The sequence below is a fragment of the Glandiceps talaboti genome, chromosome 8, assembly GCF_964340395.1.
Source record: "Glandiceps talaboti chromosome 8, keGlaTala1.1, whole genome shotgun sequence".
NCBI lineage: Eukaryota > Metazoa > Hemichordata > Enteropneusta > Spengelidae > Glandiceps > Glandiceps talaboti.
Window position 1 is genome coordinate 14,032,591 of NC_135556.1, and position 140,353 is coordinate 14,172,943.

Below are 140,353 nucleotides of genomic sequence, written 5' to 3' on the forward strand. Positions count from 1 at the left end.
AAAACAATGAGTGAGCATATTTCGGAGCAGGTAGTCATTCTGGTGTTTGGTGTCAGTGCATCTTGACCCTCTATCGAGTCACAGTATACATACACAGTGCACATAAGGTGAACAGCTGATTCGACTATGACCAACGCTAATAAATTACCCTATACTATGTGTACATGTCCCGTCAGCACGGTATGCGATGTCACTTTATGGGCCAGTCGAGGAATGCCAAGACCGACACGATGATTTGTCAACCAAAGCAGAGAAAGACCGCCAAATTAGCTAGGAACGTCAATGTTGATAGCCGCTTGAAAATTCACATGCACTTCGAAGTTGATTTTTTTAAAGAATTCTCAAAACCTAGATGACATAGGGTAGCAAATTTGAAAAAAATAAGGAAAAATTAAAAAAAAATCATCTTCATTGAAAATAATTTGTATCTGTATATCTAAATTATTTTCTAAAGTCAAAAGCTCTCAATTTACATGATGTGGATAACTTGGATTGTTTATTCTTTCATTAATTTTTATAAATTGCTCATATTTTCTCTTTCGTAAATTACAAATAAATTTGCATATCTTGTGCAAAGCGCAGTTAAATTCTAACTCATTTTTAGGGAGAGTATTTTGCGATAGATGAATATGGTTGCAAGATATCTCGGTCAGTGTCGGAGACTATCTTTCATTTGTCACGGTAAACATGCTTGCTTCACCGACAGCAGTTTGTGTTTATCTAATTTAAATATGATAATTATGATATGCGAACGCTAGTGTAGTTGGCCTATCACAGACGTCGACACATATTTGTTGGTGTCACTCAAAACATTTGTATTTGATCGCAAGACTTTACAATACGCGGGAATTTAGTGTAGTTGACCTATCACAGACGTCGACACATTTGTTCGCTTCACTCAAAACAATTTTATTTGATCGCTAGACTTACAAAAATAATACCTGGAAAAAAATTTTGCATATAATTTTACAAACTTGAAGAGTGCCATTTCTAATTTCTTACATTTTTTGTCATTTATTTATTAACCTGATTATGGCACAAGTGTCTAACACTATAGGTGCATGTGCACGTCACTTAATTTTGCGACCTTGACCTCTATGACAAATGCCAGCCATACTGGTCCTAAAATGTGCATTTTGTCTCTTATCTCCAAATGTTTGATGAGTTCATATGGGGTCAGTATTCAATTGTCTATACCAGTATTATCAGTAGGAGTCTTACCGAGATAGCCCATGACCTTAACCTTCATACTCAAGGTCAACTAGCAATTTACTCCATTCATTTGAAGTTTTCCACATATAAAATTCAAGTACATGTAAATCTCTATGCTATATCTCTGTGCTATCAGAGAACAATTGTCTAGTCAGACTGACCTTCTCTCATGCTAGGTTCACATCAACATCTTAAACAGAGTATAGTTTACTCTTCTGCTGTTAGTGTTTTGGGGGTCACGTGCCTAGACACTGCAATATGTTATGTCGTGAACTAGGTGGCGATAGGTGAATAGTAGGCCCATATCTTAGACACCAAGTTAACAGCGTGTGTTGGGCCTTTGTCTTCAAATATGTAAGACTTGTTTACATGTAACGTTTGATATGTATATCTATTTCATCCTTTTGTAATTGTGTATATCCTTCCAAAATACCAACAGGTAAGATCTAAGTTTATTTCTGAATTTTAGTTCTCACTTGCATGTGATTGGACATTTTGTTTATGCAGTCAACAAACAACATCACTGTTGAAAACATTAATTGCCAAGAAGTATGTAAACAACTTTCGGAAGAAACCCGCTCTACATATGATGATTTATTTATTTATTTTGCGTTATGAGTACTACCTTTTGTGACTGCGAACCATTATTCTTTATTCAAATATCATGAATATGCACATTTAAGGCCCATGGCCTATAGTATCGAAAAACAACATTGTAAAGGTAGTACGTAAAAGGTAGATGAATGTATGTATGTATGTATGTATATACGTATGTAAACGTATGTATGTATGTATGCATGTATGTATGTATGTATGTATGTATGTAAACGTATGTATGTAAACGTATGTACGTATGTATGTGTGTATGTATGTATGTATGTATGTATGTATGTATGTATGTATGTATGTATGTACGTATGTAAACGTATGTACGTATGTATGTGTGTATGTATGTATGTATGTATGTATGTATGTATGTATGTATGTATATGTATGTATGTATGTATGTATGTATATGTATGTATGTATGTATGTATGTAGTGAAAGTAAAGAATCGCTCGTTTACAGACTTGATAAAATGCCATCTTAAATTACACAATCTTTTGTTTAGAAAGTTTAGAAACGATCGACATGGCAATATTTACAATGTCAAGGATTCCTTTCTGGGTATGTATATTCTTTATTTTTGTTACAACGTAGTTTGGAAGGAATCTAATGTTACATACCAGATAACGGAATTAGCCTTTCTATATGGATATTGGACAATTTGTCATGTGATTTGGGGATACGTGAATTATTTAGAAACAGGTTCTGGAAAGGATTGATGTCCATACAACCAAGTACTATAAGGACAGCTACTCGTACTTTATTGACATCTAACAAAACTCCTATAGAACACACACAATAAAGGTTTATATAGGGTCTCCTGCATTCCATACATAATATTGGCGGGAATTTGGTATTGACCTTCATTTGGTTGGTCAATTTGGTTAGGAAAGATTGTTTGAACTTGAGGTTAGCTAATTTGACATACATGTAACTTGATTGGTTATGTAGACTGCAGTCAGGATCCTCACTTTGACTCAAGCATAGTGTATTTCATTCCCGATGTGATTTACGTTAAACATTTCTATTGCGATGACGTCATTGTGGATTCACATTTTCAACAGACAGGGGAATAGTTATCAATGCCCGGATTTTCTTAGCTTCATCCGTAATACAATATTAAGGAAATTAAACAAGGAAGCCTTGAGAATTAGCCAGTAAAAATGTTTGGAAAATATTATCAGTTATTGAGATCAAGGGCACATCGGCGGAAATGGATACATGTATTAGAAATTTAGAACATTGATATCTCCAAGTGGTCGGAAACAGGCGGTGTGTAAATCGTACGTCTTTGCTATCACTATATCCTTGGCGTTAAATGACACACATAAAAGACCTCTTTAAAGCTGGTCTCTACATAAATGTCCCTATGAATAAAATCAAAGCCGTAAAGCTCTCAGTTGGATATCTTTCGACCAAACTGTGTAATATAACAACGGTAAATGATAGATCGTTTATGTAATGTGGTAAGGGGTGGTATTGTTATCACCCCCCAGCAAACAGAGAGAGAGAGAGAGAGAGAGAGAGAGAGAGAGAGAGAGAGAGAGAGAGAGAGACACACACACAGACAGACAGACAGACAGACAGACAGACAGACAGACAGACAGACAGACAGACAGATAGACAGACAGACAGCAGACAGACAGACAGACAGACAGACAGAGGCATTGAGAGAGAGAGAGAAAGACACATATACACACACTCACACACACACATACACACACATACATACACACACACAAACAAACAAACAAACAAACAAACAAACAAACAAACACAATTGCAACTTAAGAGTCATACTTGAGAGTTGTCCGATTATTTCGCTTCTAACTATTCCACAATAAATTTTGTACTGATTAGATAAATTACTTGTATTTTACTTCCTGTACTTAACTGATGATCACTGTGCATTCGAACATCTACACTGCGGTTCTCATTGATGCCACCCATAAGAACAGCCATAGGGGGAATGACTTGTTTATAGCATTTCAGTATGTGCATGGTTTTGATATTTTGATTAATTAATTCACTGAAAACTTTAAAAAATAATATTCTGTGTATGAAACTTTCATAGATTTCAGTCGGCGAAAACAATGGTTTGTAGTGCAGTTTGGAACTGAAAATGTTGCTGTTGACTGTTCTGTTTCTAATACTTCAGCATATAATACTACCCATTTCCTTTACAATCAATGAAAAAATACAATTTTAAGACCACGTGTTTGATTTTTCAAAACAATTCGATTCGTTTCAACAAGACGCGAAATCGAAATGTAACACATTTCTAAATTTAGATATGGCTTTCAAATATTTATTCATAAGCTTATTAGTGAGACATCACAAAATCAGTTTCAATCTGAAATCTTCACACACTTTCGAATTGAAGTCTGTTTTCAAAATACATTTTACCCCAGGGGTACTGTAAGCCAAGATTTGACACTTTAAACATTACGCTTTCTACGGTTTCAAAGTACTGCATTGTCAGTCCGACCAAACTCTATACGTCAAACATAAATCAACAGGCCTCAATAGAGTATGTACGTGCACGCGTTCCGTACTGTGTGTTTAGATATCGTGTCTGGTGAATAACTACCGACTGAGGGCGTCGTGTGGTAGGTGACTCTGTAAAGTCAGTGACTTCGTTGTTGTTGTTTTTTTGGCCTGGTGATCGTTAACAAAAAACATAACACGAAAGGGTGAAAAGAAGATTGTAGCTGATGATTATAGAGTTCTCTCCTAAGATAATTCGCAGTGTATTGTTAAAGTACACGGGCAAAGCTAGAAGATCAAAGAATAGGCACCGACAATATTTGTCTTTCGTCATACCAGTGATGGGCTACAGTAGTAGAGTGATGTCACCACAGCAGCGAATGCGTCTAGAACTTGAGTGTGTATTGCTTCGGGGGGTTCCGTGACGGGTACATAGTTTGAATTGTTGACGTAAGCATAATTGACATGTTGAGGTTGATTTAAAGTGTAAAAACGAAAGTCACACTTATAAACTGAACAGAGAGAGAGAGAGAGAGAGAGAGAGAGAGAGAGAGAGAGAGAGAGAGAGAGAGAGAGAGAGAGAGAGAGAGAGAGAGAGAGAGAGAGAGAGAGAGAGAGAGAGAGAGAGAGAGAGAGAGATGGAGATGGGGGGGGCACACCGAATCCGTCCGATGTAACCTTCACAAATACATCATCAAAAAACTTCTTGGTCCAAGCTAATGTATATTATAGGACGTACGTTCATTTTGTTTACTTATTTCGATCTCGAGAAAGTTTTGATGTCAGCAATAGATCGAGCTGGAATGACTCTTATTACCTTACCTTATTAGACTTTAGGGGATGTGCCCCAGGGTATGTATGCGTTGCAACATGAGCGAATTGATGAAAAGATGTTATTTCCTGGATTTTGTTTACACAGACCAGAAGTCCCTACTGAATTAACCGTCGTTCACTGACGTACTCCGGAAAAACATTTTTCACTTAGTAGCAAATTCTGTTTTGAAATGGAGTAATTGTTTTACAATTTTATCTAGTTGTGAGATCTATAACAGTTTTTGTGGTTGTAAATTTTATAGACGAAACGAACTGGGTTCAAATAGAAGTTACTCTGGAAAACGAGAAGTCCTGTGCAAAGCATCCTGTATACAGTACATCTCGTATTTAGTGAAATAGTGTTTATATGTTTATAAGTGGAAGTCTCACTGATAATGTGACGTTTCGTTGACATCCACCTGAAGGTGAAAACTCTATATTTGTAGTACCTGGGTTAGTTTTTAGCCGGACCCAATAAGATATCCCATGGAAACAGACAATTACATCCGACGAATCATCTCTAAAATCAGTATGACATGTGTATATATATATACTACGAGACAAAATCTAATAAACTATATAACGCTAATTAATCAAGTTGTTGATACCAAGTATCGTGGTCAGAGTCGTGCGTGTATAGACCCTGGAGCAAATTCCAGAGTCCAATTGAATTAAAAGTAATTAACCTCAAAACCCCGAAACAAACAGGGTGTAATTCTGACGTCAAACTAACGGACAACAAAAAAATGTGCTGGGTAATTCACGAATGTTAGCCAATTAACTTTGATAACCAAACAGTATCTGTGCTTTTGGAGCATCCCCAACCCCCATTTCCTTAGGCTGGTGATGAAGATTGGTGAACACATTTTCGACTTGGGCCCCATCTCACATGTCTCAGGTCTACTCCAATGCTGGTATCAGACCACATTTACGTATTACAGGTACTACGTAGCCAGTGCACATAGATTAGATTTGATTAGATATAACTTTATTACAACCGTATAGAAAATTGACAACTCTATTTGGGTACATAAATGTAATAAAGATGGAAATAGGCTAATGAATATGCCAAGCGCATGTTGTTGTCAACATCTGCCGGACACATGTGGTTTTCTAAGTATACCGCCCTCTTCGGTCAAATTTTAAAATATCAGAACAAACCATTACATCTAGGGGAGTGCCAACATGTACACGTTACCCATAATCGTTACATCTGAAATAGCAGCAATCGTAAAAAGTACACGGATTTGTATCAATTTTATTTGATAAAGGAATAACAGTAATATTTAAAATTGCCTTTAGAGTCATGCACTGCAGTCATCATGTATTTCAACTTAGTCGAAAGTAACTAATAACACTAAATGTCCATAATCCCTCCAGTCTCCGTGTTCCCATCCCTTCCATGCAATAACGTGGTTTGATCCTAGGGATGGACCTCAAACTTTCGACTGGCAGCAGATTCGCTTGTCAGCGATTTGAATGCACAAGTCTGTGTGAGACTATGCTCCATTCATAGGAACGAGACTCGATTATTGTATACGTTATACCGCTATCGACTATTTAATTGACTGTTTTAGTGGTGAAAGACTGGCGAAATACATCAACAAACGCAATCGCAGAAGTTAAACACTGAGCGCCTATCATAGCATTAGCACTCGACTACCACACAACTGCCACATGTAAATTTTCGTGAAGTTCTTATATTTGAGCTTGATCATCAACGCGCAGTGCCGTGAGTTGGACCCACACAGGAATATATAGGACTTTGAACAACTATGGCATTTTGAAAGATTTTGGAGTTCGTCAGGTTTGATGCATTTGCCGTTTGTCTTTTTATCAATACACTGTATGAACTTTAATATAACAGCAAATCTCGATTTTAGATTTTTTTATAAAAAATCACAAGCTGTGTGAAATAACCAAAAATTATGTGTCACTGATGATACCGCCGCGATGTGTCAAAAACATTTTCTTTGAACTTCTTTTCAGCGTGTGCTTTATATATACTGTTGCTTAGTCGTGTCAGGACTTACTTAACTTGAAATATATCTGCAGATCTGAAAGAAATCGCCAACGCCGAAGGTCGAAGGCACAGGTACTGGAGGTCAGGACATCGGGGAATGATAATGGACGTACGTGACATAAACAAATATTGCCACACTTAAAATCAAGACCATTTTCTGCACATGCATGTGAACCGCGAGTAATCGAAAGATACACATAACGACTTGACTTGCAGTGTCTTGACGTTAGCAATTTTTCTCCCAAAATGACATCTATAGATGCATTAGACATGATGGACAACTCTTTCCCTGGACCAGGCTCCCCGGAACCACAGATTTCTCCGGCGCGGGTTACCAGCCTGTGTAACAATAACAATCATTCGAGGCATTCCTCGACGACGTCAGACGATTTTTCCGAATCGCCTTCTCCAGGTACGCCAAAGAAGACTTTAGCAAATCGGGAGCACGTAAAACTGCGATTGACGAGAAGTTACGACCCAAACCTCACTCGCCACAGACTTACCGCTCCGGAACCTGGTATTACTGCCAATGAGAAACATCAAAACCACACACACGCAAGTGATCTTTTGAAAGAACGCGAAGCAGCACACGCCAAACTTCGAACGGTCAAGTCATTTGAGGATTCACACGGAGTTTTAGCACACCACGGACCAGATTCCCCAAATGTATCGTCACCGCGTCTCAGGAAAAAACAAACTTATTTTAAGAAAATGGCAATATTTTTCCACCATGGGCCAAGATCACCATCGGCTACATCAAGCCCATTGCATAGCGAAGACGAAAGCCACAGCGATACTGAATTTGGTTTTGATGTTTCCCCTCTTGCCTCTCCCACAGTTATGCACAAGGGTAAATCGCCGTTATCCCCAAGCAGTCGTCTTATTCCCAAGAAATGGAGACTGAAATCCTCGAGTCCGAAACTTGGCACAAGTACCCTGTGGAGTCACGAGGTAAGTTCATTTTTTATTTATTTATTTATCTGTTTATGTATATGTATATGTATGTATGTATGTATGTATGTATGTATGTATGTATGTATGTATGTATGTATGTATGTATGTATGTATGTATGTATGTATGTATGTATGTATGTATGTGTGTATGTATGTGTGTATGTATGTGTGTGTATGTTTATTTTATTTATTTATTCATTCATTCATTCATTCATTCATTCATTTATTTAATTGTTTGTTTGGTTTATTTATTTATTTTGAAGTGTTCAGTAACTTTACTGAATGAAACCAACACATTTGATCTCATTCACACAATATGATATCCAAGCTTTCATTGAATTCTCCTTTCGTAAGTCTCCTAAACACACAGACTAGCTTTTGATGTGTTCACAGACACCACCAGGTCAAGAACTGTTAAAGAAATACATACTGTAATACTATAATACTATAAGCGACTTTGATACTATAATCACCCAGATATGCAATTTATCATACTCACATCATATTTCATACTGCTGAAAGAATGCATAATAACAAATAAACAGATGAAAATTATTCAATAAATGAACAATTTATTGTATAATTATTTCCAGCGATTACAGCTCACCTAGAGATATATTTTCCAAATTTGTAATAGACACTTGTAAACAATCGAGAACTGACTCAACCCGTTGCGAGACAAATATTTTCCCCCTTTTCCCATCTTTTGTTACATAATTTAGGGGCCAGGTGGAAATCAGCTTTTGTTGTTTCCTGGCTACACCAGGAGGTGTTCGTAAATAAATTTTACTCCTACTAGACCACAGCGGTATTATTTTTTTTAAATTTGTTATTGTATGTTTATTCTGGGAAATAGAACATTATTATAAGTATTATTATTATTATTATTATTATTATTATTATTATATTTAAGAGGTCTGATAGATTCAGAGGAAAGGCTAGGAAGGTATTTTAAATTAGAATGTATTAAAAAGATAACTTTGTATATTATTTAACAGATTAATACTAAGTGATAGTCAATATATTAAAATCAGCCAGGAACAATGGGAATAATTAAAACTGTAATTACCTTTAAATTTGGATATGATTAATTATACCTTGCATAAGCCAAAAATGTGGATTATATACTTAGGTCATTCTATGTCCATTCTCGCATACTAGAGCTATTATTTCTTTCGCTACACTTCGAAATACAGTAGGGACGAGCTTGTTACGAACGGTACCGTAAAACGGTCGTGGTTTGCGACGATGTCTTTGTCGCTAGAACGTGCATCTCTGTCACGACAACGCATGTCTATGTCACTAGTTTTACTATGCTAAAAATATGAATATGTCTTACGAGTTGAAACTTTCAAAATTGCCATTATTTTCCATAATTTTTCTTTGATATTACTGGCACTGGTATAATTATGGTAATATCCAATATTTTTATTCATTCAACCGGAAAATACTCGTGACCTAAGGATTGTCACTATGACGAGTCACTATAGATGAGTAGTGACAAAGGCTTTTTAACGTCACTCGTATTTTCCTCGGAATGAAGAAAAATATTGGGAAATAATATCTAATTATTACTAAGGTACAGTGAGACCTGGCAGTCAAGATCTCATGATGTTCTCCTGAATTTATTTAAGTAAAAAGTTAAGATAAATGTGTCAGGTAACAGATATGCAAAGAATGTAAATACTAGTAAATGTAAGACTGATACAGAATATAAGTTATGGCATAACTGAAAATAAAATTGTAAATAATTTTTCTCTTTTGCGTGGATAGTTGCAATTATATTATCATAATATTTATCTAAGACTTATTTTGGTATACGTTTATATTCATATTAATACCAGACATACCACGACATTCAAAATCATATCTTTTAGACCCTCCCATTTTTTGATGAAATATTTTATGTGGATTTTTAAAGTAAACATTCCTATATAGTTTATTTGATTAAATCATCTTAAAATTCCTTAGGTTAAGAGTTTAAGAGGTGACCTTTCTGTGACCTGTGTACTGTCCAAGACCTTTTCAAGCCTACAATGAATTAGTTGTGTATTAAATTTTCCTTTTGTTTCTCCAACAGCCTAATTTATTTAGTCTACCAAAACTAATTATTTTATTTGTGATTTTGTTTCCTTCAATCATGCAATTAATTAGACAATTCTTTTTTTCTATCTTAATGAATAATTAACCAATGATTTTTGACAATGTAACATGTAAATCCCAATGTGTGTTGTTGGTAACCACGGCAACATGTATGGGTTGATAACTACACCTACTTAGCTGCAGTAATGATAAAAGATGTGTTTGTGTGTGTGTGTCTGTGTTTTTTTTTGTGTTTTTTTGTTGTTGTTGTTGTTTGTTTTTTTTTTGGGGGGGGGGGGGATAAAGTGGCATCATTACAGTAACATTTCGTAAAACTAGCCTACCTCTTTGTGTATGTTTGTTAGGTCATTGAAATTGGTTAAGGGAATGAAGTGCAGTCAATTTTGTAACACCCAAACTATTTTGACACGTGACTAGACACACTGTGATCCCAACTTGATACATCAATAGATAGTGAGGGTGAAAATAACGTTAACATGTTTTCCTCTCCAAGAACATACAAATATTGAAATAGAATAGATGGAAATTCCACACTGTTCAAAATTCAATGAATTATGCTTTTAGCAGGTCAAGGAATGTAAGGGTTCAGTTTACTTAGAAGTATATTTATCACTTCTCATTATTCCCTACATTTAACATTCAAGGAAATAAGGAAATGACTTGATTGATTCACACATTGTGGAATTCCAACTAATGGAGAATTGTAATTACCAAGGTACAATTAGCTAATCACATGTATGCTGCTAGAAATTCTGGTCGTGTAATAGCAGTCTACATAGAATTTGTACATTTGTATATATTAGTACATGTATATAAATAGCTCTAAATAAAATCTATATTCTCTCCATGTGTGTTAACTTTCCCGGTGTTTTTTTATAAAAGTTTTCTGTCTCTTTTAGCTTAACAGTATTAGAATGCTTCATATGATTTGGTATTTAGTGATATACACCATTCTCATTTACCAGTTTACGCCCACATAAAATCACCCTTCCCAAAAACACACACATGCCACTCAAGCTTTCAAACTGTAACTGGCCTTGATTAGAATGATATGAAACTATATTTTGTAGTAATGGCTGGTGTGGGTGCCAGGCTAACACCCCTTCTTCCTCCTCCCTAAAAATGCTAATAATGAAAACAATTTTGGTAAACTTGTAGATTTTGGAATTTAGCATTTGAAAAATCCACATAGATTTACATATACCAGTATACATGTAATTGTAAAGTAGGCATGTACAGGTACTTGAGTATAGGTTTATTTTATGGCTATTAAACACAGCAATAGATGAAGGTGTTACAATGTACATAGGTCCTTGATAGCATGGTTTTTGTAGCCTCTTACCTGGTCCTTAGAAACATGTACCCAGTTTTATTTATATTTTGTATTCTTTTCTTTTTTAAGAGATGACAATTAGTCAGCAACACCCACACTGTAGAAGGAAACTTATGACACTATTAAAAATTGGAAATTTCATGAATTCATGAATTTGTTACTCCCTAGAATACTAGACAAATAGAAGATAAATCAAACACATATGTGCATGCAAACAGTTATTATATTATCTCATCAAAACACATCTCATTATATACCAGACAGACTTGACCTGGAAGTTGGAGCCGACTCAATTGAAGTTAATGGTTAGATAAGTTCCCTTGAGGCTTTTTTTTAAAGTTTTGTTTTGAGGGCGTACACGAATATTAACTTTGACCTGATCGGGTATTAACTAGCAGGTTGAAACTTGCTCAATGTATATAATGCTTAGACAAGGTCCACTGCAGTTTGTAGTTGCATTGGAATATTTAGGGTACGAATTAAACTTTTACCTGCAGACAGACCTGACTATTCTGGTTGAAATGCAGTTGTTTTGTAATTATACTGAAAAGTTCCTTGATTCATAGTTTTATATTCATAACATACAAAAATCAGTTATTCCACAGACCATTTCTGATTGAAACTGTTGAAATTCATTGAACTATATGGTTTTCCCTTATCAACACTGCCATTATTGTTATGTTATGTATTAAGGTAGCCTCAATCTTGGTATGTGTGTACGTTGGACAAGTAGAGCACACATCTGTATCTTAATGTCCTCACTTTGCATCCTCCTTGTAGAAAACAAGAGTTGTTTATAGGATATTGTTTAAACTGAATGATATACTTGTAGGTATATTTGGTCAAGTATTTGTAGTGGTTGTCTATTAAAAGGAGCTCTAGATACAAGTTATAGGGCAGCGTTTACTGTAAGGGGGCACCCATTCCAAAAATAAGAACAAATACCAGAGCAACAGTTACCACCATGTACATAGCAACTGTCACTGAGGCAAGAAGAAATGTGAAATGTTACTTTAGCCTGAAATCCATACGGATGCGGGTTTTGAATTTGTTATTTCCCCAGCTTCAAAATCCCCAATCACCTGGATTCTAGCTTAGAGTTACTGCAAGGGGGAACCCATACCAATATAAGAACACATACCAGAGCAACTACCACCATGCACATAGCAACTGTCACTGAGGCAAGGAGAAATGTGAACATGGGTTGACTTGAAATTGATCAGCATTGCTCAAGAGTGTGATAAACATTAAGTCAGAGAGATTTTTTTTTCTTTTGTGGATGTATGATTTTGTAGTAAATATTTCATGTTTTCATTACAAGCCAGTGAAAAGTGTCTGCATGACTTTTTTTATCCGGTATACAATGTTAATTCTCTACTGTTGTTGAAAATACTGCATACCTCAGGAGATAAAACAAAACAAAACAAAAATCTCACAAACAGTTGTACCATGATACAACACATGTTACCACACTTTATCAGTCACCAAACCTTGGGCTTTATAGTATGTACAAATAGAGACCCCAGACTGCAAACACCATTATTATGATAGCAGCTATTTAACACCAAAATACACTACATGCATACAAGTCATTTATTTATTTATTTCTTCAGAGCTTATCTCACCTTGTCACTACAACCTATTGCAGCTAGTATAATGACATCATGGCCTTGCAAACAGTGGATATATTGTATGAATGTGAAGTCAACAATTGTGTGAGGATTTGGAACAACAATGAATGACAAGAGTTTAGTGTAGATGGTATTGTTTATAGATCCATTGAGATGGGGACAGTATAGAGCCCGAGAGATACTTGTACCTTTGAAAGTACGCTTCCCATTTGTTTGACTGCGTGTGTAGTTTTTTTTGGTTTCTTTGTACTTTGCGACTGGTTGTGTAGTAAATGACTGGTTGTGTAGTAAATAGAGAAATACTTTATAGTACCATGCATACCCAGTCTTTGTACGCAAGAACCAATTGAACTATGTATGTTTATTAGAAGATTGACATGAATGCCTGCAAGGTGGACCAGGATTTATGCAATATTTACAACAGCTGAAAATGTCCTTGAACTTTAAAAGGGTGAAGGTCTTAATTCCTACAAATGTGTGCATTAAACCATATTTATCGATTCACAGGTGAAGCATTTAATTCAGATGATTTGTATCAACAACAACTATTTACCAATATTCTACACTTGCTTAGTATTTTAATCATTGCTGTCTCAGGGAGTTTTCCATCAATGTGATATCAGAAAGCTAAAAGCATGATCAATGTTGCTATCAACTCCTTTCTGTTATGCCAAAAGCGCATATGTATATTATAGCATGTGTGTGTTTGTGAGTGTGATCCTTATCTTGAAATTACATACCTTACAGGCACGGAGTGAATTCGTACCTAAAAATAACTCCATGTTTGACACACCACAGATTATATAATCTCTTAAAGTGGGAACAGAAAAGATTAGATATCAGAAAAACAAAGTGTTGTGAAATTTTATATGTGATTGACTCTAGAACATTGCTAGGGAGTACGTCAGCCAAATGTTGCAGATAAAAACTACTTTAATAATATTGTCTGAATTTGCACACAATCAGTCAACAAATATAGTGCATTTCAGGCACCACTGGTATGGCAGTCCTTGATAAATTAAAACTATTCCACCAGGAATGGAGATAGTTATGTCACCCGGTCAAGGAAATCTAGTCAGACATAATTTCGCCTACAGTCAGAGATTTTTAGATGTTATTCCTGATATTTTTCTGTATTCAGCCAAGGAAAATATGAGTGACCTGAGGGGTCTTAAGTCGATAGGCAGACGAGTAGTGACAAATGAGTAGTGACAAACCCATAGGTCAGGAGTATTTTCCGGCTGAATGAAGAAAAATATTGGAGAATAACATAATTATATCAGCGCCAGTAATAATACTAATATCAAAGGAAAATCGGGGAAAGTAATGGCAATTTTGAAAGTTTTGACTCAAATTTCGAACACAGAACCAATGACGTAGAGACACTTTGTCGTGACACAGACATGCGTTGTCATGATGTAGAACAACCCGAGTATATATTCCATATTTTTTGTCCTAAATGGCTTGTGCATAGTATAATGACTATCATCTGACAGGAGACTACACCGATCTTCTACCAACTGTATCTCTCAGCCTGTCTCAAGCTATGCTAAAACTACAACAATCTTCTACCAACTGTATCTCTTAGCCTGTCTCAAGCTGTGTTAAAACTACCTACTTGCAGCAAGATTCTCTATTGACCACAGTGTAATCTTTCACTCCCTGATGTAAAATTAGTGTACATTTCACCAGCAGAGTTTACAGTAGAGTCTTCAGGATATCAACACTGTGGGATATCTAATCTGGTATAATAAACAAAGTTGCAATGTTGTATTGTGTTCTAGTTGCTAATTTAACATCAAATACTGGAGTTGTTTGTTTCCCATATGAGTGAGTGTATGTGTGTCATATTATCTGTGGAGTGACTAGCCAGCCTTAGTCTTAGCAACCATTTGTTTACGGATCAGGGAGTGAAAGGTTACGCTGTGATCAATAGAGAAATTTGCTAAAATTAGTTAGTTTTAGCACAGCTTGAAGCAGGCTAAGGGATACAGTTGGTAGAAGATCATTGTAGTCAAAATCCCCTCATGACTTGACTCTAGGCCAGACCATAGGTGGAGAGTCTATGGCTAGAGTACATTGACACAACTTAATTTCAATAGAAATGCAAAGAATCCTAGAGGCCCAAACTCTCCATTAATTATGCTGAATAAATGCTGTGTACTTGTACTACATTAAAACTAAAATTTTCAATATGCTATAAATTTATGTAAATATATTGTACATGTAGGAAAAATTGCGTTTATTGATGTCATCATGTTGCAGAAACAGATAATTCATACATAAATATTTGAAAAATTGTTGGGAAGAGCAAGTTCAACTTATAATGATATTTTTAAAACTCATTCATCTGTATTTTAGCCTTCTAGCTACCCTTGTACTATTCATCTTTTTATGTGACGTCAACAAAGAAAAGGTCAATTGATTCCAAATCAGAACCAATGTTATTAGACATTTATTGCCATTGCTATTATGTCTCAATGACTTTTTAAAGTGGTTATATGGATGAGGACTGGATATTTATTTTAGATTTTTAATTTATAAAACAATTTTATCATGGCGTCTACTTGAAAAATCAATGTGAAACAACATATGCTAAGTCTGTGTTTGTAACTCAATAAATTGTAAAAGGTTAATAAAAAAAAAATAAGTATGTCGACTGTTTAGTATTGTATTACAGTAACAAACTTTTTACACATTTTTAAAAACTTTTTTTTGCAATATATTGAGTTACAAACACAGACTTAGCATATGTTGTTTCACATTGATTTTTTAAGTAGGACGCCATGATAACATTGTTTTATAAATTAAAAATCTAAAATAAATATCCAGTCCTCATCCATACGACCACTTTAACTGGCAATAAAATATCATTTTCAATGTTTAGAAAATTTGAACAGTTCCAGAAATACTGATCCTTACTTCACAGTTAAAAATAACCAAATAGTATCTGTTAGTGTTACAGTTTGTTGTTATTGTTTTGTTTTAGTGTTAATTACAGTCTTTGAAAAACTTTTGATTTTAAATAAAAGCAAAGATATTCTTCAACAAGAAAGAGCCAAAAAAAAAACACAATTGTGTGAATCCACTTTGTTACACCATAGACCGACAGACTGCACAGTATCTATGGTTACACTGATTTGTTTGTTTAATGGCAGATAATCTTTACATTGACACCTCTACCTTTACTTTGTTTTGAACTTTGACCTGAATCTCCATAAACTTTGACCCAGTAGTAATCAGGTGTCTTTGGCAGCTAGCAGTATTAATCCAATTATCCTGAAGTTTTCAAGATCAATTTACTGATGAATATAGAATAATAAAATTTATTTATACTGGATAGTTCTTTAAGTATAACAAATACTGTTAATTACTTAAATACATATCTCTTGCTCAAAGACTTATTTATTGTTTGAAAAGAAGGCAAATAATCTAAATTTCTCCCCATAAATTTGCACTTCAAAATATTGTATTTTGATGTTCATTCAGTGGTATTATTTTCAAGAAATCTTAGTTTGGAACCCATTACAGGGGATTTCACCTTGGTTTGCAAAATATTATTAAACAGTATATTAGGAACAGTAGGACTGATTTGAAGGTTTCGCATTGAGATAGACACAATACAGATAAAGACACTGATATCCGTCACACAATGTCTGCTGTCTATTTTGTGCAGGACAACAATCACAAATATAAATATAAATGTAACGAAATACAGAGCAAACACTGTAAGGGATGTTTGTGTGTTGTCTTTATTGTGTCTATCTCAACCTAAATCCAGGTTATCAGTCTCACTGATGATCTTGATACATCTTTGCTGTAATAGCATTTGCTAGCTATTAAAGTGGAAATCTCCTGTACTGTATTGAGACCGGTGAAATCAAAAGGTGGAACCAGCATAGATCCTTTGTGTTGGCAGTTTTCAACTAATACCAGTAAGAATTTGTACCCATATTGTCTGATCAGTGCTTCATTAATGTAAAATATTTGAAATCACAAGGCTAAGTATTTGTGGAGGAATGTTAGTTGAAGTCCACCAGGGTGAAGGAACTAGGCTCCCGGGGAGGGGAGGGGGTTACCACTGGCTAGGTCTGGTAGGGGTCACGTGTGCGGCCAATACTGCCCACACCAGACACCATTTTCTACCCATTTTGACCAAAAACCAATACCCCATTTAATAGACCATTCAAGTTTTTAGAAGACCCCATTTTAGACCAAAATACATAATAAAAAAAAAACCACCCCAAAGGGTGACACATATATGTATACCCAATAGGCGGGAGTTCCATCCCCCTCCCCCCTCCTGGGACTAGGCTAGTAGGGTGACATATTAATAATAAGCATTGGGAAAAACTTGCTGGAAATGACAGTTGTCGTCTTTCCATTGCAATAATGATAATGTTAATGTATAGCTTGAATCCAGGCAATGAGGTTTTTGAATTTTGTTTTCCTCTCTCAAAGTCCCCATTGCGTGTATTCTGTAGGCTAGTTACTGTATGGTATTATCAAACTGCCAGAGTCTGGGTATTTGTTAAGCACGTGTTTTGTGTTGTTGACACCATCCATTGAACCTTAACACCAACTCCTTTAGGGCATGACCCTTGAAGTTTCAGATACTTCGTCTTTCTGGTTCTGTAATCGAATCAAATAGCTGGTTCACTTACCATCAAAGTCAAGGTAACATAATTGAAACTTGCGTGACACATCAAAAATGAACGCGTGTGCATTCAGGTACTAAACTTCCATCCAGTCAGTGTGCCCTCTGTAAAGCCAATTTGACACATGTCACTGACACACAGCAACTTCATGCAATCCACCAAAATTTAGGGTGTCTATCCTTTATTTTGGGGTGACTCACAAGAAAACAGAATTTCTATAATTTTGACTCAAAACAAAAAGTAGTATCAGTCATCCAGTACAGTAGTCTGGATGCTGAAATGGTCTCTAGCAAAAGGAAGTCGTAATGATACTACTGTACAGGAACTACACCAGTACAGTTATACACAGCCAGTTCAAGCAATAATACAAAAGTGTGTCTCTGTAATTTAAACTAGGCTATTATAGGAAATAGCCTCTACTTGTGAAGTATATGCACAATGGATTGTCATGGGAGAAAGAGATGGACATACTTTAGTTGTAAGAGAGGGTGTAGTGTAGAAGTTTTGCCTTGACCCAAGTCTAGTGCTGTTCAGTTCAGGGAGATATTGGTGTCTATTGTAATTGTTACTGAAGGGTTTTGTATGGTAGAGTTGTATCAGGTGTTCCGTAATGTGCTGTGTATTGTGCTAAGTAGGGTGGGTACACAGAAAAAAGTGACTTGCACTTTCAAGCCGTGATTATTGGTTTACGTTTTCTTTTGAGATGTGCTGGGATATGTATATCTCATCCCATTATTTCAGGTACGGGTACAAAGTCTAATGTGGCCATACATGTAGTATTGGGGTATTTATTTTGGATGTCTAATTTTATAAAACAATTTTATCATGGCTTCCTACTTGAAAAATCAATGTGAAACACATGTACCAAGTCCTTGTTTGTAACTCAAGAAATGACAAAAGATTAATAAAATGTGTGAAATGTTTGTTATTGTACATACAAATTACATTAACAACTTTTTAAAAAAAAAAATGTATTTGAGTTTTTTGCAATGTATTAAGTTACAAACACAGATTGGGTCAATGTTTGTTCTCATTATTTTTTTAAGTAGGTAGTAGCCATGATACAATTATTTTATAAAATAAAAAATCTAAAATAAATACCCAACCCTCACTAATATAATCTAGTTCCTAGTATACAGTATTGTTACGATTTATACCTTCACTCAGACCACAGTTGGCATCCAGACTATTATTAATATGGCCACTTTAACAACACAAACATGTATACATTGTATTGTATGCAAAGCACACGACTGCAGTACACAGGGAAGACTCTCTGTGCTATGCTTCAATATAGTTGGGTAGTTGGAGAGGGGGTGGGGGGGGGGGGGTGGATAAATGTACCTGGTATTGACTTGAATGCCATAGACATTTTACCAAGGCTGTCCACTAATTTAATGCTGAAATATACCATAAAACAATATCATACCTTTCAAAAGAAAATTGTAGTTAACAAGAAAGTGGTATTATAACTTTCAATGTATTTAAGGATCGTCCATTGTGAAAATATAACAAAGATAGTGTTTTGATACATGTGAAAGTTTTGCTAGCATAGAATTTCAGTTCTCTGTTTATTCACATAATAATGAAGCTAAAATGGATTTAGGATTTTTTTATAATTTTAGTACATGTATTTTACTGTTGAATATAGTGTTCATAAGACATATAGTACTACAGAAAATTGTCTACCTGGTTCGGACTGAATTCTGAATTTCTCAACCGCATAATGTCAAGCTATATGATGTAGTCTGGATGCCAGCATGGTCTCTAACTAAACCACTGTGAATGGAGGTGTAAATCATGACGATACTGTGTAGGAACTAGACTACATATAGATAGCCAAGTTTCTGGGCTAAAGACTTTTAGTAGTACATTGCACTTGGACAAAAGAAAAAGCACTGTTTGTACGTAATAGTTCTGATTGTACATTATATGTATTCATATGGCTAGCATACAAATGTTGCATGCGTTCATGTACAGTTATATTATACAATTCTTTCAGAAAGCTATACACGCTTTACAGCACCGAGACATTCAGAAGTACAGGTACACATCCTATAAAAAATCTCACAAGTGTTGTTTTGATTTTTAACTACCCACAACTTTATTCTCGTGGGAGCTTTGTGTCGTGACTTGGAATACATGAAGTTGTAAACATTGGTAGAGTTTTTGTCTGAGAGGTGAATGGAAATGTTTCTTTTTACATATGTATTTGCAAAGAAAAGGCTATACGGATAGGTAATAGTGTGTTTAGTAGAACCTGTGTGAATGGGTATCACGAGTGCAATGTACTCTCTGTGTTGACAATTTGTTACTGTAATAAACAGAACTGTAGGACATGTAGCTTTGTTGAAAACATGGATAGTTTGTGAACTCCAGGCTGTACACCAATAAGTTTTGTTGTCTGGCTTGTCTGGTATTAAAAGCCAATGGATATTGTAAACAACAAAATATCTTTCATTACAATCTTAAATGTGTATTGAACATGCAAGTTCAGATTTTATGTCCCGGGTTATTACATCATGGTTGTCATGGTAACAATGGTTGACATGGTAATAATTGTCTGTTTGAAGCGGAATCTATACTGAGATAGTGTAGATTGTTTTTATGTCCAAATGTCTTGTTGAGCCAAGAGGCCCAAGACATTCTGTGATGTGGCTATTACAAAAATGTAGGTGGCGTTGAAAGTCACTTTAGCCAAATACAAGATGGCACACTCTATATCAACAATCTACTCACTTTGTCCCTTTTCAAAATTGGCATGATAAGGCAAGGCATTGTTTCAATTTACATGCTGATCCAGGGACTAGGGGTAGAAATTTGAAGATAGTATTAAATAGTCCCTAAATATTTATGAGATCATCGAAGTTTTGAATAAAATTTCTTCAAAAAAGTTAAGCCTAAGCACATGACTTGACAGTTACTTATGAAAAGAATAATACACAGTTACTACTTTTGATTTAATATGTCATCACATAATTCATGAGATGCAAAGAAGGCAAAAAAAAATTAAAAATATTGATTCTGGTTAGAGCATGCATCACTTAAATACCTTTGCGGCGGTCTTTTTTTTTTTGTGTGTTTGTCCAGTCCATGCAGTCTGCAGATCTGGGGGAAACACAAAAATAACCCTCCCTACTTCAGTGAAGACAACTGCAGAGCCAATCATGAATAATAAGCAAATCACATCTGCCCCACATACACACTTGCTCTAATGTACTATTAAAAAAGAAGAGTAACTGCCATAAATACTAGACTGAGTGACAGGTTTGTTGAGAATAAAAAATAAAATCACATTGTCACACCATTTTAGACAAACTGTCCTCACCAGCAACTATTCTTTTCTTTTTTATGGCCTCACATCATGTGGCTAAAACTGACTATCTATGCCAACTATACTTTCGTAGGAACAGTTATTGATGTTAGCAGTGGATGGTTCGATATTGTGCAATAGCAGAGTAAAGGTATACATGTACATGTACAGACTTCAATCAAATTCAGGATGTCGCAAGTTTTTTTGTTCTTGTTCAATGAGTTGTGGCATGGAACTCGTGCGTAACTACAGGGCATTTCAGAATTTGAGAGCATGCATTGCACAGGTAGGATTGTAAGGTTCATTTGTGGATGAAATGATGCTTATAGAACGTGATAGTGGGAAAAACAACAACAACGAGATTCATAATTCTTAAGTTTGAATATGAAAGTCACTGTTCAGTGGTGCAGAAATCCTGTTACGGGAAAAAAAAACATAATTTGTAGAAAAACTGTTGGTGTTTATTACAACATGTCCTTGAAAACAACAACTATCGTACTTCACACTAAATAAAAAAGAGAGAGACAAAATGAATAAATAAATAAATAATCCTAGACAGACCAAAAAAAATGACAGTAGACCGAGACAGGCAAACAGTATGGACAATCACATGAAAATTACATAGCAAAATCTCCTGTTGTTAAGGGTATAGGCATGTCAAAAGATATCCATGATTTCAGAAAAAAATACACAGTGGAAAAGTTGCAGAGATTATGACAGTTCAAATACTGGTCACAGTGTATCAGTTTAATTTTTCCTGAAAAAAGCTTGCGTCAGTATGCAATATATATAGTCAGAAATACCATCTTTTTTTGTACCGAACTAAGATAGAGATTTATTACATAATTATGTACCAGTGATTACTTGCACTGGTGCATGAACATACAAGTGGTATTTGTACTGCAGTGCAGTGCTGGAAAATGTATTGCATACCTGTATGCAAATGAGTATGCAGTAATTCCTTGAGAAATGTATTGCATACCTGTATGCAAATAAATATGCAGTAATTCCTTGAGAAATGTATTGCATACCTGTATGCAAATGGGTATGCAGTAATTCCTTGAGAAATGTATTGCATACCTGTATGCAAATGAGTATGTAGTAATTCCTTGAGAAATGTATTGCATACCTGTATGCAAATGAGTATGCAGTAATTCCTTGAAAAATGTATTGCATACCTGTATGCAAATGAGTATGCAGTTATTCCATGTACACAAAATCATGTAATCGCACAATTTGATATTTAGAGGAATTTACTGTTTCACTCTAAACATTATGTATGTAATAATAATAACAGAACCCCCATGACACTTGAGTGAGAGACTGGGTACTCAAGGGTGACTGCGGTATTTTATGCTGTACTTTCACTCACTACTAAACTCATGAAAGTACGACTGCACTGATAACTCCTCAAGCACTCATGCAAGTACCGTAATTACTCCACACTTGCCCTCACATATGTCATGAGGTTCTGTCGTATTATTATTAACATGCATGTCAGAAAATTGATATACATGTTTTAGTCAGTCTGGATAATCCTGCATACTTAAATGATTTAGAAGTGTGCTAATCCCCCCCACACCTTGACTTCTGCATTCACAGCAGTTAGCCTGAGTTGGATTACCAATGTAATGTAACATCAAACAATCAAACTGCCAGTAGTAAGACACCCTGTGTGATTTCAGGTGAAAAGGTGCCAATTAATCAGCTATAATCTGTGTGTGACCTTTATTCCTGGTGTGTCACATTTAATCTGTATATACCCTGAGTGATTTCAAGATGAGAGTTTGCGTCTGTTCATGTATCAAGATTAATTTTTTTTTTTTTTTTTTTTTTTTTTTTTTGCATTTCGTCTCAACTTGCAGTGTTTTTGATACCTTGCAGAGACAGGGAAATTCTGTAATGTGCGCTCAGTTTTCTTTAAATTCACAAATTTATAGAAACAAAGTGGTGAAAATTATACAAAACAGATATATCGTTTATTAATTTTGCATTTCATCTCTACGCAGTGTTTATGATATTGTAGATCAGTAAATTAAAAGAGAAATTAGATAAAGTTCAGACACTTTTCAGTAAATTCAAACAAATTTGTCAAAACGAAGTGGTGAAAATTATTCTAATGTATATAATTTATCATTTTTGCATTTCATCTCAATTAATAGCATTATTGATATTCTAACTGAGAGGGAAATTCAGTAAAGTTCACACACATTTCAAGCAGATTTGTTGAAACAAAGTGGCGAAAATTATTAAACTAATATCGTTTCTTATTTTCTGTGTTGGAACTCAACAATCAGAATTAAAGTTTTCCAAAGTTGTAGAATATCTGTGGGTAATAAAATTTGAACGAACGGCCAAAAAAAAGAAGAATTATGTCTTTAAGTGATGCACGTGCTGACCAGAACAATTCTTTTTTTTCACTCTTTTTTTTGGCAAAACAGCAGCTATATCATTTCAGATAAGAGGGAAATTCACCAGAGTTTACACAATTTCTTCATCTGGAGGCTATTCCCATTGGTTTTTTGAATCGGAAGATCCTAGAGTGATATCCCAAAGTGATCCCTCAAGGGATCTTCAGATTCAAAAACCAATGGATACTAAGCCTCTAGACTTTTACTGTTGCTATATATACATAATTAATTACATGCAAGTATATTTGTTGAATTTAGAAAACGAACTTAATAATGATAATTTAATTACCATATGTACTAAACATTGAACCTAATACTATTCTCAATGTCAGTAAATATTTGTTCCATGCTTTCAAATTACAAAACGAGAGAGACTCCTACCCATTTTATTATAATTTTTCATTCTCCTTCGACTTTATTAAATGTACATTTTGTTGTTTTGAAATAGCACATAGGGGCGGTGGCCTAAAGTGTGCATATGAATAAATTATCATATTTGTTGAATGGAAACACCTTGAATTTTGTGCTGATAACACAGACGGACTTTAGTCTCTGAAAACACAGACTCATTATACATCTTCTAAGTTTTATTCAGCAAACTTTCTTGAGGAAATCTCGACAAATATCACTCATGCATTATGTGCATATGAGATATGTATTTAAAAAATTCATAATTTCATATTGAACACTCTAGTTTGGAAAAGAAGGAGTTGCTTAATATTTTTTCCTTAGGGGAAATTCGTATCGATTTCTTTTAAAATAGAAAATAAATGATTTGGTGAGAATGGATTTTTAAAAGGAAAGAAAATAAAGTATGTCAAATTATGCAAATTTAATGCATACAGGTAACAAAATTGTGAAGAGTGTTGTGATTTGATTAAAGAATGGAATAAATTTCCATATGTGAAAAATGAAAAAGTAAAAATTATGGTTTCCTACATAGAACTTAGAGTGGGCTTCAAGTTGCAAAATTTGTTCAAAATATTTTTAATTCCATTGATGTTCATGTAGAAACAATATCATTACACTCCCTAGTGTATGTTAAGTCTTTGTAAACCTTTGACATGCAGTGTTCATGCATAAATACTGATATGAATTATTGTGATAGTAATAGTAATGGGAATATTCCATTCTACTTCTCTTACATGGTTTGTGTATGCCAGGCACACTGCTTAGCTGCACAGTGACGCTCGCCACAGATACAGATGTAAAAAATTTGACAATAAAAATCTTGGTAGAAATTTAGTTCTCCTATTTTGCAATGAATGGCGACCATTTTTATACTGGAAAGCTCTATATATGTGTAAATGTATCAAATAGATGGAGAAGAATGGTATGAAAAGTATGGACCCAGCATGGGTAAGTGAATAGATAGAATTATGGCTCTGACATCATATATCAGCATGCATAAGAGAACCTCATGCTGAGGTGTCAGCGGGATATGAATGTGGTTAGCACGGCCACGAGAATTGTTACAAGCGGGGATGCAAGTGCTGTTAGTGGGAAGTGCGAGTGCTATCAGCAAGATAGCATTCACATTCTGTATAAGAAAAATAGGTGTTCCATGGATTGAAAATGTACCATATCATTGAATTCAGTTATAATATGGCAAGAGATTTGACTCGTATCATTCATAGATATTAAATCATGTATTGATATGAAAATTGAAATGTTTTTATCATCACAACACATAATACAGGATCAACTTTTGTCAAAATGCTGCTACAACTATATTTGTTGTTTTGAAAAAGAAACCAAACATGAAAATAAATGTCTTGTTGGGTAAATCTGTTGAAAGAATTGCAGTGTGTGTATAGTAGAAATTTGCATGTGTGTACAAATTATTAAAAAGTAGCCTATAAAAAGCAACAAGGTAGCAGAGGAAAATATAGGTGTTGCTTCCTATAGTATAAACACTCCTGGTGTTAACATTGCTGCCAGCTGTCCTGGTATCAACATTGCTGCCAGCTGTCGTCATGTTATGCTTGGTTGCCATTTGTGATGTTTCCATCAATTTCACTGTAAAGCCAGGTTCCAAAATTTATAGCTAAAGGTATTTCCACATTCATTAGATTTTTTTCCTGAGGATTTTCTGTAGTACGTGAACTGAGAAGTCATGGAAGGGTGGAAAATAATTACAATTGCAGTATGCTGGCAGGTAAAGGTTATAAAAGGTGATTTTCCCTGCAGTAAATCTTATATCTAGATTTGTCGTGTAATCGGAAAATGTAAAGTTTTCCCCTGATGCTGACAAATTAGAGGAAGGTTCATGATGAGTGAGGAAAAACCTTCCGATAATATCTGCTAAGGCACTAAAAATAAATCAAATTTATATGTATATACAACCTTTGTCACTGAACTGTCATGATGTCCTTATGATATCTGGATGAGACTTTATTGCTAAGAACAGTACTGCCTGTAGGATATACATGAAAGTATTTAGTCTGCAATACAGACATCCGTGCCACACTATACGTGTACATGGTTTAAGAAGCCTGATAGGGCTGAACAACAAAGTGTAACGTACAGTCTAGAACATGTTCAGGTGACTGATTTTGGATATATTAAAATAAGTTCAGAGTGTGGATGTTTTACAAGTGTTCAGTTGACTTGACAATTTGGGCTATATTTATTAAAATAAGTTCAAAGTGTGGATGTTTTTTTTAAGTGTTCAGTTGACTGACAATTTGAGCTATCCAAAAGTTAGTTCGAAGTGTTGATGTCTCATATTCTATATTCTATATTTGTGTAGGTCTTCAGAATCCATTTTCCAGGAAAAGTTCTATTTGTTTATGGGTCTGTACAATTCACTTTCCAGGATATGTTTTATCTGTGTAAGGGTTTGTAGATTTTGTTTACCAGGGTTTCCAGAATTGATAATCTTACATGCAATTCTAAACTTGCATCTTAAGGGATATACAATGTATCTGTTTTTAAAATATTATACTTAGTATCTATTTTTCCAGGGATGTGGGAGAGTCGAAGTAAAGAATTGTCACAGTCTGGATCAATGATTTATAGGTAACATCTGATCAGGGCATTGCCTGGAATCAAATCGTATAATCTACACCAAATACACACCAGCTCATTCCCATCTGATGTTCGAGATTGTTTTTTTGTCTCAAGGCATAATGTAACATTACACACAGATGGTCTTTACAGTATTAATTTGGAACATGATTTTGTCAACCTAACCATACCTCAAAATCAGATTTGTATGGAAATCTCGGTATCAAATTTCCTGAGCCCCTGGATTATGCCAGAATTATTCCTCTGCAACATGCATTATGGATATTGCCAGAAAACATCTCAGCAGTGTATTAACTTCATTTGGGGGATTCATGGCAGATTATAGGCTTGTAAAAGTTACTTACACTAGTTAGAAAAACAAAAAGTATTATGCAACTTTTTAAAGTTTTCTCAGTTCTGCAGTACAGAAACATTGGAACATCACTTCACCTGCAAAAACTACATGCACATAATCAAAGTATTTGTTCAAGATGATATAGAAGCTAAAGTAGGCTTGAAGAGTAATGCTGCTACACCATCCTAACTGCCATTTAAACTTTTGAATTTTTTGATCGTCCAACAAGTCTACAAGTACTCTAGATATATCCACTATCCTAGAATATGTGGTGGGGCATATGGCTTCTGGACTATAGGGGATATACAGAGTCTTTGCAAACTTGGAAGATGAGCACAAATTCAAAATATCTCCTAAAATGGCAGTGAGGATAGCTAAAATAGTTTAGGAGCTAACATTAGTTCTTCAAGACTTACGTATATAAAAACAGGTAGGCTTATCCTAGAGCAGCATTTTTTGAATCAATAGTACTTTTCCAATGTAAATTAAGCCTCAAATTTATCTCTTCATCAGAACCCAAATACATGAAATTCTCATGAATGCATGTAAATTTGTTGAGGAATATATTCAAAACTCAACCCAATAGTGCCACCTTACAACTTTATCTGTTAGAGCTCAATACATGTACATGTATGTAGCATATAACAGGTGTTGATGTGCATGATAAGGTTATCTCTCACTGTATAATGGACTTGCAAAGCTTTTGTAACTATAGTGGTATGCTTTTGTAGAAACGGTGTGAATTTTACACCATGTGTGTTAAGTCCTGCTTGCAGACGGAATAATTCGGGACTCGATTCTGACAAAATTCCTAGTTTTGATGGCCGAAAATCTTGAAATCACAAGTTCAACCATAATTCCAGTGCTTCCTCCTTATGTATGAAGCCATATTGGATGTCGGGATCAAATATGGCGGCATTTGTGTGGTGGGATGTTTGAAATTACACTTCGAACTGGAAAAGTTCCGAATTTGACACTTTTTGTGATCTGAAAAGGGACTGCTATCACCAAAGGAAGGAAAAATGAGTAGATATTCGATCGATCTCTAACATTTGATCGTTGGGTATGTAATTCTTTCGTAATTGGTGTGCAAGAATTTTGCTTGCGCAGTCAAAATACGCTGATAACATTTGATTTCACAGGATGATGTTGAGGGTCATGTCAGTGATCTAGTCCTGTACACCGTCTGCAAGCAGGACTATATGTATATATGTATACCAACTTATTTGTTGCATAGGCTGACGCCAAAACAATAGTTTATCAAAAACTTCCAGACATGTTTTTCATATTAAGTAATTATAATTGAATGATCCTTTGGCGAATTTGTCTTGTTACGGCACTGACATTTTAGAGAATTGAAATTCAATAATTGCAAATTGCAAAACAAGTTGCATATAAATACACAGACAAAATATTCATAAACATGCAGACTTCAGACGCAGCAGTCTCTGATAAAGTAATTGAAAAAAAGAATGGTAACTGAGTCAGTCGAGCACGACACAACTCACTAAGGTTTCAAGGCAAATTTGATATCCTCGTGGTTGAAGATATTTGAATGCATAGATTTTACACATTCTGATAATTACATAGTGGAGAAAAGTGGGATATGATGTGTGAAGAACATGGAGACCTCAGGTTTATGAACACTTTCAGTAAAAAAAAATACATCCTTTTTGATGTCAGTCATTTATAAGGGTATCTAATAATACCATCTGAAATAAAAGTTGAAGCGTTCAGTTACCAAACTTTTACAGAACAGCAAGGCTGAATATTTGTGTTTTAAATGATGAGATTGGACCTGATATTGTTTTAAAGAGAAATTTGTAACAATGTAATCATCACAGCTTTCTGGTTTTGCATTATTTTGTTTTATTTATTCATATATTTTATTTCATCCCAGAAGAAAATATAATTGCATCCTTTCCAGGAGTACTCCAGTGAAATATCCTACTAGTTAAACGTTTTTTTTTTAACTACCTTTAATTTAAAAAAAAAAAACCCATTATGTTATTAAAGTTGAATTTGAGAGTTTGCAAGCATATTAAGTGAAAATACTTAAGCAATTTTGTGTACTTACCGGTAATTGTTTGTTGTAACCCACAGGGCTGGATTTGGCTCTTTCTTTGTCTACTGTACTAAGCACTGTATTATTTGATGAGTCCACATATGGCACTTTAATAAACAAAACAATAACAATAATAGTCACAAGATCATCACAATCAGATAGTGATTTCACTATCAACAGCACAAGAAATCCAAGATTAAAAAGGGTAAAGAAACAGATTTTAATAGCATACATAGAAACAATCATATTTAGTTTGCTGAATAAACAAAGACCTACATGTACAGAGAATGTATACACACAGCAAATTTTACAACATTGTTCAGATTTCTGTTTCATACAACCACGCAGAAAACAACATGCTACACTTTTTAAGATAGCAAGATTGAATGAGTACAGTTTCTTGCTACATTTTGTCTTAGTGAAATGAACTACACATGCCACCATGCAGACATCCGATGAACACTGCAAAGGACATTTTACGCGCTCATCATCGAGTGTTTGATACTAAGAAAAACATTGGCACCTGAATGTCTGCATGGAGTTGCGTAGTTGTGTCAAACAGAAAAGCTGAATGGTATTATGAAATTCACTGTACATGTAATAAGGAGGCCAAAACCTGCAGACATTGCAAGCATATTACCCAAGTATTTGTATTGTATTGCACACAAGCTTGAAGCCTGTTGTGTTACATCTGTAGCTGTCATTGTGCCTCCTAGTCGGAGTCCTAGCCGTCGAAACCAACTAGTTTCGAAGGCTTTGATGATATACGATTACAGCTACTGATGTAACGAAACAGCACAGTATTAAAACGGGCTAATGAGATTGATATAAGAATAAGATCTTGTTCCCTATGTGATTGAATTGAATTTTTTTTAATTTAACGTTTCGGACCTGCAAGGAGTATCATTGTGAGGAGTCTACAAAAAAAAAACAACATAAAATGACATGTGTGATTAAACTTGTTACAACAATGGCAGTAATCAAATGAAGGAAGAAGATGCTAACCAGACAGACAGTTAAGGTTGTTGTATAGGCTATTTTTCATCCAATTCTTTATTGTAGAAATATTGTTGTAACTTTGTTAAAAATAAAGATATTGACACCAAATTTTCTGAGTTTGTCCCTTTAATATTCATCATAACATTAAAAACATTAAAGTAGAGTTTGTTTAAATTATGATGAAATTTGACACCTGTGTATATTATTATATCATATTTTTCATATTTTCCACTCTGTAATAGGCAATTTTGATTTTTTTTTTAAAAATTTTTTACAGTTGTGATCATAAATATACATGTCAAAATCTGTCTAGACAAAATTTTGAAATTTTGATCCAAAATGCTTCAAATTAATTGTCAAAAAGGCAAATTTTGTTGTATGCGTACCCCATTTTCAACAAAGTATTGCCGAGTGCCTGTTTCACTAACAAAAAATCCCTCTAACCAGTTTCTCGTCCTTCATCTCAATTATCAAATAAAACAAACCCGAATTCCCTAGCATGTATAATAAGCTAGAACGAGTAAAATGAAGAAACGTTCTAAATGGTCAAAAAGGCAAAAAAATCCCATTTTTTGACAACTTCGCGACCATTTCGCGGTACTTGTAAAAACAATACTTGCGAACGCGTAAAGTGATTCTGTCTCTTTGAACCCTCTAGAATGAATAAAAATCGTAATATGGCTTGAAAACAGGTTAACACTCTGATATATGGCCGCTTACAGAGCTAATATGTAGCGTTACGGTAATGCGATCAACTGTGTCAAGGCTAGGGGGACATCAACAAACTCATGCATATTGCGCATGCGTATCTTTGATTTCAATACGGAGCATACGGTCGCTCAGGACTTTCTACAGCGTGTTATGAAAACTTTTAGCTGCCGCTGGACAACCCTTGAAGACTCACTACCATATTTGGCATACACTACCACGATGCCGAAAACGAAAATAGGTAAAAGACGTTCCAAACTTCGTTACGAGGCCTTGGCTGAGAATGGAGGGACAGTGTTTCCGTGTGATCATATCTTCTAGTCATGCTTGTACGTGCGGGGCCGCGGGGTGCACCGGTGACGGTAGATTATGAATATGACCTTGGAGGACAATTGTCAGACTAGAGTTTCGAATTACTCCCTCTGAAACTACGCACCGAACTACAGCAAATCTTATGTATTTTACGCATTTTCAATAAAAATTACATAGAAAAAATTGTGTCTGCAGACAACCATAAATTTGTGTCTGCAGGCAACCATACGCATTCCATTAGCCCAAGAAGACAGAGCTAGAGCGAGTTTGCCTACAGTGTGAGCTCACACGTGTGAACGGCGCGGTACAAGCAAACATGAGGTCTATGAGTATGATGCAAATCGTCGTTCCTGAAATTGCCTGTTCGATAGTCCATGACGACTCAAATGTACAATGTGAGCAAAATTGAAATGTTTCAATGTTTCAGTTAGGTCCTCAGTGTAATATTGACGTGTGTTACGTATCATTCCCTGGGAAAATCATGATTTCCATCCGCAGATTGCTATAAATAAACACAGTTGCTTTGGATTTGTTTGTTGTTGTGTCTTTGATTACTTGATGTGTCGCCCATGTCGGCATGCAATCTGAAAATGGTTGTTTTATTCAGGAAAGCGACTCTTAAAATGTATCTAAGCCGTTCATAAAATGTTCAATATTTGTTGGCACTATCAGCTAGTCATGACATCGACTAACATCGTAGAGACATACTGGGATTATATTTACCGCTACGGAGACCAAACTTGGCTCGATCAGTATTCACCGTACCGCATGCATTTGTTTTGAAATACATCGCTTGTGGTTGTATCGATGTGAACTCGTACTCGCACATGTGACGGTGATGTTATATTTGCCTTTTAGTCTAGAAACGAATACGACGTGAATAGTAATACATGTAGTTTAGTTAAGATTGACTGCCCCGGCTTTCAGAGATGACACCGTGGCTTTTGGAAATAGAACAAGTTTAATCAATCATAAAACAGCCTTCACCGAATTTTGAAAAACAAAACGTGGAAGGAAAATCATTTGACTTGAGATCGTGTACGTGTGTACATAATACATCGACGCCGTACTTCTGAACTTACGCTAAACTCGGAGTGTGGGCGATACTTCTGCGGGCACCTGATTCTGTCAGAAGCACATGCTCACGATGACAAAAAAATTGTCATCCATCAAACTTTTTTTTTTTCGTCTTTAAATTTATAACAATTGACAAAAATGCCGACACTCAACGTTTTACAGTCAGGCATTTAAAATACTAAAACATCTTTACGGCAGACTCTCACACTCCCCGTGTGTGTGTTACTCAGGAATTTGTCGTAGAGGGCGCATCAGACTCCCCAGCAAAATGTCAATTACTCTTAATCAGTCAAAGTTTGTGGCTGTGTTACTGCTTATTGACGGTATGCCCTTTGCTAGTTCCGACTCCAATGCGTCTAAATAAATATGTATGAGTGGATTTACATAGTTTTATTGATAAATTCACCTGACGTCCTAGCCCACACAGATACCTTAATGAAAAGAACAAATAGTTAATAGATATGTATAAAGTAAGGAATTAATTAATTGGTTAATGGTATCATCATTCAGATCAGGACTTGAGCCAGAAAAGTATCTGTCTTGCATTTCAGTTTTTGCATTTAAACATGCTTTGGCGCAATTTCATTGCTCTAGCCACAAACTTAGAATTGAAACAGGAAGACACGAAAACGTGTTTCTAGACAATCATAACTGACTCCTTTCTGTACTCTTCATCACATTTCTATTGTAGAACATGAGTACCACTTTCTTTTGATATGTCCATTATATTATACGCTGTTGACAGAGTTTGATATATTCCAGCACAATTTCAGATTTTTCCAACCAAAGAAAAGTTGACTTCCCTTCTCTCTCTACCACAAACCCTCACCGTATACAGCATCTAGCAATTTTCATATTCATGTCTTTTAAGACAAGAGAGAATTTTGTCCAGTTATGAATGAACCTGACACCTGTAAATGTTTTCATTCCTTATAGCTTCATTTATTTATTTATTGTACATATTTCTTTTTTAGGTTTTTTCCCAATCCTGTCCTATCATGTAAAATACCACATTCTTTATACGATGGGCTGTGGCCTAATACTGAAATAAATAACTACTACTTATGGTATCATCAGCTGACTGTGAACTTTGCACTTGAACTGAGATGAACAGATATTGAAAACTTTAATCGTGCAGATATGTCTTATCAACTTGATTGCCTTAATGGTCCCCTCCCCCAAAGAAGGTGGGATAGAGCATGGGTGATTTCCATATGTCAATGCAAACGCATCATGATTATTTTCTATTAGCATTGACTGATGACTCCTATGTATGTGTATAACATTTAGGACTAAGGAGCTGTATACATAAAATGGCATTTAGTGCCACAGACAAAATTAGGTTATTTCCTGGTAGAAACATCAACGATTCAATCAGTCTGTTGGATCTTCTTCTATGTATGTGTATAACATTTAGGATTAAGGAGCTGTATATAACATACATAAAATGGCATTTAGTGCCTAAGGCAAAATTAGGTTATTTCCCGGTAGAAAACATCAACAATTCAATCAGTCTGTTGGATCTTTCATCGATGTAACAGTACTTGCTTTGTCATAAATAATAAAAATAACTTTATTGGCATATATGTATTTGTACAAAGAAATTTGGTTCTGCAAAAAAAAACCTCAAGTTCAAAATAATATTTCAAACAATAATTACAGATTACTAAAACAAAGAACACATTCAGTAAAAAACAGGATACTACAACAACATTATGACTGATATAAAATACGAACAGCAGTTAGATAAAAACTGTTTTTGAAATGATTAGTTTTGGTTTTAAAAGATCTATAACGTGTATCGGACAGTAACATATCAAACAAACCTATATACCTGTTTAGTTTTTTTGCCTACTGAAAATTCACCATGTGTATGTATCTTTTGACACTCTCAAGAGAGCTCATAAGGAACTGCAACGTCTGTAGGCGAAGATACATCATGAAAATTAAACAAGAAAGCTATTATTGTGTGATCGATCAATCACATGATCACTTCACCTTATTCTATGATATACCCACAGGTGATACATATATTTATTCATATAAAACTGTATGATTATTATTACCGGAGGCTTTTAATATATGCTGTATTGATAACAACAAATTACTAATCATGAATGTACAAGGTGTGCATGATGACCATGTATCATGTCAGATATCATTGCCTGATTTGAATTTCAGGTTTTCTCAATGAATGCTACATAGCTGTATGTAATCTGAGTCTGCTATTAATAAATTGGTGACTAGGGGGTTTACAGGCACTGCAGGAATTTCCTGGACGGCAACTTACTGATGTTAGGTATCAGCTAATTAGTTTTAAATTAATATTGAGAGTTCAATTGACAATTACTGAGACACGTGTCTGTTTTGTAACTGATGTCGCCGCTGAACCATACTTATGCCTTTCTTGTTTATTAGAACAGTGGTGTAGCTCCACAGGTGAAATCATAAAACTATGTAAGTGTCCGGAAGAAACCATTCCATGTACAGGTTATACTAGTATTATAGTTGGAGTACATGTATTTGTATTTATATACACAACTTTTCTATCACACGTTGGTAAGCTTGCTAATGTTTCTCTTTATTCAGCACCATTAAAAGAAAAACATCGAAGTCGGCAACGAATTGTAAATATTGTTATAATGAGTGGTGCAGCAACACTGGAAAGGCCCCCACCCCCTTCAATGAATCAGCCTTCCATGTAACATTTACGTGGTTCACACTCGGACGATGCAGGTCTTAATCTTATATGTAGCTGCAATAATTGTAGTGTTTGTTTTGAATTTGAGGGTTTTTTCTTGTGTTTTTGTTCTTTTTTCATTTTGATGTTTAAATGAAAGCAAACTCTACGAGTCCTGTAATATTAATGCAAATAGACGAGATCACGCTGAAAACGTGAGCGAGATGTCAGCGTACTACCCGTTTCAAAATGCTGCTGCGTTGCTACTTTTGCTGATTTTGATGACATTGGGGTACCTCTGAACATTACTTGGGTCTTGAAGGCTCCATAATTAATGTTGGAGTTTTTTTCAGGTAACCATAATGTAATAATAACAGAACCCCATGCCGCATGAGTGCCAGTGTGGGTAGTCGGGGTTATTTGCACTCATGCTTGCAGTGTTTTCTGCTGTACTTACTACGCTCTTGAAAGAAGTGTCGCAGAGAACACAGGAAGCACTCGTTCAAATACCTTGAGTACACTATACTTGCAATCGTGCGTCCTGCAGTTCTGTCATATTATATGTTCATCAACAATAAATTCAGGAGGACAAGGGAAATGCATCTTGAAAATCCTTTCCATGTTACATGCAGCAATGCGTGCGAAGTTATAGAGAAATGAGTAATAGAGAAATTGTGCCATTTTTTGATTGGAGTACTTGATGTGTTGTTCTAACCCTACAATATATCATTATATGATTATACTTATGTGAACCATAGTACATGTGTATGTGAAGGAGTAGTTGGCGATAAGAGAGTTTCATGTTTGCATTATGTAAATATGTTGTGAAATCATCGTAACCTTTCTGTGTATTGTCTAATTTATATTATCATTACGATGTCTCGGATATTAGAATCGTAGATGGCGTCATGTCAAGAAAGTCCAGGATCTCCCCAATGCAGACTGCCTTGGTGACTTAAAACTATATAAAGTCATGTAGACAGGATTGCTAAAATAACATGTTATTGTTTGTGATATAGAAATGGTGGTTTTGATGTTACCATGGAAATTTAATATTAGCCTTGCCATGCGAAATGTCCTTCCCTTGGCGATGCCTGCTAATGAATTGATTTACCTTGAAGCCATATTAGTAACATGTTACAGGAAGATTACAAATTGGTAGCATAAACTGTTTGTACGTGACAAAGAAAATTTGATCACATTTTCATGAAATTAAGGTTTAAAAATAGATATGTTTTGTAACTTGCATTAAAGGGGCACAAGCTGAGTTTATACATATTTTGCGTAGTTTTTACTGCATATTAGTAAGGTACCCACAGTATTGTATGCGCTTAAGCAAACTGTAACCATCACTCACAATTAACTAATTAAGTAATTTGTCATATGTATCCAAAAATGTTCATGAAATCCGTACTATGCAATCAAAAAAAAAAAAAAAAAAAAAAAAACTGTTCTAACCATGCCAGAAGTTAATCATAATGTCATAGAAGACAGCTATCAATATTAACAATATACTGGAGTGTGTTTTTTGTTTAATATGTATTTTCACTTGAGTAATATGATAACAAATTCAGCTCATGCCACTTTAAAATGATTATACAAAATTATGAAAGTTTGCATGACTATGATAAACCACCAACTATATACATTTACATAGTGGGTAGACAAATTAAAGAACACCGTTGTTTTGCTCACTTATTAAATTAGTACAAACTTTAATACAAATATCTAATCAGTGCAATTTGAATTTCAACCCAACGTTAATGAAAAATACCTACTACATCAGAAATTAAGGTTTCAGTTTGCTAAGATAGACACAGACTAAAACTTTTGTTGTTCAATATATGGTAGGTTTTACACAAGTGGGTGTGATACTGATAGCAACTCTTCCAGGTTATCATCCTGTAATCGGAATAGTGTAAACTCGGGAGACATTCCCAAAATTTACAGGCAGCAAGGGAATGGAAGTCCTCAGAAATGATACCCTACTGTGCACATAATTAACCCAACATCCATTTGATGGCTTAGGACATCTACTAATATTTAAGGTAAACAATAGTTTTAGTATGTGTCTAGCTTAGTAAACCGAAACTTTGATTGCCACTGTTGTATATATGATTGAAAGTGTTGAGTAATACCTGGTCTGAGTCATCTTTTTTGGTGAACTTTTAAAGTCTTGCAGCCACTAAATGAACACTGTTGACGTTTGTCTTGTGTACAACAACTATTTAAAATGCCTTATAACGTTTCATTGTATCCAGGGATTGGTATGTAAATTAACAATTCATTTGGGCATAATTAACATAAATTACCATAATCATAACAATGTACACCTGTCAATCTAAACATGTGGCAGCTGTATGAAGACAGGCTCTGTTAATGACTGTGGGTGTCTTTTAGTCATTACAAGGTTGCCTTTGATTGGAAAGCATACAGAATTATAATCATAATGTACACTTTATTTTTCCACTCTTTTGAAACCACAGTAAAATTCACCAAGACTTTGAATTTCCAGTGACCTAATCTCATCACAATCCATCTCCACCTAAGTATAGCTACAATTTATTACATGACCATTACATTAATTATTAAAAACATTCAAATTTGTCATATTATCATATAGTATTGGTACAAAGTTATCAATCAACTGTGTCTGTTATAGTCAAAGCTGTGTCATAAATTGTATGAATTCTGCGGTAATCTTACAAAATGTTGTACAATTTGTAACAAAGTTTGCTTTTGACGTAATGTTATGTGTTCCAATGTAGAGTGTAAGTCAGTTTGAGGCTGTATAATGTAATGTCATCGTCAAAATTAAAAGCAATCATAGTAAAGTAACAAGTAAATGAATCTGTAAGGCGAGTGCTTTTTTTAGGCTTCACTTTGACGTCATGTAGTACGGAAATCAAAGTGGAACATTTAATGAAGGTTCATCGATGAATGGCATGGCAGGAGGCTTTAGTGTGATGCAGTGTTATTGTCACAAAGGGTGGTAAGCGGGTAAAATCTGCCAGGGTTACTCAGTCATTTTATCGATGTTACCAAACATAATTACATGTATGGTATTGGTAGAGTGTGTGAGAGACTGCAATTTTTACCCCATTCCTTTTTTCTGTTACCGGGGTTCCCCAACCTTACATGTAGCAAAAACACTCTGATGTGATGGGTAGCTGGTGTCATTTCAACGGTAGTGTAAATACTCTGAGTACGCCACACTTGTACTCATGTGTCATGGGATTCTGGTGTTTTTAATACATGTATTAAAACCTTGTCAACAAAGTGTAACCATCATAATCATTTTGATGTGATCTATTTTACCCAGTCAGAAATGGTTACTTTTGGAGAGTGATCCCAGTTTTGTATATATTATCACATCAATAACTCATTACAGAAATTTTCATGTAAGTTTCATGATTTGTGGTCCTGCTGTAACAGCAATAAATTTTCAATTTCTATGTCTTCCCTTATGAATTCAAAAATAATCTATATATGTGTGTTTTGCTACTAACAGCTTCGCCAGCAGTTTGTCGGATTTCTTCATGGAAATATCTGTTTGCCATTAAAATGTTGTTAGTATTGATTTTACATGTACATGTATCTTTCTTCCAGGTAATCGGCATTTTTCTTAGACTTGGTATCTTTTCTGATGCCTCATAGAAAAATATCTTTGTTGCATAGACAGGTGTGGGTACTTCAATCACTGTAATTACAGTGCTGATAAACAATAGTCTGTGTGATTATATGCCTTCCACAAAGATAGGGACCAGATGAAATATAACCTCAAATAACAAGATTCACATCATTCAATTCAATTTATTTCAAGTTGTTAGTTTTAACTCAGATGCCATGCAATCCTATAGATCCAACTATTGATATATATATATATATATATATATATATATATATATATATATATATATATATATATATATATATATATATATATATATATATATATATTATAAATGAGTGTTGGTATGTAGATGTTATTCAACAATATTTTTCTTCGTTCATCTAAGGAAAATATGAGTGACCTGTTAAAGGAGACTTGTCACTGTGTCGTTAGAAACATGTAGTGACTACCCTTAGGTCACGAGTATTTTCCGGCTGAAAAATAACATAATTATATCAGCACCAGTAATATCAAAGAAAAATCAGGGAAGGTAATGGCAATTTTGAATGTTTTGACTCATTATTTCAAACACTACAGAACCAGTAGACTGTCGACAGTCTTTCGTGCCTTTTTTGCTACGTTTCATCTAAAACAAAGTCGTCGCCTCGCTCCGTAGCACTGAATACTAATGCGTACTGATAGGAACTGCTCGTGCCTCCAGCACTCGCTGTTCAATCAGTACACGGTTATAGTATTGCTCCGGATTTGAGCAAGGCGATGCCTTTATTTTTAGGTAAAACGTAGCGAAAAAGGCACGAACGACTGTCGACAGTCTACAGAACCAGTGATGCAGACACATGTTGATGGGACATAGACATGTGTCGTTGTGATGTAGAATGACCAGAATACATTCCATATTTTTTGTTCAACTTGGCACGTGCATGGTATGATGTTCATTTGTACCAACGTAAACTCTTTATACTGAATTGGAAAATATCCCAATGTTAACTGATTTCCTCTCTCTTTATACCATTGTTAGCAAATACACTGATACTGTAGATTTTTAGCCCTTTCCACTTTGACTAGCTTGTTTACCGCACTTATTCCATATTCTGTTCAAGCTCTCTGGTAGAGAGACTGAAGGTGGGGAATGTATTGTAAACAGGCTAACTTTCACAGGCTGGTGTTATATTTGGACTAAGTTTCAAACATTTAACAGCCAAAGCTCTAGGCTAGCAGATTTGAAGCTTAACGGCAAAAATACTTTTCTAAGGAACTAGTTCATTATCATTCTTTCAAAAGAAAATGTTTTCAAAGAGAAAAAAGACAAGTTGCTCTGTCATCAAAAGAATAAAGGTTCATTTGCAGATTTATAAGATTACAGAAAAAAATTGACCACAAAATAAACTCAGATTGAATTGTATGTCATTAGCTTAATCTCATAGTTGTATCTTGAGAGTATAAGGAGGAATTGTACGTTTCTTTGACAAGGGCATTCATGCTTTTAAAATGTGGCATTTTGTCGTGAAGTTAGGCTTAAAGCCGTTAGACACGCATAAAGCAATATACATGGGTGCATATACACAATAACGGTTAAAGAGCTAAGCTGAAAGTGAAAGCCTGTATACACGATTGCGGTGTACATAAACATCTTACATTTGTGTTCATGGGAATTACATTTATAAACACTTTTATGACCAAATATGTCAGGTCAATAAATCTAAAGACAGGCGAATTCTTGATTTTTCAGTAGCTTGGTTTATAGGTTTTGAATTCTGATATTAATCGGTTTTGATAAATTTGATGAAAAAAATGCTAGTTGAGCTGTGTATGAAATCAATTTAAAGTTTTGTATAGAGGATTCATGGACAGTGCAGTAAAATTTTCCGTAATTGGTGGTTGAAGATCAGGAAGTGAGAATCTTGGGATTGGTGGTTGTTTTTGCATTAAAAATTTATTAAAAATATAATGGGTTTGGAGTGTCAAGTTGAGCTTTGAATTAACAGAGAGCTCAGTACCCCTGTTACTTTGTTCAGATGGGAATATAGCCTAGAGACCTGTTGTGGGGGAGGGAGAGTGGGGGGGGGGGGAATACCACAGTGCGGCCACTGCTGCCAACACCAGACTCCATTTTCACATGATTTTAGACCCATTTTTACATGTAACAAAAATCAATACCCCATTTTAGACCATTCAAATTTTTAGAAGATCCCATTTTAGACCAAAGCACATAATCACCGATAGGAAAATTTCAACCAGTGAAATAGCTAGGGAAATTCTGAGAAAAATTCATTCCTGGAAATACTAAACTAGTCAAGAATTTACTCTGTAGTTCCTTCCAGGTCCAAAATCCCAAATTGTGTACAGTGGACCCCATTTTAGACTCTTTAGCGCTAGAATTTAAAACAGTAGTACTCATTTTAGACCAAAGGGTGAAAAGAAATTAATCCCACCCCAAAGGGCGACACATATACATATACCCGATAGACGGGAATAAACATTTGTTCTTGCTGCAAAACAAAACAGGGACCCTGGTAGTTATATAATGTATTTTGGTCTGCAAACCTGAGGGTATTTGTAATTTTCAGTTATTCATACATTGTTGTCTATGGGGTTATGTTGGCAAGCTGATCTGAAGAGGACTGTAACTTGATACGAACAGTATCTAATTGATCTGGTTTGTTTAGTTACATGAAAAATGAGCAAAATCATTTCCATGTAAGCAAATGTTTCAAAGAACCCCAGGTTTTGATTACAGGAATAGATTCAATGGATATAGAATTACTAATGTACATGTATGCAACCCACAATCCAGGTAAATCGTGTAACTTGACTCTTTGTTTTAATCACAAAATGGGTTCCAATAGGAAGTCTTAGAAGAATCCCCAGGTTTTGATTCCTCAGGAGTCTTCTCTAGATAGTAAAATTTATTAACCTTCCAATTCTGACATCAATGAGACCCGATTTGACTAAAAAGGAGACCTGTTTTACTTTAACATCTTTGAAAACTTAGATTCTCGAAAACACAGTCTTTGGTAATCAAAATCCCACGGGAAGAAGTGATCAATAAGTGTATTATTAGAAACAGGTATTGAATTCCAGGTTTATAAGGCTTTAAGGCCTGCTATGTAGCTTTGGCTGGAAAACACTTCTGCAACCATAGTATACTACGTTCACATGATGGCGACCAGAGTCAACTCTTCTCCAATATAAGTCTTAAAAATATCGGTAATATGCTTGTTTTTGGCAGCATTCAGATTCAGATTGAATTTGTCAAATGTGACTCTTCTTAGACCTGATTTTAAAACAGAAAAAAAGGTAGTTTTTCATACAAGGAAGTTTGTCATACATTTTGTACTTGATTATATTTTTCTATAATTTTTAGCTTTGAGCATTTCATCGTAATTAGCTCTTAAATTGCACAAATGATTAGTTTTCCTTGTTCCATTAAAAACAAAAATGCACTGACCTGGAAGAAAAGAAGATTTAAATGCAGTTTTAAGTAAACTATGTTATATATAGATGAATTTTTCATGAATTAGACTGATATACTAGTCTATATGCCTTCTGGGAACTCATTACGTAAAAATTTCATGCAGGAATTATTTACAAGAATGTACCATTAAGTGAACGGAAAGAAGCCCCAGGTTTTCATTCTCCTATCTTGTATATCAGAATTTCTCTTTTGTTTTTGTCGACAATGAATCCATCACAAACCTTAGAAAAGAAGCTGATACATGTAAATGCATGGCTTTGTGTCTGTGAAGTTTAGAGTGCTTTTGAAATGTAATGAACAGACAACAGTGTATGTGACTTTTTACATTTCATTGCATTTAAACTTTGTTGAATTTGAGGTGAAGATGATCCCAAATATTATCTATTTTGTAACTGGTACTAATTTTATAAGCTGGTAATAATATCACATGCATTTTATGATAGAATGTCCCCCTCTCCCCACCTCCACCCCACCCCCACCCCCCTTACATCCACAGAGAATTTCACATCAGATTTCCCCGTTCGGTATTAACTGTAGCTGACATGACATGTCAAAATCACTGAATCTAGATTGCTTTTTTTACTTATCAACACAATTTTTTAATACTCATATGTTATTCTGTCTTAAGGCATGTTTTCACAGCATGTCACATACATCTTCTAATTTGTCCAGGGGTAGACTGTTTGATGAATAAACAGTTATTCTACCGCCAATAGAATTGGGAGGTCACTTTATGGCAGTACGCCTGCAGTGTTAAAAAGAAAAATGTTAGGGGTTTTACCGCATCATCTTGATGAAATTCATGTAACATTTATCTAACTACATGTTTGATATATTTGTCAATGAAAAGATAAAACCAAGAATTCTCGTTCACCACACACAGTTTTTATTCTTTGTTAAACATCGTTTTTCACATACTAAGTACATGTGGTCTCAAAGGCATAAATAAGGTTTGTACAGAAATTTATATATATATATATATATATATATATATATATATATATATATATATATATATATATATATATATATATATATATATATATATATATATATATATATATATATATATATATATATATATATATATATATAATGACAAGATTTTGTGCTCAAAAATTCATTTTAACGACTATATATCCATTGCTGGGCAGATTTGTAGGTTTCACTTGTCAGTATGACTGCCTACTTTTTCAAGTTTACCTGCTACTTAAAAAAATTATGTACATCCCTGTGTATACATACATGTATGTAAATACACTGACAACGTTTCGTTATTTTCGTATAGTATGTCAAAATGCGGTACTAAATCCTATGAAATTGAAAGTCATGCATTGATGTATGTACAGTATTTGCTTCTCCAGGACATTTCTATTTAAATTGCTTGTTTATTCTATTGAGTATTAAGTCATCAGTAGTCACCCTGTGCTAATGTTACTGTTGACATTGTTCACCAAAAAAGGAACTTTTTATTTCTTCTCCAAACAGTGAGATGCAAGTCACTGTTTGCTGACTGTATGTTGTATTTGGTCTAGTGGTACTTAAGCACAAAGCTGGATTTCTAAATCAATATCAACATGGAAACTGGTGAAACAAACTTACATTGTAAATTTCTATCATGTTATCCATTACCTGTACATTTGTACATACAAGTACTTGAGGATGTAAGTTAATGTCTGTACCCATCGTATCCCATTACTGCTGTTTGAAAAAAAAAATCAGCGCAAGGAACAACTTTGCTTTCACAATACACACCCACATACACACACACACACACACACACACACACACACACACACACACACACATGCACATACATGTACAGTACAGACAGACAGACAGACAGACATGCATGCATGCTTACACACAACTATGTGCGCACACAAAAATCTACTACGATATTTTAGAACTTTGCAAATGCACTCTTGAGATATTAAAATTCTTTCAAAATTGAAAATGTGAATATCGTACGTCATCTCATTTATAATAACATTGGTATTGAGTCGTCCATATTACATCAAGTTGCAGGTACCATGTAGTGAATATGACCATGTTAAAAAAATACAAAATTCTAAGATTTATCAACGCTGCAGTTACAACTGAAACTTAGAACCTTTAAAGGGGCACAAGCTGAGTTTACACATGTTTGGACGTAGTTTTTACTGCATATTTAAACCATACTAGCAGTATTGTGCTTTAATAGTAAAGCATATTTTAACCACCACTTGCAATTAATTGAACTCAAATCTGGTATTAAGATATAACCCATGAATGGTCCAATGACGTAATTTATGATACGTATAAAAAAATATTCAGGAATTTCTTACTATGCAGTTGACTGTTCTAACATTGCCAGAAGACAATTGTAATGTTACAGAAGACATAGCTCGACATTAATGTTATACTGGAATGTGGTATTTTCACTTGAGTAAAAAGCTTATAAACTCAGCTTGTGCCACTGTTAACACCAATGATCATGTTGTGCTCTGTAAGAACATATAGCTTGGCTAAACTGTAGTGTAGACACAGACACAAAATTAATGTAATTGCATTTTGCTGTTGAGTTGATACAGCTACATGTAGATTATTGATTTGAAAATTGCCAACGCTCTTCTCAATAAACTGATTCTGTCTGGCATTGGGGTGATGATCAAGACATGTGTGGTGCATGCACTATTCCATGATGAGGTCACAGGGTTATCAATAATCTATAAATCACCATAACCTGTCTATGCATGTATGATCTTATCACCTAATGTCAGGTGTCTTCACATTGATTGCCCCTCAATCTGCCTATTTTCATTGCTACATATACCTTTGATAGTTGTTGAAAGCAATATTGATTTCTGCCTTAGTGCAAGAATATTAAAGACTTACATTTAATTCCCCAATGTTTAGATTTTCAGTAACAACACTATAATAGTACTAGTAGAGATGTCATATACATTAATTGCTTTGCCTTTGAAATTTGATAATATTTTTCTTTCTTCAACTGAGGAAAAAACGAGTGACCTAAGGGGGCCTTGACAGTACGAGTCACTAGGTGAGTAGTGACAAACATGGATGAAGAAAAATATTAGGAATAATTTTTTTTTTTTTTTTTTTTTTTGATAAAAAAAATGCTAAAGTGAAGAATAGCTCATAAGAAATGATGCACAGATATAGGCAGCAAAGCACTATATAATTATACTTCTTCAAGCATAATGTATGAAAAATCGGAAAAATAATGGTGATTTTGAATGTTTTGACTCTCAAGCACCACGAAACCAGTGATGTAGACATTGATTGTCGTGACAGAACCAGTGTATAAAATCCAGATTTCCAGTTCAAAGACAATAACTTGGCTTAGGTGTGGTTGAATCAGAGATGTTATTCCCCAATATTTTCTCTTCGTTCAGCCAAAGAAAATACGAGTGACCTAAGGGGCCTTTGTCACTTCTCACTTTTTTGTGGAACCTGACTCGTGCATGTTATAATATGCCATATCTAATAATACAGGTCACATCTTTACTCTTGGTATCAGAAACTATTATACAAATATTATTTTCCTTTCTGAATTATCTAACAGCTACAAATGCCACCTGACAAGTATGATTACACCTAACTGCCTCGTAGTAGTACAACTAATTGTCGGAATGTTTCAGGAAATATCGGTACTGAAAAGTTCATTTCCTACCAAGTCATGAAACGCCATAAAAAGATGATACTGGTCATTACTTTCCTTTGATGTCTCCAGTCAAGGTTTCAGGAAATATTGATAATAAAGATTTAATTTCCTTCAAATGAAAAGCAAACGATTAAAATCCCTATAAAAAAACATCAAATGTCTTTTTCTCATCCATTACATGTACTTAAAAGTATTCAAGGAAGATTTCTGAAACCATTCAGAGTTTGATTTCCTAAATCAGATTTGAACCCCTATAAGAATGAGATCGTATTTTACTGATAGTTGTGTTTATGTATTATAATTGCTCACTTCTATCTGTAGTCTTGTCCCCACCTGAATTGCTTCAAAACCAACTCAAAATGAATAGATGCATTTATTTGGTTCAAACCTGGTTTATGTCCCCACAAGAAAACCGACCATACATTGGATTTTTTAATTCATTTCCTTTTGCATGTGCATCGGTTTTGAACCGATTTACGGTGAAATGACCTGCCGAAGGTGGTTTCGATTAAAATCATTTTTAGTGCATGTGGGGATAGGAAAACCAACTTCAATTCGATTTCAAACTGATTCAACATGGGCACATGCAGGGCTGTTATTTCCTGCAACAAATTGATGCCTATAAAAATGAGATGATGACACACACTGATAGTGTACTATGTCTAGTATTAATTGTTATCTATCTTTAATAGATCATTAATCTAATCTGTTAATGCCAAAATAAGAGATGAAAAATGTTTGACTAGACTGATCAGTAGGTGTTCACCGCTGTGCAGGCTAGCAGATTAAAATACTGAATTAGAAGAGTGAGTTGATGAATGCTGGAATGGTGGGATGTCAAAATTTACTTTGAGACAGTGCATGTATAGAAGAAGTCATCCCCTGGCATTAACAGTGATTGTATGACTTTGCCATAATCCCCAAAATAGTGATAGATGTATGTATACACAGTTCTTTGGGGTGATAATCTAGAAATCTGTACAGGTTTTGATTAAAAAGGCAAGTATAGTCCCAAAATGGTAGTAACTCACATTATTGTCTATGATCTGTACAGTACGTGATACTACATGGTGCAATTTCAGAATTGGAATGTCAGAAATAGGCAGTAAATATGTCTGACAGATATGCATGTAACTGATGACGCTGTACAGGTGGAAATAGCAACCAGAATTTGAATGGCAGTTATCTAACAAAATATTTTCTAAAAATATCTTCAGTTGCAGGTACATGTAGTTTAGCTTTAAGCTAATTCAGACAGAGGTTACAGTATGCTGTTATAATACACATGTACTTGTTACAAACAATGTACAAACACATATGAAAATAATTTGACAGAAAGTGGTGTTAATCCTGAACAGGGTTAGAGATTGATTCAGACAAGGATTTATATAATCACAGATAGAATTTTAAGAAACACAGTTGAATGTTAAGGGAGCACTTAAATCTCAGCCAATCCTGTCCTCAGGTTTGCTCAAGACCAGATTTGTGTAATTAAATCAGTGAAAACGTTCATGTATACCCTCAACTACGCTTTAAACGGTTGGAAGTAAAAACTCAAGTATGCTTTAAACGGTTGGAATTTGACTGAATTGATCCACTATGTACTATCAGAGGATGCATCACATTAGAAACTTGCTTGCTGTCCAAAAATTTTGGTTTGCCATCAAAAAACATGTCAGCAGTTTTAGCAGCCCAGACAGTAACTTTTATCCCAGGCTACCAGAATGGTTGGTTGGTTTATATAAAGCCAGGACAAAACTTTGGCCAGTCAGTGTAACTAATATAAGTAGTGTTGTATGTTTTATGTAGTCCAACTTTGATTCAGCAATGTTGACTTTAATATGCAACGCTATTTAGATGTTATTCCCCAATATTTTTCTTCATTCAGCCAAGGAAAATACTAGTAACCTAAGGGGCCTTGTCACTACGAGTCATTAAGCGAGTACACCCCTTAGGTCACAAGTATTTTCTTGCTGAAGGAACAAAAATATTAGAGGATAGTATAATAATACCACCACCAGTAATATCAAAGAAAAATCTGGGAAAGTAGTGGCAATTTTGAACATTTTGACTCATCGAACACAGCGGAATCAGTGATGTAGGCACTCGTTGTTGTGACATAGAATGACCAGGGTGTAAATTCCATATTTTTGGCTTATGCATGGTATATATAATACAACTTCTACTAGTCTAGAGGCTATCCAGGGCTTCTCAATCTCATGATCTCTCTTAAGTTGAGATGAGATCCAAAGCCATGGTTATAGCCTTTATATAATAGTACTACAATTTATTGTGATCAAGGCAGCAAGAGAGGCAGACAGAAAAATTTGGGCTACTAGCATACAAATTGTAAGGCCTATCATAAATACTACATGCACCCACTGGTAGATGCAGTGTTCGTTGGTAGCACTTAGCTTCTGGGCTGACTGAGTGTGACCCTAACGTAGTGTCAAGTCACCTTGATGTAGTTTAATGGTTTGGGGCTCCACCCTCCATTTATAGCTATAGAAATAGAACTACGTCACTCAATGTTCACAATTTATATCGAAATTTTATTCTCACAGACACTTTGTATAGTATCATAGACACTTTCTATATGTAGGGTGTTTTATTAAAGTTTAAAAACCCTAGAATGGGTTCCCTTAACAGTTACACAGCTTGCTGCATATAAAATAAGGATTTTTTTGTGGGGAATGCCAGTTTAACAGCCCAGTTTAGATGAGGATAAATATTCAGGTGTAAAAAGCACTATGTCTTGTTTGGCAAATTTATAGAAAAGTGAGTCCACAACAAAAATGATGCTATGTAATGTGTGGTAACATATTATACACTGAATCCCAGAACTTAGGATTGAAGCTCTGGCCTTTAACTTTAAGTGTGATAAGAGTGAAGGTAGATTTTCTAAAATACATATATAACAAAAGTCAATGTGATTAAACTGACTTAGTTTCTAATACCGTAATTCTGGTGGGGAACCCAGTGAAATGCCATAGGAACTCTGAGGGTAGATCTTACCTGCTTGTAACTACCCATGACAAAAACACAATGACTGTATTACATAAAGTGCACTAATCAGCCGCTCTTTGCTTATAGATAGAAAATATGAAAAATGCATAATCCATATGGTTTCAGATTCTATACCTCCAGGTATATAAGTGCTTGGCTGTTTTTCCCTCAAAAGTGTTCTAAATCAGTAATCTGACAACTTTATGCAATCAAATTTCATACGGTATGCCTAACCATTTATCACTTATCTTCATGTATATTTCATATTTTGATATTACAATCTGTCTTGGTGGTTTATATAACTATAGCTGCTAGCACATATACCTTAATACTTTCGATCAAAACTTTAAATATTAATACTTCATATCGTTTGTTAGCATTATCCTAGATCTGTGGTATACACCTACAGTGAGTACTTGTGATTGTTGTGAGAGATCAACTCTGTCTCCCTGGGGCTGTACCAGTGGCCAGCTCTGGTAGGGGTGTGTGGCCAGTGCTGGAAACCCCAGGCGCAATTTTAGACCCCTTTCGACCAAAAATCAAGACCCCGTTTTAGACCATTACGGGTTTATAAAAGATGAAAGTTTAGACCTAAATACATTTTCCTTACGAGGCAACAGTTTGGGGCAATTAATGACAAAATTGAAAATAATACAAAGTGGACCTCATTTCAGACTCTTCAGCTTGAAAAAAACAGACCCAATTTTAACCCAAAGGGCTAGAAAACTCACCTCAAAGGGCAGTACATATACATTATACTCAAATAAGAGGAGTAAATATCCAATCCCTATCCATATGACCACTTTGATAATATAATATATAAAACTTAAATTCATTGTGCACTATTTTTTGTGTTAAATTTCTTGTGTTATTATCACATGTTTACAATGAACATAACTTTCATTTAATTCAAACAAATGGAGTTGGAAGAGATAGTTGTGATGTTGCCTATAGGGCAGTTCAGAAAAAAGTCTGGAGATTGTAGAAATGAAAACCCTATAGGGCAGCTCAGATATAGTCTGCGATAAGATACATGTATGAGTTGTACAAAATTCAAACTGTGCGATTAGCTATTAATATGTTCTACCAATTGTATACTCTTCATACAAGCCTATCATTACAATTTACAATGTTCCTGCTTGATGAATTTATGACATGGTCTCATCTATATGATAAGACAGACTCATGCTAGTCAAAACCATCAAACACTAATGATGATAAGTGATCGTATCCCATATGTAGTCTGGAGAATGAAAGAGAAATTATGAAACAGGATTAGAAAAAATTGTCATCGGTTGATAATTCACAATTAGTAATGTCAAAGGTCAGGTCTAATGTCAAAGGTCAGGTCTAACGTCAAACTCTAGAGTATGACTATGAGAAATCAACTTTGATTTTTCAGTTGGTATGGATACAGGTCATACACTCCTTGTTCTAAGAATTAAAGAGGTAAAAACAGGCACAATGTGTACATGAATTGAATTTTGTAGTATTTAGAAAGGTTTCAAAGTGCAAGGGAAAAAAAGAAAGCAGTAAACATTTTAATAGCTGTGAAAATAAAAATTTGAATGGATTGCTCTAAATACGTTCTTATCAGTCATGCAGAAAAAGAGATAAGCAGAAAGTATATATGGCTTTCCTTTGCGATTGTATACCAGTATTCAATAGTCTGATAAAAGAATACCGCAGGGAGAGAACTTAAAGTTAGTTTGTTGTATCTCTCAGAAGCCCACCCATCTCTTTGTTGCTGCAGACAGACACTGAGTTCTCCCTATCGCCAGACTATTACAATGGGTAACACTGAAGTAAAGCACTTTCTCTATGGGCCACACTTGTTTATAGCATTCATATCAAGTGTAAAGTATACTGTTTCAATTAGCAAATGAAACAGTGTACTTTTACACTTGATGTGGGTGTTATAAACGATTGTGGTAAATACAGACGCTTTAGGTGTTATGGTAATACATGCTGACAGTAAAGGTTTCTACCTGTAGACACACAGTCAGTATATTCAGTATACATCTAAATGATTAACTCTTTGAAGTTTTTTAGTGGTAATTCATGGACGAGGTTCACAATGGCACACATGTATTATGATGACTCAACTACTTCAGTCTGCTTAGTAGATGCTGTCTCTTTTTTTGGAAACAGTTGTATTGTGAAAATCAATTTCTAGCTGTCATACAAAATATGAAAGTCTCCTTTTAAAATTGACGTCTGTTGTACAACTGAACTATAGTCATAATTAAAGTGTTTTGGGAAGGATTCTGAACATCAGTATAAAGAGTAATAGTGATATTAAATGTATATATATATATATACTAAATATAGCTTTTTGGAAAATTTCTCAGTAGTTGTGTAATACTTTCAAAAGCAACATGTTTCAGGGTAAAGGGTCAATGTTAGTGTGTGTTAATAGCTTTTTTAAAAAAATAAAAACATTCAAACTCTATCAAGAGTTTCATGTTTGGATACATTTATAGATTACAATTATTGTAAATGTAAAGAGATACAGGAAAGCTATTTCCATGCAAAGCTTTTACGATATTCATCTCATTCTCAGTAATGTAAAGAGGACATATTCTAGCACCGACCTTGACCTAAGGCCTGCAAGGTCAATTGTCAAAACCAATTTCTGCCTATCATAGACACATTGTAGTGTTTGAGGGGGATGTGTCTGCTATGAAGACAGGTTTATATTTAGATTAATTATTTGGCAATAACTTTAAAAGTACTGATGGGGATAACACAATAAAGCAGTTACAACTGATGAAAAACTGTGTACAGTGGCATGCAAAGTAGTCATCTACACATGCACAGAACAGAAAATTTATAGTCAAGAAAATTCAAGTTTGTGTAAGAATTGATTTGTCGAATGAGAATCCCTGGGTATTGATCAGATAGATACTAGCTATCTCTGTAGTAAATCAGACAGTTGTCGATTTGGACCTAAGTTCCTTACAAATCAATATAGAGCAAAGTATAGACATACATTGTGACGTTCATTACAGCTACTTGTGATCAGAAATTTGTCGAGAGTATGTGATTTTGTAATCATGTTTTTTGTTAACTGCAGTCATGAACTAATGTCTGTGTGTTGCATAATGAATTTCTTGACTTTAAACGTTATACTACAGAAATTATTTCTTTGAGCTCACTGATGGTACCAAGAGATGGGATGAGGGTACACACACTGTCACACTACACCATGCATGCTCATACCACATATGAATGCACACAAATATGACACATAACACACAGTCTGCAGTCACACATACATACATGTATATACTTATGTGATATACACATACTGGTGCACATACACATACACAATCCATACATACATGTACATGTACATGTACATGTACACACAAAAAAGTGTGGTCGAGTGACTAGACACACTCCTTCAACATTTAAATTTCATACAAATTTATACACACCATCCAAATTATCTAACTCAGTCATGTTGTGTTGTATGATTCATCTTTAGGGGAATTGTAAATGGACAAGTATGAGTGGACGTAGTGTTCAGCTGACTAAGACTTTACTGGTTTATTTATCTGAAATGGAGAGGACAATGTTACAGAAAGTAGCCATGCAGTGTCTACAGGAATATGAATTAGGATCCATTACTGTACCCAAAGGTAAGTTGTCATTCTCCTACTTCACAATGGCAAACTGAGTCATGCAATTTGAAATACACATTCAAATACATACTTTAATACAAACAGACAGACAGACAGACAGACAGACAGACAGACAGACATACATACATACATACATACATACATACATACATACATACATACATACATACATACATACATACATACATACATGCATACATACATGTACATACATACATACATACATACATACATACATACATACATACATACATATTACAGACAGACAGACAATGTACACACAGATAGACAGACAGACATTAGTTGGTAAATACATGTATAGTTGAGCAGTACATAAATCTTGTTATTCACCTTTTGCCAAAATAGTTTAATATTAAGTCATATTTCTCATCTCAGTGAAAAATTGAAATATTACACCTATCAGTAAAACTCTAATTTCAACCGTATGGATTTTGAATTTGTCAATCTAATGAGATATGTTGGACACAATAGGAGACATGAAGAAAGAAATATTTGAATGTAGTTCGGTATTGTTAGAAGTGAAATCCTTCGAGAGTTGTCATTGACTTGGAGATAGAATGAAGTCTTGTGTAATGTTTGACAGACATTTCAAACCTACATGACAAGGTTACGACGTGCCACAAGAAAGGCTGCAAGATCCTTTAACAAGGATGTCTTTTTTTCAATCAGTTCTAAATACGCTCAATTGATCTCACTGCCCGGAGGCAATTGAGTTTTCAAAACGAGAGAAAATCAGAACTGCCGTTGGTGCTATTTAACTTCATATTCTGAAGTGGATGCAATAAGTAGTTCTGTCGGAACAAAATGGGTTGATTGTAGAGAGAAGGTGTTTAGAAAGATGAGATCCTGTCATTACTGATAATGAGGGGGAATTCACTTCCAAGGTATTGTATCGAACAATGACTGTCACAAATATCAAAAAAGTCTGAGCGTGTTCAAATATAGAAAACATTCCTATAAGTAGCAGTCTGTTGAGGATTCTGTAAGTGTTACATGATCATAAATGGTAAAAGAAATAGAATTGTAAGTCTTGAGGTATGGATATATGCATGCCTAACATCATTCACCACATTCCCTGTGAAAATGTGAACTTGGACAAGACATGCAATCATGATGTCTGGGTTTTTTTTATGCAGTCCAAAGCTTTCTGTATATACCTATATAATTGGTTGCTGACAAATTAACATCATTGTTTATTATAGATTGTAAAATATATAGCATGTTTTATGCAATCATCAGCTACCTGTATAATGTACTAGCACCTCACAGTATAGACCTGTTGCTTAGTTCCAAGATGCCATTGCATGTCTGTCCATAGAATGTTAATATGTATTGTGTACCCGCTGAGGGGTTTGCACGCGCTGCTCAGGGGGATGGTTGTCACCTGACTATACCCTGGATTCACCCGTAATATTTGTTCTATAAAATCACTTGTAATCAAAGAGGTCATAAGGTCTTTCCATCATTTCCCGATGAAAATGTACGTCGTTATTTCAGATGTAATAAAGACAACACAAGACTAAATGTAACATTTTTAGCAATGTCCTTTCACGCAATGCATCTTGGAACCAGAAAATCAACTATTCATCATTGATTGTTTAGAAGATAAAGGCTTTAATCTATGTCATACAACATGACTGTATCATGATCATTATATGTCTATACTGTATTTGTCTTCTCAATGGTATGAAATTAATGCATACATTACTTGAAGCACTGATGTTTAGACCATAAGCATAAACCTATTTCTCCACTACTAAGGAAGCCATACTCTTTATAACTATTCACAGACATTTGCCAGGTGTATGCCAAACATGGTAAATCACATAGGAATAGTCGACAAGCTATGAATATCAATGAAAGTACTCACACCGCTGCATGATTATTTAATCATAATGTTGTCACCTAGTTACCTATAGCTTAAATGTAACAACACCTCATGTTTGAAGAGTTCATTTCAGAAAAATCCCCCCAGGATCTTCCTATCACACATATCACCTACAAATGTTAAATGGGTCTCATATTACAAATCATCAATTTTGTACTTTTCAATTTTAAGTACTTCTGTCTAACTGAAACTCAATTGTACGTTCAGTGAAATTGATCAGGTGTGGCATTAGTTTTCCAATGATCATGAATAAATTAGGACAATGACAGAGAGTCGCCAGGTGCACCATTAAGCCAACTCATTTGCCAGTTTTCAAATTCATAGAACAATTTATGGAAAGTTAAGTCGTGCCAATTCATGGAGCCCTGATTGGATCGCTGTTGTGTCACATGTAGGTCACAGTGATTATATAGTGAAAGTATTTCATCTCAACTCGGTGAGGGAACTCTGAATTCAGAAAACTCTGCCGAATGTAGTCTTTGTGAAGGAGAATTTTACGAAAGAATTCCATTCTAATTAAAAAACTCTGGGTGAAGCCATTGTATCGAAAGTATTTCATCATAATTCATGGAACTCTTGGGTGAAGCCAATTTGTGATATCGCGGAGATCACGATACTATCGACCGACGTTCATTTTCTAGATCTCGACTGACAGCAGTTTCAATTATTAGATGTGAGTGCTACAAAATGTATCTGCTAGCTGTTTCATGTATCTAGCCTTTGTGAAACATTTGCTTCGATCTATCTGTACTCCAGTTGTCACTTTTAACAAGAAAAGTATGCACAGTATTACCAAACTGATGGATGGATGGACGTACTTACAGACAGACAGACAGGCAGACAGACAGACAAATATACAGGCAGATAGATAGATAGATAGATAGATAGATAGATAGACAGACAGACAGACAGACAGACAGACAGACAGACAGACAGACAGACAGACAGACAGACAGACAGACAGACAGACAGATAGATAGATAGATAGAGACACAGGTATAGATATCTGTAGAGTAACTTTTCCCTTACTCTTTTTCACAGCCTGAGTGTAGACTAGTATAGCTAAACGAGACTGTATATCTAAATGCTTTCTGAGTCCTTGTTGAAGAATCATTAAAGGTAGAAAGCTGATGGAAACTGGTCATGAGAGTTTGATAGGTTATTGACTCTGTAGTTAATGTGAGCTCTTAGATAGAGTATGATGAATTGTAGAGGCATCCATTAGTCAGGAATCGGTACATAACACTCACTGAGAAGTACATTACTCAATTATTCAATCATATCTCAGACTTCCTGTGATATATAACTGAAGTGTACAGTATACAAGTTGAGATTTTTACAGCTGTCAGTGTATAAAGTATGGGATGCGCTATAGACGCGATTCAACAGATTGCAGACAGGTTTGAAGGAGTGAATAGCTTTGCCACAATATCTATAGAGTTAACGCCATGCCGAATGTGTGTGTGTGTGGTGGGGGGGGGGGGGGTATTTGAATTTTGGGATGGCGTAAATTATCTTATGGGAGAGAGCAAGTTTGCCATGAATGTATAATGGTCACTCAGGGATGTGTGTTTTATGTATGGGAAGAAGGATTTTTTTTTCCAATTTCTGTTTGTACTGAGATTTTACCTTGTAATGATCTAATATCACAAACAAATAATACAGTCTCACTTTTACACATGTACAATTGCTATAACGTAACTGTATGAAGCTTTCTTGAATATAGTTTCATGCATATAAGTGTTATTATCCCATATCATAGATATTTAACTTGGTGATAACAACTGATTTGGGTTGTGTAACTTGTGACTATTTGGCTTATTTTTAGCTTGAGGGTAATACTGTCAAGTCATGCTCTCTTAATTCTCCCTGGGGTATCTATTCTCGCACCCCCCATCCCCCTCCCCCCCCCCCCCCCAAAAAAAAAAGAGCAGAAGAAATTACTCGGCCCTATAGGAATGCGTATTACAGTTACATGTATATTGTTGAATAAATTAGGCACGCATATACTATAATAGCAATCTGAAGTAGAGGAAGAACTGCTGAGTGAGTCATTTGTGTCGAACCCTTGTGAATTGACCTCAAAGCCTATTGTTACTGACAATAGCTAAAGAATGCTTTTTAAAAAGTCATTAATTAGCCAATTTACCAGCTTCCTAATTTGGGGTATTGTGTGTGGGTAAAGGTTTATCAATGAAGTCATTACACTTTGAGTGGGACTGACATGTTAAGGTGTATTCCCACTTCTTTAGTTACTATACCCAGTGCATAAAAAAGAATTTGTCAACAACACTTGTAGATTGTTGTTAGTGCTTAGGTTTTGCTTTCATGGCTCACAGTGGGAGGCATAGGTCACCGTAGCCTTTGTGTAATGCGAGTAATTTAAACAGCTAGTTCTCCAGTGCGGCTGTCTTTCAGCCCATGGATGTATTAGTGAGATGTTCGGCCTAAGGCAGCGTGATCCTGACAAATGTGGATAGAAAAGAAGTCAACTATGCCATCTCCAATTAAAAGGGAATAACAATGGCAGATTAAGAACAGAAACCCTCATTTCAAGGCAATATTCAAGGAAAGCTCATTAGTTCAGAATGGATGGTTGGAAAAATATTTGGATATTTCATCAAATGCAGACGGGAAGGGTTCTTTGTTGGTTCATACATGAAGGTTGAGGTGTACTTAAGTGAATGTAATGTAACACTGTGTACAAGGTTGTCAACTTGCCCCGTAGATTCATACCAAGACATGTCACCAAAGTGTAGTATGTCTTGTATCAGTTAAAGCACATGAATACACTTGAAGACTGCCTGGAGTCACATTATGCTGTGTTCAGTGTAGATCCTGATGACAAATTGAAAACAGAACTGTAAAGTTTTAGAAACTTTACATTCTGTGTTTGATGGCATTCCGCCCCAAGAAAGGAATGTACATTGAAGTGTCTACATGTCTCACAAAAAGATCATTGTATAAAATACTCATTGCATTTTATCTTCCTTGTTATTCCAAAATTTTGAGTTAAAAAGTCAGCTGAAGTTGACAGCCATTTCTATAAATAGGAGTCAAAGATGACTCTTGCTGATATGTTGGTTGGCAAAATGAACAACTGAAAAAACTTAACGTTTTTACTACACTGGTGGAAAAAAAGAAAAATTGAATAATAAGGTTTTATAACTGTACAGTTTTGTCTCGTAAAAGTCTGAAGGAGACGACTCATTCAGAAGACAACATTGTGTTTTGCGTATGTATCACCATAGCGATGGGTAAATATAAACACATACAAAACTTATAGTAGTCTGCCATTCACAATTAATGCTTCATGTATTGTACATGTAATGACATCCTAAAATGCTCATATATTGAGATGGTATTGAAAGTGTACAAAACACATACCACTTTTTAAAAAATAACCACAGTAAAATTGAATTCCATTCATTTTTGCACAAAGACAGGAATGAAAATTGATTTCCTTTTAAATATACATGTAGTTCAAAACACAAGCAAAAAAATGGATAGGTGTATACCTTACGGAGGTGTTAAAGAAATCTGCTGAAGCCATTGATAACTGATGTTTAGATGGGAATAAAATCTAGTAGAGTTGTGCATTTTATTTGATATTAATACTTGATATCGATATGTAAGTATTAGACTGATTTCAAAGAGACAATTATAGTAAGTGAAAAGTTTCATTCCAAAAGTTGTGCATTTTTTGTTTAATATTAATAAATTATATTCATTCTTGAAGATATTGCATTTCGATTTGATATTAATATTTAACGCTTAATTTAAATATATTGATTTATTGAGGGTAGAGACGAAGGAGGTCATATCTAAGTAATTATGTGTACTATTACTATCTGGCTGTGTATCAGCTCAGAACGGGATGGAGTTATAATTCTATGCTTTATCACAATGAAATGTGAAAACTGACAGTTGACAATGCCAAGACTTATGATCTGATTAAAATCTAATATAGCAATACAGCTTTATGTACCTCCATTTCCTTTGAATATTGATGTTTGTTTTTGATTCGGTTGTTCCTGGAATGATCACCTCCTATTCCTGGAACAACAAATCAAAAACAAACAACAACATTCAAAGGAAATAAAAGTAAAGCAATTGAGATGACATTGCTATATTAGATTTTAATCAGAGATGTAATTCTTGGTACTGTCACAACTGTCATTTTTTCAGATATTTCATTGTGATAAAAACAAAAGCATCTCTAGAATTTGTAACTCCATCCCGTTCTGAGCTGATATATACTGAGTTATCAAGCTATATTCCTACATCAGGTTATAAGCATAGTGCAAGACTTAAATGTTCCTAGTTTTTCTATCTCCAAAATTTCTTGAGATTTTTAACGACAGTGATTTTGGAAAGCCAGTCTCAGAGTGTGATGGATGAATAGCATATCGTGTTCATAAAGTATAGAAAACGTAGTGCAAGAAAATAGCTGAAGTTGTTAGGTTTCATTGATATGACCCATTCTAAAACATCAATTTCACCATATTAAGACCTACGTCTTTCTAAGGTCTCATTGCCAGTTTTCAAGTTGTTTAAAGAAATTATTGAAAAAAATGAAAGCTGGCATGTTTATTTACCATCTTAACTAGCATGGTTGTGTTTATTGATATTTTTGCACACTGTGAATGTCAGTAATGTACATTGGAGTGTTGTTTGTTTGTTTTGTCAGTGTTGAGTAAGCTTCAATAATTTTGTGAGCAAGGATCAGTTTCCAGTGCACCATAAATGATTGCCATTCCCCAGGGATATCACTGACCAGTTCTCCCAGTGGGGGCCTGTTGACTTTATGTACATTACTGGAATATGTAATAGGAGTTTCCCCCTAACAAGTAGATCCCTATCACAGTTTGTAGTAAGTCCTATGTTGTTTGTGCTTGGTACATTAGTGGTTTCCTGTATACAGAAAGTCTTGTCAACACAGTCAAGTGCTGATTTCTGTCCAGGCTTTAGAAAAGGTTCAATGACACCACTTCACAAATGCTGTGAGATATGGCATAATCACTTCAACAGTTTAGCCCTGGAGCTCCTATTGAAATTATACGTTAGCTGACACCTTGAAATGTATGTAAAAACCCTATATTGTCACTTAAGGTGCGATATCTAGGGCATTGACATTTAGTTAGTGTTAGTAACACGTTTCAGGTATATAATCCATTACACCGATGGTTGTTATGGAAAGCCTTGTAGAGATATAAATGTCAGGAGACACCTCTAGGTGCACTTCTAAAAATAAGATTAAAATTAAAAGTGTTATGTGAAGGTCTTTGAACTTGATCAAATACTCACCTTCACAAGACCATATGCTGAGAAACAAATTCAACAAGGCTGCAAAGTATTAAATGCAGGAGTAAGGTTCAATTTATCCAACTAATCCAAAAGAAAACTAAACAGTGTTATTTTTTAAATGATTTATATCATTTAGCAATAGCCTCTCAAAAGACCTACATTGTATGGATACTTTGCCAGGCATTCAGCAGACGACAGATAATTTTGTAAGATGTTTTGTAAGTCTTTCACGTGTAATTTATTAGATTTAAATTATTCTGTTCTTAAATTCTATACTATAGACAACATAAAAAGGGGAGGGAATTGATCAAGTGTAGGTGTCCCGTTATAAATTCATGGAGGTTAATATAAAAAACATGAAAAATTATGTTTTGCATTTGTGCAATGTGTCTTTTCTAAGAGAGAGAGAGAGAGAGAGAGAGAGAGAGAGAGAGAGAGAGAGAGAGAGAGAGAGAGAGAGAGAGAGAGAGAGAGAGAGAGAGAGAGAGAGAGAGAGAGAGAGAGAGAGAGAGAGAGAGAGAGAGAGAGAGAGAGAGAAAGAAGAAGGGGCAGGGGGTGGGGGAGAGGTGGGAGGGGGAAGGCAAGAGAGAGAGAGAGAGAGAGAGAGAGAGAGAGTGTGTGTGTGTGTGTGTGTGTGTGTGTCTTTCTTGGCCCTCGATTTACATGTCTACATTTCTTTTGAAGTTTTGGTATAGTTCTTATACAGTATCATTACCATTTACACCTCCAACCAGAGACTGGCATCCAAACTACATTTCTTTGTACCCTCTTCTGTTTTTAACTTAATTAGCATATCATTTGCATATAACATGGTGATTTGCTACAAACAAATACAAGTTAATTATTAAAGCTCCAACAAGCATATAAGCAAGAAACAAAAGGAACTAACAGAAATGCAAATGAAGCACCAACTCAGAACTTGAGCTCCACTGAACGCTGTCTGCCAAAAACACCAAATTCTCTTCATATAACAAAAGTCCAGAGCAAAAATCCGAAACAGCACTCAAAATGTTCCCAGATATCAATACATCCATTATATCATTTATTGCAGTTCCAACTTTATTTTATTGTCTAATGAATACATGATACTTATCCTTACATAGGCACCATTCACAAGCAAGAATTTGAAGTATCACCACTAAAAATTTGTTTTGTGTTTGTGTTTGTTTTTCAGCATGCATAACTAGTAACTGAATCTAAAGGAATTAGGTGCTCCAAAAAAATAAAAGAATTGTGAATATTATGTGTACTGTATCCTGAACACAACCACTGACTGTTATCTGAAAAGGTTTTTTCTTTGTGTGTGCAAACGTAATTCCTTTTATAGCATCTCTCTCTACCATGTTAATCCTTAGTCGTTAAGTAGACTATCTAGCTAGCTGTATATTACTTAAAAATAGACTCGGCACCCTTTATGTCGATAACACATTTTATTCATCCAATCTTGGGATTTATAATGTAATGTATTTGAAATCCTCTAGATAGCAACTACTGTTACTTGAGGTCCTCCATTACTCTTCTTTAAATTCTCAAACACGACTTGAGGCATGCGGTCACCGTTGATACATAAAATTGTAGTCTTTCTGACCATGTGTATGTGGTATCTAACATATTATTTATAATGTTCCAAACATGACTCACAGTAGGCATTTGTTACCTGCTAATAAAACTATCCAGCATTTTAACTACTGATCTAATTCAAAACTTTTCTTGTAGAGAAATTCATGAAATTAATTGTCAAACGGTTGTAAACATTTCTGAGTCTCATTTTCTAAGTTTGTCAATAGATTACAGTAGGGTATGTGCATGGCAAATCATATTACAAAAGAATGATCCTGTGTAATTGTATGCTCCCAGATAAGATTTCACTAATGTGAGAAATCTGGAATTGAATCCCTCACCTTTAATTTTAAGTTAAAGTACAGTAAAGACAGGTACATTTATTGCCATGCTATATATTTGGGCCAAGTGCTTTCAGCCTTTCCCTGTGTATTATTCGAATGACGAGTAGTTCAGGTGATCTTTATTCATCATTGTCTAACCAGTGTTAACCTATCAATAGGCATCAAATTGTACTAAAGGTATACTGTAAACCTGCATATTTTCACGACTAGAAAATGTTGCGATTTTATAGTCTTCATGTAGTTCACAAAGATTAATTTTCACTAATAACCATACTGGTACATTGCATTATGCAGAAATATATATTTTCGCTACTAATTATTTTCGCGTTTTTGTTTTGTAGCGAAATTAGCGAAAATAAATCTTATGCGAACATTTCCAGGTTTACAGTATATGTGCTGTCTTTTTTGCATACATCATTAACTGTTTAATGCGGCATATATTTTACAATGCTGGATAAACCATCTCATTAATATACTATTAGACTAATGCTCTTTTTATGAGGTACACAGTCATCATCTCTCAGAGAATTGGAAAAACAATTTCACTGTTCGGAAATTGTGCGGGGAAGTAGAAGAAGACTGACATTAGGGGTAGCGATGTTAGAGAATGCAGGATCAAAATGTTGAGGCATTAGCCTATATGAAATTGTTATGACATTGAGGGTCCAGTGTCCTTCAGGTAATGTTGTATGATACATTCCAATCACTGTGACTCTTCCGATGGGTTCACACTGGCCAACCAATCACTGTGACCTTTCCAATGGGTTCACACTGGCCAACCAATCACTGTGACCTTTCTGATGGGTTCACACTGGCCAACCAATCACTGTGACCTTTCCAATGGGTTCACACTGGCCAACCAATCACTGTGACCCTTCCGATGGGTTCACACTGGCCTACCAATCACTGTGACCCTTCCGATGGCTTCTTACACTGGCCTACCAATCACTGTGACCCTTCCGATGGGTTCACACTGGCCTACCAATCACTGACTCTTCCCGTGGGTTCATACACTGGCCTACAAATCACTTTGACCCTTCAAATGGGTTCACGCTGGCCTACCAATCACTGTGACCCTTCCGATGGGTTCACACTGGCCTACCAATCACTGACTCTTCCCGTGGGTTCATACACTGGCCTACAAATCACTTTGACCCTTCCAATGACTTCACACTGGCCAACCAATCACTGTGACCCTTCCGATGGGTTCACGCTGGCCTACCAATCATTGTGACCCTCCAAAGGATTCACACGGTGTAATAGTACCAAACAGTGGGGGTCCTTCCAAGGGGTTCACACTGGCCTACCAGTCAGGGGTACGTCCTTCCAAGGGCTTCACTTTAGCCTAACAATCAGTAGGTCTTTCAAGTGCTTCACATTGGGTGTTCATAGTACCAGTCAGTTGGGTCATGCCACGTCCAAACTTCACACTGGGCTACCAATCAGTGGGGTCCTCTCAAGGGCTTTACTTTAGTCTTCAAATTGGTTTGATTTTTCCTAGGGCTTCACACTGGCTTACTAACACCAATCAGTGGAGTCCTTCCATGGGCTTCACTTTAGCCTTCCAATCAGTTGGACCCTTCCAAGGGCTTCACTTTAGCCTTCCAATCAGTTGGACCCTTCCAAGGGCTTCACTTTAGCCTTCCAATCGGTTGGACCCTTCCAAGGGCTTCACTTTAGCCTTCCAATCAGTTGAACCCTTCCAAAGGCTTCACTTCAGCCTTCCAATCAGTTGAACCCTTCCAAAGGCTTCACTTCAGCCTCCCAATCAGTTGGACCCTTCCAAGGGCTTCACTTTAGCCTTCCAATCAGTTGAACCCTTCCAAAGGCTTCACTTCAGCCTCCCAATCAGTTGGACCCTTCCAAGGGCTTCACTTCAGCCTCCCAATCAGTTGGACCCTTCCAAGGGCTTCACTTTAGTTTTCCAATCTGTGTGGACCCTTCCAATGGCTTCACATCTGCCCAAATCTTCACTACTGTAGTTGACCAACTGTACCACATGATTACATGGTTGTACCACTAGAGGATGCTCATATGAAAAGGTCTAGCCATAGAATTTGATCGGGGTAGAGCCCTAACAAAAAGTAGTTATTGAGGTATCTGATGGAAGAAGAAAGCCCAAAGTGTGTACGCAAATCCAATTTTGTAATGTGATAGCAACTATACTTTAAAACCTGGAGAGAAGTCATCACCTGTACATGAAACGGAAGTGATATGTTGAGACAACACGGAAACGGATTCTGTATCCATCTACCTTGTAATGTTCCCCTGTGGTTACAGATACTCAAAACATACTAATTGACAATGTCTATACAAATGTTTTAACTTTCATCATCATTGTAATAGTCAATTCCATACATAAAAACAGTTTGTAGAATTTTCTATCAACTAGTGTCCTTGCCATTAGATACATCATCATTACCTCTGTTTATGGTGTGCATCTATTCCCACTGTTTTGCCGGGAGGTAATTTGTACTTAGGCTTGTCAAGCAGACACTGTGTTTCCTGTTTCCCTGTGGGCTTGCCAATTTGTTGGTGGATTTCTAGACATCCCTATTTCAGAGTTACTATATATAAGGAGCCAACATATTAGACATTTTGTACTAATTGTTAGATTAGAAATTTTATCATCAGCTTTGATTCCCCCCCCCCCCCATACATCCATGTCTATAGGTATTGCTCTGTTGTTTTTTTATTTGCTATAATAATTGTTAGCTATCAATATAGGTGTAATTGCATACATCATGCATGTATAAAACCATATACTTCAGTCATTCATACACACACACATACATGTATAATTGTGTATACATTATACATATACGTACGTATGTACGTACGTACGTACGTACGTACGTACGTACATACATACATACATACATACATACATACATACATACATACATACATACATACATACATACATGTACATACATGCTTACATGCATACATAGTTAGTTAGTTATTTTATTCACTGTACTTTTTAGTAGATACACAGAACCCAAGGCTATGGTACCGCTAACATAAGTTTAACACACTAAAATAAAAGTTGATAAGTACAGAGGGTCAACCAAAGGCAGATGGCACATAATTATATTACATGTAACAGTTCAGACCTGGAGTCGAAAACACTGAAAATTTAAACACTTCGGATTTACGACAGTGTATATGGACATTTTCATATATGGATGGGGACAAGCTATAAAAAGTAGTTAGAGATTAGATACATACATACATACATACTATGTTTTACATACATACATACATACATACATACATACATACATACATACATAGGAATGCAGTGTCAGTGTACAAACACATGAACAAGTGCGCATGCGCACGTGCACACACACACACACACACACACACACACACACACACACACACACACACACACACACACAGAGGCAGTTGTTATTATGAACATACCAAGCCATAGAACTCATTCTATTACCATAAAGGAAATGAAAGTCTTTTGAGAAGCTTTGGTATTCTCTCTTGTGGCGGTGAGACACTGTCTTTGGATGAAATATTTATGACTCACGAAAGCTCTTAACGAAAATTCATCAAAAGTTTGAAGAGGACTTTCAATCAATGAATATTATGAGAAACAGCAATTATTATAATGTCATAATTACAAGTAGTTTTATGAGTTAAACAGAATAGTGAAAAGATGTATGATTGATTACAGCTGTTGGTGGATTGTAATTTCCAAGAAACAGGTCACCACATTTTTTTAATCAAATTTTTATTACATGGCCATAATTTAGGAAAGTGCAATGATTTCTGGATTACTCGGTATTGAACTAGATTGGACATTCTTTTTATGAGTGTCATCACTATGGGTTTATGATACATGTATATTAACAGGTTCAATGAAATCATTTCTGTAAAAGAAGCAAAGTTGTGTTGATACATAGAGATAACATAGACATACATGTAGGAATATGCATGATTACATGTGTACCAGCGATTACTTGCACTGGTGTGCGTGCATACTAGTGGTATTTTCACCGCAGTGCAGTACTGAAAACGTTATTGCATACGTGCATGCAAATGATATGCAAATGAGGACATGATCATTCGCTGCACACAAAATCATGTGATCACGCTGTTTGATTATTATGGGAGTTATCTGCACTCATGCTTGCAGTGTTTTCTGCTGCTATGCTCATGAAAATACGGGCTCAGTGAACATTGCAAGCACTCGTGCAAATACCCCTAGTACGCGTTCACGTGGCATGGGGTTCTGTCATATGACCATATGCAAATGACTATAGGCAAATATATAGATGTAGCAAATGAATGTGAAATTACTTTTGCGTAAGTTCATATCGATGCTAACCTCATACTGTGATACTCATTTACTAAACATTTAAGTGAACATGGTCAATTCACAAGGTATCTGTTCCCTTCCAATAACAGTTTTGTACCCTGAAGAAAATGAGATAGATTTTGATGATGCCCATCAACCTCTCTATCATTGGTTGCTACTATGGCAACAATTTGCAGGACAATAGATATGGAAATGAGTGTCAAAGGTCAAATTTGTTGATGAGAGGTTCCTAAGTATTAAATCATAAAAGCCAAAAATTGATTGAAAGGTAAATTTGATAAAATCAATATTTCTTCTTCTAATTTAAACAGAAAAAAAAAGTCCTTCATTCCATCTCTCGGTAATTGAATTACACTATAATTATTCAGGAAGCAAAACATTACTTTCGTACAAAATGCATAGGATGATGAAGTTAAGGATGGTCAAGGCATTCAAACTGTGTATGTTTTAAGTAAGGGTACAATCAGTATTTTTTGGTTAGTGAAAAGTAAACAAAATCTACCTGAGTTCCTCCAGTATTGTACCACTTAATTAAGAGTGTCGTTGTTTACTGGTAAGCCTTAGGGTGGGATTCTACCTGAGTTGAATTCCCGAAGTATATTTTAGTGATGCTCCTGTCAGCTGTTTTTTGTACACACTAAGCAAGGAAGCAGTGTCTTGGGTTGTATTTTGTTATATTTTTATAAGTGACTTGTAGTGATAAGTTTATAAGTGAATTGCACGTGATTTAGTTTTGTTTATTAGGCAAATTAAAACTAAAGACTTTTTTTTTAATTACTTTACTATATTTCAGGAAAGACATTAAGACTCATTTCAAAACAACTCTCTTGGGTTACTTGTTCAGCTCCTTTGAACATTACTGCATACTGGATTCAGGTGCAACATAATGTAGTGATTGATTTGATTTTTTATTGATTTATTGATTGATAAATTAATTGATTGATTGTATTTTACATTTCACTATATTTACATTAATATTTATCTTTATATTTGTATTTGTATATATGTTTTACAATATATTTATATTTAGCTTATATTTTAGGGGGAGAAGGTAGCTACCTTCTTTCTTCAGTGAAAATTATTGTCTCAACGGTATGACTGACATCTAATAGAGATAGCTACATCATGTACATGTATGTGTACATGTCCACTGATAATTGCAGTTTTTGTATCAATTTTCAACCAGCAACATTTGTGGTTGTAATTTTAAGCCAGTGGGTTCCTTCCTTCCTCCCTCTATTCCCAGTTAATCATTTGTTTCCATTTGTAGTATTTCCTGTTGTGGTGAAATCATTTAACTCTTCCATTAATTCATTATCCATTTATATCTATCTGCAACTCGAGCGTACAACTGTACAGCCCTAGTAAGTGTGTACAGCATAGCCCTAGTAATTGTGTATAGCTGTCAACATCTGATACTGACAAATAAACATTATAGCATAAGCCTTCCTTTAAATGTACTTTTTTAGTACAAACTCTGAAATATTTCACAACTAATGTAGAAATTATCGTTGTTTGATTCCAAATTCTCTTGGGATTTCCTGGACTATGTCAATTAGTCTACATCAGCCAAGTCTCCAAGAAGTGATTCCGTTATATGTGGTTACATTATTATACAATTATTATCATATTATCTGTAATACCCTTCAATTCCCTGATGAAACATTAATTTGATATAAAACCTTACCAAATTTATACTCTTATAATATATTTCAATATATATGATATGGTATGTTATTAATATTATATGATATGTTGACCCGTTCATATTCAGTATGCACAAACAAATGTGCCTATAGTACTAGTAGTGGTATGATTAACATTCAAACTCATTTTGGGCAACTTGAACAAGACTGCGATGTTTTCCTTGAAATTTTTTGTTATTGTGACATTAGTATGGGTGAGCTCTATTAGTGAAGATATGTCACCATACAACAAGATTAATAATAATATGGTTCTATTTTCATCCCTAGATACAGGTTGTATTAGATACATTGTAGTAATCATAAACTGTGGGATTCAAACATTGGGGAATAGCGTTGATCAGGTATAGGGATCTTTCACCAAACAAGTCCTCAATCACTATGATAACCTATGAAAACAGAGAATGATGAAAAGAGTCAATCAATATTGCATAACAACATGCCATAGCAAGCATTGTAAAATATACAAAAATAACATACAGAAATAATTTAAAAGTAAATACAATACAATTCTTTAACCAGTTGCTGGAATAACAATTCAGTTGCATTGATCAATCCATCTGCGCATCAATAAATCAATCAATCAATCAAGCAATCAATCAATCAATCGATCTTTATTGCATAACAACATGCCCTAGCAAGCATGATAAAGCATACGAAAATAACATATATACAGAAGTCAAGTTAATACAATACAATCTTTTAACCAACTTCTGGAATAACAATTCATAATCAATCAATCAATCAATCAATCAATCGATACATTCTGTTGCACCTGAATCCAGTACACAGTATTGTTCAAAGGAACTGAACAAGTAACTCAGTAGGGTTGTTTTGAAATGTCCTGTGTAAGTCTTAATGTCTTTCCAGAATTTATCACGCGTTGGAGACAAACACAGTTCACTCACTCTATACATGTATGTTTCTCTCAGCAGTGAGAGCCATTACTGTCTTCGTACTGTGATCAATGTAATATTAATATTGGGATTTTGGATATATACCAATTAAACCTTTTTGTAAAATTTGAAATAAAGCTGAAAACTCTTACTGATTAGAATTATATATTTTCATTGCTGTCTCTCTCTTTCATTCATTCATTCATTCATTCATTCATTCATTTTGAATTCAGTGTGAAAAAACAACATATAGACATTATTGCATAGCATTGTTGCTCATTCAGTTTGATTGATTTCGTAAAACATAATTATAATGTTTTGATGTGAGAAAATATACAAATATTGATTTTCGAATAATATGATCAAATGTCTGATTTCTATAAACCGAGAATTCAGAATAACAAAAATATCGATATCAGGCAGTTTGACAAACAATTTCAGAAACGATTTCAACTGCAATTTGTGCAATGGGAGGATAACTAATTTGTACTAGAGTTGAGTAGATGAAGAGAGAGTAAAATGATGGATAATTGGTTATCAAATACGTGAACAGGAAATAAGTGTAGGACGAAAACAAAAAATGGATGTTTATCGACAGCGATAAATAACCATTAATATGTTTGTCCCGAAGTTTCCATGCAGGATTTCAGTTTACAAAGGAATAAATACCACTGAGTTGTTTCATTATAAACATGCAAGACACTGTATCATTTAAAGCAGTTGACACACACACGTACAAGTACACATAAAACATTCCACAGTTGTTATTTCAACAATTTACTAATGCACCTGTAGTCTGTCTTAACAAGTCAGAAGTCACATGAGGATATTGTTATCTTGTCTTGTGGCATCACTATACCCAGTTATAGCAGTGTCAGGCCTTCCTTTGCATTGCTATCCAAACTTGACTCATTGTCATTAATACAATACTCTAGACAATGAGTTGTTGTAATAGCAGGCTGAGTGACACAGCTATGCCATGCTCCACATCTCACCATTATCATTAAAATTACAGTGTACAATATACCTGCAACCACACTGACTAACCACATCTTGTATCGCAGTACCTAATCAAAGCTTCCCCCAACACAATACCATCGTCCTCCTTTTCAAATAATTCTTTCCTTTTCCTTCTTCTGTTTTTATGAGTAACTGATAACAAAACAGACTTAGGGACTATGTACGTCATTGAGCAGCTGTTTTTACGTAAATGCAGTCAAGTGTAAATCAAAAGCTGTTGATTTGAACGCCTGTTCATCTTTCTCTGTTTGTTTTTTATTTTCTTTGTGCTAATTGTTGAAATCTGTTGAGATACAGTAGCGCAATCAGCAGAACGTCAGTATTCATTAAAAAAATGGTTTCCTGTTTCAAAAACAACTTTGTTCTATTGCCACCACCATGACTGGTATGTTTTTTTTAACACCATGATAGCATCCTGGTAGTGTTTTATATGACTGCCAGGATGGAATCTGAAGTCCGGAGTCTTCCCCAGACATTTCACATTCCCAAGTGTTTGTTGGTGGTAATTCACCGCTGTGTCAGTGACACCACTCTATCAGTGAACCGTTACATGCATTGTTCATATTATTATCCTTGAGGCTCTCATTATTTCATATTATTGTGTAGAATTCTTGTTAACCTGTCTTTAATATATCATTTTTCAATACAGGGTTAGAAGAACTCTGTCTGTGTCAATACCCTGTAATGATTTCATCATATTTTACTAAGTGGAATATTAGATGTTTATCTAAAAAATTTATAGCTGAATATGAAAACATCCATTATAACTAGGTCCAGAGTTACTTTAATATCATGGTATAATGGATATTAGGTACCATTCAGTCAGAATTGAGAAGGTTTGATAACTCAGCCAATCAGAGTACGATATTCACAGTTCTGCTATCCATGTCAGCCAATCAGAGAACAATGTTGGTAGTTCTGCTATCCATATCTCAGCCAATCAGAGAACAGTGTTGCTAGTTCTGCTATCCATATCTCAGCCAATCAGAGAAAGAGGATATTGTTGTGCTCAATATTATCTAATGAAAGAATTGAAGATTTCGCCATCTAATAGTACCACAACCAATCAGAGAAAGGACTGAAAACTTCAAACCAATCTTACACAATTAGAAGATAGGCTAGTTATTTTGTTAGAGGGCAGGTAAAAAAAATCCAGATATTTTACTTGAAATCTATGCAAATTTTACTGGATTTCCCTCGATGTGTGAGTAAAATTCCTAATCTTAGCAAGACACTGAGATATATACTGTACTGCAAATAACCTCATCATATATATCAGGATTTGTTAGTGCGTAATGTAGAGAAAGTGTCTAAGATTTTATAGGGTAATTGTTTAATAGTAGCATTAAAAGCCAATTAGACAAATGTACATGTAGTGTTCTGTTTTATCACAAATTGTTACACTTTCAGCCACTTGTAAGTTTGGTTTCTATGGCAACATACATGTATGCATCCTTGAAGAATACAGAATTCCTATACTGCATAGATTCAGTCAGTATCAATTAAAGTACACAGCACTCAGCGTGTATAGTGTTATAAATCTGCTACTAAGTGCACAATGTCTTTTGGAAATTAGTTTGTGGCTCAGATTGGTGTTTTATATGTATTGTATGTAATCCTAACACCATGTACCAGTAGATTACAACTTGCATTGCCCATTTAGTTCAAATGCATGCAGTTGTGTGTTTGTGTGTGTGTTTGTGTTTGTGTTCGTGGTTGTGTTCGTGTTCGTGTTCGTGTTCGTGTTCGTGTTTGCGTTTGCGTTTGTGTTTGTGGTTGTGTTTGTGTTTGTGTTTGTGTTTGTTTTTGTGTGTATGTGTGTGTGTGTATGTGTATTTGTATGTGTATGTATGATAGAGATATGTATAGCTCATATTAAAGTATCCATCATGTATGTGTGTATAACTATATGTGTATGTTTTTGTGTTTGTGTATGTGTATGTAAGCGTGTGTGTGTGTGTGGGGGGGGGGTAGACAGGAGGGGGTAACTGCTTGTCATTTTGAATAAAGTAAACTGTATCTCAAGGTTCAGTTTGGTAGGATAGAAGACGTACAGCGGAACAAATAACATAAATGGATTGTTACCTTTATTGTTATTGATTGCTATTAGAAAGTCTAGTTATCTATAATTATTTCCAATCAGTGTGACCGTTCAAATTCTCAAGGCTTCAGTAGAATCCACACAAACTAAGTACAAATAAAAGTCTAAACAGGTTTTCACCATATAGTAAGTTGTAAGGGGAAAACCAAACTTTAGTACGCCACAGGAATTGCTGTGTGGTGACATTGATGTATCAGTTGGCTTAGAAAGTACATCTACTAGGAAAAAAAATGTTTTTTTGTCGGTGTTTTCATTACTTTGTGATCATAAGAACATGCAAGCTAATCCTGATGTCACCAAGATGAGTAATTAGATGTTATTCTAGAATATTTTTCTTCATTCAGGCAAGGAAAATATGAGTGACCTAAAGGGTCTTTGTCACTACGTGTCGCTAGATGAGTAGTGAAAACCCCATAGGTCATGAGTATTTCCAAGCTGAATGAAGAAAAATATTGGAAAATAACATAATTATACCAGCATCAGTGATATCAAAGAAAAATTGAAGAAAATAATATTAATTTTGAATGTTTTTACTCATATATCGAATATAGCATAACCAGTGATGTAGACATGTGTTGCCGTTATGTACTGGCGGTAGAACAACCAGAGTATATATTCCATATCATTTGTTCTGAGTGGCTCATGTATGGTATAGTGGTAATAGTATAGTTCTTTAATTAGATCATATCAAAGTGAACAAAATACATTGTATGCTGTACATGTCAGCAGACATGAATTACCAACCATCCATATCACAACACAGAGATCTTAAAGTGACCATACGGATGAGGATTGTGAATTTATTTTGGATTTTTTAATTTATAAAACAATTACATCATGGCTTGCTACTTGAAAAATAAATGATGTGAAACAACATATACCAAGTCATTGTTTGTAACTCAGTATATTGCAAAAGATTAAAAAAATGTGTATTACAATAACAAACTTTTTACACATTTTTGTAGCTTTTTGCACTATTGAGTTACAAATAATGAATCGGTCAATGTTGTTTCGTGTAGATTTTTCAAGTATGAAGCCATGATAAAATTGTTTTGTAAATTAAAAATCCAAAATAAATACCCAATTCTCTTCCATATGGCCACTTTAAGAACTCATTACTGATATGAATTCAATAATAATCAATAGTACTTGATTTATACATGCATTACTTGTAGAAAAGGACAACATATATATCATGAGAAATTAACGATAAAAACATTTTACCTCGTTATTCTGTACATGATTAATTGTGTTTGTACATTTTGTGATATGAATGTAATATATCTTGACAAAGTAGAGATGAAAGTTTTAGCAAGATTATATTGATAACTGATGATAATTGATAATGGGATGATTTATAATTCATGATAATGGGAAATTGTTATTTGTTCTCGAAGGGAAGCCAGGAAGTGAATTATAAAAAGTGTAAAAGTGATAATGAGATTTGTTATTGTGAGTGCCTAGATAACCGTATGACGTGTCTAGAGAATAGTCCATATAGGTGAATACTTGGGAGACTAGAGTAACTATACCTGTACATGTAAAGAGAATTGTTATCAACAGATATAATATGCCAATTACAACTGATGACATCAGACTGTGGACAAATGGAACCTGTTATAAACAGATAAACTGAATTGGATTAATAACACTTGGCACAGCATGTTGGAAGTACAGAGAGACTTGTATTTTGCATTTCATCATTTGATAAGGACAGTTTTATGGCGTCTTTACATAATAATAGTTCATGTTCACAAACAAATTTCCAGTTTGGTGGCATTTCATGGACACATAAAGAGGCCATAAAACTGTTCTTATCAAACCATGGTATATAAATACAAGTCTCTCTGTACTTCCAATATGGTCAGGAGTCTGCGCTATTACTAAACTTCATTTTTGCACTTCTAACCAATTTTCGAAAACTCTCACACCTTCAGTGGTAACAGGTTCTGTATTTACTACATCTGTGTTGATAAGTTGATTAAAATTTACTTCTGATGTGAGATACAGTACTGGGTTTTTGGTAGTATTTTACATGTAATGTGTTTACCATGATCATGTTTTTACACATTGCATGATTGTAGTGATGTGATGTGACCTGTTGCAAGTTTTCATCATGATATGGTTTACTATGTATATAAACGTGTCAATCGTCACACTTGTACACCATTCAGGGGGAGAGGGAGGGTTTTTTTCCTAAACGAATAAAGTTCATTTATTGAACTTCTGCGACATTGTGCGATCATCCCTAACAGGGTTACACACAGTCATTACTTGCAATAACTCCATCAGGTGAAATGTAGACTGTAAAACATTTTGTGAGGTGGGAATATCCCATAATAGTTCATGATACTCAAAGTGACCTGTTCTTTGTTTCTTACTATTAAAGGTACTAAAGGAATTAATAAAGCTTTTTATATCCCTGCAAATCAAATTGTCTGCCATTATTGTCAAGTGAGCCTCATGCATGTTCACTGCATTGTTGAAATACATCGTTAGCTGCTCATACCTCCTAGCCTTCATACTGACATATTCCTTGAAGGGCTAGGAGGTACAACCAGCCAAAGATCTATCTACACAGCACAGTGAACAGACTACAGGAAAGTTAGCTAGTTTTATGCTTAATTTTGTCAAAAGCATTTTATATTCATCGCCAGGACTTCAATCTTTCTGCACTTGTATACTTATGCAAATACCCATATCGTAGCTGAAAAACAAGAGAGGAGGAACAGATAAAATCCATGCCCAACCCCAGCCACAATCTTAAATTAATAGACAAACTTGCTTTATCTGTAGTGTAACATATCTTCTCCCCGAATGAATTATTTTGATATGATCCATTGTACCTAGTCCCAGAGATGTCTCACTCCATGAATTTTCAAGCACAGCTATAATTGTGAAATTAATATTTTATAACCCAAACCTTGTGAATGCTATTATTTGTCATAGAATTTAGTCACAATATTACTGAGATACAATCAAGGTAAATCCCCAGCTTTGTGATGTTTGACTTCAAAAATAAAAAAAAGAGAATTGGTTGACCAAACTTGTGATAAGTATTAATTCCCATGTCAAATAAGGTATTAGCTAGAGTCAAGTATGCGTTCCATTCAGCATAATGGCTGCTTATTCCTTTCTTCCCTATTTTCAATACTGGATCCGTTAGGAATAATGCCTTGAATATCATCCAGGTAAACAGACTTGTATAACGGGTGAAAGGAAATCCTAGGGGATGCTACTGTTATCATCTGTAACGTATATGGAGAAATGATAATGATGATCTTGGGATTTGCTTGATTAGGTGTTTTTTTTCTCTTTTCAACACTTTTGAAAGCAGATTAACAATGTGGTAGGTGTTTCATTTTATATCTGTACATGTATATATCTCATTGAATATATGATGAATGACTTGTCTAGTTTCCTGGAGAAACATAAATAATTGATTTTAACTCTGATAAAGTATTATTATAGTGTTGCAAAGATCTGTTACATTCAAGAACTATGGGAAAACTTTGGAAAACTTTGATTAGTTAGACATTAAAGGGGAACACCACTCCAGGAATTAAAAGGTATTTTCATAAACTTTTGGGATCTAGAGAGTCATTTCGTGATTTCACATCCCATAATTTTAGCTCAGTTGCCAAGAAACACGAAATTAAATCTCTTTTCCACCTCTAGTGCTCTTTACATAGTACACTTTTGTCTCATGGGACTTAGCAGACATGAATATGAATTAGATGCACACTGAATATTCATGGCTATTTATCTGAAGGAAATAAGCTCTAAGGAGTCATGAATATTCAGTGTGCATCTAACAAGTATTAGTGTAAAGACCCATAATACAATGGTGTTCCACTGAAAGAACACTAGAGGTGAAAAAGATCAAGTTTCACTTTGATATTTCTTCACAACTGAGGAAAAATTATGTGATGCGAAATTACGAAATGGCTCTCCAGAACCCAAAGTTTATGAAGATAGCTTTATTTCCTGGAGTGGCGTTCCCCTTTAAGATGTGACGTTTTGTGCCACCCTATCAGCCAACAGCAGTTGGCTACTGCAGTGGCACGACACGTAGCACACAGACTAATGATTTTATGTCATACATCAGAAGTTATGTTTTGATTTAGAAATGTAAGTGTATTATTTCTTATCTCCAATTCAAGTATTTGAGCACAGAAATAAAACAACAAACGAACATTTAGAGGGGGGGAGAATACACAATAAAAACATTATATGATGCATACTGTTAAATTGTCTTACACACAGTCTGCAAAAAACCTAGCCCAGAATTGTAATTCTGTTCCTGATAGCAATCACAGATAACTTAGTTTTAATAAAATTATTATCATTTTTAATAATCAGACGTGACCAGTAACTTTCGACTACCGTGGATATTTCTACCTGAAACAGATAGCTTGTGTACACACATATTGAAAGTAGTCCAGACTAATTCATTATATATCTATGATGTTTTTATGTGGACAAGGAGTTCTTGAATCGTATCACCAGTCTGTCCTTTCAATAAACGACTTGGACTGTTCTTTTATTTGAATGTGTGTTGGAATTTATTTGTGTGGATTGGAAATGTGTTGGCATTTTTGACAAGATGTATGTTACTTCCTAGGGGATGCTACTGTTATCATCTGTAACGTATATGGAGAAATGATAATGATGATCTTGGGATTTGCTTGATTAGGTGTTTTTTTTCTCTTTTCAACACTTTTGAAAGCAGATTAACAATGTGGTAGGTGTTTCATTTTATATCTGTACATGTATATATCTCATTGAATATATGATGAATGACTTGTCTAGTTTCCTGGAGAAACATAAATAATTGATTTTAACTCTGATAAAGTATTATTATAGTGTTGCAAAGATCTGTTACATTCAAGAACTATGGGAAAACTTTGGAAAACTTTGATTAGTTAGACATTAAAGGGGAACACCACTCCAGGAATTAAAAGGTATTTTCATAAACTTTTGGGATCTAGAGAGTCATTTCGTGATTTCACATCCCATAATTTTAGCTCAGTTGCCAAGAAACACGAAATTAAATCTCTTTTCCACCTCTAGTGCTCTTTACATAGTACACTTTTGTCTCATGGGACTTAGCAGACATGAATATGAATTAGATGCACACTGAATATTCATGGCTATTTATCTGAAGGAAATAAGCTCTAAGGAGTCATGAATATTCAGTGTGCATCTAACAAGTATTAGTGTAAAGACCCATAATACAATGGTGTTCCACTGAAAGAACACTAGAGGTGAAAAAGATCAAGTTTCACTTTGATATTTCTTCACAACTGAGGAAAAATTATGTGATGCGAAATTACGAAATGGCTCTCCAGAACCCAAAGTTTATGAAGATAGCTTTATTTCCTGGAGTGGCGTTCCCCTTTAAGATGTGACGTTTTGTGCCACCCTATCAGCCAACAGCAGTTGGCTACTGCAGTGGCACGACACGTAGCACACAGACTAATGATTTTATGTCATACATCAGAAGTTATGTTTTGATTTAGAAATGTAAGTGTATTATTTCTTATCTCCAATTCAAGTATTTGAGCACAGAAATAAAACAACAAACGAACATTTAGAGGGGGGGAGAATACACAATAAAAACATTATATGATGCATACTGTTAAATTGTCTTACACACAGTCTGCAAAAAACCTAGCCCAGAATTGTAATTCTGTTCCTGATAGCAATCACAGATAACTTAGTTTTAATAAAATTATTATCATTTTTAATAATCAGACGTGACCAGTAACTTTCGACTACCGTGGATATTTCTACCTGAAACAGATAGCTTGTGTACACACATATTGAAAGTAGTCCAGACTAATTCATTATATATCTATGATGTTTTTATGTGGACAAGGAGTTCTTGAATCGTATCACCAGTCTGTCCTTTCAATAAACGACTTGGACTGTTCTTTTATTTGAATGTGTGTTGGAATTTATTTGTGTGGATTGGAAATGTGTTGGCATTTTTGACAAGATGTATGTTACTTCAATTTTATGATATACTCAGGTATACACGGCATCCCCTTTTAAAATAATACAATTTGTCAGTGCTTTCAGTTTCCATGGAAACAGCCACGATGTTCATCACTTTTTCATCTTTTCACTTATTGTTAGCAAAAAGAGCATTGTCATCACTTGACAACGAACGGTAACGATGCCTGTAGCAACGTCCTGACAATAGAATTGCAACTGTTTACAGCGTGCATCCCTTTTCTCAGTATAGTAGCTGTTGAACAAGCATGATTGCTATGTGTGAGTCACACTCAGAGTAAAGCAGTAATTGTATTGATAATATACAAATCATGCAGTGTGTTTTGAAAAAAAAATTACAAAGATAAAATTCAGTTTATTTGTCAGCGGCAAGTTTGCTATCAATGAAAAATCACACATCCACCTTTTGAAGGAGCAGAAATAAGCTCAAATGTGTTTTCACATAAAATTGTCAATCTTTTGCGTTTTCATGTACAATTGCCAATCTTATAAATGCCTACTTGCTTGTACATCCAGTCTGTCTTAATATAGAAATTGTCAAATAACGTAGGTTACTAAAAAAAGGAATGGTTGTTTAGTTTCCATAGATTTCAAAATAAATATGCTACATGTCTGAATATTTCTGCAAAATGTAAGATTTTATGTTTATGAAAAATGGAATATTAAAATATGTCGTATGAAGCTAAATCGTATGCTTCATACATGATTTTAAACAAACCCTTCCTGCTTAGTCTATAAGGTACAGACATTCATGTCACGCTATCAACCAGCACTCACTGATAGGGCTGAACAACACAACGTGGCAATCTTAAAGTCTACCTTCCTGGTTTTCACAGATGCATTTTATAAGCTAATATATCTCGTCAGTACCGTTCATGGTCGTTCATTCATTTTGTGCACTGGATTGCCACGTTCTCTACATCATATTCCGTCGGTACCGTTCACGGTCGTTCATTCATTTTGTGCACTGGATTGCCACGTTCTCTACATCATATTCCGTCGGTACCGTTCATGGTCGTTCATTCATTTTGTGCAATGTATTGCCACGTTCTCTCCATCCTTGGTGTACATAACAAGTCAGCCATACTAAGTGTCTACTTCGTATTTCCAAAATCTGTTCTTTAGATATCTTCATTCATTAGTTCTACTGTATTTAACAATTCCATTTATGCTTCAAGTAGTTTTACATGTATCCACCAATTATCATGCTTTCAATGCCATACTACACATATGTCCATCTTGAACATATTCAAGCAATAATTCGTTTAGCTTTTCTTTTCCAGCTGTGCATTCATTCAAACTAAGCTGTTTACCCTTCTTTCTTTAAGGAATTTATATCGCTGTTTACCCACTTATCTTTAAACCTTCCTAACTAATTTGTTGTGAAAAACTTCCTTTATTGGGTGTAATCTCCTTTCGTGCATGTCTGACAATGTAATCTTGAAATTTGCCGTTTAGAGTACTTGTACTTTAATTCCAGGCTGACTCTTTTTCTGTGTCGTATATCTTGGAATTTGACGTTTTTGTGTAGTTTCACTTATCATTCAGAGTTGTGTTTCATCCTTCCACTTTACATGTTGATGTTGTGATACTTCGTCAATTTTGATATTACAACATCTGATTTCTTTCCGTTTGCCATTTTAAAACTCAAAATATTTTACAGGGGTACAGTCTATAACTTTATCCAATTCAGTGGTTGTCTTGGTTTCATAATGAAAATGCCCTACATTATTCCAACAACTAAATTATTCAAAATAAACAATTCGCCAGGCTCAAGTTGGTGAATACAAAAAACAACACTTTTTAATTGACGTTTTGGTCTTACACAGTAGACTGAAGGAATCTGGCATAAAATTACAGTGGAGTATAAAATTTGTAAATACGACAAAATTAAAATCAGTGTAAAATATGCTGTCAAAAGTAGAATTTAAAAAAAAAATTTAAATTGAAAATAAAGTTGACTGGTAAGGTTATTTAAAGACAACTGTAAAAACTAGCAGGTAGAAATGAAATAAACTAAATATGTCTGTCTCTCACCCAATATATCACCCATCTAAAAATCGTCATACCTAAAAACTCAAAGGTGGCCAGTGCATTGTGTACAAATCCTCTCTATGTATATACCCAACCTATTCTATCATGCTGTGTTGCCATTGATTTATGCATACATAAGTGTAGCAGGTGTTGTTTATGTGGACACAAGCTTTACACAAAAATGTAGCCTACAGTCACAATAACAGACTGTCCTATGTCCTGCAGGTAACGTCATCATAATGTTTATGTTTATTTTCATCTCCGTTGCTCCTTTTAAGACATTCACCTGTTTAAAAGTCTTTATTGTATATCTTGATTCAGAAGGTCACTCACCTTGGTCTATTGTACTCAGATGAACCATCAATAAGTCTTTACCAAATTCTTTGTAACAAAAGAACCGATTGACTTTTTCATTCCGGTTTTCTTTTCCTGAATGCAGATTCAAACGTAATTAATGGCAGTGTTTGTAGTCTATTCAAAATGTTAAATACTTAATGTGGAAAAAAAACTCGTCAAATTTTAATGAGACGTCTTAGTTGAAGCCAGCAGAGCAAGTGCAAGTCTTTGAAATTCTTGTAATAATAGCGTGTTTTGTATGCCATGATGTAATCTCTTCCTGTTCTACTTGGAAAGCCACAAGTCATGTGTTGAGTTTTGTATTTCCTATTGACATGTTTTTTGTGGTAAATAAAATGTTTGGCTGTATAACTGTACTGTATAACTGTCTTGGTGTTACTATCTCTAGAGTCTATGTACACCAAGAAAGTGTTGAGAGCTTCTTGAGATGGTAATACCAATTGCAAAAAGAAAAAGAAGAAATATGATTCAGATAGAACTGGCAGGCTAACTGCTGAGTTATTGTGATAAATGAAAAGAATCTGTGACATTTCAGTAAACTTGCAGACTTTTCATGATGTTATGAAACAAATCACAGGAGGCCGCGATACTTGGTGGCCTCTCACTTACATTGTACGATGCTATATTACTTAAACTTGTGTGCAATCACAGAACTGTGATTTAATGGGGAAAACTCACAGAATTGGTTACCATGGTCAAGACAAGTCTCTTGGCTACTATCAAGTACAAGGACAGAATTGACCCTATCAAAAGTTCAGTCACACCCATACATAATTACATCACCAAACCATAGATACACAGATGAACATAATGGTCTAATACCACAGAGAGTACAGAAACCGTGTTACAAACAAAAAACAAAAATGCATGGGTAAATGGAATACCATTTTACATGTAAACTCATATGGAAAACTACCTATACATGTACATATGTGTATACTATTGAAATAATATACTATCTGATTCTGTATACTCCATACAAACAACACCTTGTTTATTTGTTTGTTTGTTTGTTTGTAACACAGCAGTTCCAGGGCTCCCTGTGCTAAATACAAGACAAGAAAGTTCACCTTGTCCTGATTTCTATCTGACAGTCGGCTAGACGATATAAATCCATGTCTTAAAGTAAAGCTCAGTACCATAATACAAATGGCTGTATCCTATAATTCTACATTATCTTCAAAGTGTTCCAGAACATTTATCTCAGAATTGATAGCAAGATTTGTACGTCTATGCCATAAACTGTAAAGCCTGTAGTAGCTGTGTTAGTCTGTTATGACTTTGCCCATGGGAAATCAACCAAAAAAATGTCTGACAGATAGATCCACCTAGAATTACAAGTTTTACTATTTGTGTGTACAACTACAAGTCAATGTTTCCAAGCCCGCAGAGATTCGACTGTCTGGCTTCATTGTTTTGTTTTGGTGAGCAACAGATATTCAAGTCTCAACGGTCCTGAATAATTTTCTTGCTAGTTTTCATATAACTTAGTAGTTACAGCTTTCATTAATTTTTTATATCTGTTATTTGCTAGCCTATATGTACAGTCTTGTGCGAGTGAAAACAAGTATACTTCTTAGCTAGACTGCTAGCACATGCCAGTGAGGTGTTTTAGTGATAGCTCTGTGAAAGTTAGTCAGAGAGTGTGTTAAGTTAGTCCAATCAGAAAGTGTGTTGAGTTAGTCCAATCAGAAAGTGTGTTGAGTTAGTCCAATCAGAAAGTGTGCTGAGTTAGTCAATCAGAAAGTGTGTTGAATTAGCCAATCAGAGAGTGTGTTAAGTTAGGCCAATCAGAAAGTGTGTTAAGTTAACCAGTCAGAAAGTGTGTTAAGTTAACCCAGTCAGAAAGTGTGTTAAGTTAACCAGTCAGAAAGTGTGTTTAACTTAGGTTAGGTTAGCCTAGTCAGAAAGTGTGTTAAGTTAGCCTAGTCAGAAAGTGTGTTGACGGGATGTACTGTAAAATATTCCCTGAACTGTTGACCACAAAAACTTTGGTATATTACTTGGAATCCTGTAGTGGCATCTTTGAAATTTAATCAACTTCTGAGTGTGTGTGATCATGCCTTGAGATATATGAGTCCTTGTTTACCCAGACATTAGATGATAACAGTTTGGCAAAATATCAGAAAACAAGGACAAAGAGAACCCATACTAAACATTGTAAAATTTATACAAGATATCAATTTATGATAGATTGTTAAAGGTGCTGAAATTCAATACATGACGTGACTTGGAGATCTAAACATATTTAATATTTAGCATACCATTATTATAAAAACCATACATACATATATGTACACAAAGATATCCATATAGACGTGTATGGAATTTCAAGAATAGTCTAGACGTACATGTATGTGTTTTATGGACTGAACTTTGAGATATTCTTTCTTTTGGTGTAATGTTATTAATGTGCACACACACATACACTTGAATGCATACATACATACATACATACATACATGCATGCATGCATACATATATACATACACACATACATACATACATACATACATACATACATACATACATACATACATACATACATGCACACACACATACACTTGCATACATACATACATACATACATACATACATACATACATACATACACACACACACATACATACATACATACATACATACATACATACATACACACACACACACACACACACACACACACACACACACATGTACCTACATACATACATACATACATACATACATACATACATACATACATACATACATACATACATACATACACATATCCCTACACATGTGCATGCATACATATACAGACATAGATAGCTACAGGGTTCTTCTGGGGGTTTTTTGTGTCTAATTTTAACATCAGACATATTGAACTCGGGTAAATTTTATTCCAGCTGAGTACAAAAGTATTGGATTATGTACATATTGTACACCGAGTTCAATGGAAATCAATGTCCTAGATGCTAGAGTTAGAGTAATGAGTGGTAGATATGGTCATACAGCCAAATGATTGATTCATTATTATTGAGTTTTCCAACATTGATATTTTCCTCTTTAGTGAAATATTCTACACGTGTAAAGTTTGAAAAAGGGAAAGAATTTCAGAAAAATGTGTCACTGTGTTTATGACATTTGCGTTTGTTAGATTCATGACAATCTATATTTACATATAAAACTATAATGTAATCTATGTGAAAATATATTTTGGAAATAAAGTGCAAGCTGATGATCATGCAAACAATTGAAGTCGTGAACTCTATTATAGTCCCTTATTTAGCATCCCAACATTCAGTTTTATTTGACATTTTCCTAACGAGCTCTCAGTCAAGTTTGACTCTTTTTTTTCATATATTTGAAGGAGCAAGTTGATGAGAATTGATGTTATTTTATGAAAATAGCATGACCCAGTTAGTTTACCATTAATCTTTATTTTAATAGGGTGACCCCATCAGTTTCTAACTGGCAATCATTACAGCCATAATTACGTAAATAATCAATTATTCTTTCCTGTATGACATGGCAGTATAAATTGTAAGGCGCAAGTGACATGTCGTCGTTGTTGTTTTCCAAGCTACTCAATCATTGTGTAATGAGATGAAGATGACTAGTTGTGAAATGAACTCATCTATCAATCCACTTGGCAGTTGTGCTGAAAATTTGTCCCTTTTTTTATTTGATATTAGGATAATGGTATTGTGTATAAAGTAAACACAAAGTTGAGTTTAGGGTTATGCAAGCCAGACTATATAATAGGATTTGGTTATTTGAGTGATGTGCATGTAGTTGACATGTAATTACAAATACACTTTGTGACTTTTGTGAGTGGGTGTTGACAAATATGTATTTAGCTGATTGCAGTAATGGCTTTTCAAAACAAAAGAATGGATTAATAGGAAGAACTGAGAATAGAGACAGACAGAGTGATAAGAGCATGTGAGAGACATAGAGATAAGAGTATGAGAGAGAGAGAGAGAGAGAGAGAGAGAGAGAGAGAGAGAGAGAGAGAGAGAGAGAGAGAGAGAGAGAGAGAGAGAGAGAGAGAGAGAGAGAGAGAGAGAAAGAGAGAGAGAGACTCTAGATTACAATGAAATGCTGAGAATTTGTATTCTGTCATCTTAAAATGCTACATATATGTTTTGGAAAAAAGTTGTTTCATCTTTCCTATTTATTCTTCTCAGTGTCTTCAACCAGTATTTGAAATAAGTAACAAACCAGAGATGAGGTATAATTTGTCTCAAAACTTCATCATATTAAGTTTCAAATTATTGTAGTTTTGATGGGTAGACAAAGTACAACATGATACATTTTGATATAACGATGCTATAATGTCAGATATTATAACCTTTGTGAACTAAAATATACCCTAGATGTCTTGTTTTCTGCAGCAGGTATTGTTACAAGAACACTTACACAAATGTATAGGTCTGTATATTATGTTCAGAGTGTGTATCAGATTATCTAGGTGTTGTTAGGTGACATCTGAAAACATGTGTAAAAACCACAGGAAATATAAATAACCATTAGAGTTCAAGCAAGACTAGAAAAAATATTACTACTGGGTGATGATTTGTAGCAGTTTGATCTAAAGGAGATCATTTGTGGCAAGACGTTAGAAATGATGTACCATGCATGCTGGGAAGCTCCAGTTGAAAGTAGTTAAATGACAAACACAGGTTGAACTTACAGAGTTAATGTTGCCAACCGCAATGCATTTCACTGAAATCTCAATTATGATCTGGCAATCGTGATATTGTATCAAATTCATATCGACCAAACATCAGACAATCCTGAGGCAAGCCTTCATTTTCCGAGCCGTTATACATGTTGTTTTAAATATCAAATTCTTGTGGTATCCTTGCTGACGTGACAACTACATATATCATCCCTAGAGATTGTTGTAGCTATGTACAGTGTTTTTTTATATATATATATATATATATATATATATATATATATATATATATATATATATATATATATATATATATATATATATATATATATATATATATATATATATATATATATATATATATATATATATATATATATATATATATATATATATATATATATCTCCCTTGCGGCTAACCAGCTACAGCTGATCTTTATGTTCTGTGAAGCTGGATGATAAAGATTCCTGATAGAAATTTATTTTTATTTATGAGAGGCTCAAAACATTGCAAGGACACAAGAATTGAGACAGAATTATTATCATGACTTTTTTTCCTCCGAATTTGAAGACTGTTATTGTCTTTAAGGGGTATTTGTACTGAAAGTGTTTTAGCTGTTTTTGGTTCAATTTGATTATACCAATATATAACAGTGTCGAGATTTCACTCATACTGTGTTTGAGTATGCGATTCTTATAATTTAAAAGTATAAAATCAGTATATTTTAATACTTAATGTTTGGTTATTCTGCATTTACTGGTAACTGGTGAGATTCCATTCCTACTAAAATCCAGTGTGAAACAACATATTCCAAGCCCTTGTTTGTAACTCAATACATTGCAAAAGAATATATGTGTAAAATCTTTGTTATTGTACATACAATAACAAACTTTTTTACACATTTTTTTTAGCTTTTGTAATGTGTTGAGTTACAAACACAGACTTTGTCAGCGTTCTTTCACATTGATTTTTCAAGTAGGAAGCCATGATAAAATTGTTGTATAAATTAAAAATCCAAAATAAATACCCAATCCTCACCTATAAATATAAATATATCATTGTACATAAAGGTTGAATTATGTTATATTTTGTAATTCAAAAGCTGTGTTGATTATAGTGACCAATGTCCTTACACGTAATTACATCAGTTTGGGTATTACTTATAAAGGATATAGACTTTTGGAGACTGTTTTGTATTTCTGATGAATACATTACATTTGATAACATTCTTGTGAAATAGCATGATGTATAAATATAGCGACAACTCTAGCCTAGAGACTAATATTGGCTTTCTCACAAGATTTGAAAACCAACGGTGAATCTCTAGGTTTCTACGACTCTCATTAACCCCTTCAATACTTTTTGGCATATATCAACTTCGTTTTAGACTGGAATTAAAGAAATGTTACTTCCTAATAAAGTAATATTATTGTAATTATGAAAATATTCATATAAATTGGGTCCCCATGTTATTTAAAACTCGTCTCTAGTCATGGAAGGGTTAAAAGTCGTATTACTACAAGTGTAAAAAAACCAGCATATTTTATCAGGACAGTGATATTTATAGGCAATAGATACAATAATGAAGGTAAGTGAATAACAAAATACAAGTAACAACCATAGACAGTGGGGTTTCTTTTCCATTCCACAGTCTATGGTAACACCTAGTTCGATACATGATTCAAATATCCAAGAAAAAAAAGTAGATTTGACAATGATAACTTCAGATAAGTAATGGTGTATTAATGTTAGTATCAAATTAAATGAAAATACAGACATTTAATACTTGATTTTATTGTCAGTGTTTTTGAAGTAGATTTGGTTGTGCGTTTTATACAGTACTAAAAAAAATAAACTTGATAATGACTTTACAACATGTGAATGTCACTATATTGTATTTGCAGTCATTGAAATATGAAGGTTGTATAGGTGGTACTGTCAGTGCTATTGAAGTGGATTTATTTATGTACATTATTCAGTACAAAAAAAACCTGCGACTCGTTTGCCTCTAGGGACGATACACTAAGGTAATGTAGGTAGAGAGCTGTAGCAAAACAGACAGTTATGTTATTGATTTATTGCAAAACAAGACATCTAGAACCATGATGATGAACACTATTGTGACACAAATGTACATTTCACACCAAGGCTCGTCAGTTTCTATTACCACAAAGTCTCCATCTTTATTACATCTAAATGAGATAATATGTGATGTGCTGCTTTCCGGTTGACAAAATCAGTCAACTGAAAGCAATAAAAGCTGCTGTGCTGTTCAGAATTATGGGCGTAAAACATGAATTTACAACTCTCTGAGAACAAAAGGGGACCACAATAAAAGGTATAGACAGATCAATTGGATTTAAAATAGATGTTTTGAGAATAGTTTATTTATAATTAAAGCAAACGAACCCCAAGATTTTGTTATTTTAAATTGTTTAGACTCTATAACAAAGAGGTTAAAGGATGAATGTTCAGGAAGCTGACACTAGGGATAATTAGATTACTGATTAAAGAAAATCAATGAAGGTGGATGGTTTGTGTTCATGGTAGCTTTCAAGCCAAGTTTATACTGTAACTATGGATAAATAAGCTATACCCGAATTCCTCGGGAACGCTGGATTTTAACCGTTGTTTGTCAGTGCAGTGTGCCCTCTAACGATAGCCAAATTTTGTTGTTGTGAGTCAAAATGATAAAAAGTGGCATTTCTTGTAAGTCACCACATAGAAAGAGATAGGGGAACACCAAATTTTGGTGCGTCACTAGAAATTGTGTGTGCGTCAGTGGCGCTTCAAATTGGCTTAGAGGGCATACTGTTTGTCACCCTGAATATTGTGAAATACAGTGGGATGATAAAAAACAGTAATAATATTAATGATGATTATAATGAGGACAGATGATAATTTGATTTATAATGAGTCAGTTCTCTGCATACAAAGTTCTATGAGTGTCTGATAAAGTGTTATGCCAGACTTTCACCATGTCTGGTAGCAACTGGTAGTCTCTAGGCTTTTTTTTATCGATAATTTGATATACATGCTGTTATATATAAATATGTTTATTGGTTATAATAAATGGCAGGCTCAGTCTGTCTTTGTCTCATTCATTCCAATAAAAGTAAAATCCTCTGAAGGTATCAAACATATTGACATTATGAAATTCACGTTTTCTTGGCAGATGCTACTATTTCTTTGAAGTGTTGGTTTTTCTCTTGATAATAATCTATTAAAGACATCTAATCTCAGTGGACAGAGTTGCTATGCCATTACACAATCACACCACTCATTCCATTTGTACTTTAAGAGATTGCAATCAGTTGAGATTTATTTTTTTCATGTTTTCTTCTTGTACAACTGTTGTGTTAGGTTTGCAATGACAAAGTAAGGTGGGTTGGTTGTACTTTTAGATTAGACTCACCTACAGTAGGTAGAGGCCTGCATATACAGCGCCCTCTGTAGTCTTTACATGGTAATCACTGTACTAACCACAACTGTGCCTATAGCCTGAGAATCCAGGTAATTGGGGATTTGGGATTTTGAGTTCTCCCTTTCCATCAATTTGAAAACCCCCATTGGCATGGAAACCATGCTAATAAGTGCCTAAAATTGTCAAATGTTTGCATCACATCAAAGTGTAAATCATGCAAAATTGTAATAGTTTAGCAAAAATGGAATATTTTAAATTTTGAATCTGAAATTGAAATAGCAGGTTTATGTGATAGACCAGTACATGCAAATGTATTGTGTCTGAAAAAGGAAAAATGTAAATTATACATTTATAAGGAAGTACAGCTCCACTCATGAAAAGCCTTTCCCTCCGACACAAATGTTGTTGTTTTTATGTGTTTACATCTGTTTATTTTGGCATAATTAACTACCTTTTTGTAAACAACCAATGATAATGAATAGCCAATGTCAATCAAACTATTGTTGTGGATACAAACTCAAAGCTACTTTGCTTCTAGTTAAGAAAGAGAAAGTTGAAGAATTACAGTTGCATTATGCAGCTCAGTGAGAGAACGATGCTGTGAGAAAACAATCAATTACAACTTTACTACAAGTTTGCTGTCCATTCCTTGCCATAATTGATAGCCTTTGAAGAGTTGCCTTGCCTTACATATATACCTTGAATATAAGCACTATCAGTTTCAGATGATGAGTGAGATATGAGCAACTTTAGCGTTAACGGCTTCCCTATTTTAAATCCCGCCTGGTGTTTTATGAAGGTTTTTTTGGTTTTTATGATGGCCTGTAAAATTGTACCATCTGAGAGAAGTATGTAGGCAAGCAATGGTCAAGCATAATGACTGTAACTGATGCATGCAGTGCTTCAAGTAGATGATTGCAGCTGCTCAGATGATGAACTTGATGAAGAGTTATTGAATGTGATTTGTCTATGTATGGATATAACAGCTGGTTTTTTAAGTTAAGTTTCAAGCAAAGATCAATAACATTAGATATATTTATGCTCTAATCTGAAATGAACAACCCGAAATGAGAAACTTGGCATGTTGCAGTGATTGAAAGGGGGGGGGGAGTGGGTACGATGGGGTGCTCATATTGAAGCCCTGTTTTAGCGATTACCATCAAAGCTTCAGGGTCCTGGTAACAGAGGACAGAAATCTGGCAAAAGGTACAGAGATTGCCATATCGTATATATATGTCACTTTTATGTTGATTTGGAACCATGGTAAATTATCTGTGGAACTTCAGATTTAACCAACTTTATAATATTACCTCCCAAAAATTGTTTGTTTATTTGTGTACTCTGCATTTTTTTTAAAGTCCATTTAGGCAAAAATAAATTGATTAGTGACATCAATGATAAATCTCAGTTGACCTCTACATACATTGTAGGAACCTGAACCAGAACTCTCTCCTTCTCTCCCCCCCCCCCCAAAAAAAAAAAAAAAAAAAAAAAATTACTTCCTACTCACCACCCAGTTTTGACACTTGGCATTATCAGAACCACACAATGTTTTTTCTTTGGCCTTAGCTGAGTTTGTGTATGTTTGGTAGCTGGATACAATATTAAAGACAGAATTGTTGGACTTGCCCTGCCATGCCTTACTGTGACCTGGTTGTCTAGTTTGTATATATTCAACATGTTTCATGGATGAGTAACTTCCATACCTCGGTGAATTTGAGTGGGGAAATGAACTATATAATGTTATACAAAGTAACTTCCATTCCGTACCATGGAATTTGAGTGAGTGGGATAATGAACTATGTATGAGGTAGCCTCCATACCCTGATTAAATTTTAGTGGGACAGTGAACTCTGTACAACTACAAGCACCTGCAGTGGTAAAAAATGGAATCTCTCAAAGGGAGGCCAACGTCTTCAAAGTTTGAATCGTTATCAACATATCCTCACATTTTCTCTTTCTCTTTTTTTTTCTTCTTCTTCTTTTTGTAGATGGAGCACTTAAACGTAGCAAGAAGAGTAACTTCTCACTGAAAGGTAGAACTAAGAACACCAGTTTTTTGGACAATCTTAAAGACAACTTTAAAGACATTGGGAAAGAAAATAAAGGTAGGTACTTGTGATCAATCAGAAAATTTCAGTTATATAAAAAAAAAATAGGAAAGTAACCCCAGGGTATTAAATGGAACAGAAACAATCAAATTAAAAGTGTCTGCTAGCTGTGACAGAAAGTGAAGACGATGCTGAAGTTATCTGCGAAAACGAATTGGTAAACGTATTGAAAAACGTAAACGTAAACGTATTCGGGTAACTGACCGCAACTGACTTTTTTCAGTTCAAATTTCGAAAACAACTTTTAAATCGTAAATGTTAATAAACAGTATTGTACTGTTATCGTAATGACTATGACTAAATCATTTTAATAATGTAGACAATTCACTAAAAGATGATTCCTTTATGAGTTATTATGAAAGCAAGTTATTTTTTTTCATTGATTGGAGGAAAGATCATAAACACACAAACTGTCCTGTCGACATTCGTCGTCGTGTGTTGAATTTGTTTACATGATGGAAACGTTGTTTAAAAAGGAATTAGTCTCGAAAGAAGTTTACCGACCCGTCCAAGTTGGAAGGTTCCCTGGAAGTAAAATATGGACACTCCCTTACATACATACATACATACATACATACATCCATGTGACATTGCAATATTTTCCTTGTGTCTTGTGTTTGATTCATATTCATTTGCGACAAAAATATTAATTGTTGGAAAAAGTTGACAGAGATGTTACAAAAGAATACGTAAAAATCCTAGTATATACTGAGGTACGAAGACTTCGCTACTTCAGATCTCATCAGACGCATAAGCTATCATCAGTCCATTGACGAATACGTGACGGAGCGCTGATCGCATATATTCCAGAGCTAAAGTTGTACTAACTTACGACCTATGTACATATACGATTCCTAACCTTCCAACGTGGGGTCGTCTCAGACCACTAAAAAGAGGTCTGAGGGGTCGGTAAACTTCTTTTGTGACTAATTGCTTTTTAAACAACGTTTCCATCATGTAAACAAATTCACGAATGTCGACAGGACAAATGTTTGTGTGTTTATGATCTTTCCTCCAATCAATGAAAAAATAACTCGCTTTCATAATAACTCATAAAGGAATAATCTTTTAGTGAATTGTCTACATTATTAAAATGATTTAGTCATAGTCATTACGATAAAAGTACAATATTGTTTATTAAAATTTACGATTTAAAAGTTGTTTTCGAAATTTGAACTGAAAAAGGTCAGTTGCGGTCAGTTACCCGAACCCGTTTACGATTACGTTTTTGAATGTGTTTTTCAATTCGTTTTTGCAGACAACTTCAGCATCGTAAGTGAAGGCAAATTGATTGTTTGTTTGTTTGAATGGGCAAACATGTTTACTCCAACTGTGAGTCATCAAGTATGCCCTTGGAATGAAATATTTAGGGTGTTAGCACTTCCCTACACTGTATGATATAGAGGCATTATACTGTGTATTTCATGGAGGGCAAAGCTCCATGTCTTTATCTATGCATTGCATATACAGTTCTGGTATGGCCCGCCACTGTGTCCTGTCAGGGGCCACATACCAGGGCAAGGCTAGATTTCAAAGTACAAACAGTAAAGGTGGTAGAACAGGATACATGAATCACCCAAGAACTTTTGAATTTGATGAATTTGTTATGTGAAAGTAAAACAGAGTTAGGCTATGAAAATGTAACCCGGTGACATTTCTGAAATCTAGTGTCCTCTCCCTGCATTAAGTTTATCAATCAAGTTCAAGCTAGCAAAATTTCATATGATTTACAACTGGAAGGAGCAAAGAATGGACAATAAAATTATCCAAATTAAAAGAAAAAAGTGTCTAAGCTTGATGGCAAAAGTTACCGTAACTGTAATGAGGTATTGGTTCTTTTTATTAATTTACTAAGTGTATGTGGTGTAATTAAGTGCCATACACGTACTTAATGCCAATCACCTTGTTACCCTGGCCCTTATCTCTGTACTTTTGGTAGCAATTTGTTCAATCCAGAAGTCACCAGACAGTTACAGAGTATTATAATAGTACATTTCTTTTCTTTTTTAAATTTGAAGTTTTCAGTTCTTTCTGTTGATTCTTCAACCATGGGGATCATTGATCTTGTGTAGCTTGCCCCCACCCCCACCCCCACCCCCACCCCGGCAAGACCTTGTAAGTGTCATTGTTATGTTAGCCCTGTCTCCACCTGATTCCAAACTGATGCCAACTGAATTGAATCGGTCAAATTGGTTTGGAACGTTTTTTTTTCTCCCCACTAGAAAACAGCAATGGATTTGAATCAATTCACTTTTGCTTGTGCTATTTTTTGTTAGTTTTGAACAAATTTATGTTGAATGAGTTCGAAACTACTCCCTTAGTTGATTTCGAACTGATTCAACTAATTACAGTTCAAACTGGATGTCATGGGGAAGATCGAGAACCAACTTGGATTCTATCAGATGGGGACAGGGTGGTGGAGTATTAAAAACTACACATATATAAAGATGTTGTAATATACACCTTGTCCGTAGAAAAGTATATGTAGCCTAAGAAACAAGTTATCTGGAAAACTTTCAGATCTGGACTACCTTATTCCTTTTAAGAACAAAAGGATCGATATTTCCCATAGCAATTTCTCTGAGGACATGGGAAGAGATTTTAGAATACCTTTACATTGCATAACTCACTACTTTAAAGGCAACAGCATGCTCCAGGCAAGTAATTAAAAACAAAAAAATGGTAGAAAGTGCAGGAAAGGTTGGAGACACAAATTGTTAATGCAAAGGTTACTAAAACGCACAGGACCATTTTAATTGTAAGTCTACCTTGGGGGAATAGTTTAGAAGACATTGACACAAACTAGTCTGGAGATATGCCAAACAGACACAGAATACTCCCATTAATTAGCAATATGGTGTTTGCAATCTTCACAGCTATATACCAAAGAAGTGTCTCCAGTTCCATACATGTACTACATTTAAAATAGGACAAGACATTTGAAATAGAAAAGATCACTGCAGTCGTCCAATTGATTGGTTTTGAAAATATAAAGTATCCCCATAGACTGGTGTTATCCTGCTTGGGAGCTGTCAATGGGTCAAAGGTCAACACACAGAAGCAATGAGATCAACCTTTGACCTCTATGAAAGTCTAGTTAGGGACACCCCTGGTACTGTGCTCATACAGAGAGTGAGTTTGATATATCTAAATTAGATACAAAACAGAAGTGTACTGAAATTGGAATGAACGTTGCATGTGATCTTTTCAAAGAATCAGTTGCAATATGATTGCTAGATATAAAAATAAGAGGTTCATAATATTAATTTAATTTATCACTTATGTCCAGTAACATGACCAATATGGGTCCAATATGGATATATATAATATAATTGTGTATACCTACACTTTGCTAAACCATTCCCTGACTAACTAGGGTGATGAAAGTACAGTTTGTGTATACCTACACTTTGCTAAACCATTCCCTGACTAACAAGGGTGATGAAAGTACAGTTTGTGTAATACTTACACTTTGCTAAACCATTCCCTGACTAACTAGGGTGATGAAAGTACAGTTTGTGTATACCTACACTTTGCTAAACCATTCCCTGACTAACTAGGGTGATGAAAGTACAGTTTGTGTATACCTACACTTTGCTAAACCATTCCCTGACTAACTAGGGTGATGAAAGTACAGTTTGTGTAATACTTACACTTTGCTAAACCATTCCATGACTAACTAGGGTGATGAAAGTACAGTTTGTGTATACCTACACTTTGCTAAACCATTCCCTGACTAACTAGGGTGATGAAAGTACAGTTTGTGTATACCTACACTTTGCTAAACCATTCCCTGACTAACAAGGGTGATGAAAGTACAGTTTGTGTAATACTTACACTTTGCTAAACCATTCCCTGACTAACTAGGGTGATGAAAGTACAGTTTGTGTATACCTACACTTTGCTAAACCATTCCCTGACTAACTAGGGTGATGAAAGTACAGTTTGTGTATACCTACACTTTGCTAAACCATTCCCTGACTAACTAGGGTGATGAAAGTACAGTTTGTGTAATACTTACACTTTGCTAAACCATTCCATGACTAACTAGGGTGATGAAAGTACAGTTTGTGTATACCTACACTTTGCTAAACCATTCCCTGACTATTAAACTAGGGTGATGAAAGTACAGTTTGTGTAAACCTACACTTTGCTCTAGACCATTCCATGACTGACTAGCTAAAGTTTGGAATGCCTAGTTAAACAAGTATGTGACCCACTTAATATTAAAGATGATACACCTTTCAAATTGAAATAGTATCGGGTGATGGAAGCCAGTCTTTAAAGTCGAACAGTCTATAACTGAAGTCCCATTTTCAGATGATGTCTACTCTATGTACAAAATCTAACACAGTGAGCACAAAAACTTAGTTTAAAAGTCAACAGGGTAGAGAAATAGTTTGTAGCTGAATAAAGGAAGATATTGGGGAATGATTTCACCTGCACAAAGTGAATTCAAGAAATTATAATCTTTACAGCCTGGATATGGGTTTTGCAGACCGAGGTTGAACGGCGGAACGGCTCGACTTTACGAGGGCCTGTAAGCCGTGCCACTGAGATCTGTAAAGGTTTTATCATATACCCTTTGTAGCAGTAAACTGGTACAGAAACATCATTTGAATCACATATTGGCGCATAAATTGATAGTGAAACATTATTTTATGTGCAATATAAACATAAAATAGGGAGAGAGAAAAATCAATTCCAGACCACAGAGAGAACTTTAGCCATTATTTGGGCAAAGTGTGTCAGGATGCAAAGTGTGTCAGGGTGTGAGGTTCGACGTACACACTTTCCAGTGTATTACATCGGAAGCAATACTGGGTATGCAATAATGGCTATTCTGAACATTTGGATTCATGTTGTCATGATGTAAAATGATCAGGAAATAAATCCTGTCTTTTCTATTTGAACGCACAACTTGGCTTCTGCAATATGGTGTAAGAAAATAAATCCTGTATTTTCTGTTCAAACATATACAACTTGGCTTGTGCATGGTGTACATGTAAGTGGTAAATAAATCGTGTATTTTCTTGTTTGACCATGTACAACTTGGCTTGTGCATGGAGTAAGAAAATATTAAAATCCAGTATTTTCTGTTTGACCATGTACAACTTGGCTTGTGCATTGGTATAATATACTGAAAAAAAAAATAGACCCAAGTGTAGAGAATGTTGTCAGTGAAGGATTACACAACAGACTGGATGCTCTAAGCAAAGTGAGGTTATTGCACTACTACATCAAAACACAAAGTCTATGACGGAACTGCGTATGTACAGAGTAATACTTTATTAATAGGCTGACATAATGGCAATTTGTCTCCATTATATTTTAGTATGTCTCCATCGTTAAATTTAATGAAAGTGTCGTTTTCAACCTCGCCGTCACATATGGGACCTGACAGCCATTATGGATTGATATTAAATATCAAATCAACTGAACATTAAAAAAACGTTATTAGGGGTTTCGTACATAATACCGTGTATACACAGAAAGGTGTTCCTGGAATCAGACGCTTTTATGGACAAGAAGTAATAAAACTTGAAATCTTGAAAACAGCAGCAGACATAAAAAGATATAAGTGATAAGCTGTTAAGATTATGTTTTATGAGAGGAGTACTATATATGAGGATTATGTATGTATGTTGTATGTATAGTTGTTATCAATATGAGTGGGTGTGGGGGGGGTGTTGATACATCAATGTATTAGGTAGGGGGTGATATATATATGGGTCATCATTGCATTCAAATGGCACAGTATGAAACAGTGGTCTAGAAGGCTTTGCCCAGCTTCAAATCTAGTCTAAACGCTATCTGTGGCTTCAAATTGCTTCTTTAATATGTCTAGATCAATGAGGTGCTGAGATGAAATTTCAAATTCAAATGAATTTAAGCCAACCATACAGTCATTAAAATCATGTCTTTGTTAAGCAAACACAGAATTCTGGCCAATGATAGGTTATTGTTTATTGGGGGGCAGTTATGTAATGTCCAAATATGGTATATTTGTCACTGTTTACATGGTTCTAACAATTTAATAGGGTTTAATCATTTACATGAATAACCTTTTGGATTCATGATGTCTTGTTGAGTTAGATATTGAGATGTTAAACAACTGATAGGCTCTAGACAAGAAACAGCCCCCAATTTTGACCAAAAATCAGTGAACAAAATGTGTATACACAGACATTATACAGTGCTAAAATTGATTTAATGTAAAACTAAATTTGAGTTGACATAGTGTGATGACATAGACACAGAACAAAAAAAAATATAATTAAATAAAATGAAAAAATCTACCTACCCCATCTACCTATTTTAAAATTGAATGTAATTGGAACCACACAATTTTTTTTTTTAAAACTAATTGTAATAATAATAACCGTAAAATACTTTGTACCTTGTTGAGCACTTGCTCGAATGGTATAAGCGCTTGGTAATTGGAGCACAGGAAAGGGCAGATCACACTTCTTATTCTTGGACCCAACACTTTCCACCCACACAGTAATAAATATAGTATGTGACAGTACGAGGTGTAAAAAGTCATGAACTTTATAATTTTACAATCTTTCACGTTATAGCCAATTATAATCTACACCTGCTTTTATAGGCAAAAGCTATGTAACACGAAAATGTAGAACTGATACAAACTGCCTAGGCTTTAAGATATGTCGTGTCACTTCCACCTCACTGGTCGATGTGAGAGGGCGCCCCATCATGGCGTAACGGTATTATACCATGCAGACTTAAAATTAATAACTTTCGCACCACGGATGAAGTTGACAAATCAACTCAAATTGGATGACAAATTTTAATATTTCTTACAACATTCACCTCAAAATGCAATGAATTTGATAACAAATTTGTTTTAAGTTTGCAAAATTTTGTACATCATTCACCTCAAAATGCGATGAATTTGATAACAAGTGCAGACAAGTAAGTATTTCTCAGTACATTCAACTTAAAAGGCAATGAGTTTGATGACAAATTTGTTTTAAGTTGACAATATATCCTAGTACATTCACCTCCTTCAAGTAGGCTGAGAATGTTATGTAAAACAATAACAGAGCATGAGACCCTAAGGAGAGCTAAAGGTTATCAAGATCAAGGACAACCACATCTCCAAGGGATGGATATCACAAAGTCAGCATGGTGTATTAACCACACATCCAGGGTATGCAATGTATGTATATCCAAGGACGCTGTCATGAATTATTTTGTCCTAAATGAGTAACGTTATACTTCAGTTTGGTGATCAACCGATTGGTTTTCCACCCTGTATGCTGTCATTGACCGTTCCACTATGTGAATGACTTTCAATTCGGGTGACTCTTTGATTTTTACTCATGGTCTTTGACCGTTCCAGAATGTGTAATGCTGATGGAATAACTTTGAATTTTATGATCTTAGTTTTCCACCTTGTACTTTGGACATTTGAAGTAATGAAGAATCGTGTGTGACATTTAAGGGGAATGCCTCAAATTTATTGTTTTTGAAGTTTTCGTACCTAACGCAGTCACTGACCAAGCTAGAAATATGTTAGTGTAATGTTTTTTCCAGTACATCTTAGAAATCTGGTGATTATCAGTCACAGTCTGTTGTAAATCTAACATCTGTATTAACAGAAGGAATATAGTTTTGTGACTGTTGATATCTGTCTGTTGGAAGTTCTAATCTATCCTGTGTACTGTAGACCATGAATAACTGTTCAAGTTTTATGACTGTTTAGTTTCTGACATCGTATTTTATGTTTAGTTCCAGTATATGTGTCTGATTGTATGCGGAAGTTGAATGACTGTAAGGTGTTCCATCTTGCACTGGTCACTGAAGTTGAATGACTGTACGGTGTTGCATTTTGCACTGGTCATTGACCAGACATACCGTAGTACAGTGTATGCATGCATGCATGGTAAAAGTACATGAACCGATTTATTGACCGGATGATATTACGGACTATTTTAGATTTTGGTCATAAACTTTTACAGTAGGCACATACGCACACTTATACAGCAGAGCTCAAGAATCCCTATCTGATTTGCTATCGTGATGTTAGTACCAGACTAGCCTGGTGTGAAAGATGGGTCTTGTGCAGGTATTGCCTCTTTGCAATTGCAACCTGGCGAGAAACATAGGTCCTAGCTGTGTAAGCATTGCACCATTTGCAATTGTTAGCATACACAGGTGTACTTGTATGGTGTTAACCTAGTACTAGCCCGGCGTTAGCACTGTGCTGGGCCTTTGCTATCAAACTTAGCTTGCCTTGAGCTGTATCAAGTCTATGAGCTAAAATACTAACAATATTCTTTATCAAAACAAGATGACAAATATACATCTATACATTTGGCTTCATATCCAATCAAAGCAAGTTCTGTCTTTTGTCGCAGCAAATCAAAGCAAGTTATGCCACTGTTGAAGCCAATCAACAGTCCCTATAGAGGAACTGTGGCCAATCAAATCAAGTCCTGTCTTTTGTTGTGCAGCCAATCAAGGCAAGTTGTCTTTGTCATAGCCAATCAATATAAGTCATGTTCCTGTCATAGCCAATCAAAGCAAGTCATGTCTTTGCCATTGCCAATCAAAGTGAGTCATTTCTTTGCCATAGCCAATCAAAGCAAGTCATGTCTTTGCCATATCCAATCAAAGCAAGTCATGTCCCTGCCATATCCAATCAAAGCAAGTCATGTCTTTGCCATATCGAATCAAACCAAGTCATGTCCCTGCCATATCCAATCAAAGCAAGTCATGTCTTTGCCATATCCAATCAAACCAAGTCATGTCTTTGCCATATCCAATCAAAGCAAGTCATGTCTTTGCCATATCCAATCAAAGCAAGTCATGTCTTTGTCAATAGCCAATCAAAGTGAGTCGTGTCCCTGCCATAGCCAATCAAAATGAGTTATGTCCCTGCCATCACCAATCAAAGAAAACATGACTCAGAGTGTTAAATTGCCCCTATGATTTCAATTACAAAGCTGCAAACTGTATATCTCCAAGGGCCATACATATCTCCATAGATCTGTCTATGTCTCAAGTACATGTTCTGTAGTTAACACACAGTGTACTATGAAATATGTCCAGAGTCATCAAATTGGAAACTACGGTGCCAGACATATGGCTTGCTAATTGAAGGTCTCGACACATACAGCTTCTGCAGTCCTAACAATTAATCTTTATGCTTAAGCTCACAGGATTACAATGCCTAGTGTCGCTATAGCAACACTAAAAGCTAGGATAGCTGAAACGAGTAAAGTATAAATCTTTTGTGCTCGCAGAATTAACCAAGAAAATACAGTTTCTTCAAGATGACGCCAAGTGATAAATAAAATTTAGTATATCAGCTCAGGCAACCATAAATTTAGTAATAATACGTTCTTGTACCCCGACCAAGAGTTCTTATTACTTACTTGGTCATGGTACAAGAATGTATTACTGTGTTTTACCGACCTGATGAATGTGTTTAAGGAAACCATAAATATATCCATGAAAATGTTGTTTTTTTAACCAAATATTATGTTAATGTATTCTTTAGAATCGTAGATCTTAGCTTCTCAAGTGACTAATTTCTGCAAAAGATTTGTAAAGTTTTTATATCTCTATTTAAAGTAATTTTTTTTTCAGTTGGCATCGAGTGTGAAATATTTTGATGAAACCAGCAACTTTCAGGTCCCAAGGGAATAAATGAAATATAGGTTATATTCATGGTATGATGAAATAGACAAATATGACCCTGAAAGGATAATTCAAAGATGACATGTAGTAATGTTGCATACAAATGGTCTTTTTGATTTTTCCCTCTGAGATGTAAGACTTGTATATTTTATCACACCTTTCTTCCCACTTCAAATCCCAAGTGGGGGGGGGGGGGTGTCATTGTGTCATAACCAAGGGTGAGTAATCTTGTGTTTGGACTAATCTAAAGCTAAGCTCACAACTATTCATTAGGCAAAATATTTTTTTTTAATTTTTGTTTTCTGATCACATGACTTGAGAAAATAGGGTAGGTAGGTTGGGATTTTATTTTACTTGAAATTTGTAAAAATTACTTCAACCCCAAGATAAGGTACTCGTCGGTCAGAATACTTCCACAGCGTTTGATGAGGTGTAAAAGAACTAAATGAAGACAATTATAGATTAAGTAGACGAACGTGTTATGCAGACTGTACTGTTAGAGTCTAAAAAGACCTTGTTTCTCTCTGGAATACGATTTTTTTTTTCAAAGTAGTGACTATACAGATTAGGGAAAGTCGTGAAGGTGTACATGGAGGTAAATTGGTATTTTACCTTTTAAGCAGGCAAAAAATGTTTAGGGTTGGGGCCTTAAACTGGGGTCAGTCAGGTTATCAGAAACACATTATTTTTTCGTTTGGCCTTACTTTGGTGAATTGTCTGTACATGTGTTGTGATTCGTACCAGGACAAAAAGTGACCCAGGTGTAAAGTTATTATGTACATGTATATCTGATGTCAATACTAGACACCTGTATGATGGATTACTGTGCAAGACATTTAATAGTTGTCTCTTAAAATGGTTTGTTGGCTCTTTTTATGATATGAATCATATCTAAGAAAATGAGTTTGGAATGGAACTGACCTTGGAACTGACCTTCATATCATCAATAATCTTCATAACTATTTTGCAAATATACACACAGTCATATAGATGTAACCATTAACACATACACTGCAAATGAAATGTGACTTAATTAATTCTTTAAAATGCCGACATATTTTTTTTAGGGTGTACATTGTAATTATGTAGACTTACTAGAAACCAAGTCCTGAAACTTAAAGGGTTAATAAGTTCGGATATATGTTGTATTCTATATATGAAATTTATAAAGCTAAAAGCCGTTTTCTTGTATAGCAATCTATCTAAATGCACTGTTGTCTGACGTCACTCGGGGATTTCTTACGTCAGAATCTGACTCTCATGTTCTGATAAAAGGCAATTTGAGTTGTCATCTGTTGGGCTGTGCTAAATGTCTGGTAAGTCATGACCTCCCAACAATGCCAGCAATGTTAATATCAGTTAGAATATATTCGTTAAGTGATAACAAATCGGCTATCCCTTGATTCTTTTGCTGCTTGGCTAGGGACTGCTCCCTGCAACTATTCCATTCATTTTAAATGACAGCCCAAGGCTGTGTACACGGTACGGATGCATTTTCTTCAAAAGTTCATACCATAAAGTACACGCCATGATCAATTTTGATAAGAAACATTTCAAGTTATTTTAGTTAGCTACCAATTAGTTAGCTGATACTATGGAAATTGAAAATTGCGAAAGGAATCAAATACCGTGAAATACTGCTCCCTGTCTGCTTAATAACTCTTCTCAAGGTTGATGAAAAGGGAGCCCTCTTGTGACAGGACTGTGACTTTTTAAACCTTTTGTTTCTTTCCAGAGGTTGACAGCTCCCTTGTCAATATAAAACTGCTGTAATATGTAAACCCTGTTTCTAGAAAATCTCAATTGGGTTATAATAAATTGCCCTTGTCATGTGATACAGCTAAAACTTGTGACTTTTTTTGTAATAGAATATGATTGAAAATAAGTGAAAAGAAATCACCTTATGAAAAATATATGTCCATTACTCCCTTGTGTTCTATCTGAAATAAAGTCAATCTCACATAATCCAATAAACATGTAAATATTTAATATAAGTGAACTTTTAAAAATCTTTTGTGAAAGATAAAACTGAAAACCGATGAAGAAAATCACTGAATTATAAATAAGTTGACTACTGTATAAGCTGAAGAATTGGATCAAATTTATACCAAACATAAATTTTTTAATGCTTAGAACAATTGTACTTTTTGACGGATTTATTGATTTCTGTAAAATATAATTTGATGCATACTAAAATTTAACTAATTTTTTTTGTGTGTGTACAGATCCAGGACACAGTGGACTGGTGTTTGGAATCCCTATAGCTAGATGTATTCTAAATGACATTGGCTTACAAAGAAGACGTAGCTCACAGCGGAAAGAAAGGCGAGAGAGTCTTGACTTGGCCAATACTGTGTACAGAATCAAACCAGCAGGCAAAGGTGCAGGTGCTAAAAATAACTCAAAAGATGGCGGTAAAAAACAGGTATGGAAACACTCTGTGTATTTATGCCTCTGGTCAGAAAAGCATAGTATTTGAGGGTTAGACATGCACAGATTTGTTATCACAAAAGCTTAGCATTTCAGTATTTGACACACACACACACACACACACGCACACACACAGACAGAACCACATACATTGTACTACCAAACCAGAGTGACTATAGAGTTTCACTTAGGCAGCATGATATTTCTACATCTTACACAACACTTTTTGTTACAAATTACATAAAACAAAATACAGACACTGATAATACACAAGCGTAGAAACTGAATACATTTTATCTGACTCTGAACACAAATCAACATCACTGTCGGATGAAACAAGGAAGATTCAAACACAGAACTGTTTATTTGTGTTCACAGTGAGATAAAATGTAACATTTTATGTGCATGCATGCTATCAGTGCCTGTATTTTGTTTGTGTAATTCGTAACAGAAAATATTTTGCGAGATGTCAAAAGCACCGTGCTGCCAAATTGAAACTTTATAGTATTTCTGGTTTGATAGTAACATGGTACTGCGATACACACCCCACCATAAAATGTGCCAAGCTGTGAAGATGAAACAGACTGTTTGGCAACAGGATGATTGTATCTCATCTTTGACCAACTTTGTCAAGACTGTGACAGAACCCTGTGACGCGCGAGTGCAAGTGTGGCATATGTACGTATACGAACATTGTACGTTGAATAACAAACTATGACAAATTTTTGTAGCTTTTTAAGCCATGATAAAATTGTTTTATAAATCAAAAATCCAACATTAATACCAAATCCTTATCCATATGGGCACTTTAAATCATCAATTTTACTTGTGATATTTCAGATTGTAGAAGCAGAGAGTGAGAAATCCAGTCCCAATGCTAGCTTACTGGAAGCATTATCCTTGTCAACGTCCAGTAGTGACTGTCATCGCAAAGAAAAGAGGAAAGCACTTATGGAGAGAGAACCACAAGTTCCACATGTTGTTACGTCTTGTTTTAAATACATTGAGAATCATGGATTACGGGTACTGGGAATATTCCGTGTTGGCGGATCAAAGAAGAGAATTAAACAGGTTAGTGTCGGATAATATTATTACTCTCATGAACCAGGTAACATGGGTGTCAGTGTACAATATTTATGAACAAGGTAACATGGGTGTCAGACCAAATAGAGTTAACTTTATACCTGAATAATGTACCAGGAGGATACCTATAACCCTCTTGTGATTGTGTTTTCGCTGAACAAAGCATTAGAAGTAGTGAGCCCTCGTTTAACAACTATACTATCACTAAACTGATTGATTGATCGATCGATTGATTGATTGATTGATTGATTGATTGATTGATAAACAATTGAGGTACATGTAGTAGGGGACACCAATACCTCATGCCATTTTTGTGAGATGTTCTCCATAAACAAGACAACAATGCCTGAAACTTTGATTTCTGTGTTTTCATGAACTAGATGGTAATGGCTCCAAGTCCCTCTTGTCATGTCAGTGATATCCCTTGACAAGGTAACAGAGGCATGTACTCAGATAACTCCTTGTGTCATTTCTGTGGTTTTACTGATCATAAGAAATAGAACATTGGGCCCTTCTTGTAATTCAATCTGACTTGTAATTCCTGTATTCTCCGTTAACAAGATAACAAGAAATTGAGCTATCCTGTAATTTCTTAGCTCCCATTTGAGAATTTATGAAAAATAACATTTTATAGATAAACCAAAATGTTAAATATTCATCAGATCCCAAGTGAAAACTTGTACTATCGGATAAAATTGACAACAATAAGATAAGAGATGTATTTTAAATGAAATATTTTTTAATATTGTGTGTACCAGAGAGGCCAAAATTGACAATAAATGCTTACATCAAAGTTAGTCTGTGCTGTAAAAAATATTCCACAATCAGTTGTTTGCAATGTATAGTAGAAGGAATTCAAGTATATATTTTATCTGACTGTCACAGCAAACTTAGAAGGTATGCTTAGACCCTCCACCAACGGGTCTATGTTTGAACATAGTTCGTCAAAGTCTAGATAATGCTGGGACCTGTTTTCAGATCTTGTCAGTTTTTCTTAACCAACTGTTTCTCAGAGTTAATAGTCTTTCTTTTATACAACCATGACTTGTAATTTTACATCATGACATAACTTCACAACTTGGCAAAGGCAAAGAATTACACCTATCTCTCCTCACTCTCTGTCAGCTGTTTTCCGGGTTTTTTCCAAACACTACAACATCACTGTATTCCTGGAATAGTTTCTATACCAATGATAGTGTTTACTCCCTGTTATTCAGAGATAATGGTACAATTTCTTTATAGCCTACCATAACTGCCGTCACCTGGAATAGCTTATATTCCATGTTTTTGATGGTGATGATGTGAGAGCCTGTGGCTACATTCTTGATGACTTCTTCCACCATGTACACATAGTTAGGATATTTTGCCTGTACTAACGTGGTGCTGGTAAAGTCATTATCTAACCATACAATGGCTTGTCCACAAGTAATGCATGACACACGTGTGATAGCTACCACTGCTGTGTGGTTTGTTTTGCCATTCACATGAAAAGAGAAACTGATTTGATCATTTTTCTGTTCACTTTCCCACCATGCCCTGGAATCATATTCTGTGTATCTCCAAGTTGTGTTTCCATATACTGTCAACCCCTGACCTTTGACATACTGGGGTCGTGATGCTGGCCAACATTGTGGACTGCTCAACCAGGTGTCTTTCAACAGAGGTTTCTTTAAAGTTGTACCGATCTTGAGGTCTTTGCCGTTTGTTATGTTGCCCATAGCAACTGTTTCATTTGAAGTACCACCTGTAGTTTTCTCTCTTGCAAGATATCTTTCATAGTCAGTTACCATTTTCTTTACAAAGACTGTGTCTGACTGGGCACTCCTTATTTCATCTTCAGTCAACTTCAATAATCGTTTACGGATATTATTTATCAGGAGTAATGCCATTTGTTTATGGACCTGTACAGTAGGACTAACTCCATCAATGTCTACCACATCAGACATTAAAAATTTAGGGTGCCAAAGTTTGGGACAGAAAGGAGCATTCCAACTCACCGATGATACATCATAGTGTTTTGCCAGCAACTTTTGAGCGTAGTACTCTGAATTGATACAATTTTTGTTCCTGATTTCCCTTACTGATGGAAAATTGATATACATAGGGAAAGGTCCGTTGGGTACAGACAAGATATTCCGTGTGATCTCCTCAAGTGGTCTGCCAGGATCAAGGTAACTATTCCTGATGAAAACATTCTGGATATCATAGTCAACACCAGCAAACTCAATGAGAACTATATCCATGTTTTCGATGTCTAAGTGTGGTTGCAGACACCAGGCAAAATACTCACTATTTCCAGATTCAATAGCTACGTTATGGAGTTCCACCTCACTCTCTGTCATAAGACCCAACCATCTTACGAATGTTTCAGCATACATACACTTCCCAAATATGTTGTCCGTGCAGCTTTTATCGATGGACATCACGCCACCAATCACCCCTACTTTGATAGTCCGCCCGGTGTACAATATTTCTCTAAGTAGTCTGTCGAGCCGAGCGAGATCACCGGCCGGTACAAAACTCTTGAACTGTAAAATATTTTGATCAACGCCATATTCCATATTTTCATAGCTCAGATAGTCATTAATGTATTCCAATAACTGTTTCTTTATGCGAAACATCTTTTGATACACAGGGAGGACAGTTTTGGAATTCTGTACCAGTTGCCAAGACAGTGGCATGAAATTTCCCGTATTGTCAATCCTGGCTGCATCAAAGTATTTGCTTGCTCCCTTGGGAGGCTTGGCCAGACTGAAAAACATCTCGGTGTACCGTTTGACCGCTTTGTGTTCTTGTAAGTTTGTGTTGGCTATGACCAAGTAAACGAAAGCCACAATGTTGAGGAGAAGTAGAAAAGTGATCATGTATTTCTGACGTAGCTTCATGGTTGTTGGTGATTTTTGCTTGCCGGTTTTATCTTTCATTTCATGTATTTAGTAATCCAAAGTGGTACTGTACACCTGTAAGATAGACATAGTTGTTATTCTCATAGATAGAGGAATTTCAAAAATGAGCCAAACATTCATCAAATTTGGTTAATTGTTGGGTGTTGAGAAGAGAACCACATGATAACTAGAAATGCCTATAACATAGGATAAATACAAGCTTGTGCCAGCAACTGAAGATAGACATAACAATACAAAACAGTTCAAATCAAGAACAAACAAACTACCCCTAGGATTGTAACGCTGTATGCAAATATCTAGGAATAACCTGTCGAGAAGATGATTTGTCTCTATGGTATATATAGTAAGGAGATTAGAATGATAGTTACTAGCATTTACTTACCTTTATACAATGATCATCAACCCATAGCAGTACCATCAAAACATAATACAACACAACTCAAATCAACAAGGAAACTGACCTTGTGTCTTTGAACCCCTGTAGGCAAATATGGAGGCACAACCTATCCAGAAATTGATTTTTTTGGAGAGAGGCTACACCATGTGTTGTTTCCCACTGACTCTCACTTGATGAGTCCTAACAATGCAATTAGTCATTGCAACATGTAATCAATATTACAAAGACACTAAACCCTGGGAAGTGTGAGACACAAACCCTGGCAGGGCAGTGTAAGACACAAATCCAAGGCAGTGAGAGCATAGAACAGTGGACTACTTGTATAATAATTCATAGGACAAGAATAGATATGAAAATGCTCAATTAAATCAAATAAGAAAATATCCTAGAGTGTTTACTATACCTAGGGCAGCTCATTAGTTTTATAGCAGTGTTTTTACTAAGGTTGGTGAACCCTGCTAACAGAAAAGGGAGAAGGGGATAGAAATGTCAGTGTTTCCCCATAGAGTCTATGGTAATTTTGTTTGGGAACCCTGGTAAAATGACATGGGACTCGCGGTAGATTTTCCTTCCTTACTGCCCTTAGCAAAAACACTGTATAGTAATCCATGCAGATCAACAATTTGTCCGGACGTAATAGAGTGTACACTTACTTAGGATGCCATAAAGAACAACAGACATATGGCTGCGTTTAATATATTTCCAGAATAAAAGTGCTTTCTTGCTTTGTTGTACACTCAGCTATTCTGTTTTGTGGTGTGTGAGTGTGTCTGTGTCTGTCTGTATCTGTTTTGTGGTGTGTGTGTGTCTGTCTGTGTGTTTTGTGGTGTGTGAGTGTGTCTGTGTCTGTCTGTATCTGTTTTGTGGTGTGTGTGTGTCTGTCTGTGTGTTTTGTTGTGTGTGAGTGTGTCTTTGTTTGTGTATGTTTTGTGGTGTGTGAGTGTATCTGTGTCTGTGTGGGTATCTGTTTTGTGATGTGTGAGTGTCTCACAGTCTGTGTCAATGCATCTTTGTGTCTGCATATGTGTTTGTTTGGGTGTATTTTGCTTTGTTTGTGTTGTATTATATTGTATTGTGTGTGTGTTTTGTTTTGTTTTGATGTAGGGGTTTGATAAGTTCTTGTTCAAATGTACACAAGTTCTGTCATAGTGTTACTGGGAATATTTCCCCTAAAAATGAACTTTACTTGTATTAAAAACTGTCTACATAAAACCATATTTATTCTTGCTCCATACTCAGCGTTCATAAATGTATCTGCAAAACCACAGTATATAACCTGTACTGTCACCTGTAATGACGATAAACTGTTCAATCACTGAATCAAATTTTGATGTGGTATAAATTGTTTGTTCTCTCTGTACAGTTACGTGAAGAGTTCGACAGTGGAAGTGATGTGAGATTCCATGAAGGATACAATCCACATGATGTGGCAGCATTACTGAAGGAATATTTCCGGGATCTTCCGGAACCTCTACTTAGCAGAGAACTCTACCCAGCATTCATTGCTACATCAAGTGAGTGATTGCTACTGTAACACTAGTTTTCATGGTGATAAAAGCATTCATTTCACTACTCTTTTTTTTTAAATGAAAAAAGAACACCACGATTTAAATATTTATTTTGTTTTATCTCACTTTTCCCTAGACATTGATATACTAGTAACCATGGCAATAAAGGCTTTGAATTTTTCTTATCTCCTTTACTTCAGACATTGATACTGTAGTATCCATGGTGATAAAGTCATGTATGTTTCTAAACCCTGCTTTTCGGAAACAAATCACAACTGTTAATCTGTGAACTGTTCTTATCTTCTTTTGTTGCGTAGATATTGAAAATGCAGAGAAGAGAGTGAGAGTGTTACATTATTTGGTGTGTTTACTACCATTAACATATGCGGACACATTGTATGTCTTAATGAAGTTCCTGTCAAAGGTTGCCTCAAGTGCCAAGGACTCGATAGATGCTGATGGCAATGAGGTAAATGGACAATGAAAAATTACAATTTCCTTTGTGCTAATTCCACTGCAAAATATTTACAGTTCTTTGCTGTGTCTAGAGGCTTGTTTAGTATATAGTGTACACAGCACCATATATGTCTGCTAGGTAAGATTTCATTTGATTGACTCCAGAGGGCGCTGTCACGTTCATCAATGATTCCTCTATTTCACTCAGTCACATTGGTTGTCATGAACAGTTAGACCAAGTTTTCCAGAGTTCTCTTCTATGTTTATGACATAGTGGATCATAGCAGAGGATGAATGCATTTGGAAAAACAATATCAGAACTCACCTTTTTATCACCCTGTCACTTCCATCATTCCTTGAATTGTGAAGAATGATAAAAAAATCTCTGTTTACAGTCGCCAGGCAACAAGATGGACTCTCATAACCTAGCAACACTATTTGGTCCCAACATCCTCCATAAATTGAAAAGTGATAAAGGAAAAGAATTCCATGGTGACGGATCGTCGGAAAGTGTGGAAGAAAGCAGAGAAGTTATTGAAATTGTCAAGAGTCTTATTGATCATCACGAAGAAATATTTCAGGTAAGTTAGCTATCAAATGATTTGTACTATGATAGGCCTTGTCATAAATGGTTGATATTAGAGAATTATGTCAACTAAACCAAACAGTAGTTACTGCGATACCACAATGATGCGAGTCTGCATAGACAAACAGACTTAATCTTGACCACAGATTGGTCGTTTACCTTCTGTGACCAAGACTGGTTATATCTCGGTATAGGTGTACAAAACTGATATTTACAGCCCCCAAATATAGTCTGGTTGATATCATACCGCCACCTAGTGGTCAGTTGCAACAACTGGTACAGATCAAAATCTGAAGTGTTCCATATTAATTTGAACTTGTCGTACACCCTCAGAGACCATAATCTAACCCAAGTAGTACACTGTGTGAGAACAGTATTCACCAAAGTAGTACACACTCTGAGAGCTGTATCCACCCAAGTGACACCCTCTGAGAGCTGTACTACACTCTCTGAGAACAGTATCCACCCAAGTGGTACCCTCTGAGAGCTGTATCCACCTAAGTGGTACCCTCTGAGAGCTGTATCCACCCAAGTAGTACACCCTCTGAGAGCTGTATCCACCCAAAAAAACACTCTCCGAGAACAGTATCCACCCAAGTAGTACCCTCTTAGAGCTGTATCCACCCAAGTAGCACACCCACTGATAACATTATCCATATTTTGTTCCAGGTGAATGCAGATAATCATAATGAAGTCATAAAGCTGATCTTAGAATCTGATGTTGAAGCTTTAGACTTTATACTTAATAGGATATCAGCTGTACAGATGGGGTAAGTACAACAACTCTCCCCCACTGCACTCCCTACATTATCTACAAAGTGGACTTTTACTATATTATATCTTGCCTGTGAGGGTAGTGTAACCAAGGCCATGGTCCATCTTTACATATTGCCAGTGGGGGCACCATGCTGTCAGCCTGTAATTTGTCTAAATTGTTCTTTTAATCTGTAGCAGTGGAGTCTAAAAACAGCTGACCCTAGATTCAAACTTCTGTGTATCTTGTTTTCTTGCAGATACCGTCAGAGTACCAGTGATTCAAGTGTATGGGAGGGAAGTGACATATCGTCGTCTATGCCCCCAACACCAAATAGTGACATTCAACAAAAGACCTCATGTGATGGCATTCAACACCACACCAGTGCGAGTACCTATCAGGGTAGTGTGCCTACTTCTCCAAGGACATCACCCAAATCACCAACAGCTGCATCATTGCCAACCCAGCACCAACACCAACACATCAAGTCTGTTAGTTTTGTCCGAGCAAATGATCGGGAAGACTCATCAGCTGATGTGCAAGCTCGTCTACTGTCACAGACAGCTTCCATGGGTGTCAAAAAGAAGAAAATTCCTCCACCACGTTTGAACTTGTCCAAGATGTCAGCAAACCCTGTAGGGGATGCAGGATTGGGTGGAATTCATTCTCCCCCTATAAGTCCCCTTGCGTTGCCTAGTTACCAAGAACATATGGATTGTAGGAAAAAGGTCGCAAGCCCTACTGAGATCGGGAGACAAAACAACAATCAAATCAAGACTGTAAGTCCATCAAGTTCAGGGTCAAGTCCACCCAAATCAGGTCGGATGATTATCAATGCCGCGCCACTATCAGCTAATTCTTATTCCAAATCACCTCCCATTGATCCATGGGAAAATCTCTATGTGAAAAGAACGGCAAACGTTTCAAGTAAGGGACAATGTTTGGAGGAACATAGGAATGACCGTAACGGTGCCAAGCCAGAAGTAGCGTCACCACAGAGTGGCAAGGAGCATGGTCTGCATGACTGGCAAAGAGAACAGTGGCTACAGTGGCAGAAAGTAGCCACTGAAAACAGTACTACTGGAGACATGTATGAACAGGAGACTCTTGTGTGAGTTTGGTTTCTGTTAGGAAAATCTTGTATTCTGTGAACTTTTACTCTGTTAACGGAGCAAGTTTTATAATGATATAAAACACTGTATTTCTACAGTCAAGACAACAGAATGTACTCAAGTAATGCACTGTGGTTTATAAGATGAATGCACAGAGAAAAACCATCAATAAGTTGTGTGATATCCATGGAAAACTGACTCTATATCCAGAACCTGGCATGGAATTACCTTATTAATGGATCACCAATACTGAATGTAAAGAAAACATGAAAGGAATTACTGACTTTCAAGCCAAGCATATGATTGGCTGTTTTGTATCATGTGATGTGCTTATGATCATGTGATTTGCATATATTATAATGAAGACATTGGAAAACTTACAGAGAGAGATAACGGTTCTGTACATTGATAAGCAGCTGCCTGATGTTAATACTAACTCTTAATATCAATTAATTTTATTCATGATCAAATCTATTTAAAGAAGTCAAAAAAAAAGATGTGCTTTTTTAAAACAGTACAATATGTGCCAAAGATTTAAAAGGAATACATCTTGATATTACTGAGTTTTTTTTTGGAAAATGAAGCGTGTATTCAACATAAAGATGCACATATCTCCCATTATATCGAAGACAATGTATAGTACAATTTACCAGACTGAGGCCTTCAGTGATGTGTGTCATAAAAACATTTTTGTCTTCTGCAAATGTGATTTACAAGATCATAGTAGACCAAATCTGACTGACAGAATTTGTAAACAAAGTGGTATGCCTGCACACCAGCTAGAGATAAAAAAAAAAAATTCATCTTGCAGTGCACACACATGACAAGCCATTGAAATCATTATAAACGTGCAAACCTCTGTACTTGCCTGTGTGGGCTTATAGACATATGTGATCTCTAGAGTGTGTGGAATGCCTAAGAAAAAAAGAAAATCAGAATTTCACCGTTGAGGGCGCACTTGATAGCCAATTATTTGCCAATGAAGTGAACAACACAGATACCGTTGGGGGCACTCTTGGTTTGCCATTTTGTTTTAATTTGGCTGAGGAGGGAATCAAGTTTGGACTATATATGTATTGGAAGAAAAGAAAAGTAAATGTTATGATTTATAAGATTACAATTACTGTGTAATTTAAATGAGCCTGATTTTCCAGAAGTAAGATTTTGTTCCACTTAGGTTGCATTTGCTAGAGATAAAGAATGATTTCTGACACACACACACACACTGTTTTCTGGTCTGGTCTGGTCTGGTTTCTTGTACTGTAACTGTTCATTGCCTTTAGTGATAGCAATATTGTCTGTCATGTAACAGTGATGATGTAAATCTGTACAGAACGACAAGACATGAATTTGTAAATTGTCTTTAGAGCTAGGTGCAATTTAGCGTGCTGAATAACTTGATTATGTTTTAAATGCTTTGAACAGAGAATGCTTTTTACAAAAAAAATTATGTTGAATCTTTGAAGAAGAAAAAAAAATTTGTTTTAAAAACAGAAAGTATAGAAGGAAGTAGTGTATAAAAAAGGTTTGAAAAGATTATGTTTTTAATAGAAAATGTTAAAATCTGCCTGAATACCACCAGAGACATATGCTTTGTATTGATACATTTTTCGTCATTGCATAGATCACTGCACTGTGTAATTTGTCCTAAATGTCGTCAGGTACAGTTGTCAAAAAAAAGGTAATTTATAATCTGTAGTAATATTATGACAAAAATATATCTTATATGTAGAATAGTTTATCTGTTATCTAAACGTCTCAGACACAACACAGTACACTCAACAAAAAGACAGTTCCTTGTTTGTCCACATGCGTGCAATTTGTATTGTTTCAGGTAACAACAAACTACAGAGGGCGCTATTAGTGTAATGTTTCAGGTTATAAAAACTAACTACAGAGGGTGCTATACAACACCCCCACTGCCACAGGATGAGTCCTATCGTGATGTTTTAAAGATAATAATGTACAGAATGTTACGACATATCTCATGCTTGATATTTGACAGTGCTTCTCATGTAAAATAATTGTGTATAGTTGTCTATACTGTTCAGTTGTGTAGAATGTTTCCTTGTGTGCCACTCACATGTTTAAAATTTAGAAGTTATTGATATTTGAAATACAAGGATGAAGGGTATACAGATAATGTACTTACAACGTCAAGAAAGCAGTAGAAAAGGCATTTCATTTATGTTTCTGTTTTAAGCTCAAAAGCACCTCAGGGACTGAATTTCACCTCTGTGACCAGGGTGACAACTTTCGTATACAACAGCTCAAACCAAGTCATCTGCCAAATTTAGATAGATCAAATTGTTTGACACCTTGGTGAAAGTTTACAATCTCTGATTTATCTTTTGAAACAACAACAACAACACAATAGGGTGAACAAATTAATCTGCAGACTTTGTTAGCTGTGACAACATTTTGAATTTACAATTTCTAAAATAAAACCAACACATAATATGGCAGCCATTTTGAAAATAAATTTGCTTCATCTGTGTTAGTTATATCTGAAATTTGCGACTAAGTTCAAGAAATGTTTCATTGATTGTTTATGTCATAAGCTTCCTAGTGCAAAAAACCATAATGACGCAGAAAGCACACTTCTATATGACTTAACATAAGAAATTTGACAACTTAATTCAGTTCCCTGTGTAAACAGACAAATTTATATTCATACATCAAACCAGTCTTTGAAGTAATTATCTCATTGCATTTTTAACATTAATGTAAATTTCAGTTAAATCTACACTGGCTGTAACTGGGGTGTTATTTTTTTGATCAGACAACCAACAATATATTCACTGAAAATTGTTAAAAACCAATAATTAGACATTGTACATGTCAAATAGATGACAATTTTATCTATAAGTAGTATAGTAATAAGTTGAAACCCAGCTTCATTGGGGTACTGATTTTAGTGCGTGGACCTAAAATATCAATTTGCTTAAATATGATGCATCATATTATATGTGTTCTGCTACACAAATATGTCTACAAATTGGTGATGCAATAATGTGCAGGGTGTACAATACTATATGTCGTTAGATCTAAGAAAACAGTTTCTAAATGTGACCCACTTGCAGCTTGTACAGCTTCAAAACAGATACATGAAGTCATACTTGTCCACATCGCTTTCTTACTCTCGGATAGATACCTGCAGTATAAGAAACATACCGGTACCTGCCATTGTACTCTATAAGCAGAACTAAACATCAACCAGAACTAAGACTATAATTTATGAAATGCAGAGGTGCTTAATCAAATAAAACCAGATTTAATTATGGACATTTCAGTAATATGTTTCTGGTGCTTCACAATAAATTGGAAGTGGAAATAAAAGAATATAAGATTTGTTGTTTTGGGTAGTTTATTCTAAATTAAATGTAATGTAAAAAAAAAATTGTCACTGCAGCTAATGACATAGTAATTGAATGTCAATATCAAACTTATATGAAGATATCATATAAGTACATTAAATACTGTCCATAATTTTGTCTATTTATTATGTATATTCAGTTTTATGTTTATGGTATTTGTTTTACGTGCAGTGTGATAAAATAGGGGCATATGTTCAGTCACACTGGGTACACAAGAAACAAACAAACACATTTAAAAACAACAAGAAGCAGATAGTACATAACAAAAACACAAACTAATGAAACATTTTTTTTTAAACTATGATACATGTAAAATAAAATGTGTTCACATAAATAGTTTTCATCTACATAGCCTGATACGTCTTGGCCAGGAATACTGCTTGAGAGTCCTGAAGTTGAAAAATCACTTACTGAAAATTTTGAGAAAATTATACTGCAGTAAAACTGGTATACAAAGTAGGCTTAAAATGTGATTTCTGGTTTGAAACTGGAAGTGAAGTCAATTTTCATGTGAAAATAAATCTCACAAATACAATTTCAAATGGCTGCCTGTTGGTATAGGATGGTATAAAATCTAGAGACATGTAAAGTTGATGGAAACTGAAAGAAAATAACCATGGAACTTAAAACGATTTTTAGATGTTGTATGTGTAATGTGTGAAAGAATAAATTATGATTACACTGATTCAACTTTACAGTTTTTAGATATTCTGATGGAACAATGCTTTATGTGCATATCAACCAATCACTTGCCAAACATTCAAAGACATCAATTGTAACATAGTATATATACACAGACTAGAATCTGCATACTACATATCTGGGCAGTGTCATAAGTTATACTTGTGGTCAGCTATGGTTGATAGTATGGGTTCTAGAGCTTGCAGATTTACACAGACAATAAATTTACACGTATATCTAGTACTTTCTTACCACTATTGTGAATTAAGTAGAAAACTCAATGTTACATTAAATAGATATTGGTAGTGACATTATACCATGTCGACAGTTACACGTCATCTGCTGTCCTAAGTAGACAGTATGAGGCAAGCACTCATTTGTTGCCTTTGCAATAAATGGCAAGCTAAAAAGTAATTAAGAATGTTTTTCTTGACTTCAACAACTGCAGTGGTAGATTGCAAGGTGTACTACCACCCTATTGAGTTTGCCGACGCATAAGGGTGTCTTGACACAACATACCATACAAACTACAGCAGTGGTTGTTCATACAGCATAATCCTTACTGCAGAACTACAGCCAAGTAGATCGACGAAAAACACGTTTTTTGAAGTATAAGCTCAACAACTATCACTATTTACAAATATGTTGCTATAGAAATAACAACAATATAATGTCAACAGCACATACCTGAAAGCGTTGTCTGTATTCACTACATTGTCATACATCACATACATTTTTTACAATCCTGTACACCATATCTTTGAAAACTTTGTATAAGTTCATACTTTCCTACCTTGATGTTTTGTACTTACATGTATATCAGATAATTGCCTTGATGATGTGTAGTAATTTTGTAATGCTGGTCTACACATACCAGTTATATCAAGTTGTTTAACTGTCAATATCATTATCTTGGTCAACTGTAATTTTGTCTCAGTCCTGGTCGACTATCACTTTGATCCCAACATTTCTCTGATGTCCAATGTAACTATTAAAACTTGTTATCGGGATATATTTGTCATAAATGGAATTTTTTATCGTGTGTGGGAAGAATCCCATATATGTATATCTTTTCTATATATGGATATGTGTCCCATGCATATATGGATACATTTGCCATATATGGTTTGGTTACCATATATGGATATGTATCCCATATATATGGATGTGTTTGCCATATATGGATGTGTTTCTTATATATGGCATACTTTCCATATATGGACATGTTTCTCTAAATACATTACCATATCGTATTTGGATCTGAATGCCCTATATGGATAAGATTACATTATGTATTGGCATGTTACCCATATATGGATATTATGAAAAATGATATGTGAAAAAAAGTTTTACATTCACAACTTCTAAAGCACAGTCCCAAAAGAGTTAACAGTTCAAGCAAAATCCCAAACAATGCCTGTAAATATTGCGAAAATATTGTGCCAATATTCATAGTTGTGAAAATGATTCTTAGGCCCCATCAGTTAAATACTTTGTTGTTGCCCATGTATTTCCTCAAAACCTACTAGGCAGATGGGAGGGGGAGGGGGAGGGGGGGGGGGGGGGGCAAAAACAGAAAAAAATACTAGCATGTCATATGCACTTTCTGTTGATTCACTTTCTGTTTTGTACCTAAATCTACTGTTCTGGCGAAATCTTAATGTCAAATTTAAAGTTTGTTAAGCAACTAGTTAGAAATTGTGTAGTTATTCTGAAGATATTTTAAATATTTGAAGTCTTTCCATTTACAATAGTATGAAATACGGCCTTGTGCAGAAATTTTGAACTAACGAAATTTATTTGTTTTTTCTAAATCTACCAACAAACCTACCCGCACATGGACGTGGACAGCAAAACAAAGAATTTAATTGGTGGTGCCCTATCAAAGTACAGGAAATATAGTGAATTGTAATCAGTCAGTCTTGAACTAGTAACTCCAAATATCTGTTTATCAGTTCGTGAATGTCCATCTTTAGTGTTGTAGATAATCATTATCTATATTTATTTATCCTAAACTTCCCTCTGCTATGTAACATTTTGATATCACCTGTTATATTTTACTGTTTGTATTCCAGTGTCCATGTAGTTGACACAAATGGATGATTCATGTCGAATTTGATGTCTTATCCTCATTAAATTAAAATAAAAAACTGCTTGGTTCAGTGTTCTTATCTACTGATCATTAATCATGACTATATTAAAATTTATTGTTGAAATAGTAGACTGTAAGATACGAGGTGTCACTCCACCCGCACCGGCTTCCTCTCTCCGCTGAGAAGGGTTGTCTAACGTGTGAGGGTGCCCCGTCATGCCATACCTTACAGACTATTGAATTACCTGTTAATGATTGGTTGAATGTAGAGTTTGCCTTGGGGACAAATTTCCCTTAACACCTTTTGAGAGAAAAAATAGGCGAAATTTTGGGGGTCAAAACATCATCTTGTTTTCAGCGAAATCGTCCATCTTTTTATTTTTCCATGGAGTGAACACAGTATTTGGTGGCCATATTGGATTCTAAAATGACTAAATTTTGACATCATCTTGAGCTTTAATTAAAAGATTTGTACGGTGACTTCACATTAGTTTTATTTATTTAACTGAGAATAGGTTGGAGTTTTCTTGAATAAAGTAACAGCAAAAGTTTCAACAGTTTATTTCCAAGGCACATTCTATGTTAATCACAACAATATTTAAATTACTGGTTAAATACTTATCACTCATTGGTTTAATCAAGAAATATGTAAATTAATCATTGTACACTACAACTACTTGGCCAAGAACGGATTCATTTTTTCTGTCAATCATTTCTGTTGAAATGACAACCACTTTGTCATTCAACTAAGCTTTCTTAATGTGTCAATATTTAATTTGTATTTTATTCCCTATATTTATGAATAAATACAGATGACGTAAAATGGAAGAGATTAGAAGAGTTTATACTTCTACCTTCCATAAGGGAAGGTTATAGTATGGTGATATATGTCTGTATGCATCTGTGTCTGTCTGTGTACCTATTGTGTATGTGCCATTCTTTTCTCAAAAATGGGTCACCTATTTCACACCAAATTTGGTACATACTTTCTCTTTTGGGTAATAGCTAGAACTGATTAGATTTTGGTATACATCCAATGAATATTACTGATGTATTTCCATAAATAACGATTTTCGGTAATTAGGCAATATCTTAATAGTGTATTCTTCAGCATACATGTGGTAATAGCGCACATGTTGTATGAAGCTCTATTAAGTGGCTTTTAATCATAATCACTCACTTACATAGTTAAATGATTTTCTGGCATTAGGCAATATCTGAAAAATTCAAGCTTACTGATTCATATAATTTGGTAAATACACTGATGGTAATAAAATACATGTGTCCTCTACAGCTGGTTGATGTAGTTTTTAATTTGATTGGTCATTTTGAAAATTAAGTTTTATACCATGTATGGTAGCTAAGAATTTCACAATCTGACAACAGGTGAAGGAACTAAAGCAAAATAAAAAAAATGTCTGGTTCCGATAACTTGACATCAGAATATAGAGTAGTATGTCGGAAATTTCTTTTCTTTTCCTTTTAAAAATATTACTTCGAGCCATTCAAAGGTGTACACCCACATTGCTAGGGGAAAGCTTACTGACATTTGACCTTGACTTTCATTTTCAAGGCCAAATTAAAATTTGCATAACAACTTTGGAGGTTTCGTTAATAGGGTCACCATTCAAAATGTCTATGCGAATTAAACTGAACACTGTGAACTGAAGGAGAAATATTTGGCTAGAGTGGGAACATTTTGAACTAAGCAAGGGGTATAAATAATTATGACGTCGATGAAAAATCACTTGGAAGTCCCACCCCCAACCCCCATGTTTCTGATGACTAAAATGACAAAGGAGACTACTGAAGAGTGAAGGGAAATAGAGATCCACGACACATAGACAGCATATAATTGTCTGATGTAAATCACTTTATTGACTTTTGGAACACGCGCTCTGCATACGATAGTCCTCCAAGTACTGCCAACACGCCACACGAAGCCCAAATGATGGTCGATACGGTTCTCCAAAATTCAAAATTCGGAAAAAAAGCCGGCTGCAGGCTCCATCGGTTTCTGACTTTGCTTGCTGGACTGGTTAAATAAAAATCTACCTACCCGACCTACCACACATTTGTTTAGCTACGATAGACTATCGTCGTTTTTGACATTGAGATAAAATCTGATAGTTTAGCATAGGATTGTAATTTTCATAAGGGTCAGCAGAAAATGGTGAAAGGTTGATGTGTTTGAGTTACACTGGTATGTGGGTAGCTGGTTAATTTGCGGGTTAATGTGGATACTGCGCATGCGCACTAATTTGCGGGTCGCTGCTGGCAAGCTTGCAGATCATTCTTTCCGCTTGTTCAGGTCGATTTCCAAAGAGAAAGAAAGCAAATGACAAAGAAATTCTTTCCATCTGTTCGGAGAACAGGTCAAACAAGCAGACAGGACGAAAGTTAGCGGCCTTTAGGTGTCCCATGTTTGCTAAATCTGTGCTGACAGAATGAGATTTCGGCTAATTCTGTTTAGTGTTGGAAATCTACTCAGCAGCAGTCAGACAGAAAGGCAAATGCCACTGTACCCACCTGATGATCGCTATGGAAGCGTGAAACTTTGAGTAACGACTTATAACATCCTTAGTATTTTGAATTAAGTCTATAATGCTCTGCTACTAATATTGCATCGAGCACGTACTGTTCTCTCCAGTAAGACACTTTCAATTGATAAATTGTTCTAGACACATGTTCAAACATTTTATATAAATTCATATAAAGATATGAAAGAGATATGTTGATAAACCCCGTCAATAAACAGGATGACTGATCATGTAAAGATACAATAATTGTAAACCATACCAAAACTAATACTTTTAAAGATATTCTTGTTTGGTAATTCTAAAGGTTGGTATTTGTATGTGCTCGTGATGGATTACTACCCGATATATTATCTATGATTCACGTGGACTATCTTACACCATTGCCGTCACTGCTTACGATTGGAGTACTCTCATTGGTAGGTACTGTATTAACCAATCAAAGGATGTGTCTCATTGGTAGGTTAACCAATCAAAGGATGTGTCTCATTGGTAGGTAATCAATCAAAGGATGGGTATTACTGGTAGGCACTGTTAACCGATCTCGCTGGTAGGTACTGCATTACCGCCCGGTGTCTAATCTTCCTTTTCTTTCCAAGCTTATAGAACACATTGTTTCAGTTCAATTGAATTCATATTTATCTGACAACAATTTATTCGCGAAATACCAGTCAGCTTATCGAGCGGGTTATAGCACTGAAACGGCCCTTCTAAGAGTCCAAAATGATATATTAGGCTCACTGTAATTGATAAACGTAAAGATGTAATATTGATTTTGCTTGATCTTTCTGCTGCCTTTGACACGATTGATCATGACATTTTATTACACAGATTGCGTAATAGATATGGCATCAAGGGCTCAGCCTTGGAGTGGTTTCGTTCCTATTTGATTGGTCGATTCCAATCTGTGAGTGTTGGAGCAGTCGTGTCAAAGGCACAGTCTCTCGATTGTGGTGTCCCCCAAGGCTCCGTCCTTGGACCTGTTTTGTTTACGCTTTACACAGCCCCCTTGGAGGATATCATAATCCGTCATGGTTTAAATTGTGTCATGTATGCGGACGATTCCGAACTGTATCTCACGTGTGAGGGTGACCGGGTTCCGACTTCAGTTATTGAGTCATGCGCTAGTGAAGTTAGACAGTGGATGCGTGATAATATGCTCTGTCTTAACGACGGTAAAACAGAAATTGTGCATTTTTCTTCTAAATTTGGTGGTGCGGGTCCGGTACCCCGGTGTGAAATACGGATTGGCGATGTCGATATACAACCATCTAATGTTGTTCGTAATCTTGGTGTTTCCATGGATTCGGCGGCTACTATGTCTGATCATGTAATTAATATTTGTAAAGCTGCCTCTCATGCTCTGTGGAAAATTGGCAAAATTCGCACTCTTCTTGATCAAAGTTGTACTGAAAAACTAGTTCATGCTTTTATTACATCACGTTTAGATTATTGCAACAGTTTATTATATGGTCTCCCACTTCAACAAATTCGTAAGCTCCAAATTATCCAGATTCAGCAGCAAGACTTGTCATTAGAAAGAAAAAAGTTGAGCATATTACCCCAGTTCTTCATTCATTACACTGGCTACCTATTCAGAAGCGCATTGAATTCAAAGTACTCTGTATTGTTTTTAAAGTTCTTAATGGGTGCGGGCCCTCATTTCTAGGCGATATATTAATGGTTAGATCCACCCGTCGTTCCCTTCGGTCGCAATCCGGTAGCGTGGTGAATTTGCACCAACCGATAGGGAACACTGCATACTATGGTGATCGGGCCTTCTCTATTTGCGGCCCACGCCTTTGGAATGCCCTGCCATCATGTCTTCGTTCTTCATATACTTTGAACAGTTTTAAATCTGCCTTAAAATATCATCTTTTTAGATCTCATTATTATTAACTTTTAACTTTTTTACATTTCAGTTTTTTTGTAAATGTCATTCCGTGTCTTTGTATTTTTTTTTATCCTGTTTCATATTATGTTTATACTTGTGTATATGTACATTTTAAATTACTTTTATACTTTTGTTCAGCGCATTGAGATTGTTTTAATGTAATGCGCTCTATAAGAAATAAATATTATTATTATTATTATTATTATTATTATTATTATTAGTCAATCAAAGGATGAATCTTGCCTAAGATACCATTACCAGACATTGGCACAAGTTAAATTTAATCTAGGAAACGTTGTGTTGAAATCAATTATAGGGGCCCACCACTCCAGGAAATAGAGACATTTTCATAAAATATGGGTTCTAGAGAGACATTTTGTTTACATCAGCTACAACTACTTGCGATTTCAGAAAAACATCAAATTGATGTTAAAGTGCCATTTAGGGTAGCTTTGCGTAGGAATTGCATCATGGGAGTCGGCAGAAATAATATATTCGCGGTTGCTCAATGAATACTCATGATAATTATTTTGAAGGCAATAAGCCCTCGGGAGTCATTCAAGCACACTCTTTCAATACATGATTAAACATGGAATTTAACATTAATATTTTGGGGATGATATTAGGCCTAAAAAAATGTTTGGCTCCGGTTACGAGACACCACCTAGTTTTTCACTGCCGACCTTAAACAGTTTTGACGTGTTCGAGAAAAATAAATAAAATCGCAAGAAATAGTAGATGCGGAAACTGACATCAACTTAAAAAGACAATATAAAACTGTTCTTCCAATCTGTAATGGCTGTACATCTGATCTGAATAAACCAGTAACACAGACCATATGGAACTACCTGAACTAGAAACTCACACATGAAAAAAAAAATCAATAAATCAATGAAAAAATCTACCTACCCCACCTATTCTAAAATTGAACGTAATCGGAACCACACAATCTTTTTTGTGAGGCCTTACTTTTCTTTAATATCAATCCTTGCACCATTTCTCATTTCAGGTGTATCTTGTGATCTCAATTTTTTACGGGGAAGGTATATATCAACTGCTTAATTTCCTCGCGTTTCCGTATTACTTGATAATATGTGGAACCGGTGCTTCCCTACTATACCTTCGATGGAAGCAACCAGACATTCCTCGCCCATTTAAGGTAAATGGCGTTCTTCACGTATGTTGTAGGTCACCCTTCAAATTGTCTGCAGTAATAGTATTATTAGAATCTAATCCACGAGCTTTGCTTTTCACAATGAAAGTCATTTTACAATTTACTCCATCTTTTCGAAGTTTTGCACATACTAGTTTAGACACAATTCAAATGTATGTACATCCATATTCACAGAGATAAACCTTCTGTTTGAAGCTTACCTTTGACATGGACGATCAATTCTTGGGCTGAAAGTAATTTGCTAAAACTAAACTGAATGTTTTTTTTTCCATTGAGACACAATTCAAGTGCATTTAAAACATCTGTATTGTCAGAGAAAGGGTCAGACTGATCTTGTCTCAATATATCAATGCCTTCAATGCCCATTTTTTCCTGTAGTGTATTGGGTGAACTAGAATAACGTTATGATATGACTAGGCATTGTTATGTATGATGTTATGAACTTGCTAGTGAAGTGTAAAACCAGATTTCAGGTGTCAACTAAGAGCACAATATTGTTATATTAGGGCCATGTCCTCAAACGCAAAAGACTTGTTCAATGAAACACCAATGGGTGTGACGTCAAGTTTATTATATTTACGTGGGGTTCATGTCATTTTAAATGTTCACTAATTATGAGGAGGAAAAACTTGATGTATTAAGTATCGGGTCTTACTGATGGCTTATATATTTCATAAATAAGCACACTGTGTACAATCCATACCAGAATCCATACAGGTGAAGGTATGCATTTCAGAGTGACCATTAAATAACGACTGATTGCTCAGTTGTTTTCTGAAAGAAATTCACTTTGACCCATCTTTTATTCCACCGATAGGTTCCTCTTGTAGTGCCACTGACATTCATAATATGGCTAATGATTTTGAAAGTTTTTGGATTCATAGCTGCACCCTTTGAAGCTGGTATGGGCCTAGCAATAATACTAACTGGAATCCCGGTCTACTACTTTGGCAAATGGAAGAACAAACCACGTTCTCTCACAAATATGACAGGTTTGATTTCAGAATTATGTTTTTGCATATAAATATTCTATGTATCTTTTGCATATTTTAGAGTTAAAAATTTACAAGTCAGTAAATATGTTAAATAATACTTAAATACAAACGTTTTATTTAATATTTTTCAAATAGGGTCATCAAATTAATGAACTGATCTTCATGTTTTCCTTTGTGTATATTTTCTATCATTTGGTATATTTTTGTTGGAGTTAACTGTCTATTTGTCTTTTGAAGTGTTTGTGTGTGTAATCTTAGTTTATGCTTTGTAAACTTTACATTGTATTAAGTCCTGAATTGATATACAAGGTCATCCATTCATCTGTTCTTCCTTCAATTTCATTTTATGTCGTAAAAGTTAGTATGTATCATTATCAATTACATCCTGCCCACTTGACATGGCATTATAACAAAATTAATTACTTATCAGAAGTTACCAGCTTCTGAATGAGGTACTGACACATTTGCAAGTCTATCACATTCACTTATCATTAATTCATTATATTTTATGTTCAGATGCAGTTGGGATATTTTTTCAAACTTATTTACAAGTATTAAGACAAGAGGAGAATACTTACTAAATACCAGATACACCTGTATGTGGACCAGTGATTGGCTACATTGTTACAGACGTTCTAGAATCCACCAATGACACATACTGTATGATAGAGCGGTCAGCAGCTTTGAATTCATTGAATTTATTCAGATTTCAAAGATTGTCTTCATCTTCCAATTATAGACATAATTATATTTCACAATATTTTATTCTTGAAATATATTTCATCATTCAGTAGAGTATGGAAAGTATTACCATTCCAACAAATAACACTTCCTTGCAACTAAACTGATTGACAACTTATTCAAAATTTGTTATCCTGTTTCCATTTAGACAATTCAAATTAAAATAGTAGCCTACCAAAATACAACTATTGTGACATGATTGTAAATATTTCTTTTTATCATTAATTTTAAAAATATATTTATCATTAAAAATATCATTTATCATTCCGGAATGAATAATACCAGAAGTAGTGACTTCAATTTTACAGAGGATGCTTACTTTTATTTTGTTTTATGCAATATGGCTGCTTTGTAAAACTATCATTTGTCATGTTTGTATTTTAGTGTATCAATATCAATATGTAATTTCATTTATCCCAACATGGACAATTTGAAAATGCAGCATAATAATATTACGACTTTACAATCAGCCTATCAACTGATTTCTTGTGTACTTTGTCTAACCAATCAAAATTACTGTTACAACTTTACTATCAGCCTATCAACTGATTTCTTGTGTACTTTGTCTAACCAATCAAAATTATGGTTACAACCTTACTATCAGCCTATCAACTGATTTCTTGTTTACTTTGTCTAACCAATCAAGATTACTGTTACAATTTTGCCATCAGCCTATCAACCGATTTCTTGTGTACTTTATCTAACCAACTGACAAGGATTTCATTCAGTTCACGTGGCCTGAAAGGAAAAATAAAATGAACCGTAACAGTTTGGGTATTTGGCAAAGTGATGATGACGCTCTAACTATTCATGTTTGCAACAAGGTTGCATATCAGCCTACCCTATTGTATAGACCCACGAGTTGACACTGTCAATAGTCAACCCATCAAATGTTTGACTTCAGAGTCAATTAGGTTCAATAAGAGATATCTTAAGTTAATTGTCTGCTTCACTGTGACCAATGATGTATTTTATTGATAAATATCACACATTTAACAAGTTAACATCCATATTAAAAATATATAAAACTTACAAGGAGATAGTAAATGATATAATAAATAACATTAAATTTAACAGATTTGACTTACTTTTCAACTTGAGTCCAGTGTCCACATTCTAGATTTGCGCGTGTTAGATCTGGAACCTTGTAAGATAAAAAAAAAACATTGTCAGGCATTGAATAAAAAAAAACACGCTTTATCAGAACATGTATGTTTTATTAATCTCAGAGGCATTAAGCGTAATTACCTTGGACATGTATCCATACTGCTATCATTCAATTGATTACTAAGCTATACTGAATTGCACCTATTGGATAAATCTTGTGTACAAAGTTCAGAGGTCACATGTAAACTTAAAAGCGTGACTAGTGCGACCCCCTAGTGCACATATATCTAGTCTCTGCTGTAGATTATTTCTAAAGGAAAATCAAATGATTCCCTCCTCTCAAGTACAATTTCTACTACATCAGCTAAATTCTTCTCATATAGTGCCATACACCCTTCTCTCTTGGCCACATCAGCTAATTTTTTTTCACATTTCTTTTTAAGTCGTCTTTGTCCCATCTGATATCTCTGTTCTTAACAGCAACCACAGTATTTCTTTGCAGTATTTTGTTGTGGATTTATTTTTAACATTGTACTATGCAGTTTATTTTTGTATTCTGTTTTGTGTTTTCAGCTTTATATGAACTGTCGTTTTCATTTCTCTGTAGCAGTGGTAAATAGCAAAAACTTAAGGTCAAGTTACAGGAGGCAACTCAAAGAGCAATTAACTAAGCAATTCATCGCATGCGACTAATTGAAACCTTTACATGTCTGCACATGTGGTGGAACAACTTGGCCTATGGCAACTCACCAAGCAATTAGTTGCTTCATGTATGCTAGCATCACATGCAACGAATTGCTTCACATGTCACCCGTTGTGGCTTTAACTTACCCATGGCTCCATAAATCTAGAAGACTCTGGTGTTAACACATAGTCATAGGATGCAGTCACCATCAAAGACGGTACTCTCACCTGTTTTATATAAGATAGAATAAGATTTTAAAGTGTCAACAAAGTCATTGTCCTTATTCTAAAATTTATCATTTCACACACCAATGTCATTGTAACATAACTAAACATACTTTAAATTGATTTATATCCAAATAAAAAAGTCAGTCACCAAAATAACATTTTTCACCTAAATCAGTACATGATAACATTGCTTAGATGATCTTAAATTGACTAATTCATCGTCTTCATAACCATAGGAACATCACTATTTTCAATGGTTTAACATTTTTCACCCAAAAATAACATATCTTGTGCTAAATGTGCATGTCAAGAATCGTACCATTTTGCTGAGAAAAATATCTAAGCACATTTCAGATCATTCTGCCCAATAGCTTTGGAGGTCAAGATATTTATCAAACGTCATCATCAGAACTAATTTACATATCATAGGTGGGGTCACCATGTCATGAAAACTTCTTCATCTACATTAGAGTTTGAAAGCTCACCATTTAGACCTAATTTGAATATCAACAATGGGGTCATCACATCATGCATAGTCCTTCATCTACACATCCCTAGAAACATCCGTACCATTTTTCAGATCAATCTAACAAGTAGCTTTGGAGTTTAATTTTCTTCAAATACCAAAATCACACTATTTTGATCCAACTAGACACACTAAGTAATGTCCCCACCAAATACCAAGGCAAATAGATTGGCAATTTTCAACTTTTTAAGACATTTATGTCCTCCTACACATACACAGACAGACAAATAACTTAAGCTTCACCATGACTATGTTTAGTAATGTGAAATATTCATTTATCCAAAAGATCAATTTCTACAGTTAAATATATTGAATTATTTCCAAGATAAAAGTTTCAATCAATGTTACCTTTCTATGCGGTATTTTACACCCTTCTTTCCAATTCGTTTCAATATTCCGATACCAATTCAAAGGACCCCTGGAGTAGAGAGAGAGCCCATTATTAACAAATAATGAAACTTTTTATCATATTCTTTAAATTACATGATTGATTAAGAGCTACAACACATGCATATCATCAAAGGTATATAAACATAGTAAATAAGCATATGGGACAAATTGAACAATATTAAAGACAATATTTTTATGCATCAACAGAACCTTGGATCAAATACATGTACACTCATTGTGTTGGTATATTTGTCAGCAAATTATCAAGTACTGTAGCCATGTTTATTTTGTGCATGAAAACTTTGGTGGAATGATGTGTAAGATACATTTTAACTTGACAGACAGTGCAACAGGAACTTGTAACTTTGACCCATTCAATTCCTACCTGAAACCTGTCTTCTTGAATTGCTGTACATAGTAATCAATGTCTTCTTGCTTCATAGTAGATGGAACAGGTGGTTTGTCAGGGAAGCCAACTAGCATACCACCTAATAATGACAACACATGTAAAATTTCCTAATTTCATAAAATGTACTACACTTGTCTCTAAGGTACATTGTACATCAAACTGGAAAACAATTGTAAAGACCCAGAACATAGAATGAAAATATGAAATCATGACAATAAAATTTGAAATTGTCACAAATTTAATATTTGTTAAAATGGCCATATGGATGACGGTTTGGTATTTGTTTGGATTGTTTGGATACAACATTTTCTTATCTATACTTTGTACTGACAAAATATGCAGTCAAAATTTAGGGTCCCTGAATTAGGTAAAAAGTTTGGAAAATACAAATGCATAGAACAATACAACATCTAAAGGATATACAAACCATTTTTATCAGATATTGGCTGAAACAACAACGAAGTGCCAGTTTCACCTTAGACAGTTATGTCTAAGCCAAAGATGTGCAAAGCCAGACTTATAATTACAAATTTATCTAAATTAATAAGCAAGCACATTCTCGTCCCAGCCAGGTACTCACTAGGCTAGAAAACTGTTTTATTTGTACAGTAAAGATGAACAGGAATAAGACCTGGTCTCAACCATAACCTAATTTGGGCAGTACAGATGTACTCTCTTCAGAAATAAGTATTAGTAGTATGTACCTCTCTTTGTAACTGTGGCTGTTGATCCTGTTCCCTTACTTATCTTTCCACTGGATATCATTGCTTTCTGTAGAAATAAAAGGACAATATATAAAGGACATATACAAAGTTATCAAGTTGTTTTAATGCTTTTCAATGCTTTGAATTGTATACTGAGCAGTGAACTGTAGCCTGGAATCCATGAGGGGAGGATTTTTTACATTCGTCTTTCCAATACGCATGGATTCCAGGCTAACTGAACTAAGGTTAGGAAATGTAACTGTAAAACAATGACCAAAAATAACTTACTTGTACCAGTGGTTTCTTTTAAACTTACATGTAGCAATTGGGCTAAAAACTTATTTTTGTCTTCAATACAAGGAACTCATTTGATATTAAAATTAAAATCAAAGAATATTACTCTAACAGTCATCAGAAAACAACAGAAAGGGTGACAGCCATCCCAAATTAGACCTTAATTATTCACATGTTTATAATGGTTAGGAAGAATTCATCATAAATAGTGTGTATTTGTAGAAATCCTGTTATGAAAAGAAAGTTCTAATTCTCCCCCACCCCCCAACCCTCCCTCCCCCACCCCCCAACCCTCCCTCTCCATGCTGTCTATTCATCAAACGATGAATTAGCATCAAGTGTTTCAAGAAAGGTCACTCTACCCACTATTTATTGACCAAAAGTCTGTTCATGGGTTATTCAGGGTTGTATATTAATGCTATGCACTTTTTTAAGTTCATGATTCGATAATTATTATCATCGCCTCTATCTACATTGCATTCTACCTAATTTGAATATGCACACAGTATAGAATTTGCATGTCACTATGGTCACTACCTAATTTGAATATGCAAAGTATAGAATTTGCATGTCACTAAGGTGACTACCTAATTTGAATATGCACACAATATATAATTTGCATGTCACTACCTAATTTGAATAAGTGCATGGTATCTAATTTGCATGTTACCTTCTAATTTGAATAAATACATGGTATATTTGAATGTTTACATTTGCATTTGTACTGATATTTATTTACTTGTTAAGATAGAGAATAATCCTTACCAAATCAGTAGACACACTCATAAAACACTTGATGGATCGGTCTATATTTTTTTCGAATTCTGCTTCAGCTACACCCTGAAATAAAGGAAGAAATAGTATTGATTAAACATAATATCAATGACATTGCAGTTGATATCATTCGACAAACTAGTACTAGATAAATTTGTAGTTGCTATTATAATTGGGTTGTCAGTGGCTGAGCGGTTAAACCACTTGCCTCTTACCACTGCAGTCAGGGTTCGAACCCATTCAGGGTTAGATTAAATTTACCATGCTGTAAGTAAGAAGAGTGTCATTCAGTTTGACTCTACCAAACAATGCCGGTTTTACCTGGGTACCTCGGTTTCCTCCTGCATTAACACTGATCCATGAGGGATGGCCCTCGTTGGACTTCTTGGGAGATAAGTGTTTATATACTTAATGAACTATCTAGTATAAATAAAGATTATTAATTTATTGATCATTGCCATTACAATATCTAATCAATTGTGAAATATGTACTTCATTGTGTTTTCTATATGCTCATTTCCTGGCTCTCATTGACAATGTTAATTTAACCTAAACACTTGGTAGTGCAAAGGCTATTAATGTGGTCATGAACTCAAAAGTACTTCTATCAGATAATATGAAATTCTCCACATTTAGCTTTATCCATTATAAAAACTAATATGGTCTATGTTTTGTCAAGTGTTATTAAGCTCTACACAGTCTGATGAAATTATGGCACTTGGATTTATTCAAATACTAAACACTTCTTTGCTGGGATTCCAGTATTACAACTTCCTGTCAGTTTGTGATGGATTACTACTGACATGTGTTGTTCACCATTGCCCCAGAAGGCGGTTTAGCGAGATTTTCGGTGAAATTAGTCCATTCGACTATATGTGGAGAGAATAGTGATTGTAGAAAATGTTGACAGGTATAGGACTAGACTATCTTGCCTTGGGATATTTGTACTTACAGGTGTTTGAAAGTACAGTTGATAGTCAAATCTACCAGGATTCTCTTGCATACTCTTTAAGGGATTCTTCTTTGTGTTAACAGGAAATAGTGGAGTATTGATACCAGCCACAGCTCTAGGGATTTCATGTAAATATAATACAATATACTATAACATAATATTTTACAATACAATACAATACAATACAATACAATACAATATTATATGATATGATATGCGATATGAAACGAGATGAGACACTACCGGTACAATACAATATGACATGACATGACATGATATATAACATATCATGATGTAATTCATATAAAAAATACAAAACAATGTAAGTAAAGTGATAAGGTGAAGTGATTTACCTTGTTCTGTCTGGATAAAATAACCCCATATTCCAGACAACTGCACCACCCCAGTCATGACCCACAAAGGTGGCATCTGAAATAGTCTGTATACAAGTAAAATGATAAGGTTGACTTACCTTGTTCTGTCTGGATAAAATAACCCCATATTCCAGACAACTGAACCACCCCAGTCATGACCAACAAAGGTAGCATGTGGAATAGCCTGTATAAAAATATCAAAAATGACACTTTACTACACTTGTACAATTCTCTTACAAAGATCATCATGTAAATAAAATTTTAGACCGGATGTACTTTCAAAGAGAGAATTTGAAAACCCTATATATGGAGAAGTTTACCAGGTACAGTAGGGACACTGCAATTAATGACTGATTTTCATGGCAAGGCAAGCACACATGCATTGATCATAAACTGTGTTTACTATTTCAGACTGTATATTATTATAAAGTAACAGTGTTAAACCATGTTTCCTGACTTGGAATGTGTATCATATAAAGTAAATAATGTAAAACCATTTTTGCTGACTCGGACTGTTCATCTTCAAAGTAATACTTTGTTAATCTAAACTATGTTTACCGACTTGGAATGTTTATCATATGACAGTAGCACTATGTGTTACTAATCAAACTCCTGTTTAAAGTATGCTTCATGATTTTATGCAAACTAGAATTCTTTTTTTTTTGTTCCATATGCATGGAAAAAAGATGAACCAGTAATACTAACCAAAGTGTCCAATAGGGCAACCAAATCCTATAAATACAAAATGAAAAATTATAATTATTATATCATTTTCATGAGAAAGTAAGACATAATGGATTTCAAGTTTAGATTTGTGCTAGAATACTGTAAACTTAGATATTTTCATTATTAGAAATTCTTGTGATTTTAGAGTCTTCAGCAAGTTTTCAAAGATTAATAATTACTACTGTAACACTTATCATTGTGTTCATGTACAAGAAAACATTTTAGAACTACATATTTTTGCACGTTTTCTAGCAAAAATAAGTCTTCAGCGAAATTTCCAGGTTTGCAGTAATTTTTGCATGTAGGAGTTAGTAAACAGAATACAGAAATACCTATCTAACAACAATAGTTGCTTTGAATGTCGGAAGCTTATCAACTTTGGAATTGAAAGGATCACTGTTTTTGATGAACATTTTAATCTCATATAATGCACGTGACTGATCATAGGACCATTTTATCAGGGAGATTTCCTTAAGCAAAGCCCTGCAGATAAATTATCAAGGTAATTTTATGAGCTGTTTTGAATAATTTTATCCAAATAATATATTTAGACAACATTTCAATGAATCAGAAAGTTTACTAGTTGAAGCAAATTTCTTCAAAATTGTCAGTGATCCAGAGAGGCTATCAGAACATTTCACTTAGACTGTATTATGTAGTATTTCAAAGCAACTTTTGATGAGTTGGCTTTTCCATATCACCAAAATGATCAACCTGAGAAATAGTTAATTACTTACACCGCACAATTTCACTTGAGAGTATTCCTCAATTTCTGAAATATGAAAACAGAAAATGATTATTATCATTTACAGAAGTACTTCATTATAATTACTTTATGTCATGGACATTACAGTATCATGTATGACACTACAAATCTTGTGCTCAAAACAGAGAAGAATAAACAATGATGGTGTCATGGTCAAATGGTTAGAGTGGCTGGCCGTGAATCTGTAAGTTGCTGGTTCGAGCGTCAGCACCATAATTTGCATCTGAATGGCTAACGTCCTTACACAAGATTTGAACCACAATTGTGCCCCAGTCAACCCAGCTATATATTGGGATCCTGGTAGGACAACTGTTGCTATGTGAAGGACTTAGTCCTATGTGCTTACAGTGACTGCAATGAATTGTACACTCACAATAGAGGTTAGGAAGACAAATACGGAACGTCATTCGCACAATGTCCCAACATGCTTAACAAACGAACATTGTTCCATTAAGTCGATACCCCCTCCCCCAAATGAACATTCACAAGTGTGACATCAAACATTTCTATATAATGTAAACTATGATGAAAACTAGCAGTCACACCACTATGATCGATGTAATGTAAAAACATGATTGTAAACACATTAAAATACTACCAGAAACCCAGCACCATGTCTCACATTAGAAGTAAATTTTTATCAACTTATCAACATCTCAGTAGTAAATTTAAAAACTGTTATCATTGAAGGAGTGAAAGTTTTCCGTCAAAATTTGGTTAGAAGTGTGAAAATGAAGTTCAACAACTGCACCTTCACCAGACCCTCCCCCTAAATGAATGAGGTTGCTTTATTGATGAACTTGTATGACATTGTGCAATCGTCCCTAAGTGTGTTTAAAAGATATAGGTTTTTGCCAAAGGTAATAACTTAGAGTGTTATGGATCAGGACATTCATTGTAGAAAAGAACAATGAAAATGTGTACCATGATTTTCTATAACAAGAGTTTTTAAAAGTTTCAGTTCCTAACTTGTGTTGATTGCTGTACTTTTAATCTCATTTGGACCACTAAATGATACATAAATAGTGACACATTTAGAGAGAGACATACAGATAGACAGTGAGAGAGTACGAAAGAGAGACAGAAAAAGACAAAATGGTGCGACAGAAAGGCAACTTAATTCAGACAGACAGACAGACAGACAGAGACATTAATTGCAAGTACCTGGTGGACTTGATGAGTCTCCATACCCTCTCATATCTGGTACAATCACTCGATACCCAGCCAGTGCAAGTGCAGGAATCTAAACCAGAGATAACAAAACAACAACCATTTATGTTGTACATTATCTATTTATTGTTATTGTTATTATTATTATTATTATTATTATTATTATTATGAATAAAGACAAATCTGTCCGGTTTTTTTCACAAGTTTGCAGATTATATGATATAGACATGAAGAGTAATTCTTACCTGGTATCGCCATGAATACCAACTTTCTGGGAAACCATGGCAACAGACAACAGCTGGTCCCTGACCAACATCAACATAATGTATGCGATAACCATCCTAATATAAAGAACAGCAAATGAATTAGTAGATTTTTAAATGAGTTCAGAAAGTCTTTTTTGTGTGTGTCTATAAATCTCTCTCCGTTTGTTCAATTGTTTTCACTTCTACTGCTTGCATATGACAGTTTTTAAAAAATGTTTTATTTATTTCATAAAATAACATCTTTTTTATTATTCAATTTTCATTTCATTATTACACTTCCAGTACTTTCTTTTGAGTTTTGTAAATAGTTATATTTAAATGCATGAAAAAGTTGTAAAATTACATCCTGAGCTGAGATGCATTCTTTCTTGAAGAATTCGAGGTTTGTTGATTTACATTACAGATGGAGGAATTTCGACATGGGTACAGACCAACAATTAACATTTAAACTTTCTGAAGTTTAGACTGCAAAATACTATTGCTGTGGTATTACAATAGATTCTGTGTAGTACATGACTGTACTAAGCATATCACAAAGCCTTCACATATCAGTTGTTAGCTGAAGGAGTAAACCACACACACTATTAAACCATAGATGTTGGAGAAAGAGAGAATCTCTCCAACGTCTATGGCTGAACTCAGTTTTTTTTATATAAAATTATGTAATCTTTTCAAGAATAGAAATGTCAAAAGTTCACCTTTGTTGTTATGTATGAATGTGGTACCATGTCTGGTTTAGCTGCTGGTGGTGGCTGTTCTTCAAACACCTAGGAAGAAAAACAACAATCTATTAAAATTTTGGTATAAGTGATAGCGTTTAATTGTATAACATTTGTGTTCTTACAAAGAAAAGAAACGCAAACAGAAACAACAAAATAAAAAATGAACACAATGCGGACAAACTATTGAAATCTTAATTTCTTGAAAAGCAGTACTGGTAACATCAAAAACAAGCAGATCACCTCGCCTCTGTCAAACTGTCTTTGAATCATTAGGTATTTTAGATAAACATTTTTCTGGCTTTACATATTTCGTAAAGCCAAAAATTGGCATGGTTCTGGTTACACACCTTGAAAAAATAGGTAGGGCATGGTATTCAACATTTTTTTTTTTTGTACGTGAAAGGGGTCATGATATCTTTACTATGCTTTTAATTTTTTGATTTTCATGCCTATATTATTATGTTTCTCACAAAAAATAGTTTAGGGTTGGCAAAAAAATTCTAGGTAGTGATAGTTAATCTCATTTGACCCCATATTATTTTAATTTGGTCTAAAATTTCACATCGTTGTTTTTAAATGGAGGAAATATTTATTTAAAAACATTGTCTTTCTGGACCAATCCACAATATATAGTAGCATGATTTCCACTAACAACATGTAACATTGCTAATTCTTGTTGGAGCAAATGAAAAGTCTAAGTATTTTAGGTTAAAAAATCTCAGGTAAATTGTTAGAAAGAACGTAACATTAACACAGTATAGTAGCTCTTACATTAACATTAGTTGCTTCTTGTAGTTGCTTGAGTGCTACATCAGGGTCTTCTACTTTGATTGTATGAATTCCCATCTGTCTTGCTGGTTTTAGATTTGATCCAATATCATCCAGAAATACAGTCTGAAAGAAAATACAAACATTATATAAATTATAACATCTTGTGACGTTTTCTAATCCCTAAAACCAGTAAAACCATGAGTGGAAATATTTTATAAAGATTATAGTGTTGCTGAAAATAGTTACAACAAAGTCCTGTATAAATTTAATAAAAAGGTTTACAGCATTCTCAATAAAACTTGCGAAAATATGTAGCATGCAATGTTCCCACTAAGGCTTATTTGCGTACTACTTCCCCAGGTCTCCATCTGCTCTCGCAGTCAAATTTCATGTTTTGCGCAACCTTATATCCAAGTATCAAGAATGAAAGAGAAAATATATACAAATAAAGTATAATTAATGATTAAATGAAATGTTGTCATAGAGTTTTATTCCTCTCTATTCAGCATCCAAGAGCAGGTAAAAAGTGCTAGCTTCATATTGCAATTAAACACATGATTTTGTGTTGCTGAAAGGGGAAATATTCCCCTTCTGGACCCCCACATGCATGCAAGCATGGCCGCCATGCCACCCTTTCCATTTTTTTCCCTTTCTCCTTATGTTGCTCAATCTTAGAGGGAACTCTGATAGCATGTACCATAAAAATGATTCAGTACTTCTCTGTTACATTTAGATACCACTAGTATACAGTTTCATTTGCTTACCTCAGAAGGATCCACTCCCATTTTATCACATGCAATTTTGAAAATATCAGGACTAGGTTTTCTGATTCCAACCCTGCAAGATTCTACTATATGGTCAGCATAGTGTCTAAGAACTAATATGAATTGAGAATCTAACTCCTTGTTGTAGACATCATTGATAAAGTTGTTGGTTAAAATACAAGTTTTAAAACCTAGAATAAAAACAAAGATAACATAATGAATATCTAAACACTCAACTTGTGAGTTTAAAACTACAAATGTGGTCATCATTTTGTCAATTTACTGTCACAAAACCATGTGAAGGGCATAATTATGTCCCATATAATATATCACCCTTGTGTCAGGTTTGAATGAAATAGGCAACTGCATGTCACAGATATGACTGCATACATACATACACACAGATGCACAGATACACAGAACCTATTGTATAATAGCCCCTTCAGGCACTCCTTAAGGGGCTACACCAAGATTTCAGTTGTCAAGCCTCTCCTTATTTAACCAGCTCTATTTCACTGCATTAACTCAAAATTGTTTCTGAATAAGTTTTAATGTGTGTTGTGTATTTTATTTGCATTTTAATAAGTTCACTCAGAATATACCATATTCCAGTTACTGAAGTTCTAGCATGATTTTGCCTGTAAGGACTGCAAAACGACACCCTTGATTCTGTATAGTGAGGGCTAAAATGTTGTCATGGCCACTGACAATATGACCATGCACAAAGCTGCAAAAATGTGTGTAGAAGAACTCGTAGCATTACAGTAATGGTGAGGCAGATTTTGATTAGTGTTCGTCAGTTATAAAAACATTACATTTTAACTTCCAGTGAGATCCTCATGGAAATGAGTGGTAATTGTAACTTTGTGTCCGTGTCGTTACACTGCAGCACTCAACTATTCTGACCCTCACTTCTGGTACCAAAACGACTTGCAAACAGCACTCCTAGTGGCCAAAATAAGAAATCTTTTTATCTTTTCGGATAACCGGAATATAGTGTATTGCATTGGTAGTTGAGTCTCAAGTCAGTTGGATATTGTAACTGTTTAGTGCTTCTTACCATTATTTCTAAGGGCTAAAAGTGCCTGTAACATTCCCATCACAACTTTACATTCTGTCATAGCATCAAACATTTTTTTAGGATCAAACTCTGCGGGTAAATTAATATTTGCTTCCTTTGCTGTGGTCTTCACTTCTTCTTTATATTCTTCTAAAAACTGAAGGAAAAAATGGAATGATTGAAAATAACAAACTTATTTACAGCTCTGCATGCTTTGAATGAATGGCTTTAGTTTGTCTAGTGACTCATAGTGACTAAGGCCCCTTAGGTCACTCATATTTTCCTTGGCTAAAGAAAAAATATTGGGGAAATAACATCTGAATATAGAGTTACATATAATACTTCCATATGAAGCAGTGAAAGGTGTTTAAAACAACAGTTGCACTGAATACGCAAGGTCACAGCCAGATGAGTTATTTATAAGTTTGTTACTAATTCATGCAGTGTCTACCAAAATAAGGAATGCCTCCTGACACATCCTAAAATGTAATTCTGCCAAACATTGCATTTGCTACATTGACAATATTCTACTGCAGATCAAGCCATAGTGGTATAATATCTATGTAGACAACAAATAGACTAAGAACTTGCCTCTCGAACTGTCAGTTCTCCCCTCTCCATCTTACAGAAAGCATTATTTGGTCTCCCTTTTATCATCACCAACTCAAGGAAATTGCTGAAAGTGGAGGTGAAAATAGCAAATGAAAGCACAAACAACCAAACAAACAAACACAAACTATATTTTTGCATGATCAAAACTAAGCATTGATGATTTATACATTCAATGAAATTATACCGAAATCAAAGAGGAAAATAACAAATGAATGCACAAATGAACTGATAAAAAACCAACCACACAAACACACGATGACGACGACGACAACAGCAACAACAACAACAACAGCAACAACAACAACAACAACAACAACAACAACAACAACAACAACAACAACAACAAATGACTAAATACAGTATTGTACAAATGGTATTGAAATACAACTGATTTATGTACAATGATATTACTGGAACCCATCAAGTCATCTCTATTTGAGATTGAGATTGAGAAGCAAGTAGATAAAATTTGCACTATAAATTGCTACATGTTATGGTTTACAAACCAAATGTGCATTTTATGAACTCACAATGAATAGTACATATTGTGTAGGTGCAACCTTGGAGTAATTATACTGACTACAGTTACTCCAAAGTGCAACAGAGTAAAACTTACCGGTATACCTAGATAAACTATTGAAATATACAACCTGGTTTTATACAACACACGATACCTTTATAACATATCAATCTATAGTAATATGTGTTTGTTTTTTCCACTAAAATCATACAATTTTGCTCCTCACCCTGGAAGTCCCAGTGACTCTCCATAACTCTTTATCCCTGATTGTGGTGGAGTTATGATAACACCACCAATGTCGAATATCACGGCTTTCTTCATATCCGTTCCCTTCTGACCAGTTAGAGCATTACAATGGAGAGTTCCTGATGAATACAAATATCGTCTGCAAACTAATGCAGCAACGGGTGGAATTTTTAAAGTTCTGATACGACGTGCGCCTTTACTTGGATAAATCCAAGCGTTCTCCAAAAGCAACCTGGTCAATCTGTTATGGCGAGACATGGGACTTTGCACCTAATCGTGGAGGTCAACCAACTACCACCGCAGTCATTCGGACCCCAGGACTAGGACTTGGACGATCGGAGACCATTCTGATTCTGGACAAAACATGACCTTAAAAAGGCGCCATCTGTCGGTCAAAGACAGAAAGTGTATGACCTGAAAATGGAGATGGGTTTTTTAATGTTTTACATGTATCAGTTTTGGGCAAACCGGAAGACGATGGTTTGCATATGGTTGATTGTGAAAAATCTGAATCCTACTGGGTCCTGTGAATATAGAAGACCAGAAGATCACGTAATGACTCCATCATTCACGGACACGTTCCATGGAGTCATGACATAGGGGCGTGTAGTAATATGTACTACTAATATAAGTAGTATTTCTTAGATTGTTGTTTTCCTTGTCTACGGGCTAAATATAACAACGTTTTGACTATAATTTCCTACTTCTGATTGATACATTTGTACCAGCAGGATTAAGAAAACGGACAATCTAAGCAATAATACGTGCCCCTGTGCATGGATTAATATAATTACACATGCACGTGACGACTTCATAAAGCTTGAGGATCCCACTTGGGATGTGTAATACAAGTACGATGTTGTCACAAAGTATACCAAACTACGAAAGGATGTCTATTTTGAAATTGTAACATTTTGTCAAGCCACCTAATTATTTGTTTTTAATTGTTTAAGTTTTTTGACGAAAGTCAGACAGTCCATACAGGCATGGAAGTTATAACCCACATACTTCCATGATACAGGTAACGGACACCTACGTGGACCCCAAAACAAATATTCATAGAAATAAAAGCCCACTGGCAAAATCTACAGTTACAATACACACTAAACGGAAACACCTAAAATTAATTTGTACAATGACAGACTGACACCCAGGTACAGGGATTTTCATGATCAAACTTGTTCAGGAGTAGCTATCAGATGAAAGGTCTTTAAACTCACTAGCCCAATTTTTTAACAAAACAGAAATAAGTAGTAAAGTGATGGAGTTTACAATGTAATAGTTTATTGAGTAAAGATAAGTTTGCGCATGGTTTGAAGCACAATAGGCGATCGATGTGTGGCTAAAGGTAGCCTTTAAAACTTTGCGGGGGGGGGGGTATAATGAAAAGAACACTCCAGAATCTACACGAGTCTTTTCGCCCATTTACTTTGTAGGGGAATATGTAGGTGAAAATACTAGAGTTAAAGTGATTTTGTAACCATTCATTCCGAATCTTTTTTTCTTCTTTTTACAAATGTGCCTGCGATATTCAAGCTTCTACAACTACACAATGAGGAAAAGGCAATAAAAAAAACTAAAATTGAATCCGATAAAATCTGAAAGAAAAATATCTTGAACACAACCCAGACCATTTTTAATAGACCAAATTGGTATCAGTAATTATAAAACAATAACTTAAAAATCACAGCTCCAAGGCACAAATCAGATCATTCTACGTGAGTGGAAACAATGAACGGCACAAAAGAACCGTAGAGGGCGCCCCACGCACGTCAGTAATCATAGTTTTGTTCGTAATAGAAGAATTGTACAAATCTCATGGGGGTTCCCTTATCAATGAAAATAAACAATATTCTTTGATTTATATAAATTGACATTTTATGGTATACAAATCGACATTACCTTCACACCACTGCTCATTCTTT

General features: G+C 35.0%; 2 protein-coding genes across 2 annotated transcripts; one reads left to right on the forward strand and one right to left on the reverse strand.

Moving 5' to 3' along the window:
- The first annotated feature begins 7,387 nt into the window (after window positions 1-7,387).
- Window positions 7,388-112,391, forward strand: LOC144439232 (uncharacterized). The gene is made up of 10 exons (XM_078128506.1): window positions 7,388-8,092; window positions 52,022-52,175; window positions 89,852-89,968; window positions 101,866-102,065; window positions 102,911-103,141; window positions 107,820-107,970; window positions 108,282-108,433; window positions 108,816-109,001; window positions 109,676-109,776; window positions 110,020-112,391. Exons 1-10 carry the CDS (start codon window positions 7,388-7,390, stop codon window positions 110,873-110,875), a joined length of 2,853 nt encoding a protein of 950 aa, XP_077984632.1. The 3' UTR covers window positions 110,876-112,391.
- An 11,856-nt stretch (window positions 112,392-124,247) lies between these two features.
- On the reverse strand, window positions 124,248-138,764 carry LOC144438503 (bifunctional epoxide hydrolase 2-like). Its single transcript, XM_078127555.1, has 19 exons — window positions 138,409-138,764; window positions 137,642-137,726; window positions 137,051-137,207; window positions 135,991-136,181; window positions 135,227-135,349; window positions 134,432-134,500; window positions 133,713-133,808; window positions 133,462-133,540; window positions 132,269-132,303; window positions 131,511-131,537; window positions 130,904-130,989; window positions 130,432-130,546; window positions 129,471-129,545; window positions 128,412-128,478; window positions 127,684-127,786; window positions 127,257-127,326; window positions 126,302-126,382; window positions 125,452-125,507; window positions 124,248-125,101 (listed from the first exon to the last, which is right to left on the reverse strand). Exons 1-19 carry the CDS (start codon window positions 138,684-138,686, stop codon window positions 125,017-125,019), a joined length of 1,878 nt encoding a protein of 625 aa, XP_077983681.1. The 5' UTR covers window positions 138,687-138,764; the 3' UTR covers window positions 124,248-125,016.
- Between the last annotated feature and the right edge of the window lie 1,589 nt (window positions 138,765-140,353).

What these genes read in the sequence shown, in the direction of transcription:
- LOC144439232 (XM_078128506.1), top strand. Translation starts at nt 7,388, where the DNA reads ATGACATCTATAGATGCATTAGACATGATGGACAACTCTTTCCCTGGA. An exon ending in CAAAGAAGAGAATTAAACAG is followed by an intron (nt 103,142 to 107,819) that starts GTTAGTGTCGGA and finishes CTCTCTGTACAG; the next exon opens with TTACGTGAAGAGTTCGACAG. An exon ending in TAGATGCTGATGGCAATGAG is followed by an intron (nt 108,434 to 108,815) that starts GTAAATGGACAA and finishes CTCTGTTTACAG; the next exon opens with TCGCCAGGCAACAAGATGGA.
- LOC144438503 (XM_078127555.1), bottom strand. Translation starts at nt 138,686, where the DNA reads ATGTCTCGCCATAACAGATTGACCAGGTTGCTTTTGGAGAACGCTTGG. An exon ending in GAGTCACTGGGACTTCCAGG is followed by an intron (nt 137,727 to 138,408) that starts GTGAGGAGCAAA and finishes CTCCACTTTCAG; the next exon opens with CAATTTCCTTGAGTTGGTGA. An exon ending in GAGAACTGACAGTTCGAGAG is followed by an intron (nt 137,208 to 137,641) that starts GCAAGTTCTTAG and finishes TTTTTCCTTCAG; the next exon opens with TTTTTAGAAGAATATAAAGA.